Source organism: Polypterus senegalus, chromosome 12 (genome assembly GCF_016835505.1).
Source record: "Polypterus senegalus isolate Bchr_013 chromosome 12, ASM1683550v1, whole genome shotgun sequence".
In the NCBI taxonomy this organism is placed as follows: domain Eukaryota; kingdom Metazoa; phylum Chordata; class Cladistia; order Polypteriformes; family Polypteridae; genus Polypterus; species Polypterus senegalus.
This window is the reverse complement of record NC_053165.1, coordinates 77,001,410-77,123,305: the sequence shown is the minus strand read 5'-3', so window position 1 is coordinate 77,123,305 and position 121,896 is coordinate 77,001,410. Positions and strand designations below refer to the sequence as shown.

Sequence of the window (121,896 nt, the reverse complement as noted above, 5' to 3'; positions counted from 1 at the left end):
TACAGAAACAAACATTAGCAGCACTGAAAGGCACTATATAAAAGGCAGGCTGAGCCTCCGGGCACCTCTTAAAGGGCACAGTTTGACCAGCCTCTGCCATCTGTCTGCTGCACACACTCCCTGCCTGCTCCCCCTGGTGGTCTTTTTGTGTAGTGGCACTCCCTGGCTGGGAGGCTGGACAGGACCCCTATGGAGCCGGGCACTGGTGCCCCTCGACGTCTGTCTTCTTAAGTTTCTGTTTTTCTTCAGGCACAGGCTTCACCATAAGGAGAAGCTGGCAGACGGGTCTCGTGTGTGTGTGTGAGAGAGTATATAGCGCCTTACACTATTCTGCTGCCCACTTTTCTTTTTTTTTTTTTTTTTTTTTTAATTACATATTTGTCCAGGATGGCGTCCAGGCTTCACCTGCCCATTGGATGCCAAAATTTCTCATTTCCAGAGTGTCTCTGCTGCCTCTTTGCCCGGATGCCCACTATTAATAAGAAGCAGCTGGGAATTTCACGCCAAGCCTGCCTGCTCCACGTGTCCTGAAAGCTTCCCAGCAGGCGATTGAGCCAACAGCGGCCATCTGGACGGTCCTGCTCAACAATGGCCCTCTTGTCCTGCGAAGGAAAATTCCATGTCGTCTCCGCTTCAGACTGCTGGAATGCTGGGTTGGAAACCACTAATGAATCAATTGTAGGGAAGCCATGGGAATGCGGCCTGGAACGGGCCGATCCTCCCCGGCGGCTGCATTCCCTGCCTCCGTGTGCGACGGGGCGAATCGGCCCGCAGGTTACCAGCCAGACGCTGGGCACACTGCACAAAACTCCGGCATCGGTGCCCCCATCTTCACAGGCCCCTCCCTCAGGGTAAGTCCACGTTGTCAGCATGCTCGGATTGGTCAAGGGGAGCTTCACTCATCCCATTGGCTGGAGGTTTGGCCTTACCCACCCAAGTCCGTGTGCTCCAGACTGGATGCACCGGGTTATTAATGGGCACCGCCAGCAGGCTGCCCGCCAGCTGCCCTACTTTCACAATGTGTTGCCATTTTGAGATTTGTGTGACCTGCCACTCATCACTGTGGGCTCATGCTGTAGTAGGGCACCCCCCCATTGGTGGGGTGATTTCATATTAGCCGAATCTAACAGTGGTGCCCACGTCTGCATGACTCCATCTTCAGAGTTCTAAACCAGTCACTCTTGCGCCCCCCCCCCTACCCCCATTGAGATGAACCAATTAAAGGTGGGCACTAAGGTGGTCAGAGAATGCAAGGCCAAAGGGGCACAGGGCAAGGCCAAAAAGAGCAATCCTAAGGCAGGGTGAGAGGGCAAAAGAGGCACTCTTACTTATGGCACCTTATGTCCCATGCCCTTAATGCCAGCACCTTTGATGCCCCTCAGCTGGCCACGCTCTCTGCAAATGACACAAGCCATCGTCCAGTTCACGTTTAGTTTATTAAGAAAATGTCCTCTTTTTACAAATAATAAAAATGGTCCACCACTGAAGAGTCCTGCCCCTCTAGGGGGCGCTCACAGCATACAAAACTTACACAAAGTAGACTTTGCCCTCCGGCGCCTCCTGCTGGCCACGGCGCAGCTGTAGTCCGGACAGCATCTGCTCCACCGTGCGCACCTCACCCAAGTCTCGCCGCCCGCCGTTGCTCCGAACGTGGGTGACGCTACCCGTGTCCAGTGGGCCATTGCTGTTGTTATTCGATTCATTGCCCTCTTTCTGGCTGGGGGGCTCGCCATCCTCCACCCGCCCCGTGGCTGTGGCATTTGGCCCGCTGCAGGAGTCCGTGTGTCCCGTCGCCTTGGAGATGAGTCGCGCCGTCTCCTGCGTCATCTCGAAGCGCTGCCGCTGACGGTTGTAGGTGCCACCCGAGCGACGCAGGGTGCCCGGCTCTGGAGAGGAGCTCCGGCTGCTGTCCCCACTGCCCGTCCTCGGTCGGACTTCGGGCTCATCGCTGCACATTTCAGAGGAGACGATGCGAGGCAGGGAGGCCACCTTCAGGATGACCGGTTTGCTCTTGAGGACCGGCTGCTTCTGCGGCTTGATGGGCTGTCGGCTGAAGTGGGCGCGGCTCTGAGAGCCCCCCAACGAGTCCGGCTCATCCGTGTCCCCGCATCCCGAGCCGCGACTCACAAGTGTGTGGACAGCTACAGGGAATGACAGAGAGAGAGAGGGCACGAGTGAGCACGGGTTCAAGGGCACCGGTCAGTACACCGACAGCTCGGACGTGGCACCGACCCCGGTGGGAATTCGCAGCCAATGGATCAGAAACAGCGGAGCGAAGCAAAGAAGGAAATGAATCAGGAGGAGTGTCGAGAGCGCCCGCTACCCACATGGCCCCCCGTACCTGCGCCATGGCCACCGCCGTCCACACTGAGCTCATCCACCGCCTCGTTGGAAGACGACTTGTCAGACAGGTAGCCCTCACTCGAGTCTCGCTTCAACGTCAGGCTCTGAAACCAAGAGACACACGGCGGTCAGCGAGGGCCACTCTGCCAGCTGGCACTGTGCAATGAATGAATTGGGAACGAGCACCGCAAGGGGGCGCAGGAGAAGTGAGCAGATGCCAGACAAGCAAGCCAAACCAGCGCAGGGTCACACACAAAGGGAATGGCAAGGCATGGCATGGCATGGGTTGTGAACTGGAATGACTCAATGCCCACTTTTATACCCATCCACATTAAAGCAGACCTTCGGTGCCAGCTTTGATGAGCCAACACCTGCTTCACACTGCCCCCGAGATGCCCAGCTCAGCCCCCTGAGCCATCTAAGCATGTCACTCTCAAGCATGCAAAGCTGTGGGTGACCCAAGTTCCAGCATGTGGTGAACACTGCCGGCGTGTGCCAGTCTGAGTGACACTTTGGCACAACAGAGCACCATGTGTAATGCCACCACTGGCTCATGCCATGCCATCTCCACATCCAACTCTCTGTGTGCTGACCTGTGCCACCAGAAGAATTTTTCATTGCGTTTGCCAACTGGATGCCATGATCCACACCCTCATCAAACAGCCCAGCGTGGCACTCTACCTCTGTGGATGCCAGCCTCTCAGCAGACTCCTCCAGCAGCGTTCCCCTGTCTTTCTTGGCGTCACCCACTTCCTCCACTCCAAAGATGTCCCGACAATGTAGGATGAAGAACTCAACCAGCAGGGCCTGGTAGCTGGTGTCCAGCAGCGCCATCATGGAGATGTCACCCTCCACCAATGGTCGCATCAGTGTCGGCCCAAAGATGATGCCAAGATTTCCAGGAGACATTTTGTTCTCCTCGTACTGCTCCGCCACTCTGCAGGGACAGAGACAGGTTGAGGGCTGACTGGCACCAGCAGGCACGTCGCCTGTGGCTACACTTGGGACGCCCACGTTACCTGTGAAGGTGGATGACCAGGTGCCGCAGCGTGTAGTAGTTGGCCACAGGTAGCCGGCTCAGCAGCGCCTGGGCAGTTTGCACAAGTGACTCCACACTCAGATTCGTCCCCTGCTCCTTGTCCACCACCCTCTGGACATCCCTGCCTAGAGCCATGAAGTTGTTGTAGAGCCGGAAGACCACAATTGGTTCGGGCAGCTGCGGGGAACCATAAACATGGCAGGAGTGAGATGGGCATCACCTGGCTGTGCCCGCATGGACAGTGGTCCCTCACCTCTTTCAAGAAGTACTTGATCACATTGGTGATGTCGTGTGGCGAATGCTCCGACAGGTCCACGTCTTCCAGCTGGCTGTCAAAGGCCTGGCACAGTTTCTGTACCCGCTGCTTGGAACCACTAATTCGGTACACACCCTGAAAATAGAAGGTAGACTGTTAGCAGGTTGTCCAGTAAACCCCACTACCCTGTTGTTGCCCATTTAATGCCAGCACTCACCTGCACCTCCAATGCCCGCTGCTCAATTTCTCGTGTGCACTGCTGGATTACGAAGGGCACTTCCTCTGGGTGCTCCCTGGGCACCTGGGCAAAGTCTACCCCAAAGACAGTGCCCAGCTTTGGTTGCTCACACTCATGCTGGCAGAACTCCAAACACTTGCGATGGAAGGCACCGTTGCACTGTGGGTCAATGACAGAAGGGGGCGCTATGAAATGAGAGTGGGCACTTCACACCTAAACAGATGGCGACTTACAGGTGACATTTCATCACATCGCTGTCCACACAATGTCACACCCATTCACAATTCGCAATACCACCTGTGCCTCCCAATGCTCCACCCTCTGGCACTGGCCCATTCTTCTCAGGGCTGCTTTGCCTTTTCATGCTCTACACCTGGAATGCCCCAGTGCCAACTGGCACCACATCAACTCCTCACACCTGCCATACTCCCACTTCATGCCCCTGGAATGCCACACTCATTTTAATGATACTGCCTCACACCTCTGCAGAACTCTACCAACCCCTGGCACTGAGATGCCCATGCCAGTGCAGTCTCACCTCTTCACACTCGATGCCATTCACCAGGATGTAGTTGTCACACTGCCGGCATCGTCCAACCTTGCCCTTCATCTTCCTCAGCCGGTGGGTCTGTGCCGCCCGGGACACCACGATGTTTTTCAGCTTATTGTCACCGGTCATGTCACTGGGGTCTGGGAAGATTAAAGAATAAATTACTGGGCTCACCCACTGAGGGCAGCAGCTGCCCTCACCTGCCTGCCAGCTCACCTGCTTCACTGGGCACTCCCAGCTCCTTGTCATCCAAGTCCTCCGATGACATGGTGCCAGTAGAGGGCGCCTTCTCCAGTTTGCGGACCTGATGAGCTGTGATGAGGAAGGGTGGACGATTAGGCAGATAAGTGACTGTGACCCCTCCAGGACGTCATTCATGGGCTGACCCTACACTCTCTCGTGTGCCACCGTTTCCCACCGGAGTCTGCATTTGTCTTGATAATATTGTGGGGGTGCCTCATCAGACTCACCTGGACTGGACACAGGTGAATCAGAGCTGCCCCCAACACTGTCACGGTCACCAAAGCCAGCTCAGTAGCCTGTGCTGCCACTTCTACCACCTACAAATTAGAGAGGGTAGGGCCGATAGTGGGCACAGAGGGCCACCTACACATCTAGCTCTCATTATTTTATGGACATCGCAACCATCGCCACATAGGATGCTCAAGGTGAGCTGCTCATAAATGAGACAGTGTGGGACACGACAGCACAACTGCGGGGTCACAAATCTCCCAGAGAGCCCCCGTCCCCAAATCTGGGCACACACAAGAAGCCAAGGCCAGAGGGAGCAAGAGACCACCTAAACGTCAGGGACGACGTGCACTCGACGAGCTCGCCAGGCAGGCAGGTGGCACCACTCAGGCCGAGAACTCGCGATTGGATGTTCTCAGCTCCTCCTCATCCTCCCAAACCCCATCAGCTCCACGGGCCGATGCTGCAGACTCTGCCAGGACCCCAGATGAGACCCCAACAAGCAGGAGGACTTACCAATCTCATTGCCACTGGATGACTGCTTTTCTAGCTGCTCATCGGGCAGTGGGTACATGTCCATGATGGCACTGGCAGAATTCTGGTTGCTGTCCTTTCGGTGGCCAGTGGCAGGTGACCTGCAGACACACGAGAGGCAAGTGAAGTGACAACTAAGGCACCTGATGTGACCTCAACATGTGTGTGTTGGGCCAGCTGGGCAACTGTGCAGGCAGTCTGTCCATCCAGTTGTCACCTGCTCATCTGATGCTTGTGTCTCAGATGGGGACAGTGACAGTCTGTATGGCTCCTTTCACAGGTGAGACACTGCTGGGCATTTGCTGTAAACTGCTCACCTCATATAGCGCCTTTCACAGAGAGGGCCACGTCTCCCATGAAACACCATTGATGAGCACTTGATGAACAGATGCTGCTGCTCTAGCCCAGACTGGCAGCCAGTGCCCACTGCCAGGATGGTCACACATCAGCACTGCAGTCTGGCACTCACCTCTTGCCGTGTGGCACAAACTCCCGGAAGCTGAAGGCAGTGGGCCGAGTCTGCCGGCGCCGCTTGTGCTCGATGAAGCGCAGGTAGTGCTCCCCGGACTCGTAGGGCCGGCAGGTGACCCCCAGGTTCTGGAAGCCCACCGGCACGGGCTCCGTCTGCTGCCGCTGATAGTGGAAGAGGTTCACCGAGACCTGCAGAGAAGACAAGGCACAGCGGGCACGGGAGCCCCTCAAGCGGTGTGCACAGACAACCCGAGGGTGCCCAGCTGTCTGCCATCCAGAGCCCTCCACAGTGACTGTGCATGGACTGCCACTGGCACACGTGTGACACCCACCTCCTTGAGAACGGTGTCCCCTTGGAAGATGAGCTTGCGCAGGTGGACGACGATCTTCTCCTTCACCTTCTCGAGGTCCTGCTGGCGGCTGTTGGCCTCGCTGACACATGCCCGGTAGTTGGCTTCGGCCTCCTGCGCCTGGGGGGGTCAGACACATGTGCTCATTGAACCCAAATGGGTACCAGTGACAAAGCAGCTCCCCTGCCCAACAGGCAGCTGGCATCACTGTTCTGCTGAATTATAAACGGAGGTGACTGGCGCTCCAATTGGTCACCTCATTGATTGGTGGGCACAATTTGGGAATCAATTTCATACGATGGTCAGTCACACCAGCTCTCTCAAATGACACCCCCCCCCCTTTCATCTGACCTTTGAACCCAGTGCTAGGTGTTCTTAGTACATTAATGACCACCAACTGGCTCACCAACCTGGGGGGACCACCAACCCCTCTAGGAAGAAGGATCTCCCCACTCCCGAAACCCCACTTAGCGCCAATAGACCTCCCTGGAGTGCAGCTGGTTCTCCTTGTCCTGTTCTGCCCATTTAAGGTGGCACTTCAAGCCAGCAGAGGAGTTCACCCTGCCACTTGTCACGTAGACAAGCCAGACAATGTGCCACACTGGCGAGTGGTGGCACATGTTTAGTCACAGCCACCTTACAGCTGTCATGTGCTGTATATAGCGCCTTTCCTGGCACACATTACCACAGCCTGATAACTTGTCAGACCCACCCTCGGTGCCCATGCCCTCAAACTCAGACCTGCTCATTTTGTTTTAGGAGAACTGCCTCCTGGTGGCATCACTTCCTTGGGCATCAAGTGTCAAATTGCCTCCCTCCCCCACTCGAGTGGTGCATGGGTATAGCCCTGGCATAGCATGGTGCTATTTGACCAGCTGACCTTGGTCTGGGCCTCATCCCGAGACCGCCGTCTCTTCTCCAGGGTTTTGGTGGCGCTGCCACTGGACATGCCCCCTGGCCCACTGGACAGCTCCTCCTCTGCCCGCGTGCTGAGGGCACGTGCCTTCTCCAGGTCTTCGCAGCGTTGGATGTAGTGATGCTGGGCTTTCTTCAAGGAAGAGATGGCATCACTCTGAGGAGGGGGAGAAAAACCAAGAGACGTAAGGGCAGCAGGGGTCATTGACAGGTGCCAGGCAATCTCCCAACTGCAGCTGTTGTGGGCCAGTCTATGCCAGCCTCAGCAGTGCCCTCTAGGTCTCACCATTTTCTTCTGCTCACGGCTCCACTGCTCCTTGAACTCGCGCCTCCACTTGTCAATCTCATTCTTCTTGGCAGAAAGAGCCTGAGAGGGCAGAAGAGAATGCCAGTCAGCACAGTCACATGGGGTCCTTCAACGTGCACCTTTCACAGCGAACAGCTGTCATCAAGTGCCCAGTGGTGCCCTCTGGTGCCTCACTTTGAATGAAGCTGCCCACTACTGTCCTCCGATGTCATTGGACAAGAGAAGTGCAGAGTGGACAGTTCATGTAGATGGCTGGCAGGGTATAATTTGCCAGTTCCACTTTGCCCATCATTTAGATGCCCTGCAGACACATGAACTTCATATGTCTGACGGAGGGCAAGCAGGTGGGCATCAGACAACCATGGGTGCAGCTCATCAGTGTCCTTTGGTGTCAGGAGAGTGCAGGGATGGATGGTGACCACCAGGGGATGACAAAGCCACACTGTGTAGACCACAAGGCACACCAGGAGGGGGAGGAGGAGGAGATGGGCACTCACCTGGATGCAGCGCTGCTGGATAATCTCACCCGTGTCACGCACTGTGGTGCCACACTTCACATCGTGGTCCAGTGCCAGGGTGTAGATGAACTGGAGGGGCATAAAATCCTGGAGGGACAAACAGAGAGGACATGTGAATCAGATGGCCAGGCCAGCAGGAGATGGCGTCACAGCATCTGCATGCCATCAGGGTGGTCACTGGCAGAGGCTGTGTGTGTGTCACACACTCACTCACGCACACCCACTCATCGAGTCACGTGTCTCCAGTGGCCGTCCAGCGGTGGGTGGGCCTCGCTGTGTCCCTCACTGTCCCGGAGGTCACCCACATAAATGACCCAAGGGCCACACAAGGAGCAGAGCGGCTGAGGTGACAAGAAAGGGTGAGGCAGGTGGTCTCGGGTTCAAATCCAAGGCTTCACCCTGCACAGCGGACTTTAGTCCTCTTAAGGTTGAGAGCAGCACGTGCCCCCCGTCCCCCCCATCCATTTTTTAAAAGGCCCCCTGCCCTACAGAAAGGCGCTATAAGTCCTCAGCTAACTCTGCTTTGTTTTTACCCACTGCTGACCTTGCCAACCTGTACCCATTTCTAAGAATCAAGGTGCCCCACTGACCTGCTGGGTGACCGCTGACCTCGCCGACTCGGCCGTCTTCACGATGTTCTTAGCAAACTCCATCTCTGCATTTAAACAAGAGAAGACACCATGACACAGGCTGGCAGATGGGCACAGCGGGTATACTCGCCAAAACCTCTCCAAAAGATCCCGAACCCATGCCACCTTCAGTTTCATAAACCGAGCCTCAATGAGCTCCAGCTGTGCTTGCCCACCTCAGCACCCTCTCGTGGGCACTCACCGAGAGTGAGCCTCTTCTCCATCCAGGTCAGCAGCTCCTTGGCATACTTGCACCACATCTTGGAGTACTGGAGGGCCAGCTCTACGCCACCATCGCTCCGCAGTAGGCTGGCATCGGCTTCCTGCACTGAAAGACCAGACACATGGGTGACGGGAGAGCATGGCACCTGTTGAATCGTGTAGACCTTCATGACCGGCACATTCTGCGTGTTGAGTCCTACAGAAAGCGTGAATAACTCAATGCCAGCGTCCCTGTTATCAGAGGTGGGAGGTCCTCATTGGTGGCACCAGGCTGACAGGTGTAGCCCAGTTGGACCCGAGTCTTGCGCCATGAATTGCCTGCCACTTTCCTGCTCCGCTGTTCGTTGCCCGACTTTCCTGCTGATCCCCTGCCACCCGCCTTCAGGCTTTGACGTGGTGAGCTGGATTAGCCTCGCTGAACTCGCTGCGACAGCGGGCATTAGAGGTCAGAGGAGGAAGAAGAAGAAGAAGAAGAAGGGATGAACAATGAAAGTCTGAGCAGGCGACCCCGCTGAGGCCAGGCACTGGAGGAGCTCAGGTGCCAACTGCCTGCCTGCCCACCCGTCTGCCATGCCATCAACATGTGCTCCCCCAACTGTGGCCTCTCTCATCTTACTCAGACATTGAAGGGGCTTGGGTGGGCACAACCTCAGTCCAGCTACTGTGCCACAGAGTCACCAATGCAGACAGTCATTTCACACGCCAGCTAAAAGTTACTCATCTCATCCCACCAATAGTGAGTGCCCACTCATCATCCACTGGCACTGAAGCCCCTTTAAAACTATGAAAGTCACACAGTAAAGACTGGCATTTTACCCGCACTTCACATCAGATAGTGATGGCTGCTGCTAACACGGAGTCATCGCCCACTATTAGGAATTTAAGGTTGTTGATAACTCGACGGTGGGCACTCACTGACCATGCCCACTCACCACTTACCTGTCATGACGCTCGGCTCTTCCAAGTCCGGCCGCTCCTCCGTGAGGAAACCATCCTCTGCCTGTAGGGGGCACAAAAGAGCCAGTGACACTGAGAGGGCACAGTCTCTGAATAAGACACACAGCACAGTGGCACAGTCCTGGCACCCTTACCGTCAACTCGTCCACTTCAGTTGTGTCCTCAGAGACCGTCGTGCAGATGGAGTGTGTGTCGGGGTCACCGAGGAGGGTCTCCACCGTACTTCAGGAGACAAAAGGGCACAGAGCAAGTGATGCCAACCAAGTAGCACATAAAACAGATGCAGAGTGATGACAGAGTAAGGGGTTGGTGGGGCTTGAGTCTGGCAGTGCCAGTGAAGGAGACCCCATGGTGAGCCCCCACACACACACACACTCTCGCTGCACCAGCTGTTTTTACATTCCTTTCATTAACAACCCCAACCCCCCGCCCCTGCCTGGAGAGCAGGCATGACCCGCAGGGGGCACTGTGGCGGCTCGGGGTACTCACGTGTTGGCGATGGAGATCTCGAAGGCGTCAAACTCCCGCAGGATTTCGCTGTAGCGCTTGTTCTCCTTCCTGACGTCTTCACAGTTCATTTCTACAAGCGACACAAGGAGAGGCACTCAGCCCGGCTGGCACACACTGGTATGCACTGGCACACAGAAAGTGTTGGCAGGTGGCACGTCGGTGTTTGACACACACACACACTCACGTGTGTTTGTCACGGTGACACTCCGCTTCCCCAACACCACCCCCACCCAGTCCCCTGGTCAGCAGACGCCTCTTGAGCGGAGGGAAGTTGGCGCGGGCGCATCACCACCGAGCACATCCGGTGCAGAAGGGGAAACTTCTGTGGACTTCTGCATTTGAGTCGATGACGGGGACAGCAGCTGACGTGGCAGTGGCCCTTAGGGTGGGTAAGTGAGGGGGCCCTGAGCTGGGGTGGCATTGACCTCCCGTGACCCTAAAGAATGAGTGGGCAGGGAGGGTCATATAGTGCCTTTCACCACAGTGACTAGAAAGGACGACCTGGAGGGCATGGATACCCGCCACCTATCCTCCTCTGTGATGTTGATTAATACAGCAGCCACTGTCATTCTGCCCCTTGCCACCACCTCTATGCCACATACTCACATGGGCACCATGGGCCCAAGTTACAAATAAAAGAAGTGACTTTAACTCAACAGCCAGATCTGGATGTGCCCGTGTAGAGTACCCTGATCACAGGGACAGAGAGAACTGCAAGATGAAGCAGGTGGCATCCTGACAACAGGTAGGATGCATGACTCTGGCATGATGCCCAACACACTCCAGCCACCCATGTAGCCATTTCATTACAGCCGATTCCCACACTGGGAGAATGCCATCACTGTCAGAAAGGAGACTCGGACCCTGTGCCCACACACACCGTCATCCTGGCATGGCCTCTTTCTTCACCAGTGCTTCAGCCCAGACAGCTGCCATCCTAAGAATGTGTGGACTAGTGACACCTCCTGGTCACTTCCATGGCCCCAAAGGTGGCAGTGGGATACACTGATGAGCAGGTCATCTATATGGCACATTTAAGGCAGACTGGCACTGCACTGGGCACTAGTCCTACCCAACTTACTGGCCTCACCCTTAGTGTCCAGGGCAGTGTGGGGGGGATCAGTGGGCAGCAAAGACAGAGACAGGCAGCCAATAGGCAGCCTTCCTGCACCGGACAAGGCGAGTGGCACAGGAGGTGGCCATTGCCAGCCTGACTGTGTTTTTTTTCACTGACTGGCCGCCCACCCGCTCTTCTCCCTGCCGTTGCTGCTTTCGCTCTTTTTTTCATTTCTCAACGTGCTGTCACCTTAATTTAGGTCGACCACATCCTGCTTCCCGTGACGTCACATGCAGTGCTGAAAAGATGACGACCAACTGCTACCCCCATCTTCATGAGGACACCTGTGGGCACCCAAGGCTACAGGGCGTTGGGATGGCACTGGAGAGGCGAGGGACCGGGGAAGGGGCGGTGAACGTCTACCTTGAACCCGGGTTCGTTCTTCATTTTCAAGTGCTGCCAGCTCACGAGTCACATGAGGCCACTGAACCGGTGTGATGACCGCTGAAGTGCCGTCTGCCCATCAAACACCACCTGGGCAGGGGCCCTTCAAATAGACTGAACGTGGCACTCCCATGCCTGCCGACTCCCTGCCATCTGTGGAATGCCCCCCAGAGCCACCTGGTTTTAGTCCAAATGAAGTACCCAAGCCCAGGCCTCTCTGCATGGCAACCCAAGTCACTTGAGCCATTCCTCACAGCTAAGGGGATGCTGCCACACAGGTTGGGTGGGGGGGGGCACATTGGTATTGGGTGCCCCACACTGTGACCAACATGTCAGAGGCTCTCCACATGGTGGCATGTTTGGAGTAACTCCGCCTCCATACTCAGAATCTCAGATCCTGCCAACTACGCCATGCCGCTCTGTCTCCTCACCCGAGTGCCCGCTTGTACCCGACGCCTCACTTCCACTTTTTGTGGTGACGCCGCTGGGAGACCTCCAACCCCCACTCCCCCACCCAAGCCCCTCAGAGTGGCCCTGCCTCCTCCGTCCCGAAGCTGTTGCAGCAGTTGTGCCCGGCCGGGGTGGTGCCCACATATGGGGTGTTGTGCCAGCCAGGCCACGCGTGAGCTTTGACTGTGAAAGGCGCTATATGCGGCTCCCCCCGACTGAGGATGGGCGCCGCGTCTCGTCGTTTTTGTTCTCATTTCCTTGTTGCTTCAAAAGCCCACAGAAAGAACATAAAATAAAAAAAGACGAGCGAGAAGCCGACGGCGGGCACGGGCCTCCATCTTGACGTGTGACTCACCTGTGCTCCTCGAGTCCCCCATGTCTGGGCCCCAGTGTGTCACCTCACTGCAGGTCCCCACCGGCCACCCCGACTACCTGCTCCCTGGCGCGCTCATCGATTTGCCCGCGTGACGACGGCTCCTCCGCTCTGCCGAGAGCACAAGCAGGTTGGAAGTTGCGAGCCGACAGCCAAACCGCTTCTTCCTGTTGCTTGAGGTCTGAAGGAAGGGGCGGCACCCCCCGCACGGCGCCTGCCACGGCACAAGATGGCGTCGGCAGCGGCAGCACCTCTGGGGCCCCCACTGCTGTCTCCTGGCCCACCGTGGCGTCTCGAGCCACCCGGTGCACAGGGTCACTCGGACCGCCAACAGAGCAGAGCCCCTGGGATGGCGCAGCACAGCCACCAGGGGGAGCCACAACTGCAACAGACAAGCAAAACAAAGGGGAGGGAGGGACCCTGGAGGGACCCTAACCCTCGGGCATCTACGGGAGCCCCAAGTGGCCAGCAGACTTCACCTACTGCCCAGTGAGGGAGCTGGACGGCGTGGTGACCAAAAGGGCAATCGGGAAGACCACCGAGTCCCTAACTGAGCAGTGACCAAGTGGACAGCTGGACCACAAAGACAAAATGGGCCAAGCAGCGTCCACAAGAACGATGCCCAAGAGGCACACATGCCAGTCTGTGATGTTTAGACACACAAACCCTCCTGAGCAGCGGACTGGGCAAACCTACGAATCGTGCTCAGGATGAGCCCAGCGCTAGGACCAAATGGACACGGTGAGCACGGTGACCTGACCGAGTGGGCCTCGCTGGACAAGACCTGTGCAGCCTCAGTCCCACCATTGGCACCAGTGGACACTCTGCTCCAGGTCACTTCCAGGGTCTGCTCTCTGGTCAATTTGATCCCTCAGACTTTGGTTAATGGCCACGTGGTTTCAGCCTGGAGTGACCATTGTGGTCCAAGACCACCATACATTGGAGCCCACCATTGACGGATGAAGGAGTGGGACCGGGGCTCTGCCATGCTCTTGTTTTGTCTCACGGGCCACTCTGAAAGGCTCCTAAACTCACTGAAGCCCACCGCCTACGAGACCCTCAAATGGACTTTTGCTGGACAATATCAAACGTGTCAAGATGCAGGACAACAACCAGAAGGCCGAGGGATGGTGTCACCTTGAAGAGCCTCAGGACTGAACTAGGAGGACAAGCACGCCCTACGCCACCCAAGTGATTCAAAGCATGCCAACTGTGAGACGTCGTCTCCCAAAACTGGAGTCAAGGCGCTATATAGTCCAAATAAAAAAGGTCACACTTACCATTAATGGAGTTGCACAGATCCACCAGGGCCTGGCGCACAGCTGCCGACTTCAGAGCCGGGTATCGCTGCAGGAGGGGGTGAAGGGCGCCAATCATCTCCTGCAAGCGGAGCTTCAGCTGGACTGCTGGCAGGCTGTGATCCCCTGAAACAGGAGGGTCACAAGTTCACATTGTATAGCGCCTTTCACGTTGATCTATCTAGCATACCAATTAGGTGGGCAGTGTGGCGCCTCAGGTTCAAGTCCTCACATTGTGTGACCCTGATCGAGTCACTTCGCCTGCTTGTCACCCACAGTGATGCCGTGTCCCGGGTTCAAAACCCATGTGGGGTCTGCATGTTCTCCCTGTGTCGATTTAGGGATATCCCTGATGGACCCCCAGAGATGGGAGGGGCTCTAAATGAGCCTTATGGGCATGTGACCAAGGAGGTTGGCACCTAATCTAGGGTTGTGCCCCCACCAGCCGGACTTGAATTAGGTGGGCTTGAGACTTTTAATGTTACATCATAAAACAGTGGACATTTAATGAGGAGTCAGCCAATCGGGGCTAAGTGCCATGTGTATGAGGGGGCATACTGATAACTAGGAGTTGTTGGCACAGGGTGACAAAGAAAGATGCCTCACGTTGCTGCCTGTTTAGTTTCTTCATCGATTTTGAGTGGAGGGCACCTTTACATTTTTCCTAAACTCTGCTTTGGCATCAAACGCCACAAGCTGTGGCAGACAAGGAATTAAAAAAAAAGCAACACTCCATGATGCCAGTTGGGTCGGGAATCATCAGAAGTAATAGTGCCAAGCACTGTATCTGTATAGGAACCTGGAAGTGTATGGGCACCAGTCAGCTGGCATCACTTTTTAATCATGGTGATCACTCCCAGCACGTTTTTTTATCCACAGGGCTGCCAACGACTGCGTTGCAGGTGGCACAAAAATGTAGCAAGCCCCAGGTCTGGCACTCGACGGGTGACAGGGCCGCTTTCAGTTGGCACTCCTCTCTGAGCCCTCCTCCACTCACCCGTGCCACCTGCCACCGGTCCATGCACCCCCCAGTAAACGCCTCATATAGCGCCTTTCTAACAGAGCACGGCGAGACCCTCCTTACCTTCATCGGACGAGAAGAGCTGCCTGCAGCCGTCCATGGCCTTCTGGACCTCCCTCAGCTGCCCGGAGATCCACAGGAGGTCCCGAGACAGGAGAACGGGGGCGGCCGGCGCCAAGGAGGCCCCCCAAAACCATTCGTTATCCGAGAGGGGCTCGGCGAAGGGGGCAGACGTACGAAAGCCGTCCGAGGAAGAAGACGAGGACAGGAGCGACCCTCCGAAACTCGACATCGCGGCGACACACGGAGGGCCGGCCGGCCGGCCAACTGGCCGCCTGCCCGCCCGTCAGACTGTCGCTCCTTAAAAAGTCAAGCAATGCGACTGGAGAGCCCGGCGACTTCACGGAGACACGCCGGGGACGAGAGTGGCGGAGAGGCTCGCGGCTACAGAGCTCGAGGGCCACGCGCGTGCCCGGCAGGCTTGTGAATCACGGCCCTTGTGTGCGTGCGCCACTCCCGACTCAGGTGAGTGTGTCTGTGTGTGCGCGAGACCGACAGGGGCCTCTGACCAGGGTCAGGTGTGCAGAGGTATGTGCGTGTGCGTGTGCGCGAGCCCGGCGCAGGTATGCAGAAGAACCACATTCCTGCGCCGCATTCCTCGCGTGCTCTCGTGGGACACTCAGACGCCACTGGGAGGTGAGGCGACATGCAGGTGCGGGCCACCCTCACTCGTGAAACGGACCCGCCCGCGTGACGCACACACACAAACACGCACGGATCGTCCTCTTCGAGGGGTTTCAACATCACACTTCCTCGACTGCTCGGTCACGCGTGGGACTACAGATCGCCATGTTAAAATCGGGCAGCGCCGCCTTGTGGCCGTCTGAAGGAAGAGCAGCGAAAGGCTCCCAGACAGGATTCGTTCGGGTGGCGCCCTTGGATGGCAGAAGAGGAATTTCTGTGGGACATCTGGTGACCACAGCTACGTGTCACAGTGGGCTTCAGGTCGTGATGACGGGTGCATGGCACTGGTGGTCTCTAGTGAGGCGGGGTGAGCCCAAACGGCCAGCCCAGGTAAGGTCTGTGGATGCCAGCGCGTGGGTGTCCAGCCTCAGCCAGGCATTTGATTAAGTGACATGGCGACACTTTAAGAGTGGCCACCTCTGATGACCCTCCTTCCCACTCCTTTGAGTTCACGCGGATTTTCAGACGCCTTTGATGTTTTCATACCCAGAAAGCGAAGCGTTGAAACCCAACCGGGTTGCCGCCTCGACCACCAGAAAGCCAATTAGCGCAGCCCCGGTTGTGGTCGTTAATATCTCGTGTTATTAAAGGAGCTCGGCGACCGATTGTCCAGCTCGGGGTCGGCGCTGCGACGGGCGACCACGTGACAGTCCCAGCTTGTCGCCCTCCTGGCGAACTCTTAAGCAGTGCACGGGTGTCTGTCTCCCTCTGCTGGTCACTCTGTGTATTACGGCGCGGCTTCTCTTCGACAGCGGGGAGCTGAAGGTGCCGTTTTGTGTGTTTTTTTGGACCCCATTTTGTGACACCCATTGCACGCCCAACCTACCTGGAAAGGGGTCTCTCTCTGAATTGCCTTTCCCAAGATTTTTTATATTTTTAATGGGGGGAGGGGTGTGTGTCTTTTTAGGGAGTCAATGCTTCGGTGGGGGGGGCGCCTGTCTGAAAACAGGGCATGGAAAAGCCAATTGAGGCATTCCTTGTGTGATTTTGGGCTACACGACTAATCAATTGTTGTTGTTGCTCTTGATCGATGATGGTCATCGCGGTCACTCAGCTGTTCTGGAGAAAAAGCAGACGAGCGCTTGACTACTGTGGGCTTGGCATAAGGTGAGCAGACTATCATTGACCCAAACCGGGACACATCTTATTAATCAAGCGGACACGCGGCGACCCCTTTGGAATTTTATGGGTGAAGGCAGAGCTCGGCGGAGCTGATGGCGACACGACAGATATGAACTGAAAGGTCAGCCTGTAAAAAACGACACATTCTGGGAGCTTTAAATTGTGAAGCGGGACTCAATGCCCAAAAACTGAACTGAAACAAAAACAAAACTTCAGCGCTGTACGCGACTCGACTCCAGCAGCTCGGCCCTAATCTTAGCTCTCGTGAAGGAGGGGCTACGAGATGGGATGGGGCGGGGCGCGAAAGGAAATTGGACACACCCCTATAACCGTGATTATCACGCCCATATTCAAATGAGATTCAACTCTTCACCGGGATGGCGAGTAAAGAGAACGGTCACGTGGTGTCCTCCGTTTCAAACATCCAATCACCTGAGGGCCCAGCCCCCTCTTCTGCAGCCCTGTAATCTCCATAATGGCATTAATGACAGGAGCCCAGGTGGCCTTGACAGGACAGCTAGAGCTCAGGGCTGCCAACGAGTGTGTGGACTTGTGACTGGCAGGCGTGGGCAACACTGCCACCGGGAGGGCACACAATGACTGGCTTCTCTGCCAAGTACTAGGTCAAGTGTGGCATTGGGGCTCAGCGGGTAACATGAAGATTAAGGAGCCAGCAGAATAATGCAGAGTGCCTTTCTTATCGATCGGTGTCTTTATAATCTATCGACCTAGCGAGTTGGTTCCTTACTGTGTGTTGCCTTTCTCTATCAATCTCTCTTTCTAGCTTTTATATGGTGCCTTATATATACTGTATAGGTTTACCCTTTGCCCTCATCTATCTATTATATAGCGCCTTTCATATCTATCTATCTAGCTATCTATTATATAGCGCCTTTCACTCTATCTATCTATCTATCTATCTATCTATCTATCTATCTATCTATTATATAGCGCCTTTCATATCTATTCTATCTATCTATCTATTATATAGTGCCTTTCATACCTATATATCTATCTATTCTATAGCGCCTTTCATATCTATCTATCTATTTATTATATAACGCCTTTCACTCTATCTATCTATCTATCTATCTATCTATCTATCTATTATATAGCGCCTTTCACTCTATCTATCTATCTATCTATCTATTATATAGTGCCTTTCATATCTATCTATCTATTATATAGCGCCTTTCTTATCTATCTATCTATCTATCAATTATATAGCGCCTTTCACTCTATGTATCAATTATATAGCGCCTTTCACTCTATCTATCTATTGGGTGGGCAGTGTGGCGCCTCAGGTTCAAGTCCTCACTCCTCACACTATGTGACCCTGATCGAGTCATTTCACCTACTTGTCACCCACCCTGTCCCTCATGTGGCATGTCATAGGGGTGCGATGTTTTACAAACAAAAACAAAAGACCACCGAGGGGATTGCGTGAATTTTTTTTTTTTATCTGATATTTCTGTGTCTAACAGAGTCTCGGAGTCTCTCGCCCTCCCGGTTGCTCTCTAGCCCCACACATCGCCATCTTCTTCCTCGTCTTCTTCTTCTTCCTCCACCCTGTTCATCTTCTTCTTCTTGTCCACCTTGTACCTGAGCCGGCGGAGGGGCTCGGTGGCGCTGCGCATGGGCAGCTCGTCGAAGTCCTCTGCCAACATGAAGCTGCGGTCAATCAGGTCGGCCGCCTCCTGCCAGTTCTTGAAGCAGGCGACGCCGAGGTCGCAGATCTCATCCACTGCATTCGGGGAGATGACTGAGCCATCGGGCCTCAGGACCACCACCGTCGGAGTCACGGTGACCTTGAACATGTCTTCCAGGTCTCTGTGGTCAAAGAAGACAAGCCGGCTGTCACCTCGGCAGCAATGAGCAGCGGCGCCATCCCCACACAGCCGCTCAGCGCCCCCTCTGATGCCCAGTGCCCACCCAGCCCCGACGCTTCCATCGTATAGGGAGGGCATAAAGCCCAGTCTTAGGGGACTGTTTAGGGACAAGTGGACGGCACTGCGATGGAGGGACGCCCACCTGCCCAGAGTTGATTCCTGCCTTGCGCTGTAAGCTCGCCCATCCCCCCCATGCACCCACCTCTTGAAGTGGTCCTCAAAGGGCAGCGCCAGCCAGCGCTTCGGCATGTCCCTCAGGAACTTGTCCTGCTTGTCCTCCGTCTGGTCCCGCGACACGTAAACGAGCACGAGCTGCGACGCGCGCTCCACGTAGAACTCGTCCGTCAGGTGCACGAAGAAGTCCTTGAGCTTGGGGGCGAATGCCTGGCACTGGGGGCAGTCGGCGGCCCCGAAGAACAGCAGCAGCACCTTGTTCTGCAGCTGCAGGCTCAGCTCGCGCTCCGTGTCCACCTCGTCGCGGTCCTTGTTGTTGCGGATCAGCACCTTGCCGTGGAAGAGCTCCACCATGGCGGCCCGGTGGGCTAGGCTACCTGAGGCTGGCCAGCCACCGTTGGGCTGGGGGGGAACCCCGACTCCGGAGACCGTGACAGGCCTAGGGCTGTTGGTGGTGGGTGGGGTGGGGACACCGCTGCGACACGGCTGTCCTCTGTAACGATGGAGGCCGCTGACGCAACGCAGCAAATCTGCTCATCTCAGAGGATCGCAGAGGATTTGCGGGCAAGCCGCGCTTATCCGCTGAGCGGCCACGCGCACGCATATAGCGCCTTGTACCCACGTGCTGGCACTCGGCCTGAAGGAGCGGCGTCCAGGCCCAGAAGGGAGGTGGTCGGTTAAACGAGGGTCTCCAGTGCTCGGGTGTTTGGGAAACTTGAAGGCAAAAGAGGCCCCGCCCCCTTGTAATGGACTGTCATGCCATGTAGTGCCTTCCCGAGACAAAGGAAATTTGAGAGCGGCAGTCCTAGGCCACGCCTCCTGCCGACCACGTCCCCAGGCCAGGGTTTACCTGCGGTTGCTAAGCTACGCAGCGCCACACCACAGAGCGCCATGGCCGCCGCTGTGAGTCTCCTCGTCCGGCTTTACTTCTTTATGGACAGTTGGTGGTTTAGGGAGCCAGTGATGGGGTGACACTGGGTGTCACGATGAAGGGACGGGGACCTGGGGAGGGGGCTCTGCATTGGCCTGCGGGACACCTCTGCTCGTCTCCAGTGACTTTCTTTCCTTCTTCTCATCCCTCAGGTGTTCCTCAGCTGGCATGTGCCTCCCAGATACTTGAAGCTTCCTGAAGTTGGCTCAGGTATGCCCTTTGTGTTTCATTGGCATGGCGGGTAAGGTGCCCGAGCGGTGGGAAGGGGAGTTTGACATCGGTCCTGACTTACTGCCCATCTGTCCAGTGCCAGCAGGTGCCAATTGGGGCCCGAGGACGGCTGTTACGGAGAAGTCACCTGAGCGGCCGGGCACACAGCTCGAGCACAGCTGGAGTCGACAGGTAACTGCTGCCCCCTGGTGGTCTTTCTCTGAGCTCACTGCGCAGAAGCTCCTCATCTAACACTTTGTGTCTGTCACTTGTCACCAAACATGGGACACATTCACTACACCAGTTCCTGCCGCCTGTTGTGCCACCTTCTGCCTTCATGTGCCACAGACCTTCACCCACCATCTGTGATCAGAGGGTCACTTGGGCCACCTCTAACCTCAGCAAAGAGTTAGCCGGAGCTGGAGAGGAGTGGCAGAAGACAAGACCCGCTGGGCACGAGGAGCGCCATGCCAAGGAAAGTACAGGTTTGTGTGCGTTGGTATGAGACACGGGTGCAAATGGAAAAGGTGGGCAGATGCTGGGCTGAAAATAAGCCGATGGACCAGACGTGTAGAACACGTGGTGACTGGCAGGAGTGAGCTGAACGAGGGGTCTGCACCGATGACAAAGGCGGGTGGGTGTGTGCAGACCACCGTGGCGTGACGCAGGGCCTGGGCACGTACAGTTGGCACATAAATGAGGCAGCTGCACAGGCCAGTCAAACGAGGTGCCTGTGGGGGACACATTGGCAGAGAGTCACCTCAAGGAGACACTGAGCAGCAAGTCAGGGCTCCACACTGCTGGGCAGGGTAGGTGGTCACCTAAATGATGTGCCCACTAAAGGAGGCATCTAAATATGCAGTGAGTCACTTAAACATGGCATCTGTGCAAGTAGCCATCTAAAGGTGACATGTGCCCACTGCTCCTGTCAGTCAGTTCAAAGGAGGGCATGGACAACTACAGCTGGCAAAGACTTCTCGGGCTGAGGGGTCACTTTACCAAGGGGCATCAGCACAAGGCGTACAACCCACTGCTTCTGCTGGGCACACAGCCTGGCACTGCCATTCTCGTCCACGGCCTTCCATATTTACTCACACCATCTCTCCAAATTGCCATGACAGGACTGACCATGCGGACTCGCTGGAGCTCGGACCCTAAGAGATGGCAGCAGCAGACAGATGGATGTCGAGAGGCGCCGACCTCACGGTGAGAAGGTGTGGGGGGCAATGGCTTGGATTTGATGTCCAGTCTAATGGGTACCTTGGTCTGGTGACAGGGGACACACGCCATCTCAAGTCTCGTCTCTGTCCGTCCCCAGGGCCCAAGGAGAGCTGACTCGGCCGCCCCCCGATCACGTGAGGACTACTCGGCTGTGTCTGTTGACTCCCAGCACCCGCAGGCAGCGCCACCATTACCAGACATGGCACGGCCTGCCCGAACGGAACTATGGCAACACCGCCTGCATCAACTCGATGTTCTCGACTCTTCATCAGCGCCCGCTGGTCACCTACGTCATCCACCCCGAATGGGTCTAGAGGAGATCCCCCCCCACCCTTCATTGGCCCTGTCAGGACTGGCACAGCTCGAGGATGCCAAGCTTCAGGGAGTGCAGCATCAAACCAGTAGGGGGCACTGCTGCCCCCCCTTTAAATTATCTTAGCAGGTTCATTGACAGAATCTGTGCCAGCATGAAAGGGGCATCAGGGACACCATGAAAAGCAGGCCAATCAGCCAGCGAAGAAACAAAATTTGTAAAAAAATAGACGAGCGCGGTGCCCATGCCGAGCCCTGCAGGGTGGGCTTCAAGTGAAAGGCGCTATAAACAAAGTGAAGCCACCTTCGTATCTGCTGCCGTGCGACCCCCGCCAAGTGGTGAATATTGAGCCTGCCCACCGAGGGGTCCCACAAGTCCCCTTAAATGTCCAAGCTGGCCACATCGATGGACGTCACCGATCAGCACTCAACGCCCCCGCCCCGTGCCATCAATAAATGACATCACGACTGTCCCTCGTGTACCTTTTTAATTTTCATTTAAACCTCAGGATGTGAAATTAAAGACCTGCGAGTCCAAACGGCCCTCCTGCCACACACACAAGATGGCACTGCAGGGCATTGGTTGGAGGCATCAGCAAAGTCTGTCCATGGGGCACTTTGGTTTCAAGGTAACCGGCGCGATGAGCAGGGGACGCCATCATGACCAGCTCGTGTGGAGGGCAGCACTTCACGGAGGAAGGGGGCAAACATATGCCAAGGCCTTTTCAGAAGTGCACTGCCTCTGAGATTCCCTCAAACTGTGAGGATGCCACCCTACTGTAAGGACACTTCGTGGTAAGGGGACGTGCCAGTGTGGCACCCGTCAAACAGCACACGTGAGCAGGGGGGCCTCGTGAAGAGCTCATCTTCTAGATTGTTCTAAGCAACGGCGTGAGGGTTTAGAGGTGGACCCCGGCGCAAAGCCCCCAAATATAAAAACCAAACAAATATTTACAAAAAAAAATGCCCATTATGTACAAGAAAACGGGAACCCGTAAGCTGGAGGTCGCAGGAGCACCGCGGCGGCCCACCACAGTCGCTCCCCCGCATCTCAGAGCCCCGAAGACCAAATGCTGGGGGCGGACGAGGCGGCTGCTTCTCCCATGAGCCTCCACGATGGTGCCACAGGTGGGCCTGCTTTTCAATCACGGGAAAGCCGAAAGCCGAGCGGCAGCGGGTGTCCACGTGCCGTCCAGCCCACCCCGGGTCACAACTCGTCACGCGCCGTGCTGTCCAGTGGCGACTGCAGGACGTCCGAATTCTGCGCCTCGCTGCTCAGCTCCGCCTGCTCCTGAGTCTTGCGCGACTTGGTGCGGTCCCAGTCCGTCTTCAGCCCCTCGTTGTCCCAGACGGTGGAGGTCTCCGTGTCGCTGATGTAGCCGCTGTCGCCCGTGTAGTGCGTCGGGTAGACCAGGAGGGGCTCGGCCGAAAACGCCAGCAGGTCCCGCGTCTCAAAGTGCTCCATGTAGTCGGACCTGCGGAACAGAGGGGCTCAGGTGAATGCCAACCCCCTTTGGCACACCTTGTGCCACATTAGTGCCGATGCCCCCCACTTACACCGGGTGCTTGTTGTACATCACTGGCAGGAACTCATCAACGGGCAGGATTTTACCAAGAGGCTCCGCCTTCAGCAGCTTCTGTGCCCCCTGCAAGGAGATGGCATATGCCAAGGTCCAGTACGAGTAGTCAGCCTCCACCAGGTTATGGACGTTGGGCACCGCCTTCTCTGGGTGGTCCACTTGCATCCTCTTGCGGCCGATGTATCTGCAGGGACAACACGGGGAGAGTTCTGGTCAGGCGGCCCTTCCGACACCCACACCCAGCATGGGCAGTGCCACGGGAGGAGGACTCACATGAGGTCCCAGTCGAGCCCCTCGGTCTGCACCTCGTACATGAGGTTCTGCAGGCGCCTCTTGAAGAAGACCTCAAAGCGCAGGTCGTCCTCGAACACCAAGGACGTCTCCAGGCCCCTGTCCACAACCTGCACAGGAGACGACGTGGGTTACTATGACAACAGCTCAGAGGGCGGCGCCCGCCAAACCCTCGCCCCGCCCCTCCGCACCGCACCCCACCTCCTTCCAGATGTTGTAGTGGGACAGGAAGCAGCCCAGCTCTCCCCTGGTCAGTGGGCGCCCGTGGTAGGGGTCCTGGTAGCCGGGCAGCATGTGAATACCCATGGCGTCAATCTGACTGACATTCAGAGCCCTGCAACGGTGAAGCACATCAGCCAAACGGGAGACGCGGTCCATGGCCGCCAGCGGACCTAAGCCAAACCCACCCCCACGACGACCACCACACTCACCTCCCGTCCACGGCGTCCACAACTTTGCAAGCGATCTCCTGTTCGTAGAGCGTGCGTAGCATTCGCTCCCGGCGGTCCGTGCGCCGCTTCAGGTTAATCATGAACACCTGAGGACAGGTAGAGCTGAATACACCAGGAGACGCGTTGGCACCAAGAGTGGCACATAAGGGACGGACCTACCTCATCGAAGGCCATCTTATCGGGATGCTTCTGGGCAACCGAGAGAAAGCTGGAGGGCTCCGCAGGCGGCTGATTCACTGGAGAATGAGACGGTAAAACACGGGTTAAGTGGCAGGGTGGCACCAGCTGACCTGGCAACGACCCGTCCAAGCAGCCCACAATGACTCTAGCACAAGGCTAGCCACCCGTGTCTTTCCTGCCAGGATGCCCTCTAACTGCAGGGCCACGGACGGCACATTCCTGGCACACGAGCGGCACAGTCACGCCGTGATTACCCACTAGGCGTCGCTGTCTGCACTTCACACACCTTCAATACGTCACGCGCCTCAGGAACTGCAGGACGGCCATCGGCCTGCCCTGTCGCGACAAAGGCCTCCAACAAATGGAAACATTGCTGCGGGACACCGCGGGGCCCAATTAAAAGCCCCCACTAACAGGCAAAGCGCCAATGAGACACTTGAGGCCCAGAAAGACCCTCCAAGAGAGCCAAAGAGGGAGGTGTGCGTGTTTGTTTGTGTGTGCGCGCGCGCGAGCACCGAACCTGCACTACCAGCAGCCCCCTGCAGAGGGCACCAGAGACGCTCGAAGGGCGTTCAGCCTTACAAACGAGTAACAGCGGCACACGTGAACACGTCACTGGCATGTCTGCCACACGAGTCAAACGCCTCCGAGCACAAAGGCACGTCCAGGCCCCCACGTCACCGAAGCCCCCCTGATTCCCCAAGACTGAATTTGCCAAGGCCTGCTCTGCGGGGGCCATCAGGCGGTGGTCCCGGTTTGCTTACCCATGACCTCGAGCACCGTGTGCAGGAAGCTTTCGGTCTCGTCCAGCAGACTGCTGTGAGCGCGCAAGGGCACCGGGAAGAAGCCGTAGGTCTCCTTGTTACACAGGAACATCTGCACATCTGCAAGTCAAGGGCAGACAGACACGTGGTACATGAGCCCAAAGGTGGCACTCAGCAGCGGGCAAACACAACATCGCCACACCTGGGGAACAGCGCACGAGAAGGGACGAGAGTAGCTCGGCCTCATGGTGCCCGCATCTTACCAGCCATGCGGGCAGAGAAGGCGAAGACGATGATGTCATCAAAGGACCAGGTGTAGTCTGGGTGAGGCGGGTAGAAGGCGAGATCCTGGGACGCCTCCTTTCTCAGGTCGATCAGGAAGGTGGAGTGCACCATGGGAACTGCAAAGCAACCCTGCCGTTCGTGCTTTCTCATTGGCATGTAGGCTGGCGTTCGTTTGTAATAACCCTGAACAACAACAAAATCATGAGACCAAGCAGGAGGGAGCTGGCAGCGCCATGCGCTACTGGACTGTGGCTCAAAACAGATTTGAGGGAACTTGAGACAGTAGGAGCCCCCCCTTAATTAGAGCAGCACAAGGTGCCCACGCCAGGCTCACCTCTTTCACCACATACCTGAGCGGTCATGCCACACCAAAAATTGGAATAGGCAGCTCGAGACTCCAGCATGGGGGCCACGATGGTCTTGTCCTCGGCCATGAGCTTCCACAGGACCTCGGGGTCCGTCAGCAGGTTGTCACAGTCCATGTACTAAGAACCAACAAACAGGGTGCCAATTAGCTGCTGGGGTGCGACTCCATGCCACCGATGAGCCGCTGTGCCAGGTCCTCCCACCCCTTGGGCTTTACTTGTGCCACGTCACCCGATTATTCATGTATTCTGCGGGGGTCCCTTGGGTCAGTTCTGAGTGCGCTGGTGGTCTGCCTCTTGCTTATTTCTAAATTTGCAGGGGCTCCAACAGGTCAGGTGGGCTTTTTTGCCCTGGCACTGAGAAATCAGGTTTGTGTTGGGGGCATTTAGTAGGGGGCTATGCCAGCCGACCCAGACAGCATTTCTGTCCTGTGGCCAGCAGAGGTCCCAAGGACGTACTTGGCATGTCACAGGGCACAATTCAAGGCTGTGTAACTGGCACCTATGCCCGATCACCCTGCCCTGCTCGTGTGTGCCAAGAGCTAGATGGGCTAACATAACCAACGCCTTCCCAATCCCAAGCAGATCCCCCAACTTACCAGAATGTAGTCTGCCCACATCTCCCTGGCAGCAGTCAAGGCGGCCTGGCGCAGCTTCATCACATGCTCATAGCGCTCGGCGGTCCAGTGCTTGGGGCCCACCTCATCATCGAATCCTCTGGAGCAGAAGAGAGGCAACGGTCAGTCAGGAAAATACGAAGAGCAGGTGGCAGAGGGGGGCACAGTGAACTGGCGAGTCCATGACGGCGTCTGGATTGGTTAGTAAGCCACCCGCTCGCACACCATTGGCAATCGCAAAGATACGACTGGACAAAACAACAACTGGGCACTGTGCTTTAAATGAGTTGGACTGGCACAGAGGGCATCGAGCGAAATGAAGGAGGAGCAGATGGGAAAACAAAGCAACCAAAAGGAGGCTGCACCTTTGACCAGGAGTCATCCCGAGGGCGCGTGTAACAGCGGTGGTGGCGGCGGACCCTCACCTCGGCTCCTCCTGAGGCCTCCACTCCACGTAATGGTAGAACTTCTGCACGTTGATGAGCCACTCGCGCAGCACGGCGGTGGTGTTGTCCACATTGTGGTCGGTGGCCACCCTGCAGGGACAGAGAGACACAGAGAGGTGACCACCGGCGGTTTGCAAGGTCAGGCAGATGTGACGACTGACTGCCCTCTGCCCCCGCTCTTGGGGGGCTCACTTGACTCGGGCAGACAGAGAATCCTGTAAAATTGGAATTCCCCCTTGGGGGTCAAATAAAGAAGCCCCAAAAAATAACATGAATATGAAAAAAGAAAAACCCTTTTGTCTTGGATAACAAAGAGCAGCTGCCAGGCTGCCAGTCAATCCAGCTTGTAGGTGGCAGCAGGGTGAAGTCCGACCTGCCCGGACTGTGCCACAGGTTTGCATTTGGACAGGCCTAATGTCCCCAGTAATGTCACCTACAGTCACCAGCACGACGAGAACAGCCGGTGGCGTCAGCAGGACATCTCCCAGCCAGGGAAGGCATGATGGGTAACCAACTAGCTTAACACAGCGAGCGGACGCCACGGGGGTCCCACTTGGCACAAATGACCTTGGACCCTGCAACATGACCACAACGGCACGAGGGACGCCTGCTGCTCGACATCTGATGCGGCCCAGGCCTGCCTTACTGCGCCCACACCCACGTGCCAAGGCTTTGCACCCTGCTGCGGAATGTGAAGGCTGCTTGTGAGACTCGCCTGGCGCTCGACTGCAATAAAAAAAAAAAAAAAGGCACAGCAGGCACGTGGGCAGAACAGGAGACGTCACCGGTACTCAGGACACTCAAAGGTGGGCACTGGCAGCCTCCTTCAGAATAAAGGCTGACGTCTACCAACATACCAACCGTCTCTGGCCGTGTGTGTCACAAAGCTGGCACCGGCGTGCCACTCGGCCAAAGCAAACCCAGTTAGTGCCACTGGGGTCCGTGACTCTGCCGTCTGCTCGCTGACATTTCGTCCCACCAACCGTCTGCAGAAGACGTCCACTTGGTGACACCTGGCTTTTCTAGAGGGGTCGTCACTTACATCGGAGTGAAAACAGAAAGAGTGACACGACATCGGGGACGAGAAAAACACGACAAGTCAGCCGATGTTCTGAAATGGCAACAAACTACAAAAGGGGTCTTGAATGAAGGAGGGCTGAGTTCCTGTCTTCACCTCCGAGCCCCCCAGCCACTTGACCAGGGAGCCTGGGGTGACGCGCCTCCCCCATCCTAACCCTAAGCTGCCCAAGCACACCTGCATATGGCGTCGCCCCCCCGCCCAGGTTAATGAATGGCTCGCTTTGCTTCAGTTCACCCAAAAACACCCGACGATGATGATGAGGACGATGAAGCCACGCTGACCCCCAAGTAATGGAACCACCTCTGACCTCACAGACGGCACACTCCCGAGTTGTACAAAAGTGTCCCACCACCAGGGGGCACTGGACTGTTCAAGAGGGCAGCATGGCAGAAGCTTGGCCACTAGGGGGCACAAAGAGAGCACAGCTCAGTTCCACACCAACATCTGCCAGCCCCCGGTCGCTTGTGGGCACCGAATAGCTGTCACCCTAACCAAAGGAGCCCAAAGACAGGTGAATTAAAGGGGGGACCACCTTTAGTCCTTCATCTGGAGTAACAGACAGGACGGGACAGACACACGCAGAAGGCACTGCCAGGGCACGCCAATCGAGACAAACCCAGAAACCAACACTGCGATGCAGGCCATTCCTGGGTACTTGAGAGACCAGCTGCGGCCTTCACCCGCCTCCAGCTCCTTGTGATGAACGTGTGAAGGCATGCGGCACAAACAGGAGCCATGGCAGCACATCAGCCTGTGGAGCCATAAAATCAACATCTGTGGGCGCCACCCACTCTGTGCCAGGCCTGGAGTGAAACACACCAATGAAAACAAGGGGCAAAAGGCCTCATTTTATTGGGGGTTTCTCTTAATAAGCATAATGGGATGCCCTTCTGCGTGCCAACCTGACCCAAAAGAATCTCTTTATGAACAATAAAAATACACCAGGGACGAATAAAGAAGGGAGAACACAAAGTGACCCACGGGGGTGGCACCACCATGCACCCACCATCTGAATGCACCCGCAGCATATTTGCCAGTCACCCTCTTTCTTCCACATCACAGCCACACTGCCAGTCGAGCCTTTGGTGCAGATGGCAAACGGGTGAAAGGACATAAAGATGGCGAGACTTGGAAGTGGCATCAAGTGAAAGGGCAGGAAACTAAGAGGTTGATGGAGTAAAACGGCACATTAGGGACATGAATGGTGCCCATGCCCCACTCCGCTAGCCAGTGGCAGACCCTCGCACTCCAAATGGCCTTGCTAAATGGACGCTCTTCGCAGCCCCCGATGCCCGTTTTTCCACATGCAGGTTAAGTGAATTCCTCAGGGTGCCACAATTCTTAATTATGTACCCGACACCCTTAATTGAGATACAACTGGTGACGTTTCAGGGTCACATGGACTCGAACCTGCAACCACAGGGCTTGAGGTCCAAAGGTTTAACTGCTAGGGCACGCTGCCAGCTCTTTACCCATGATGCTCCGGTTGGCGTCACCTGGCATGGCCCAATGTATCTCAGTGCAGCCCAGCAGCAGAACCAGGTCTCCTTCATATTAAGACAGAAAGAGTCTGACATCTGGCACCAATGCCCTTTCTGTAGTGCCAGTCACAGCAAGCACCAGCACACTGGCAATGGCCCACCCCAAAGGGCAGGCAGCGTGCCACCATAAACAGGGGCACCGTGGCAAAGACTCGCATCACAACATAATGGCAGCCGTCAGCTGTGAAACCAAAAGCCACTCAAATAACCTCAGAACGACGCCATGTGGTGCAGCGGCACACGGCAGGCCGGGCACAGCAGCTGGGTCCACCCCCCCTTCCTCCAGGTGGTCCACATGTGTCAATGATCGGAATGCAGTGGGCTTGGAATTCCACCCCCAAAAAAACAGACGAGCACAGAAGACGACCTGCTGCCCCCGTGGCCTGGGCGAGGGTCCCTCGGCTCCACTTGAGCTTCCCACGCGGCTCCCGTCACCGCCGCCCATTTAAACTGCGCCAATGCCGATCGTCTCCTTGGATTCTCACGCCCTCGAGCAACACGGGCAGCCCTGACGGCGTGCTTCGGTGGAAACGCTGAAAAGAACAAAAGGGCGGCTGCGGGCACCGCCCCTCCTGCTGCCAATTACAGAGCAGCCAGAGTCAAAATAGAAAACACACGGTGGGCAACGGGTGCCCACAGGCTTCTGACAAACGTAAGGACAGGCCTTAAATTCAGAAGGGACTGACAGCAGCGTCACACAGGCGGGGGAGGCCATCGCCCGGGTGACACAGGGGCTGCACACAGGACGGCCAGGCAGATGCCATCGGGTTCCGACAGTCAGACATGCACTTCCAAGTGGTAAGGGAGCCCCCCCGAGCGTTATGATCGTCAAGTGACGGGCCGCACATTTCAAGGGCCCACTCAGTGACATCCACCAGCCTGGCATGCTTTACTGGAAAGGGCTGGCATCGCGGAGCAGAGCCCACCATGATGGGGGGAATTCATCTCGGGGCAAAATGTGGCAGCATTCCTGCTGGGGCACCCGCAAACAGTACAGTGTCAAGAGGGAGTCGCGGGGGGTCATTCAGGGCCACGGGAGGGTCCTACTGGGTGAGGACGCCACCTGACCTGGACATACCACCGGCGCAGCTGGAGTCGAGGAAGAGGAGCACAGCTTTCTCCTACACCGTGGACCGCGGCAGTGCGTCATGCCACCCAACACTCAAGCCGCGGGCACACACAACGGGGGGTCTCAGCGTACCCTTGTAATAAATCACAGCACCCCACAATTCCCTGCTATAACACTGCAGCCCCCCCCTCACCCCCCCAGTAAGACAGGCCACCCTAAACGTCACAGAGACTTTTCTGACAGCTCCACAGAGGTGGACGGACCACCGAACCCGCAAGACAAATGCCTGGGCGGCCCCCTCCTTTTCTCTCGGTCACATAGGGGGTGGCGGCACTAGACGTGCGGTGACACCAGGGACATCTGTGGGCCACATCAGGATGGCGTCGTTCGGCCAACTGGCTCGTGTCTGCCAGCGCTCACTGTGGATTACGGCGCCAGGCTGCCAGGTGGACTACGTGACAATCTGCGTACATGGCAGGCCTGCAGGTAAGAGACTCTGAGGGGGCCGCACAGCACAACGTCAGCCCACCAACACGAGGATAGGCTCAAGTGACCCAATGACGTGACCACCAGACGGCGGCCATTAACAACACGACGAGCGCACGCCTGGGCCGACCCACGAGGCCATCACGCACATCTGGCAGGGGCCTTCCAAACCCACCGCGGCCCCCCTTCCTTCTTTCTGCTCAAATGGCTTGAAAAAAAGCAGGAAATGGAGAAGTCGTCGGTAACTCGAGTTTAGGGGCCGCGAAGACAAACCCGAGGAGACCACGAGATCCGTCAGCGGGCCCACCTGGGCACCATCACCCTCTGTGCTCCCAGCCCTCCCTTCAGTGAGGTCAGCCCCCCGAGCCCACCACGGTCCTCTTGGTCATTCTGGCAAGTGCCAGTGTGCTGCTGACCGACAGGACCACCTGAGAGCAGAGCGAGGACGGCCCTCCACCAGGACAGGGGGTCCCGTGACGGTGAGGCCCGCTCCTGGACGTCTGTACGGATCTTCGAGTTTGACCCATTAACGTCCATTTGGGTGGGCCGCTTTAACAACTTCACTCTGGACATCTCGGAATTTGGACCAAAGAAGCTGGTGGTCTCCTGCCACAGCCTTAACACTCTGCTGACATCAACATCCACGGGTGGGCTGCTCGCCGGGGTCATCGGACACGGACCTCAGGACCCCACAAGGAAAAAACGTGTCTCTCCTGTGCCATCCTGGTTGTGCGGGGGTCGTGGTCGGGGAGCCAATCCCAGTAGCCTGCTGGACAGCATGGGCACAGCACAAGGGCCAGGTGACAAAGCAAGCTGCCAGTGTGTGCCATCGTGACACAGCAGTGCGACTGAACCTGGCAGCCCTGCTCTTTATAGTGCAGACGGGTCCTGTGCCCTCCTCTTGAATTCAGGTTTTTAAAATGCCAATGCCGACACCTGACAAGTCCAATGCCACGAGTTCTCCAACATCCGGAACATTCTCAATAGCGCCATTGTAACAGCGAGCCCAGCGAGGAAACTCCCCCAGAAAGGTGAGACACTCGGCCCATTCAGAGAGAAGCCGAAAGTCGGCCACTAGCCACACCCGAGGGTCTCCATGCCAGCCTCCGATTCCGCGTGGGGGGGGGCGTTAAAACAAACAGGATCCCAAAGGGACAGAACACGCTGCAATGCCCGCTTTCAAAAACCTGGCATCTTAAGAAACTGACTGAGTGCCAACTCCACAAACAGAAATCAAGATTTAATAATAAAACAAAGAGTCGGCCCCCTAAATCCTTACAAAAAAAAAGGTTATTTCTGCGAATCGGTGGTCTCGGCTCCCGCAGGCCTCGCTCAGGTGACCAACATGAAAAACACCCAAAGAGGGTCCCACGAGTGTGGCACGGACAAGATCAGCAGCAGTCGCCCACGTCGAGGGTACACAACATGAAATCGTCGGCTCGGGTGTCAGAGCTCAATCCTGCTTCTCAGCCACGACGGGACGGGACGGTCCAGGAAATGCCCCCATGAACCAGTGGGGCTTTGTAAAGACCCCCAAATGGCTCAACAGCCCACTCGGGTTATTGACTGGCATTCAGATTCACACCTCACTCTTCTCAGGTCCAATCGCTTGTGTGCTTCTCCTTGAACGACTGGCGTAGTTCTGGAATATTCTTCAGATTGTCCTCTTAAGGCGCGCTGGCACGTTTCTGGGCCCGACTGGCCCTTAGGACGAGATGATTGTTGACATCTCTGGCCCCCAATTCCCATAAGGCTGATGTTTTCCTTGTCAGTCATTAACTGGGCACACCAGCTTGTGTTTTCAGGGCTACTGGTGCCAACAGCTGGCAGAATCAACCACCTACTTGAGCAGCTGCCTAATATCAACTGGCACAGACTAAGGAAAGAAAGACGGCATGAGAGGGCACAGCTCCACAAGTAGTCTGACTCAACTGCCCACCTAAATGCCGGGTGAGGTGGTGCCACCTCAGACAAGGCTACCAAAATGGCTGTGACCCGAGAAAGTGCCAGGCGAGAACTAAGACAGCTGCCATCGACGAGGCTGTACAACACTGAAGCACTTCACAATGCCAATGGGCACCAGAGACCGCAAAAGGGAACGCATTTGGACAAAGGAGTGCAGAATGAAAAGAAGAAAGAAAGAAAGAAAGATACGCAGGAGGTTAAAAACGGGGAAAGCGGACCCTAAAATGTCACCCGAGCTCTCAAAGGCCACAACCGTCACAAAAAGTAAGGAGGGACCCTACATAATGGGCAAAGGGGCGCCATATATAGTGCCTTTCACACGACACTGAAGGGACCTACCCACCTTAACACCGGGGACACGAGGCCTGTGCCACACAAACCCACTTAGCAAGGGCAGGGGCACCACAGGGCAAACAGGGACAGCCGCACACCAGGGGACAGTTTAGCAACCCCTAACCTGGAAGTCTTTAGACCGTGGGGGCACCCGGAGGAAACCTACATGACACGGGAAGCCCCTGGGACTCATGCCCGTTAAATTGAATTCAGGCGGCCCACCTGGACTTTACATTGTGAGCGGTCTTCACCTGCCAAAGCGCGACCTACCACGGCGGTCTCAATACGCCTAAAGCAAATCCTGACACGCCAGGCCAAGTGGGCATCATCGGTTCACCGGGCATGCCAAGCCTTTAGAGATTCATGGAGACAAAGGGAGAACACGTAGACTCCACAGAAAGACCCCAAGTGGCGAGTCCTGCGTGTGTGGATGGCAGCTGCACGTTGCCCTCCTGGGACGGGGACTCCATATTATGGGACGCTCTTACCCACCAGCCGTTGTGGAGAGGAGAACTACTGTACACTGGCGCAACGTTAAGTCTGCATGCTGAAAAACGACGTGCAGACGCCATTTAAGATTTGGCATCACAGGGCCCACCAAAACACATCGTGTGCAACTGGGCAAAAAGCAAAAATTCAAAGCTGGCATCATCGGCACAAGCCACACGAAGGTCTCTGAAGTCGTCCCTGACAGAAAGTGAGTGCCTGCTGTCCTCGACTGGCACACGCCCAGGAGCTTCAGGGGCTTTAATGCCAGTGCCAGCCTGCCGAGAATGACCCACCAGTTCACCGTGGCCTGCTGAAGAAGGTGAGGGCAGACTCAGAGGTCATTCTAGGCAATGCACGACCACCCCGAGGCATCATCAAGGGGCTGCTGCCAGGACCCTAAAGCCATCAGAATGCCACACGCTCACTGGCACTCGGGCGATGTTTCAATCCAAAGCCCTGCACTTTCATTTCCCGTTTCACAAGAAGGTAGCAAGTGTGGCAAACGGGAGGTCACCGCCGCGCCCACCAGGCTCCCGCTGTCCCCAAAATGTCACCCTCCGACTTTTTCAAGGGTTCAGCGAGTGATTTCGCCCTCAGGCACTCATGGCGTGTTTGCGTACGCCCCCCGCCCGCTCGCTTTCACCGTTGGCTTCTCATTCTTTGGCGTTTAACTTGCTAAACACATCGACGGAGTGCAACTTCGACACGTTAGAGGCCATCAGAAAGGCGCTATATGCGCCTAAACCAACCCCACACCGACGGCCGCGCAGGAGGCGTACACGTGGAACGCGAGCCCCCCAGAGTCCGTCCTCAACCCGGCTGACCCCTCTGGGGGCGTCTTTCTCGTAGTTTCTGCCGTTCAACCGCCGGATGAGCTCGGAGTCCCGGGCGCGGGACGAAGCGCCACGACACGACGAAGAACCCCCAAACCCGCCCTTCCGCTACACGCACGTCTGCGACCCCCGGCGAGTTTACTTACCACAGGGCGGTGCGCTCCTTGGGGTAGTCGAGCCGGTCGAGGGCGCCCAGGACGTGGGGCAGCGAGTGAGCCGAGTTGCGGCAGATGAGGGCGAGGACGACCCGCGGAGCGAGCAGAGGCGACTCGGGGCTCCAGCGCTCTTCTGGGAAGTAGCAGCGGGATGGCGGGGCGTAGAGAACAAGCAGAAGCAGCGGCGAAAGTACGAGAACGAGCCGCTCGAGGGGCGCCATGGAGAAGCAGGGGAGGGATCGCTTGTCCAAGTCCTAACGACAGCCGCCGTCCTCTGGCGGAAACGCCGACTGGCTGCGAGCTGCCCAGTGCACTCTGGCGCGCGCGCGCGCGAGCGAGCCTGCGTGCGTGCGTGCGTGCACACGCATTCCTGCGCGCCTCCGGGAGAAAGGGGGTGGGGTTTGGAAGGGAACGGACCCGCCGACAACAATCCGAGGTGGCGTTAAAGGGGAAGGCTGCTCGGAGCGGCACAGTGGGGTCTTCAGCCGCAGCGTCACCTGTCTGCTTTTTCAAGGGGTGTCTGTGGATGGGGTGCCAGATAAGCCAAATGGCCTTAAGACTCTGGGAGGTTCCAGAAGCAAACCCTTGTTTGACGACGCTTCGTGTTGCTGCGCCACGTGGTGGCAGAGCAGGCCAGCTGCTGTCTCGAAGCGAAGATTCCTCGGGGGTCTTTGGTTATTATTACTGCCATTCATTACACGATCAACCCACGAGCGCCCCCTTTTCCGTTCATTCACTAGTAGAATTCCGCGCCTTTAAGGCACTAGGCACGTGCCTCTCTTCCGTCCAATCGGAACGGGCCAGAACGTACAAAGAGGCGTGGCACGGCCGGAGAAGGCGGGGCTGTGCACGCGGAACTGTTGAATCTCCGTGTCGTCTTGCCTGCCATCCTTTGCTGTGACCTTTGTGCCGTTCGGTCCCATTGGAGATGTGCACTCAGGGTGGCCCAGCCATTGGAGAGTCGAAACTGCTCCTCAGAGGGTATGCATGATGGGCAGGTGCCCTGTCCAAGGCTGCCGTGGGTTTATATTTAATGCCCATTTAACTGAGATGCTGTCTTGAGCTTAATATTGCAAGTCCCTATGTGTGTCTTTGACGATGGCACGCAGCTACACTGGCCTGTGGGCGCCCAGGCATCCCAGTCGTTGTAAGTTCAGTGGGGACCCCCACCCCTGATATTTGACTGCTTGGCACTGAATTGAGTCGCTCTGATCACCATGGTGGACCTTTTACTCAATTGTCTCCAGACCCCCGACTCCACATTTCAGTTTCTGGCTTTGCTGCTACCTCTACAACGATTTTAGTGTGATTCGTTATTAGAGACCCCCACCAGACACACACATACCCCTCAGGCTTCTGAAGTTGGGGGCCTAGGAGCCCACCTTAGCAGGACCCCCACCTCTTCCACTGGTTACACACTTTCTGTTCAGCCCACTCCAGCAGCTTCTTCAGAATCAGAACGAATGAAAACAAAGCAAAAGAAGTCACAACGCCTGAGGGAGTTTGTGTGTCCTAGTGGGTCAAGCGGTGGGCTGACCACCCGAGAGGCACAGCTCACCACAGGACCCCCCCCATCTATGGAGTCATGAAGAAGCTTCAGAGCTAAACATTCCCAGCCAGCCTTCAGGGTGGATGTCCATCTTGGGGGGCTGCCCTTGGCCACCGCTGTGGTCTCTATTAGGTGACACTGAAGGAAGGACGTGACCTGTATGCGTAGCACCTTGAATGCTGGACACTGTCCTCACAGGTTTTGTGTCCTACGGTGACCTCATGGTGACGAGCCATTTCACATTTCAGCGTCTCCCTCTTTTGCTTCCTTTCCATTTTAACGCCATTGGCCACATGTGCTTACTTACAGAGCCACCAGGCTGCTTTGTCCTCTCTCTCCCTACGCCGGATTAGCACGCACACACACACTAAAGGCGCTATATACATTACTACACCAAGAAGTTAGAAATGCATTTTAATTCAATAAACACACAAGAACACTGCAGGTGGGAGTTGTGTTTGCCCACCTCAGTTAGCCATTAGTGAGCACGCAGGAGGAGGAGGAGGAGGAGGCAGAAGAAGAAGAAGATGCCACCATCTGCAGAAGAGGGGAGGAGGAGGAGGACATCACTCTGCTGGACAAGCAGAAACAACTTGAGGGTGGGCACCAGACGTGTCTCTCTGGCGCCCCCCGCTTTTATATTGCTGACAGATCAGTGGCAACCTGAGGGGCCGACCATGTGGCAGGTCATTAGGTTGGGCCCTGCTCTAGCAGGGGGCTGGGGTGACCTCATAAATCAGGTCACACGTCGATGACATTTCAGAAGACAAACCCAAAATAAAATCAAGTAACCAACACCATGACAGTCCACAGCGAGAAATGTCCAGTGGAGACCCCCGCTGTCTGCCATTTGTTTGTTGTCCAAAGGTCAGCCCCCTCCCATCAGTCCCAGCTGCTAATTTGGTATCACAGAGTGTGGGGCCTCCTGGTGGCATCAAGGAGAAGTGCGGCTGCCCCCAGCCCGAGAGCCTCATGGAATTGAGCGTCCATTCAGCAGACGTCCCAGGGGTCCACTGGGCATGTCCCCCCTTAGCCGACACTAAGCGCTCACTCCTCAGGTTCAAAGCGGACAGAAGCACCAAGAGGGAGGTGGGACCCTCAGCTTAGATGAAGTCACAGTGGTCCATCGTAATAAAGGGGACAGATGGCTTTTAAAACCTGAGGGTGACGCTGCCAAGCAGGGAGAGAGAGAGAGAGAGAGCCAAAGTGGAACAAGCAGTGACAGACGATGCCATGGCCGACTGTGACATTTGCACTAATTGCACCTGGCTGTGACACGTCGCTTCTTAGGTCTTCTGCCCTTGTCATTTTGCCCACCTGACCTGCTTCTGGTGGTGCCAGCTGTATAACAATTTGCCAGCTCAGCAGGGTCCTCTGGCACAGCCCCATCTCCGTGGTCTTTCTTCTGCCCCCCGATGTCCAGCTCAGGCATCGGACTCCCTCATCATGGCCCACTGGTGCATGTTGTGACCTGGCTGGTGGGAGCGGCGGGTGAGGTCATCTGAGCCAGCTGGCATGGCGGCGATGTTGACGTATTCACTCTCCTCCTCCTCATCATCATCATCATCATGCCCTTCATCCTGCTTACTCTCAGCTGCCACTTCTACGGTGAACGGCACATTTTCATAGGAGCCACTGCTGGGGGTCTGCTGTCCAGTCAGGCGGTCCGCTCCCAGGCTGTTCAGGATGCACATCAGGCTGGAGCAGTGCAGGCTGAGCTGGTATTGGCTGGGTGCGTCCCTCAGAACTGCCAATCACAAAGAGGGGTGGGGGGGATGAGAAGCTGTGTTGGGTCTGCTCTTGGGCCACTAGAGGGCAGCACATCCATTCCAGTGGCCGAGATGGCACTTAACTTCTCACTGTGCCCTCTACTTGCCAACCAAAGCAAAAGCAACAGGCGTCTTTTAATACAAGACTGCTGGGCCTTAAATTAAGGTGGCAAGGGCAATTGTGAGCGTGAGGGGAGGTGGGCAGGTGACAAGGGGGCAGGAGGGGCCCAAACATCTCACCTTCACAACTTATGGAGCACGGTGGTCAACTACGGTCGTTGGACAACGACATCTGAAAAATACAGGCGAGGCAGAGCACTTGGGGACACAAGTGGCCCTGACCAGGAGTGACAAACTACATATCCATCTAAGAATGGCCAACAGAGTGTGAAAGGCGCTATATGAAGCGGTCTCTTTACGACAGGTCATTGTGGCAGAAGTTCAAATGTCATTCGGCCCTCCTCCTCCTCACTCTGTCACGCCGTCCCTGAACTGCAGATCACGGGTGGCAGTGGATTTCTTTGAAGTGGCAAATGTCCTGAAATCACTCAGCAGAGCGTCGAGTAATTAAATAAAAATCTAAGGAGACTCCTAAGTGCATGAAGACTCAGAAATGACAGCAAACACCCAAAGCCAATCGGCCTGCAGACGGCGGAAAGATCTGGAAACGTGAAGAACACCACAGATCACCTGACCGAACCCACGGTGTCGTGTGGGCGTGGCTAAAGGGAACCCTCTGAGAGACCCCCGCCTATCGTCAGTGAGAAATCTGCCATTTTAACGTGCCAGTCAACACTCAGTAACCCACCAGGCCAAAGTGACACGTTTGTAAAGCGGTGTGACGATTTCTTACAAATCGACACGTCACATTCCCCCCTTCTGAGCTCTCCAGACTGTGCCCCCGTATCCAGAACTTGACGGGGGTCCACCGGTGGCACACGCAGACCCGTGTCGGGACACAAACCCAGCCAGGAAGTCCTTTGCAGGCCTCCAAGATTAAATGGCGGTGAAGCGCAGACCACGGTGAGGAGATGAAGCCATTTCTGACGTGACGCTTCGAGTGTTTGCAGGGGCACAGTGGCCTCAGAAACTGTGAAAATGGAGCAAGTGCGGACCACCAGGACTCGTGTCAAGCAGGCGTTTCTGGCCGAGTGGGCAGACAGAAGACCCTCCTGAGTAACCGAGAGACAACAACTGAGCTCTCTGGTCACAACTCCAGGCACTTGACCAGGCGCTGCCACTCGGTGGAGCTTGACAGTGCCAGCATGACACTATGGAGACAGGGAGACTGATCCGAATCGATGAAAGGATGAATGGACCTCAGACCGGGCTGACGAAGCCAATGGCCAAGAGTGTCCTTGAGGTGCCCCTCCAAAGCCCAGGCCTAAATCCCCCCAGAGCTTGCGTGGAGAGTCCAGAAGATGGCAGTGCAGACGCCAGACCATCCAGTCTGACGAAGTTGGAGAGGATCAGCCAGGAGGAATGGGGCATGCTGCCCAAATCCAGGGGTGCAAAGCTTATGGAGACGTCCCTGAGGGGGCTGCCAAAGTCCCGAATGAAGGGTCTGAATACATCCATGAATGAACGTTTTCAGTTTTTGATGCAAAATAAATCTGCAGGCCCTTCTGGTCACATGCTGTCACTTTGTCATTAAGGGTTACCAAGTGTTCCACGTCACCCAATGAAATGCACAGAGAGGGAAGGGGTCTTTTGGAATATACTGTAAGGATGGAAGGATGGGAGGGCACTGCCTCCCCCAGAACACTAGATGGCAGCTCCCCTGGTTTACAGCCAGGGCACCTTGGCACTTGGAGTTCGATATCTCAGCCCTGCTGGGTACCATGGGTGCCACCAGGGGGTGCTGTGGGGGAGACAAATGGCATGATGTTTTTCGTCTGACCCGGAAGTGTTTGCAGACCACTTGGGGCCGACGTCACAGAAATGAGCCACACACAGTCGGGTGGTAGGTGGGCAAAGCTTGCTGGGGGGAGCGGAGGTGCGAGAGGCAGCAGAAGAAGAACGGGGTGTTTGTGCCAAGTATTTACTTGTGGCTGTGGTGGGGGAAACGACTGTGAAGACCATCTCTTAATAACAAGACCACCTTTGTGCTTTTACCTTGAGGCGTAACAGTGCCCTCTAGTGTCCACAGCATACATGCACACATACAGACACATGAAGCTCATCTCCCCACCCTAAAGCTAAAGACCCCCAGGGCAGGCCTCACCTGAGTTGATGTCCTTCAGCAGGCTCTCCAGGACCACCTCCTCGTAGATGTTCTCAATGTGGATTACGGCGCTGTGCTCAGCAAACACCATCTCCTCGTACTGAGGGAGTTCCTGGACAAGTGAGAGCCAAGGGATGAGCACAGGGAAAGGAGGCGCCAAGGGCTGCTGCCATCGCCCACCTCGTCCCGTCCAGCCAGTGACGCCCTCAGTGCCCGCTGCTCCAATGACACTGAGAGATTTATAGCACTAACACGTTTTTATTTTTTTCTCGGACCCCCACAATTTAGATTTTCAGGCTTTAAAGGAGCTTCGGGCTGTTAAGTAGGGAAACCCAGAGACCCCTGGACCAATTTATTTGTGTATAGCGCCCTTCACGTGGTACGGGCTCAGAGCGCTATAGTGGGATTACAGGTGGAGTACCAATGCTGTAGTAGGGGTAACCACTAGGAGGCGCTAATTGGAGCCGAGACCCTCCTTCATCTTCTTAGCTGGGAGTCCGGGGCCTGTAAATGGGCAGCGTGGCCCCCCCAGTGACTTAAAGCACCCGTCGCCAGTTCAGTCATAGCCAGCACCCACCGTGTGACCCTCAGGGTGTCAATTCACCCGTCTACTCAAATATCAATGAAGGTATAAACAGTAAGAAAACAGGGGGCGCTGGCACTCTCTTGGCTAACTGTAAAACACAAGGGTGCCACTCGAATGCCCACCACATGTCACAAGCCAGAGGCCCCAGCTGGAGAGACCCTGAAACAGCAGCACAGTACAATATGGCGACAAGCTGGGCAGCACTATGGCACTGTGCCCCTTCACACAGCCCCTCACAGCTGCACTAATGTCACATACCACGAAGTGGCAGCTGTCAGTCCCATGGGGTCCCTGGCAGACTCAATGTGCCCCCCAACCCCCCATACTTCAGGCTGTTGCATTAACTCCTTGCTGCCCATCCAGGCCACAGTGGGCTAATCAGACAGAGGTGGGCGACTCACCAGTTTGCAGGTGGGCTCCAGTTCCCTGAGCAGCCAGGGCAGCGTGATCTCCACCAGGGCCTCTCGGAGCAGGTCAGTCTGCACAAGGACGCTGTCATGGTCCAGCTTCTGAGGGGACAGACACAGAGTCACAGCTCTGTTCTACAGGGGGCAGCGGGTGGCAGCGGGGTCCAGCCTTACCTTTAGGACACGGCCATAGACCCGGCGCAGGGTCAGACTGATCTGAGTGGACTTCATCGAGTGCCGCAGCTGCTGGGACAGAAGACACTCAAAGGTGTAGACGGCGTCCTCCAGGAACTGAGGTGACAAGCGAACAGGAGGCGTGAGGACAACCAGAGCGAGAGAAAAGCAAGCAAGTGCCCAGGTGTGCCAAACCTACCTGCTCCAGAGCATTCTGGGCCCGAAGAACAATCCCCTTGGCACCCTGAAAGCCGAATCGATCCTGGAGGCCGGCCAGCCTGTCGGGGATGAGCTCCAGCTGGCGGTAGCAGTGGCCCGAGGGTGGCGAGTCATGGGGCAGGCCTGCCAGGGGTTCCGTCAGCTGGTGGGGTTTAAAAGCACAGACAGGGGTCAGGTTGGTACACACCAGGGGGGGACGTCCGAGTGACCTGCCGCGGCTCAAACTGACCTCCTGCACGGAGCGGCCGCAGCACCTCGTGCTCATGATGGCGTCGCAGGCGTCCGTGAACACCTCTCGGGCGGCAGAGAAAGCCGAATGCAATGCCCCTGCCAGCTCCTGACAGATGGACCCCAGGGAAGGGAGGATCAAGCGAGCCACGCACATGGTAATCACTGATGCCATCTGACCTGGAAGAAGAGCACACAGTGGGCAGGTTGAGAAGCCGCTGCAGCGAGTACCCACCCCATAGCACCCAGGGCGGTGGGACGGGTGTGCTGCCAAAAAGGCTCGGCCATTTAGGGTAACTGACCTTGAAGCCAAAGCCACATCAGTGAGAAGGCGACCCACCCAGTGTGCCAATGTGGTGCCTAGGTGCCAGCTCAGCTGTCAGGGGGCGCTCGCTTCACCGTGCCCAGGTCCGCAGTGCCACCTTACCTCTCATCTTGCGAGTGATGTGCTCCTGCACAGTGAGGATCTGGTCCAGGTTAAGACGGACCTGCTTGTCCAGCAGGGGGTGCCCTTGAGCTTCGTGCTCCTTCAGGGTGTGCAGCTCCTGTGAGACTTCGCCACAAACCAGCGAGAACACTTCAGTCAGGAGCTGCGGGCACAGACACGGGTGGGCGTTACTCTCACGGGCTGGCCAAACTCTAACCCACAATACAACCATCCAGGCCCTCACCAGTCCCCATACTGCCCCCCTCCTGTTCCGTGCCACACGCAGTCGAGGAAACACTTGTGAGCGGAGCCCGGGGAGCACGTCCTCCATGACCACCATGGAGAGGACCTGTGGAGACAACAACAGTTTGTCTGTGAGGACCCAAAGGGGCATCTGCACATGGCAGAGATGTCTCTTCGTCCGAGCCCCTCTTGTGACACTCACGTCCTCTTCAGAGCCGAGCATCAGGACCCCCGAGTCGTATCTGCCCTTCTCTTGCCTGTAATGGCGGACGGCTTCTAGGAAGGCCCTGCCCTGGAAGGAGTTTTGTCTCAGGATCACTGCAATGGAATTCAGAAACAGACTGGCAGTGACAGACAGCATCTACCCAGGACAGCCAATGCCAGCCTAGTGCCAGTCAGCAGAAAAAAATACCAGTGCTGTGGTGCCGTATGGCATTCCTCAAAACGCTCAGCCAGGCCAGCTGCTCGTCTTCAGAGTGGGCACAGATACAAATGACGGGCCGGTATGGATGATGGATGAAGACGGGGTAGTCAAAGGGCCCGGGTGAGTTGGGCATCTCGAAGTCTGCGGTGCCTGCCAAGCAAAATCGGGCACTGTTTGTAGGTGTACCACGTTCAACCTGCTGGCACTGAACAGACAAACAGTCATCTGGGGACGTCGCCCGGAGGACTTGAGCTCCTTACCTGGCATCTCCTGTATGGCCCTGTCCCACAGCAGGCGGTATTCTTGAGTGGAAGTGCAAATGTCACAGCCGGACAGCAGCAGGCGGGTTTTGTTCTTCTGCACATTTGGGGGGTCCTGTGGCGAAAAGCACAAGCGCCTCGAGCAGGTTAGGCAGTCGAGCGGACAGCAAAGGGAGAGGCTGCTGGGGGCGAGCAGAGACCGGGGCTGAAGGCGGGTCTTGGGTGGGTGTGGTCACAAATGGTGCGGGTGGGGCTTAGGCTGGAGACTGGAGCGGTCGGTGGGTGTGTTCACAGTTGAGGTGAATGGACCCTTCGCAGGAGGCGGAGACTGGAGTTGTGGGCGTGGTTACGCCAGGAGGCAGAGGTTGTGTAAGGCAGGAAGTGGTGGTGGGCTGGATCTGGAGTTGTGGGCGTGGTCACAGCTGATTCAACGGTGGGACTTGCGTCAGGCAGGAAGAACTGGTGGGATTTGGGTGAGTGGACTGGTGGGCAGGACAGCCGGGTCATGTAGGGGCTTCGTCAAGCATGAGCCAAGAGGAAGAGGAGGGGCCTATGCAGGGTTCCGTGAAGGGGCTAGCGGTGGGCTAACTGAGATTATAAACAAGGACTGGCAGGGAGTTAGCAGAGGCCTGCCGACCGTACATGGACTCGGGGGGTCTGTGGGAGTGACGCACCTCCTTGATGTCACTGCTCTCCACCAGGAAGTCTCCGGTCACCAGGAGGCGTCTCTCGCTCCACCTCTGATCTTGAAATTGCAGCAGCGTCCCCTCCAGCAGCTTCTCCCCCCGGAGCAGATCTACCTGAGACCCAGAAGAGAAAGCCCTGGCATGAAAATATGAAGAGTAAGGCCCGTTACGCACACGTCTGAGCCCGCGGGCGTGACAAAGGCCTGGGTCACCTGTCGGGGCGCCAGAGGTGTGGCACGTCTCCTGGAGATTAAATTGCTGCCAGTACCGGTCTGCGCTGCAGCTGGGTGACGGCGCCCTCTCTCTGCTCGAGCTCAGTGACGATGTGCTTGACGTAGGCAGTGGCATACTGCCTTCGGTAGTGAGGTGCGAAGTTCTTCACCACTGCCCTGCTGCGCCCTACGGAGAAGCACACGTTTAGATGATGGACCGACGGGCACCCTGCAGCCTTCATCATCATCATAACCTTCCTCACAAGGCAGACTGCGGTGCTGTGACTGGCGCTCCTCCTCTGGAGACGCCCAGGGTCACTGCTGCCATTATCACCCTGCAGCTTGCTGTTCAAGGGGAGGGACACAAAGGGTTAATAAGCCACCAAGGTGCCCACTGGCGCTGTGCCCTGCCAGCTAGCACTGCCATCGTGGGTTGAAGAATACTACAGACTAAAGCCACAGGGTCACCTTGTCATTGTTTCCTTATTCCTCCAATTGGGGGGCTGCCCGGGAGTTTGACGAGGTGTCAATGCTGGGGACCTAAACTGAAAAAAAAAAAACCCCACAAACCATGGATTGGGGGGGGTCCAAGTGCAAGAACAACAGCGGGATTCAGACAAGTGAGACTGCAGGCTGGCATAGATGTGGCATGCCCTGCTTGACCCCCTGGCACAGAAGTGCCCTCCATCCAGACATGGGCACTGCAAAGGTGTCCTTGAGTTCAAGTCCAGGGAGCCCGCTGGTTGCCTGATGCATCTCATTTGTCACAAGCAGAAGGCACAAGACGGCAGACAGCCGTCACAAGCGGAATAAACCGTCAAAGGCCAAAAGAGATTCTAGAACAGAGGAAATGGGCAGAAAAGCGCCAGCTAGGGGCAAGGCCCAGAACACAAAGGCCCCTCAGAGAGAGGCGCCCGCCAGCCATGAAAGAGCTCCTGTGTGGCGGCCCGCGTGGGACTGAGCGGCCCGCGTCTCTGCTCGTGTGGCGCACATTCTTTCCATTGCAGGGCGTGAAAGTCTGTCGAGCTACTGTGCGCCAGTGGGGCAGGATGGCGCAGGATGGCGCTAGCGGTGACCTGCAGCATCGGAGCCCCATGCAGGACCACCTGTCTCTCTGGCTTTCAGGCAGACGAGACCTGCACATCTGTGCTGCAGGAGGTCCTGTTGACTGGCACTCTCGGTGGGGCACCAAAGGCCCTATATAAGAGCACAGCCCCCACCCCCCCGATTGTCCCATGGCCCCTTTTAAAGCACAGAAACCTCATTTCTGAGCACGGGCCACCGTCAGAGATGGCACATCTAGTGAGTGGCCAGCCAGTGAGCCCACGCCAAGAAGCAGAGTAAGTGGTCGGCCCCCTCAGCACCCCCACCCCCACCCCCACAGTCTTACCCGCCAGATTCTTGCGCTGCTTTGAGTCCAAGAGCCTCGACTGCTGCCCCCCCATGGCAGCTGGACGTTGTCAAGGAGAGGGCTCCGGTGCCATGCCGCCTCAATCAGAAGTATTGGCGACTCGCTGCACTGGTGCCCTCACGCCTCTCGGCTGGCCCCGCCCTGCCACCCCCCCCATCTGTCAGTAGGCAGTGCCATGTGACGGCCCCACATGAATATTTATGAGCTCTGCTCTCTGCACCCGGCTTCTCAAATCAATGCCTGCACTTGACCCGTCGTGCCATGAGCACTCGGGATGGGCACTCTCACCCTCTGACCCTGGCACTTAGTCTGCCAGCTGTGTTCACATAGAGCCCTGAGCAGATGCGCTGACACTGCCCAAGTAAACTTTAAAAGTTGGCATCAATGTGCACACTGGGACCTCGTCAACTGGTCTTTGTTTTGTATAGCGCCTTTCAGAGGGGGACACAGCGGGCGAGGTGTGCCAGGCTAACCGTGATGTCCAGAGTTTCTCCTTCATCCTGTGCGCTGGCAAGAAAGCAAATTTCAGTTTTTCTCGAGGCGTGGAAAATAGAACCAGAAACGGAAAGAGACTTCTGTCGAAGGTACAAAGCGTGACAAGAGAGCAACTGTCATCGAAAAAAAGGAGTGGCGGCACGTTCCACCTGACAGGAGCCCACACAAAGACGCCCACCACATGCCAACGAAGACCCGAGGCACCTGCGCTCTCCCCAGACTCCGATGACGCCCGCCCTCCAATACTGTGAAAGGCGCTATAGTGACGGCTGATGCTGACAGTCACCAAGGTGCCACACTGCCTCAGAGGGTGACAACTGCCAGCTTTCTCTCATTTCTCTGTATTGTGCTCCATTGTGCTTTGGGTCAAACCTGAATGCCCAGTGAGCCCCCGTCAAGGGCAGCTTGTCGACCGCGGCCAGCACGTCCTCGAGTTTCTACGTTTGCCCCTCCTGTTTCCATCACAGCGGGCCGCTCACCTGTGTTTAGTGACACCAAGGTGCTTTACTGTAAACACGGCCACTCACCTCCACGAGGCAGGCCACCGGGCACGTGGCTGCCAACAGGTGGCAGATGGCGCATCACTAATTGATGAGCTAAAAGTGCCCGCCTGTCACATTGTGTGTGCTGAAGACCCCCCGGCCACGGGTGTGAGAAACATGGGGGGGGTGCCAGTCACAGAGACAAAAATCAGCCAAACTGTCACAATTAAAACACCCAGGAACAAAAGGGACGTCTTCACGAGGACATCCGGAGGCAGGCAGGCACGCCCGCCCTTGGGGAAGGTGACAAGTTCTAACAAGATGGGGGGAGGCGTGACGGCAACTGTGATGAGTCAGGAGGGGAGCGGAGTGGAGGGCATCTGGAAAGGACGTTCAAAGGTGGCACGGAGGTCACAAAACCTAAACCTCTCATTGGGCAGGGGAGGAAATGCATGTGTGGGGTACCAGCCCACCCCGGCACACACTGGGCCATCTGAGAACCTCCAGTTAAGGAGGAAGACCAGCGTGTGGTGACAGCGGGCTCAGGACACGGGAACACTGCTAAGATGGCACCGCACCTCAGCAGATGCCTGGGCAACGGAGAGATGTGTAGATGCGACTACACTTTAGATGAGGGTCCAGACTGGGGGTCTTCCTGGGAACACAACACTCCCTATTGAGACTGGATCTGTTGTTACTGGCGCAATGGATGGACTGGCATCCCGACTGGCATGGAGGCCATCATGGACTTGCATTGCCTTACCCAGCTTGGAGGGAAATCTAACAGGATGTTGCCAGCGCAGTGACTGGCAGAGCTCCCCTGGCATGGCTCTGCTTTGCCCACAGACAGGTCTGCATAGGATCCCAGTTGGGTCCTGCAGGTGCCACCAGGGGGATTTTCTTGTTTCCAGGCAGCTCAGTCCGACGCTCTGGCAGTGGGGGTACTTCTGGGTCTCCCCTCTGCCTTACTCAGGCACAGCATAAGGGGGCACCCACCTTGAGTGGAGGCAGGGAGCTCAGTTAGTGTGGATGTGCCTGCAAGTTGGCATTCGGGTTGAAAAAAATGTTTATTTGAACCTGGCACTTTTGTGGCGACACCCCCTACAGAGCCCACCATAGAGAATTTAGCTGGATTACCTTCTCACCTGGCAATAAAACACAACTTCAGGATGAACATCGGGTTCAAACAGAGACCCCCTACACAAAACAAAAAGGTGACATGTCACACTGCCACCGAGGCCCCTAGTGTTTGTGCCAGCTAGTGGGTTTGCCATCAGACACAATCGGTGCCCACAAGCAGAGACGAGTTAACTTGTGAAATGTCACACTGGGATGGCTCTGTGCCCCACAATGAGGATCACCCACCCCAGTGGGCCTGTTCAAGGACCCCCTGACTACGGGGACCCTCCGAAGTTGGCATGTGATTTCAGACAAGTAGTCGAGTGTGTGTGTCCTCTAATCTCGATCAGCCCGGGCAAGACGTGGGCAGTGGCGCTGTTGTGTCAAGCTGGGCTTCTCCAGGGCACAGGTAGGCAGGATGTACCCGCTAGTGCCAGGCTGCGCTCCTCGTGTGTTCATCTCAGTTACTGAAGCTCTCACTTAGCACTAACACACTGGACCTTAGTGACTGATGAAGTACTCTTTGGTGGTCTCCTACCATTCACCGCGTTAACGCCACCCCTGAAGTCAAACAAGAACACCCATCATCATCATCATCATCATCAGAGTAAGGCGCAGGGAACACGACATCCTCCTCTAATAACCAAGCAGGCCATCAATGTGGAGAAACAGACACAAAATGGCCGCCCATTGTTTCTAAGAGGCAGCCAATGAAATGAAGGGCAGACGCTTTCAAAGACGACAACACGAGTGGGGTGACATAATGAAGAGAAGACCACCCAGTGGCACTGTCACCCGGTCACTCAGACGTCACGTGGACAGCCAGAGGCCATTCAGCAGCTGTTTGTGATGTCATTCATCTAGAACATCTGTCACCAATTCTTAAAGGCAGACGACTAAATAAATGGGTTTAAATGTAACCCCCCCACACTGCCTTAGATTGTACACGGTGGGCTTCTTCTTTCTCAATAACGCGCACTAAACAGAACAATGGCGTATAAACGGCAGTGACGATGGCCTGTGCCAAGGTCGGGAGTTTGGGCGTCTCCACCTCCTCGAGCACCGCGGCGCAGCCTGGCAGACCACCTGACGACTCAGAGAAGGTCCAGAGAGGGGCTCAAGCCAGCAGGACATTTTTACCTTGCCACCCTCATCTGAGTTTAGTGATCAATCGCACGTTCGAGGGCTCGGCCATTCTTATCACTCGCTTGTTAATCGTCGTCGTGTGTGTGTGTGTGTGTGTGTGTGCGTGCGTTTGACTTGTTGGTATTTCGTTTCGTATTTGTCATCTTTAACTTCTCGTTCAGCACGTTGACCCACTCATCGTGAATGAAGGTGTGTGATGGGCACACACGTTACCAGCACATATGCCCAGCTGAAGGCGTCACGTCACCCCCAGGCCACTTGGCGACTGCAAAGCCCCTGTGCCGTTCCAGCTTGTGTGGCTGGCTGATGGCAGACCACGGGTTTAACTTGGAGTCCCCCCAAACATATGGACCCCCATTTGCTGTTCCTTCCCTTCTCTTTCTTCACGTTTCTCTCCACAACCAACTGCAATACAGAAAGCAAAGTGAAGCTGCCTGCACCCATTGGCACGATTCTTCAAAAGTTTAAAGAGCTTAATAAATATTAGCAATTGATAAACGTGTAATTATGAACAACACAAATATGGACATCAACTTAAAAAGGAATATACGACAATAAAAATACAATGTTCTAAAAACTGCAGAATATAACTCGAGAACGTTCTGCCCATACTGTAGGGGGCACCAGTGAGACCACAGCAGCAGCTGGAGCCGTGCAGAGAGGAGCAGCCTGGTGCATCATGGGACTCGGAGACTTGCACCGGGGCATCATGGGACACAGGAGACTTGCACCGGGGCATCATGGGACTCAGGAGACTTGCACCGGGGCATCATGGGACACAGGAGACTTGCATGGGGTATCATTGGCCTCGGGAGACTTGCACCAGTGCATCATGGGACTCGGAGACTTGCACCGGTGCATCATGGGACTCGGAGACTTGCACCAGGGCATCATGGGACCTGGAAACTTGCACTGGGGCATCATGGGACTCAGGAGACTTGCACCGGGGCATCATGGGACTCGGAGACTTGCACCGGTGCATCATGGGACTCAGAGGCTTACTTGGGGTATCAATGGCCTCGGAGACTTGCACCAGTTCCGTCAGAGCAGAGCAGGCCGCAGGGTGACGTCGCCCAGGTCTCCGAGATTCGTATTGGCATCTGTAAGAGAGATCTGGCAGAAAACATTCAACTAAAGAGCTAATCACACCTCGGGGACGCCAGCAGAAAAGGAGGGGAAGTGCATTTAGGGAGCGAAGCCAGGAAACACAACGGGAATCCAAAACAAACTGCAGAGTCACGGAGGGGGAGACAAACGAGTGACACCAGGACTGCATGGCCTCCTCGTGTTTGTCACATCTGTGATATCACACGAGGACACAAACGTATTCCACCATGAAAACGATCAAGTCTCTGCATTCTAAACCTTCACAAAACTGCCAGGGGCTCTGCCCATCGGTGCGGCGGGTCAGGGGGTGCGTACCATCGAGTTACTTTACGTACACATGAAGAGTCAACGCCAAGATGGCGTTTTCAGCGGGCTCAAGGTGGTCGAGTCCTGCCCTAACAGAAGAGCAGCCATGCAGAGTGTACACCACAGAGGAGGCAGGCTTGGCGCACAGCACAGGTCAGGCTTTATTTGACAGAGTGCCAACCTTACACGACACACAAACACCCGCACATCGTCATCAGAACGTTACGCTGAGTCAGAAGATTAACAACAGAAGCCGAAGGCCCCATTACTCGCTGAGGGTCTCAACCACTGAGGGGGCTTTACCAGTTCATTACATGCCACATTAACCCACCTGAGCTCATCGACCTTGAACCACAGAATTAAATTTTGGAAGATGACAGTACAGAGTCACACAAAGGGCAGCCCACCACTTGGCATGTCGTGCCAGCCTGTGCCCAAACGCAGACGATGGCAGCGCTGAACTACTCAGGCCAGTGCTGCCAACACGCTTCTTCTCAGTGAGACTTGGAGACAAAAGATTGCTTTATGGAGCCGAGAGGACATCTCGCCACTGGGTGGAGTCGCCCATATGACCTTTAAACTGCCCGTCTATGCCACCTAAGAACTGCGGTTACTGAGCAGCCCAATAGACATCACAAAGTGAAGAGCAGGCCTGCCACCTCAAATGCCCCAAGTGACTCGGGGCTCTTCTTGGTTCTGTAAGTGGCTCACCTTCAGCTTGACCTTTCAATAGTGTGGCTACAGGGCTGCCAGGGCTATGGACGGGCATCAAAGATGGGCACTAAGCTGCTGTGCACGGACATTTTGAAGGACGCGAGTTTAGTGTTTTGCACGGAAACCCTCGAGAAGAGGCTCAACTTCTATGGCTAATCCAGACTTGTAATTGTCCACACATGTCACCGAGATGAGCCCTTGTGGTGGCAGCGTCCCCTTACAGCGCCGCGCCCCTGGATGGCTTCTCCAAAGGGAGGCTTAGACTCTGGGCAGCAGACTCATCCAGGAACCAGAGTAGCTCTCCGTTGGCAGGATTCACCCTGGCGGCCGGGAGGGCAGGTTCTTCATTTCCTTCCAGGACTTTCTAGAGGAAATAAAATTGACAAGACGCCATCAGCGGGGCACAGTCAGCATGGCAGAATCTAACACTCAAACGGGGCACATCAAAAACAGGAAGAAGTACCAACAGCCTGTCAGGGGAAAAGGAAAGAGAAGTGGAGACCACAAACACCTGCAGCAAGCCCACCCAGTCCTCTCACTTCCCTTTCAGGGGCACAGACAGCCTACCGAGGAATACTGGGCATCTAAGGCACGAGATGAGAATTCCAGCACGTTCTCCATGACGTCCAGGCCTCAAACGTGTGGTCACTCCGCTCAGCTGTCTAGTGGAGCTCCGATGTGCGAGATGGGCAGGGAAGGGCGCCAGGGGCCCGACACAACCACCAGTGCTACGCTTACCTGCTTGACTTGGGCACGCATGTGACCATGACAGTGTGCCACCTCAGCCATCAGTGTGAAAACAACCTCTGCCACCCGATCACTCTGGCGATTCTTACCTTGAGCACGGCGGCTTTGCTCTCTCCGGTGGACACAAAGACCACACACCTGGCCGCATTAACAACAGGTAGGGTGAGAGTGATGCGCTGCGGGGGGGGCTTTGGCGAGTCACTGATGGGGGCCACAGTTCTCTTCTCTTCCTGTGAAAATAGTCAAAGAGTCAGACGACGTGCCAGCCATCTTCTCCAAATAACTGCCCTTCACATCTGAGCAATGAGGACGGCGAGGCGCCCAAGGACAGCGACTCACCACTTACGAGTCCTCGCCCGTTTACGGCCCCCCGATCGAGCAGGTCAGAACTAACCGACTGGCTAAGCAGAGCCACGCCTGGTAAAGGAGGCTGCCGATGCCCGTTAGAATAACAGATGGGCAGTGGAGGGCTGCTTGTCACAGCAACATGTCGTCACGCCTGCCCGCCCCAGTGTGCTGGGTGCCAGTATGCGAGTTGTAGTCGTCGTCAACAGAGGGCACTCTTGAAGATACGGCTCTCCTGACGCCATCCATCTGAACCAAAAGTGCTTCTGGGAAGGACCCCCAGGCCCAGCCTCTCCTCCTATGCCAGGTGAGCTTGTAGTCGAGAGAGGTGGCGGGGCTACGGGGGGCAGAGGGGGCAGTAAAGGTGGCCTTTCTGTAGATGAACCGATAAGCTCAGGCTTGTGTCGGAGGTCAGAAGCTCCTGCACCATCACAGCCACAGTGAGACCTGTGTTATAAATGTGCTGCCCCCATCCCATCGTTTGAAGCCCGACATGCCAGCGATGTGCGGAGTCTCCTCACCTGCAGAAGGGGATGCCCTGGGAAGAGAGAGCAGGTGTGTCCATCCGGGCCCATTCCTAACAGCAGCAAGTCGAAGACTGGCATGTGCTCGCCAGGGAATGTCTGCAAAAAACAAAGGGGAGATCTTCAGGAGAGAAAGACAGGGTGGACCCCCAAGTGCGCGGGTCTCATCCTGTGCACTTCATCGCACAAAACTTGCAGGATGTCCCGGATGGCGTCCAGCGACGTCTCGGACAGAAAGGATGCTGAAGAACGATCTGAGGAGTGGAAGGCAAAGCTGGAGCGCGTGGCATCGTGAGGTCAAATGGTTGGCTACTCCAGCAATTCTAGTGTTCACACAGGGCACGTGTGGCTGGCGCTGCCTGGCATGGCGGGCTAATGCTAGGAATCCAATCAGCTGAAACCCCATGGGGAGCACGGTGGCGCAGTGGGTAGCGCTGCTGCCTCGCAGTTAGGAGACCCGGGCTCGCTTGCCAGGTCCTCCCACAGTCCAAAGACATGCAGGTCAGGTGCACTGGCGAGTCTAAATTGTGTGTGTGTGCCCTGCAGTGGGTTGGCACCCTGCCCGGGGTTTGTTTCCTGCCTTGCGCCCTGTGTTGGGTGCGATTGGCTCCAGCAGACCCGCTAGTTAGGAGGTAGCGGGTTGGATAATGGATGGATGAAACCCCATGTCCTCCATGGACGGGTCCTCCTTCAGGCTTTCTCAACTTGAAATTCACCCTGTGGAGGGAAGAGGAGAAACTCACTTGTTGAAGCTTTTGTGCATAGTCCTCAGCCGCGTCCTCTACACTTAGGGAAGGGTCGATGGCCAGGATCTGACTGTCCGCAACACACAAGGCTGGCATTAAGTGGCTCTGCAATGAAAAGAGCAACAGCAGACGATTAGGCACAAAGACAGGCAGGCGGAGGACGGAAAATCGCTCATCAGGGCTACAGAAGCTGTGCTCCTCAATTAAAACCACATGCCATTGTGACATTAATCCCAAGAAAAACAAAAAAACTAATCGGGGAGTCAGATGAGGAAGCCACCAACTAGTGTGAAGAGCGCCGACTGGTGGTGGCCGAGGAAACTGCACAGCAACCACCGAGGGAATGAAGAGGAAGGCAGAGCGAGCTGCTGTCACACACATACAGAAGGTGGCCGTCTACGAGCCTACAGTGCCAGAACTGTGACCTGCAGGGGGTGTAGCAGCCCCTCAGACACAATTACAAAGACAAGCCCCCCAAACCGTTCAAAGAGATATTTTAAAGAAATTCCTTCACCTTCAAACAATTCAACTCTTTGTCCCATTTTTTATTATTTTGAGTCCAACTCACCTGGGTGAAGCAGAGCGTTTCCTGTTACGCCAGACCCGGGAGTGTCTCTGGTGCCACAACGGTGTGCCCACGAGGCTCTTCCTGGTCAGGTGGAACCTCTTTACACGAGGAACGCGTCTTCCTCTGGGGGCTACCAAGAAACCCAGCAGGGCCGCCCATGGGGACACACAGCAGGTGTGCTCACAGGAAATCCACCAGAAGGGAGCCAACATCTCACACACTGGGAAACACGCGGCTCTGGGAGGCTGCTCCCCTCTACCCTCCACTATAAAGGTTACCCTGCCAGGCTGACTGGTCTCTTACTCAGCTGGGGTGCCAGCCAATCTGACATACAGAGAGAGAAGGACTATAGGCTTGTCAGTCTGTGCCACTGGGCCTCCCTCTGAACAACAAAGACCATTTGACCCCCCGAGGTCCCTGGGACAATAATGGGGCAATGGTGGCAGCAGCAACGCATTTAAAAACCTGTCAGGCCTGCTGCCAAGGCCAAAGTGACTTTAACTCAAAGTCCCAGCGGCGTATTAAAGGTCCTTCGGTTTAATGAAGGCCGCAATGAGCTCTTAAATTTCTACCAATCCTGAACGTGGTCACCGGGGCCACCAACGTTACCTGCTGCCACTCTACATATCAATCAGCAGTTGAAGTCACCAGGCACTTGACTCTTCGCTCTTGGCTTGCCGTGGCGTCTCCGAAGTGATGCCGAGTGTAAGCATGTCCTGTGTGTCACTTAGTAAGTCACTTGGGGTGACCTTTCCACAGGTGACATCCAGCACTGAATCAGCGCCGTTTGTGGACGCCATGAAGCAACAGAAAGTGAGGGGGAGGACTGAAGTCAGCCGGACTGCCGAGTGTGTCCCGGGGAGGCTGGCACACCTCAAGTGGGTACTTCTCAGGGAGTCTGGAGGATAAAGGATGGCATAAGTAACCAAGTGCCCCCCCTCATCATCCACGCCACCCCACTGGTTTCTGTGTTCAGATACAACAGGGATGGCTGCACTCAAAGCCACCGTTTTGCGTTTCTCTTCTTTTCCATCACAAGCTCACAAATTCTGCAAATGGCACATGAAGCGGCCATCTTGCTCTTGGAGTCCGTCTACGAGGTGGCATCTGTCGGACGCATGTGTTTTTATGAATTTTGCACATGGGGGGCACATTCACCATAGATTTCTCTACACCGTCGTACTGAATGTGAACGAGGCCTTAAAAGAATAAACTGGCGCACTGCAAATGTCGCAGTCATCGCCAGGATGTCTGAAGAGTTCACCCCTTCCCATTAAGTGCTCTAATTCACCAGGGGCTCTCTGGAGGTGACGTGTGGCGCGGCTTCTTCCATTTAATGTTGGCTTTCTCACAATTCACAGTTTGCCCGGACATTACTGACATGTTGTGAGTCAACGGCCCACTCGACGGCCAGCAACGTCAGCTTCTCTCAGTGCTGCGGACGGGACGGCGAGTTGTGCTGCATTCAGAAATGGAGGCGGAGCTTCGCCTCTGAAGACTTTCTAGTGCAGGAAGGGAGCCGAGTTCACCGCGTAACATGTGAGAGAAAAGCCATCAGAGAGAGTGAGAGAGAAAGAAAGAACGAGAGAGAGAGAGAGAAAAAGAGACAGAGACAGAGAGAGAGAGAAAGAGACGGAGAGACGGAGAGAGAGAAAGAAAGAAAGAAAGAGAGAGAAAGAAAAAGAGAGAGAGAGAGAAAGAGAAGGAAAGAGAAAGAAAGAAAGAGAGAGAGAGAAAGAGAGAGAGACGGAGAGAGAGAAAGAAAGAAAGAAAGAGAGAGAAAGAGAAGGAAAGAGAGAGAGAGAAAGAGAGAGAGAAAGAGAGAAAAAGAGAAAGAGACGGAGAGAGAGAAAGAAAGAGAGAAAGTCACGGCGCCCTCTTCGGACGCCGCTAATCAACTACACCTCGCTGACACTGGCAGCCGGGTACTGGCCTACAGGTGTAATGCTGGGGTGACGTTCATGACGCCCCCAATGTGCAGCCCAGGTGTGACTCTTCTCACGGCTCACGTACCTTATAGAGGCCACAGGTGCTCTCGGGGTCCTGAAAGGAGACCAGCCTCTCATCACAAAAGCCAAACAGCCATTTCCTGCAGTCTAGGCCAGGCTGGGCAGGGAGGTGCTGGGTGAGCAGCGATACAAGGCTGCCCCCCGACAGGCCCACCGTGAAGCGTCCTCGCTCCGAGCTGCAGCTGGCATTGGCCCTGGCCACTATGAAGCCGGCTAGAGCAGATCCCAGCTCCTCAGATGACTTGAAGACCAGCACGCGTCGTGACCCTGGGGACATCTCAACCACCGGGTGAGCTTCAGAAACTGGAGAGAGAAAAGAAAGAAAAGCAACTGCTGCCAGTTCGAGACCACCGAGGCAACATTACAAGCAAAGCAGGAAACAGCAATGGGCTGGGCACCCGTCCAATGCAGGGCACAACTATACTCAGACACTCACTCTGTCTGTCTGTCTGTCTGTCTGCTGTCATAATGGCAACCTTCTGGGCTCCTCCAGGCTGGCCATTTGCCCTTCTCAAAGAAAGTACAGGAGCAGACAGTCAGATGCGCTTCCTGCAGCCACCCTCCTTTAGTCATATGACACCCAGGGGGGACGATGACCTTATTGTAGCCTCAGGTCCCATGGGAAAAGGCTCCCACCCAGTCCTGCAAACTGGGAGAATGTGGCCAATCCACACAGGCCAAGAGCAGACCAAGATTCAGGGTCAGAGACCTGGAGTTGTGGGGCACTGCGCCAACACGATGCCCACCATTATATCACTTTGCAAATTCCTTGACATTACACCATCTTCCTCCCACCCATTTTCCCTAATCTGAGTATCCAGGGCAGGGTCATGGGGCAGCTGGAGCCTAACCCAGAAATCACCAGGCGCAAGGCAGGAAGGAGACACACAAGGGCCAGTCTGGCAATGCCAGTTCACCTGACCTGCATGTCTTTGGACTACAGCAGGAAAGACACGAGGAGAACATGCAGACTTAGCACAAGGAGCACCGCAGAGACGCAATCCAGTCTCCTTACTGGGAGGCCAGCACTGCCCCGCCGTGCCACCAACATATTTACTGCCAGTCAAAGTGGCACAAGAGTGTGATTTCCTAACCACATTCATTGTTTATGAAGTTACTCAAACTGTTTTATACTTTAATCCACTAATGTGACAAACTGCTCGATAAAGCAGAAAGGGGAAATAAAAGTCTGTAGAGAATGGAGAAGCTCCACTGAGTGGCACACACAGGGTAACGTCCCATTTCACATTAGCTGAACCTTGGTGTGCGTGTGCCCTGCAGTGGGCTGGCACCCTGCCCGGGATTTGTTCCTGCCTTGTGCCCTGAGTTGGCTAGGATTTGCTCCAGCAGACCCCCGTGACTCTGTGATTAGGATATAGCGGGCTGGATAATGATGGACTGACTGATCACACTTCATCAAATAAATGACCATAGAAACCAATAAAGGTGGTCTTCATTTAACATGCAAATGCGTTATTTACACCACTCTATAGCCCAAAATCCATCCATCCCGTACAGAAACCAACCCTGGGTGAAGTGCCAATACTGCTGAGGGCACACTCTGGCACCCTGCCACGCTCACTCACATGTGGGTGTTGTTGAGAGGCAGAAATAAAATCAAAATATCTGGAGAAAAACTCAGGCATTCAGACCCAAACTCCAGGAGGTGGCAGCACTAACCACTGTGTCACCCTTGATCCAAAGTAACCTACAAATCAAACACCTGGCTAAATGTACTGTACAAGTGCTGGTCGGGGGTACACAATGTGACCCCCACATCGACCAAGCTCCAGCCATGCGGCATAATGTCATTTTGATTCGAGGGCCAATGCCTAAAACAAACTGGGCACTGGAATCAGTTGGCACAGGAAAAGCAAACTCAATGCCGCTGCAAGCACAGGATTACATGCCAGGGGTTTCTTTCACGCCAGCACTGCAATGACCGAGTCAGGCTAATCGAAGGCCGGCGTTTCCACCCTGCCAGGCTCAAGAGTCTTTCGTAGCGTGTCTTCGCGTGGCTCGTCTAACAGTTCCACATTAACTACTTTTATAGCGCGTTTATTAACAAAGTTATTCATTTGTTCTGTGGATTCAACAAGAACGTAAAACTCCACGCGTCCCGTAAAACAAACAATCCAACGTCCTCGATATCTTATGAACCTGGATAGCTTACACTGAAGGGTGCTGCCATTTATTATCTTTACAAAAAGTAAAATAAGTAACGAGCGCCCTGCGAACTCCTCCGCTTACTCACTTGATGGAAAACAACCGCCGCCTCACTTCGACAGGAAGACACTTCCTCCACACGCCCCGCCCACTTGCACTCGGCGTAGCATCGCGCCCGCCACTATCACCCAATAGGCAAGCGCTCATACCAAGAGCATGCGCTACTCTTGCCAAGCGCTTTATGGGACATGTAGTCTTTATGGACAGGATGGCCTATTTAAGGACTTTGTGTCTTCTTTAAAATAAAGCGGAACAGAACGCGCTGCGAGTTTATTCCGAAACTAACTTCATAAATACTTTACTAAATGCACGATGTTAACAGTTTCACTAAAGGAACGGTCTTAAAATGTGTTTTCCTCGGGTTCTAAAGGGCATTACAGACTTCTTTTGAGATTATGAAAAAAATTCAGTGAATTCTTAATTGCTAGATTTGATTTTATATGACCTTAATTCATTTTGTAACACAATGTGAATCATTAACTAGGTAAAAAAACATATACTTTTATTGAATTATTTATTGACAAGGCAAGTGATGAGTAGTGGAGCGATGTAGTGGCTGCTGCCACACATCTTCAAATCCCAACTTGTGGCACATACCCACACTCTCCTTATGCCACGGTGGCTTTTCTCGGGCTCTGTTCGTTTCTTCTACATCCCACATGAGCTCCGTTGGCGTGCATGTGTCTCATTGAGAGGTTCTGGGCCCTTCGTGATCCTGGACTGCAATAAGTAGGTCCCCAAAAAGAACAAAGCCCCTTATTCTGTTTTGTACTTACTATGGGATTTGGGGTGGCATGATGGCTAGTGCTGCTGCAGTGCCAACTACCCAGACTGGGTATATGGAATGCCTATTTACGAGTTGCTTACTTACAGATCTACATATTGATGATGCCCAGCAGTACCATCATTTGATGGGGCCCAGTGTAACGCCCTGATGTTCATCTGCTTACATTCTCCTTTACGAATGGTGGGTGTTCTTCCCAGTGACTGAGCCTCCTAGGACGTGTGGAGCTCGATGATCCCAATATTACGCAGACTACCTTTAAGGGTTTGTTTTCTGAAATGTCCTGCTTCGCCTGGCAGGTTTTGTCCTTTCAATGATTGCTGGCTACTTACACGTTTTGCTTTGTCAAGTACTGAAGATGTCAGTCAAGCACACCTTCATCTTACCAAAGGCAACACAAGACGCCTTTCCATTGTTTGTGCTGCTCTCTCAAATTCAGCTACAGCCAGGCTTCGGTGGAGGAGAGTGAAGCTTTTGTCAAGTGGACCCTCAACAAGATACAAACAAGTATGGTGCTGACCTTAATGGCAGCAGAGGAGTCGCCTTATAAACTGTAACTTCTTTATTAAAGTAACTGCTGCACCTTTCCCACCTTGGGTTGCTATTAATGTGTCGGGCACTGAGCCATTTTAAAAGGAAGAAACCAACAAACAATTGAAAATATAGTTCATATGAATAAAAAACCAGTTTTAATTTATTAAAATATATCTTACAAAGTAACCCACACCATTTACATACTCTTCAATGCTGTGTCTATCCTATATGGTTCAAAACTGTGGTACCCTGATCACTGAAACTCAGTATAAAACTAAAGGATTCCTAAAATTAGAAGTAGTACTTAAAGAAATACATAAAAATCCTCCCCTTCTTTAGGTTTAGTACTCTCGATGGGATGGGGTTAACACAAATGAATGCACTGGCTAACACCCCGCTCAGTTCTTACTGCGAGAGTCAAAAGCAACCCAGGAACCAAAAGAAATCTCGGATCCTAAGATGTCCGTTTGACGATGCGGCCGGATTTCCGTGTTTAAACTGGTCATTTCACGCTGTGCCCAATGAAGAACTTGAGTGGCATTTCTGAAGTTTTTACTGTAATGTACCAGAGAGACATTTGAAAAAACTGTAAAAGGGGCAAGAGCAGTGTGGAGGCTGCCCGGTTGTTCTTGGTAGTTAGAAGGCAAATCAAATCATTAAAACAAGTTCAGTTTCAAGATCTCCTGCTAGAAAGCTTTGCTCCAAAGTGGCTTAGTGGATATCTGGCAGTTACTTCGTCCCTTTGTGCTACTGAGAAGAGATACAAAATGTTGATCTAAAATTGGCTCCTTTCCTTTGTTGTCCATAAACGTGCCTCTTACTTTAGAGGGGTACACTTCCATTCCTGATGGCGTTGTACAAATCCTCATTGAGGACCTTGTACCGTCCAGCCCGAGCATCCAGGAAGTAGAGCTTGTCATTCGAGTGGCGAGGGTCAAACTCCTCTCTCTGCAGTCTCGTCTTCTGGATCTTGAATGTTCCTGCAACACAGAGCAGGACAGGAGGTGCAGGTTTTCATGGTCAGAACTACGTTAAGTCATTCACTAAACTTTTTCACTGAAGTTTTTGTTGTGCTTGATCTAACGAAATCACTACTTTTAAAAAGAGTGCCCCATTCATTCTCCCCACTTTCACATACTGACTTCTCAGATCCCCCAAAACAGCAGGAGTGTAAATCTGAGCTAGCCTGGCATGACGCAATGGACTGGCGCTTTGTCCAGGGCTGGCTCTCACCTTGCACCGAAGGCAGCTGGGACGGCGTTAGAAATATTTTATCACAACCCATCATGGATTTATACAGACTCCAGGCAGGGGACATCTGAGATTACGATCTTACGGAGAGACAGCAGAGCTTCCTCAACGCCATAGTGCCAAGTTTAATTATTAACAGTATACATTACTTACATAAAGTTCATTAATCTGTCAAATGTAATATACATACTTTAATGCAATTCATCATAGAAATGATAAGTCCTAGTACTGTAACAGCTCACAGCTCTTGGAAATCTAAATCGACTAAGAAGTCATTGTCGTCATCATGGGACAATAAATCGGTATGATGTCTCAATACACGCTCCCTTCTAATTCTTCCATTTGCATGTCTTTTAACACTAAAGCAGTCGTGGCACGTGTAGTAATTTGGCCATTCAGATCACCATTACATTATTATGACAGAATGATTACAATTAAGTCAATTCAATTTGTAAATGATATGCAATTCATTTTGGTGTATTTGATAAAGCCCACGTCATGGATGGCACTGCTCTGACGCCGAGTGCCGCCCGTTTAACAAAACATACGCATGGTCTGGGCCGCTGGACAAATGTGTGTGGCTTTACAGCAACTTTACTTTTTATACTGTACATCTCCAAGTGAGCATGTATACTGGCAAACACTTTTGTGCGCACACACAGTTTAAACATGAGGCCCGGACATATTTTTTTTGTTGAAGTATAATGCATGAAAAAGTTAAGAACTCTTTTGAAAGCCACTTTTGAATTTTACCGCACATTAAAAGCCTCAAAGTGCTGCTTTCTCAGTCCATTTTCTAACAGACCGATTGTAGGGCAGCACAGTCTAACAGAGCGGCATTAGGGGCACAAGCCACGGACGAGACCCCAGTCACTAACAGGGCATGGACTCGTGGACTTACAAATGTTTACTTATAGTGAGCCAATGTAGAGTTTACGATTAAACAAAGAAAACCTACATGGACAGGAGAAGTGGTAGACCACACAAAGGCCTGGGATTAAACAGAGACGTCATAACAATAAAGTAGTGAATACAAATAAATCAATAAGATAAAAGGTGGAAAAATGTGAAAAGCAGTGCAATGGATCACTGTTGATCCGTGATCCAAACCGATTCCTGTCCACGGTTCGGTACGCACGTGATCCGAAGATCCGAGGAATAAAAAGTTCCACTGTATTGTGTGCGTGTCTCTTGCACACTCTCTCACGCATTTTCACTCGACTTCTGTCCGGTTTGCCGCTTCATACGTGTGGCCATGGCCAGCGGTAGCAGTTTAAGCAGAGGAGCGGAGGAGCTCGACAAACCTCCAGCATCATTTAAAAAAAAATTGTAATCAATAATGTAACTTTCCCTGCAGCGTCAATAGGAGCAGACACATCTCCTCCTCAATAGAAGTCGGCAATGGCGGAGCTTTTTGGTGAGACCTTTGCACAGAAGGGCATGGTCAGCAAGGCTTTTGGTGACACCATCACAGAGGAGGTGGTATCCCATGAGGCAGCAAGTGGCATTCCAGTCAATGGTGATCCACTGACTTGGTGGAAAAGCAACAAATGTAAATACCCTCACCTTGCCACAATGGCAAGACACCATCTTGCTGTGCCTGGCACTTCAGTGCCTAGCGAGAGGGTGGTCTCAACAGCAGGGGACATAGTTACAACAAAGAGATCTACACTTCCCACTAAATGTAGACATCCTCACGTTTCTGAAAAAAACAATTGAAATTATAAGCTCAGGTCTTCTTCTTTTTTGACGATGTGGACATAAGCTAGTTTTTATTTCTCTCTCCATGTTCAAAGTAAGAAGCAATGATGCCTAAAATTGCATTTAATGTTGTTTTTTATTGTGTGCACATTAAAGGAAATAGTTACCATGCCCTATATTGCACCTTAATGTGTATTTATATAGTTGAGTGGAATGAGTCTTGAGTTAAATGTTTTTTTAATGGGCAAAAAATACTTAACTAAATAAATGGAGAGTTAAATTTGTCTTGTCTTTTTTTTTTTTTTAAACCGTGATCCGAACCGCAAGTTTTTTGATCCGTTGCACCACTAGTGAAAACTACGGTCATTCTGATATGAATAGATTGAGCAATGGAAGATTTTGAACAATAAATCTGCCTCTGCTAGGAAAACAGTCAGTGTCCGCTTTAACATCAGTCTATACACAGTAAAGAATTTTAATGAGCAGCTCTCTACCAGAAAGAGTTCAGGCCTTGTGAGCAGATAATCCAAGAAAAGCCATACCTGTTTTGTCAACCTCAGGAGAGATCCGTAGAAACATTGGCCTGGCATAAGGGGGCAAAAGTTTCTGCACAGCAGCAAAGAAATGAACAGGATCAAAACTGTCACTTTTATCAGCAATTGCTGCCATGCCTGCTTTACCTTCTACCCCTAAAAAGAAAGAAAACAGATGGAAAAGTCATTCAATTAACATGACTTCGGCCAAACGGCTTCAAATGAAGGATGTGCCCTACAGTATGTGGAACCACACTTAGCACAGAGGTAACCATAAATATTTAACGGCAGATCTGTAGAAGTCACCAAGGAGGCAAATCTGTTTTGACAAATCTCGAATAGGTAAATGTTAGAAGAGAGTTTGCCGAGCTTGGGGTCTGCAAATATCACAAACAAATTACAGGGTCTTCAAAATAGCCTCAACATACGTGGAAGCAGAATCTGAAAAAAAGATCTGTGTAGGTGCAGAGGTCTAAGAAGTCTCCATTATCGAGAGAACGGGGTGGGACCATGAAGAACTGTTACTGAAGAGCCAGCCTTGCACTATCCTGCTCTCTAAACACTGAGAGAACTGTGGAGAGTCTTAGCTTTGACAAATTCCAAGCACTGAATGGGTGTTTCACCTCCCCAAGTTCCGCTGTGTCTTTGTAAGTCGAATAAAAGGCATCTCAGGCTACATCACACCCCCAAGCTGCACAAAAAGGGGTCTTGTCTTGTGGTGCAGATTTATTCAGCTGGGCAAAGCGCCCTCATTAGGGCAGGCTGGCATAATTCCAGCTTGTGTGCATAAAAGGCAGAAGGGGTGATGGGTACACATAAAGCAAAGGCATAATCTACAGTCTGCGGAAACTGCGCAATAAGAAGAGACATTCACAGTGGAATGATACAATACAAAGAATTAAATCTGAAAAACTACCAATATCATGCTAAATGAAGCAGGTGTCAGCTGATGATTTTGACTGTGATAAGCGAGGCCATGTCGCAAACTGCTCCTTACACATCAAGGCTGATTGAGATCAAATAACAATGCTTGCCATTCTATTGTTTTGGCCAAGTCTTGCACCTTAATTCTTGAACTGGCATCCAAACTCAAAACAACATTTTTGCTTACCTGGCACAGATACACCATATACTGCCACGTCAGTTTGATTGAGGATGGTACTCAGGATGCCCTCAACTTCTGTTGTTGAGACATTCTCTCCACGCCACCGAAATGTGTCTCCACTGCGGTCTTTAAAGTACATGTAGCCCAGCTCGTCCATGACCAGCACATCCCCTGTGACGTGAAACATGTAGGAGAATGGAGTACAGCTGGTAGGCTTACGGCGCTTACGCCTGGCAGACACAAACAAGCCCACAGACAGCTGTGGAAGGAGAAGCATGCAACAAGGTCAAAAGTGTACCAGATAGATAGGCTGCATCTCCCTTTTTGAAGACATCATAAGCAATCTTTTTCTTGGTTGCAGCCTCGCTGGCATAACCATCGAATCTGCGCAGAGGATCTTGTTGGTTTATGCTGCCCACCAAAAGACCAGCCTCACCTAAGACACAATAAATGGCTCCAAATCAGAGACTTCTTGGATTTAAAAAATGAAGCTGCAGAAAGCACACACACAGGTCAGGCAGGAGAAGTGCTGCTCACCCGGTTTGCAGGATATGCACAGGCCGTTGCGACCTCTGATCAGCTCCATGGTCTCTTCATTTACTTTCACCAGCCGGATTGGGTAGACATTGGGTAAAATCAGGCTGTTAAACCCACAAGCCCCCACCTGAAAATACAAATGTAAAACACTAAAAATGTACCCTGTATAAAAGTCACATAAATAAAAAAATAATAAAAATGACAAAGCACTACCCGAAACACAATTTACTGCTCCATTCAGAAACAAGGACGGCTTTTCAAATCAGTAGTCTCTTTGGGATTCATATTAGGCACAATGCAGCAAGCACAACATTCATCTCTACAGCACACTTTCACACAAGGCACAAAGTGCTTTACAAGAAATTCAAGAAACGAAAAAGGAATTCTAAGTATATACATTTATAAATGGGACACCAAAAACAGTAAATAACAATAAATCAATGCACACTTAAGTAATACATGAAGTAGAGTCCATAACTAAGGATTCCTTTGTAAGTCTCTCATGGTTATAAAAAGTCAGATGCTATTGTCACCATAAAACAGGGGGTTCAAGGCCAGAAGACCCCCCCCCCAGCCCAGCCCATTCTACCCAAGTGGTTTTTAAGCTTCGCCCTGGACGAACTGACACAGTGGGTCTCATTGACAGTTGGGGTGTCCTCATTCATTCCATCATCACTTTAATTAGATGGTTTGAGCATAAAACACACAAGAAATGCTCCATAAACCACACACAACTTTAAATGGAAGGGTTTCCCCAACGTATCCTGCCAAAAAGATCAGGAGGTCCATTTAGAAACTTGTAGTGGGGGGAGAGAGTCATCTTTTTAAGCAGATAGCAACAGGAAAAACATGGGTGCTTTTGTCAAATATTTAACAGCTTCAGGGACAAAAGAACAGTTTTAACTTCCTACAGCTGTTTGTGTTGTATTGGACACTTAGGAGACATTTACAAACAAACTAAGGATGGCATTTGACTGAACTTGGTAGAAGTCCAGATGTTCGGACTGCCTGATTCTAGCAGCCATTATGATGAATTATTGTGAACTTTGAAACTCTGAGAGCACCTACAGCGCAGTATGTCTAGAACAGGCAGAGCAATGGCTACCAAAGTGAAAGGCTAACTCATGAACTCTCAAATTATACACACATACACATGTATTCTCGGACATTCAACCCAAAGTCTCAGGGGACCTGAACTTGCAATGACTGGACAAGACACCAGCTCATTACTCACCACTCACATAAACACAGTCACTCACACTGGGCCAGTCCATCACCCTACAAACACACACACCAGTACATCACACACTCACGAGGGCCAGGTTAACATCGCCGATTCACTTTGATGGTAGGAGGAAAGCCACGCAGATACTGGGAGGACATGCAAACTCCATGCAAGATGGACCTGAGACGCAAACCCCAGCCTCCATACTGCGACGCAGCAGCCCAACACGGCACCACTGTACAGCTCTTAATGTTACTAAAGCAGCATAAAGTAAAATTTTGAGCAAAATTCAAAACACCCAGGCAACGTCAGCGGACAACTAGTAAATAAAACTGATGGTCTGAAATAATAAACGGATCAGTTCTGAAAGAACAGCCTCACCTTGCCGTCCATGTTGGCTACACTGCAGTTGCACTCTGTTGCCCCATAGAACTCGCCAATCTGTTTGATGTTGAACCTCTGGGTGAATGCCTCCCATACACTAGGCCGAAGCCCATTTCCAACAGCCAACCGAACCTTGTGCTGGGTCTCGGCTTCCCTCGCTGGCTGATTTAGAAGGTACCTGCAGATCTCGCCAATATACTGCACTACCTGTATGACAGGAAAACATGACAGTGTTTCAAAATCTTGCTCAGCTTCAGAGTTTCTAGCAAAGGAAAAAAAAGACGCAATTAATATGGGCAGAATCAAAACTCTGAACCGAGAGGTTTGGTGGAGGAACATTTCATTACAAGAGAGCTTAGGCTCACTGCACACTTTAAAGTACAATTTTCATTTGTCAGTACCAAATATTATTAATATTAAAAAAAGGCCAAAAGCACAGACAAATTAAACTGTTAGGCCTGTCACAAGCGTGCCTTAAAAAGCACACTGCAGAAGGGACAGAAGATGGGGGTGTGGTGGTCTTCAACACAAGGATGCATTTATACTTACAGTGCAATTATATTTGACACAGTCCTCCCAGAATCGGCTGGCAGAGAACTTCTTTTTGATGACCACTGTGAGACCATTGACCAAACACTGCCCCACACCCATGATATTTCCTACGACACAAGAGAAAGGCTGACATGTTTGTTACAAGTACGGCATTATAAATTAAAAGACGATAGATACTTGGTTCAGTGCTGGACAGATAGGAGAATACCTGCAGAGTGGTAGAGAGGAAGGCAATCGTAGATCACATCATTAGGACGCATTCGGAAGGCATGGTAGCCAATGGCAGCAATACGGTAATACCTACAAATAGGGAGACGCAGCATTACATTTATTAAAACGCTGACAATTCTGACTAATCTAGACTGGCCAAAACTCACTCAGGAATGCCTTTAAAAAAATAATGAAAACGCAGACAAATCACAAATAACAGACAAGCAAACATTTAGTGTCAATTTTCTTTATTTAAACGGAGTATTTAACGACTGCAGGCACTGTAGCTTTTTGAGTACCAGTATATGTACTTCAGTCGCCGCACTATTTAACAACACACAGATCTGATGGACAAAGAGAGAATAAAATCTATAAACTGTATATTCTGGAGTTTGAGTTTAGTTAGATTATTTATTTATAAAAGCACATTTAAAACAACAGAGGTTGTGCCAAAGTGCTGTACAAAGAAGCAATAAAATAAACACAACGCAAACAATCAAACAGAAGCAGATTAATAAAACAACCAACTATTATATCCCACAATCCTATTACACAGAGTGCAAGGTGGAAGAAAACAAGCAGGTCGACTTTTAAAAATCTCGAGAGAGGATGAAGACCTGATGTGGAAAGGCAGGCCATTCCTAAGCTGTGGAGCAACAACTGACAAAGCTCTGTGCCCCCGACTTCAGCCGACATCTTGGAACTACAAGAAGTCGACGTCTACATGACCTCAATGCTCTCATGGGGTGAAGGAGGTCACAGGTGTATTTTGGAGCGACACCATGCGAGGCTTTAAAAACAAACAAGATTTTAAAGTCATTGCGACGCCTCACTGGAGAGAGAGACACGATTCTTTTTTCTCAACCCAATTAAGAATCTCGCTGCAGCATTTTGAACCCACTGAAGTCGTGACAGAGCAGACCGAGGCAGTCTGACATAAGGAGTTACAATAATCTAGCCGAGACGTAATAAAGGCATGAATGACCGCTTCCAAGTCCTTCACTGAAAGAAAGGATTTTAGTTTAGAAATTTGCCTCAGTGGATAAAATCTGGACTTCACTACGGTGGAGATTTGTTTTTCAAAACTGAGTGACGACTTGAAGATGACATCTCAGTTCCTGACACCATTATGAGTCATTGCTGCCAAGGAGCCTAACTGAGTGCCAAATTCATCTGCAGATGTGGTGGGAACCAAAAATAATGACCTCTGTTTTACTTTTGTGCCATCCAATATTTTATATCCTCAAAGCATTTCAACAGCTTTTTGCCGAAGAAGCGATGTCAGGACTAACTTTGAGGTATAGCTGCGTATCGTCAGCATAACAACGATACATGGCATCATGTTTTTGAAAGATAAAAGGGAAAATCGAAGAGGAGCCAAACTAGAACCTTGTGGCATGTGAGAGAAGAGCTGGGGCTGGCTGCGAGAGGTTTCCATCTCCGTTAACAGACACAGATCCACTTTTAAGGTAGGACTCAAACCAATGCAATGCACAGCCTTGAATGCCCACTTCATCCTCAAGCCGTCTGAACAGAACCCCATGGCCCAGGGTGTCAAATGGCGTACATAGAGGAGCCCAAAGTTAATGGAATCTCATTTGTCACCTTCAGCAAAGCCGATTCATTACTATGAAGTGTTTTAAAACCTGCTTGAAACACATCACATAAATTGTTATCCTCCAGATATGAAAGTAACTGCAAAGATACCACTTTCTCCATCATTTTGGACAGAAATGGGAGCTTAGAAATAGGCCTATAATTTGAAAGCGCTGTAGAGTAAAGAGTTCAGCAGAGGCTGAGCAACTGCATGTTCAAAGTTGTCTGGCGTTACAGCAGATTTTAGACAGTTGTTAATAATAGCCAAAATAATTGGACTAATAGTGTCGTTAAATTGGCGTGAGGGTAAGGTATCTAGCGGATAATTGGAAGGTTTCATATGCAGGATTATATCAGCTAACTGAGAAAGAGCCAATAGGTTGAAAGGAAGTAAAATGGCTGTGCACTGGCCGGAGAGGGGCAGGTGTTGTCCCACAATGATCAAAACCTGGAGGAGTAATGCTGGAACAAATGGCTTGGATTTTATTTACAAAGCTCACAGGTCTCAGGTGTACTCTCAGGGGTTTAAGAGAGGGTTTATGGTGCGAAATGGCACCCAGGGTCTCGAGGCAGCATCAGCAATGAGACAAGAAAAAAAAGTGATGATTTTACTGCTAGTTACTTCATTGCTGAACAATGGGGTTCTTTCTTAACATTTGCCTTTATTAGGACATAGAGAATCCACATATAAATCTAGACATGATGTGTATTTGGTGTTTTGTGCAAAATATAAAAAAAAATGTAAAATCATGTTATCATCTCTGGGGGGTATTTTTCATACGTGGATTACTCGTTTAACCGGATGTAATTGTTGACGATTTGGCCTGATCCTGGATCTATCGGTTTTTCAAAACTCTTGCTGGATGTGTTGTCAGAGCAGCACATCCAAATCCTTAAACCTGCTCAGAGCAGGTCTGTTCTACGTAAACAAGGATTAGCTCACATACTTAATCAGTTTCCGTGCACAGAATTCATTCGGTCATGGCTTCGCCGTTCATGAATGAGCTACTAATTGATATCGGTGTGCAAATTATAAGAAGAGAATTTCATATAGAGAGGGTTTTGCCCAGTCTGCAAGATCCTTTATTGCTCCTGGAGGAAATTCTTTTTGAAAGATACCGCTTTAGCCGAGTGGGAAAATTGTACCTCAAAGATTTATTAGAACCTTATATTCGAAGTCAAACTTGGCGAAGTCAGGCTCTCACAAACACACAGACAGTATGCATTGCTTTGAGTTTTTTTGCAAGCGGCACTTTTTATATACTGTAGGCGATGCCGAAAATCCATCTAAAAGTGCAGTTTGCCAGGCAATTCGTAAAGTCTGTTTGGCTCTGAAATATTTCCTTCGGGGTTTCATAGCGTTTCCTGGACACCTGCGTGTGCAGACAATAAAAGAAGCGTTTCATGCCATTGCAGGTACTCAGGCAAAAACACCCACAGCTCCATAAAGAATCTCACAATCAGCCTAACATCCTCATTACCCAGGATTTCCAACAGTGATTGGGGCACATGGGACTGATCAGAGTGGAGTTTGATCAAACATTATTTGGAAAATGTACCTCTCCTCCTGATAAATAATCAGACATGGTGTCTTCATCAAATATTTGACCTTCGTCAATATCTTGTTGGTCAGTCACAAGTTGTAGGGATATGACATTCTCTGCAACTGACCAAACAAAAAAAAAAAATGCCCTCAGGAACAGGGCGATGGGCATTTTGCTGGAGAGCCAACTCTTCTGCAGGGTTAGGTCTGGACAGCGTGGACCTCCACCTGTTTTTTGCTTGTCTGCCTTCTTATTAGCTTTAAAATTAATGTTTCTTATATTATATAAGATTCTTTATGTCAACAATTTTTTAAATAGTTATATACCAATATTTGCCAGTTTGAAGTATATTCTTGTACTTCACTTTAACCTGTTCCCATGTTCTCCTTGTGCTCACGTTTGATCTGAAATTATGACATATTAAATAATAATTAATCTGACACATAGGAAATGAAACGCTGCATTCAGTAAGTACAATGCACACTACTTAGCATTTAATTTGTTGGCCACTTTTTGCCAGCCGTCTTTTCTGGTTTGGGCTGCATTTGCAGTGTTACCCCTTGTGCATATTAAATCTTGAAATTCTTCATATCCTTTGAATAAAAGGTCCTGCTCCGCTTGTGTTAAAAAAACAAAAAAAAAAAGAAGCACCCGTTCTTTCGTCATTTTGTTGCAGCCTATCAAAGACTCAATATATGTGGGCTTTTCAATCAGCGCGGGCGCGCACATTCATCTCGGATGATTACATCCAGCTAAACTAATCTACTACACGGCTGCATTTGAAAAACCGACTTATCCCGGATGAGCTTCACCGGCATTAACTCATCCAAGATGAAGCATCTGATCTTGGATGATTAAAGTGACGTACGGAAAATATTCCCCTGGTCTGTTAGCAAAACAGCATGTAGTTAGAAACTACAGCTTACCAATATGCCTCTAATTCAGCATCTCTTATAACCAACTCTATTAAGAGAGTGTGAATTGAACACAAATGAGCCAAAGTTACACATGTCTGTTGCTTGAGGGAGCCTGACTCTATGTTAGGAGTGTATAGTCTCGCACCCTTGAAGCGAGTTACTCACCTGCTGTGCACGACTATCGCAGCTTTGGGAAGTCCAGTAGTCCCAGATGTATAGATGTAGAAAAGACGATCTGAGAAGGTACAAAAAAAGATAAGAGATTTATGTTGGCAACATGACGGGGGCACAAAGTCTTCACAGTTGAAGTGAGCCAGACTCAGACGAGCCCAAACAAAATAACAGCAAAGAAAGATTTCAGTGAAGAAACAAGAGATGAAAGCGAGCAGTCTGACGTCAGCACACAGTACGTTAGTGAACAGCACTGCTGAATGTGCAGCACGATTTAAACTATGCAAAAAACCAAGTCAAAGGTCTCAGAGTTTACTTAGCTGTGAAGCCCCTTGATCCTGCTGCTGGCCCAAAGAACACACTTTCCCATAAGCACCCGAGAAGAGGTTTTTCCTGTTGTGTCTGTCAGGCATGTGGCTCATTAGTATAAAGGAGAGGATGACTTCAGACCACGTGATTTTCTACAGGAGAGCGGAGTGTGTCATAACTGGGTAATAGTTCAGCCACTGTTACTGAAGCTGTAGAAGTCAATACCATAAAAAAAGGCGCAATCAACAAAATCTTGGGAATGCAGAAAATGTAAACAAAATGCCTTCTCTGTATTCAAAATATGAATGAGTGAAAACTAAAAATGTTAAAAAAAAACAAAAAAAACCTGTCAATCCACAAAAAGCTCTGGGCCAATTTGAACAAACTCTATAATGCACACCAGAAAGCTCAAGATCCTCAGTCCTCTGTGGAATCCTTCTCATAAATACACCATTTTGCTGTACATTTACCACAAACAGGATCCTTACGTCTTTAAGACAGGAGCCACGGGGCTTCTCTGAGGTTTCCTTTCATACTCTGTGTTGGTCAGACTGCTGTCTTTTAGATTCAGGCATGCATTACTCTGAATGTGCTCCCTCCACTGGTACCCAGTATCATATAACAAGTCCCCCAGTTGACAGTTTTTAAACGAGATGTCATAATCATGTAAGAACTTCAGATCTAGTTAAAGGCAGGCCTGAGCAAAGGCCCAGGACACTACAGTATGAACTACAAGCAAAGGATAGGAACTGACAACAAACACACAAGTCATAATAATTACTTTGCATCTTTCTGAAGTTCGGTTTCCTCTCCATTTCAATTAAATCCAGAATGAGTGAAGCAACAGTATATAAGGCAAAGGTCACATTCCAGACACGGCAGTCAGGAAGTGGCTCTCTGAATGTGTAAATCACCAACTACAACAGCATAGGCGGTGCTGCCAAACAAGTCCGAGTGTCCTCTGAACATCACTCCCCTTAGAAAGACTCCCTACGAAGAGCACAGTCACAAGTCATACTCAGGTGACAGAGATACACGAGCGAGGACATCGAGTCAAGTGCACATTTATTTAATCAGGTAAACTGATGACTGAATGTCAATATGGGAAAGCTGCTAGTAAATAAATAAAATGTATTATTATTAACAAAGCTTGGGACCATTCACGAGGGCTAACCTAAAATTTTAGACACGCACAGTAACTTCTAGACTGGTGAATGAGGTTATTATTGTAACACGCATGGAGTACAGCGAGATTCTCACTTGTATGTGCTGAGCTGGCTTTTTGAAATCAGAAGAAGTTACACACAAAACAAAAAAACACTTTTACTTGAAAATGGTCTCTGTCTTCAACTAAAGCAGCAATTTGGAGCTCGTAGAGAGAAACCTCATTCCACTAATTCTACTCAAACTGAGAAATGAAGACCTTCTATCCTGAAACATATGGCAGAGGTGGTGCAATGAGGTAAAAGGTTAAGAACCACCGCCCTGTAGCACTTTGTGGGACACTGCTCATGTAGGAGGAGGATGACGACGACTCCAAAAAATGTGATTACTTACTCCGTGTTCAAAACTCAGCTGTAACATAGAAATAACAGCTCTAAACAGATACTTGTAAATAAAATCATTTTTATTAAACTACACTTTGTGGTCTCCCTCACGTGATCGACTTTGTTATTAAAATTATATTCATGGGGAACCGCTGCATTTCCAGGACTTCATTCTAGTTTAACACCTGCATATCAGAATTGTTATGCTAAACAGCTGGATTACAACAGGCAGGAAACTTAACTTAATATCACTTATATAACTTAGTAACTCTTAAGAAAGCTCAAACAACAAAGTTGTACAATTGCAGCCAAGGCACACGTGCATCATCCGTTATGAAACAATCCAGGGTGTAGCTGGCAGCGCTGTGCAAAAGGAAGGGAATGGCTTTGGGGGCACACTTGGGCACCATTGCCTCTTAAAACCCCCACACACAGGGCCAGGTTAGAGTCACCAGTCAAGCCACAACTACAAGTCTTTGGATGGCAGGAAGTAAGATTAAACTATCAGGACAAACCCCCAAACAGACATGGGGAGACCTTGGAAACTCCAGGAGGTGCTGTTTGGGTGGGTAGAGCTAAACAGCAAGTCACCATGCTCTCGTCATGTGGCTAAAAGAAACAGAGCCAATCCTTACGTGGAGTCAAAAGAGATAATGAACCTTTACTTGCTGTATAAGCCCGAGTAAATCCCTTAACCAGTTTGCACCATAAAACAGTAAATACAAACAACTGCACTGAATTCCGATCTTGTCTCCATCCAAGTCTTGATTGAACGCTACTTCTAGAATTTGAATATTTTTGAAAATGGTACAAGATCGTAAGGAGTGACACCAATAAGCCCCAGTCTGCTGAATAAAATGCCCCTTTTATGTGAGCCATTCTGTGCCTACTTGTAACCAGTGCTTCAAGGGATAAGGCTGGCACCAGCTGTGGATGGGGAGCACTCACTACCTTAGTCACATACTCACATCAAGAGTCACAATAAGGAGGGCATTTGAATGGAAGCAGGCAGCTCCACTCAGGGAGCGTCTTGACATGAAGCCAAACCCAGGAGTCTCAAGCTGTCACTGCGTCATCACTGCGATTTGCTCGATCATCACTCCTGTTTCTTTGAGTGTCATTTTAAACACACCAGACACCTGCCTCAAAAACACAGGCTGGAATGATGCCAGCTTGTAAAAACTTAGCTATTTAAAAGGCCGAGTTTAGTTTTGCTTTATTCGTACTGACACACAAAAACTAAAACCACAGGTGGGAAGCCCACCACACCAGAGACTATGACGCTCTTGTCCTTATATCTATTCACATTGTTTAAGCAGACCTGGGCATGTAAAAACAGGAGAAAACGTAAAGCATGTGTGGTCTTCACAAGCAACTCCCCAACACTGCAAGAGGCAGACATGGGGGAATTTGTTTTTTTTGCAGAGATAATAGGTGGTGCACTGTAATACCCTCACAAAAGCACTCTGAAGAATACACGGAGAGGAAATTGGGGGCATGTGGGCTTTAGTCTGCTGGAGATTGCATCTTTAACACCCACTGGTAGAGGTGGTACAATCCTGTGACTCAAAGTTAGGGACCCCTGCACCCTCATATCTTCTATATAATGAAGGAACGTCACCCCTAGCAGTACAAGTAACTACATAAAAACAAAATGAAGTATTATAAACGACCCACACCTACAATAAAAACAGCAGGCAAGAAAACAGATAACATTATGTACATACTGCCCATGATAGAATAGCCGTATACAGGAGGAGATGTTAATGTGCCAGTTTACAGACGACAGGAGAAATCGCTGGTGGATTAGTCCTGAACCACCAAAGACACCACCATAGGTAAATCTCTCGTGTCAGGCTTACCATAAAGCCATTAGCATTCATTCAAGACACACGTAGGATTTTTATAAAAATTTCACTGACTAACTTGAAGTGCAGGTGCTCTGAGCACAAGACCTTCTCAAAGCAGCATTGCTAGCTGCAGCATGAGGGAGGAATTTTAAAAGACCATTTAGAAGCCATGACTACTCAGGACAAAGAACAGGGGAGAAGAGGCCTGCCAAACCGGACAACAAAGACGTGATCTGGTTAGTCTTCTCTTAGGAAGAATTAAAATAAAACAGGGCAGGAAAAAAGACAACATAAAAGCTACACGCTCACCATTGAAAACCTTCCGGTGTGTGCGTGGAGGGGGCAGGCGTGAGGAGGAGGTGAGCAGAGGGTCTAAAGCTTCGGCACCTAATTCTGTTAGATGTTGAGGGTTTAAGTCTCCTGTGCAGAAGAGGCGAATATCCTTGCCAAGAGAGCTCCTCACTTCCCATACCGCTGAAAAGGAAAAAGGAGATGGATACGGTCAGAACACAGGGCAAGAAGACATGCAGAATCAGTTAATCACTCTCTGGTCAGTATTGCTTAGGACTCACAAAAGCTGGGCATCTTTGGAATGGCATTTAGGAAACAAAAGCAAGTTTTTAAAAAATGTGCACACCTTCTAAGAGACGTGCATCAAAATATTCAATGAAGACACTTCTGCTCATTCTGAGTTGGCCAAATGTTGTCAAAAGTCATTCTGAGTTGAAAAGATGATCATGACAGCATTGTGCTTATGGGGGGGTAAAAGAACTAGTGCTCTGTAAGCCGTTTACAGTCACATAAGACCAAAGCAACAGTTCTACAGATCTGCAAAGGAGCTACTCTTGTTCTTTTGGCAAAAGTGTTACAGTCAATGAAGGGGGTTTACATTTAACTGGATTGATGAGATTTACGGTTTTTATTCCCAGGCAATACAACTTACTCAAGTGGACAGCTGGCCACTGAGGACTGGACACAGTTGTTAGCAGCTACTGACAAATTTTGTGGCAGACCGAAGGGTTGAAATGGCATAAACTGAACCAGAACAAGGAGTTTGACACCTCAGTTGGCACTGATAAAGAGCTGTAACCCATTGCTGGGATAAGCGCTCTTCACCGAGGTGGAATCAAAATACTGAGGCGACAGTGAAAGGCTGCCATCTCACATACCTGACTTGACACGGACTGCCAGTGAAGCAGTTTCTTGTGCACTGTGTTGTACTGCCTGCGGTGTATGCTGTACACTGTATATATTACACACATGTTCAAAAGCATCTTTTTCTTGTCTTACAAAAGTATACACAAATGATGATAATAATTGTGTTCATTATTAAACCAGCATTATTAACACCGCCATTTTACAGAGCAGCTACAAGTCACAAGTCGTTCAAAACAATCCTATTGCAGGAAGCAGGTATAAATGGCAAAACTGAGGAATAATTTACTGTTACTTAAAACCAGGCCTTTGGAAATGCAAGGGCAGCAGCACTAACCAGTGGGACACCATGTTGCCCTACAGCCGTATACATCCTCCACAATATCCTTAATATTAAGAAACAACACATTCTGGCTTACAATTTGTTTTATTTTTTTTTTTTTTTTTTTTAAAAAGGGACGCATTTCAAAAAATGAGTTCCTGACCTTCAGCCAGCTCTGCTCCAAAGATGATTGCTCTGGCCCCAGACACACTTATACAGTGCATAAGTGAATCTCGCCGAAGGTTGAAATTAATGAGGGCAGCTTCAATGCCAACTTTGGCCATGCCCAGCCAGATCGCCACAAATATTGGACGACTCTCCATGTACACAGCAATCACATCTCCTGGAACAAAGCCCAAGGAGAGAACAAACTGGGCCACAGCATTAGATAACTGGTCCAGAGTGGTGAAGCTCCACACCTCTCCTGTTGCTTCATAGATGAGAGCTGGCTTGTCAGGGTGAGCTTGGACAGTCTCATAGAAGATGGAAGGTATAGTGCTGCCACAGCGCAAATGTCTCCGAATGGCTAGCTTTACACGTAGAAGCACACAGAGACCACTGCAAACAAAAGAGAAGCAAACACTCATAAGAAAGATCATCAGTTCATGACTCTGTTTATGTGACTTTTTAAAGAAACACCAAGTCAAGAAGGAAACATTCTGCTCCAGACTTTACACAATATCACTAGAATTTGGGTCCCACTTACAATCTCATTGCTTTGGCTGCCTAAATCCACCTTTAGATTAGTTCGGGATTTAGCCTTCCAGCTTTTGTTTGGAGCTCCAGACACCTCCCCAAAACACTTTGGCATTACATCTAATATTTTTCTTTAAGGTAAGTAAATATAAAGTCTTACACTTATAACACGTCTTATTTACAGCGTATGAAACCTCCTTTTTCACCAATCTAAACCTGCTTTGTCTGACGTTAAGGTGCAAGTTAATCCACCTAATTATATCCATCCATTATCCCACCTTCTATATCCTAACACAGGGTCACGGGGATCTGCTGGAGCCAATCCCAGCCAACACAGGGCGCAAGGCAGGAAACAAACCCGGGGCAGGGTGCCAGCCCACCGCAGGGCAGACACACACACACACACACACACCAGGGACAATTTAGGATCGCCAATGAACCTAACCTGCGTGTCTTTGGACTGTGGGAGGAAACTGGAGTACCCGGAGAAATCCCACGCAGACACGGGGAGAACATGCAAACTCCACACAGGGTGGACCCGGGAAGTGAACCCGGGTATCTTAACTGCGAGGCAGCAGCGCTATCCACTGCGCCACCATGCCGCCCACCTAATTACATGTCATCTGTAATTTAACTCATTTGTCACTTGCTTTTTATCTAAACCATTTACATTACTGGTTAAAAAAAGGTACCCTGCCACTGACCACTATAGCTTATTCTAAAAATACTGCCAAGTACAATAATTCACTTTTTTCTTTGCACACTGCTTCCTTAATTCCTGCCTTTGGGATTTATTGACGAGTCCTTCATAAAGGCCTACATTGACAACATGGGACTTTTGGTAGAAGCTCCTTTGTGTATACAGTAATGCTTTTCTAGAAATAAGCTTGTTACTGCATATTTATGCTCTGAAAGTTGGTAAAACAATCGGAGAGCTCTTTGAAATGTTGTATATATTTTACAAGTGAACATCTTCTCCTTGATAATGGATTCTCCACATTTCTAGGGCGTGTATGTGTGTGGCACTGGTGTCTAACGCTAGGGCAGTAAAAGCACTGTCACATGTACAGGTCACAACACAGGGCTGTAACTAGCACAAACACACCGAGTTATGACGCTGGACTTCTAGTGCCATTTAGAAATGAACCTAAGACATGTTGCAGAATATTGGACAACAGTGCCATTTGCAGACAGGAATACCTGAAAGAATTTTGCAATTTCATACTTACAAGAGATCCCTCCTTGCAGTCAAAACAACTATACGAAGGAATCGCCACCCACCAGTGCCTAGATAGATACCCAAACTGGCAGAAAGACTCCAGCACCAAGGGACCTCAAAAAGCCGCAGAAGCCCCAAACAGCCAAAAGACAATGAGGCACGGGCCAAGCCATGCATCCTGGAGAAAATAAATAAGAAAAACAAGAATTAAAATCTTGCAAGACATGATATAGAACAAGTTGTAAATGGGACTGAGTTTGCTTTTAAAAGAAAAATGATTCTAAAAGACAAACTCAGAAATGATTGAAAATAGTTGTTGAGTGTGAACACCTTTAAACAGACAGAAAGAGACACTTATAAAAACAGACAACTTGTTTCAGGAGAAAACATTTTGGAATTGTCTACTATGTATACTTGGTGAATCTTCCCAACCCACGGCACAAAACATTCTGTAGGATGTAGGGATGAACAAAAAAAAAAAAAAAAAAGACAAAGAAACCAAATCAAACAACAAACTCCTCACTACCGATAAATTCATCTTTCTGTTATATAGTACTTTTCACAGGACACAATTTCAAGGTGCTTTACAAACTACACAAGGTTATAGCTCAAAAAGTACAACAGTGCAAAGTACAGAATAGGATCACTGAAAACATGCTAGGTCATGTGTGAACAAATCTCGTCAATCTTAGCTGGGAGAGCTCAGTATCACAGCATGAGACCACCTGAGTTATGTCTATGGGCACTAATATTGTAATCCTTAAAGGAAGAAGACGGACACAGGTTCAAAGTAGTAACTAACCAGTCCTTTACTAAGATCGTTCCCAGAGTACACGATACACAACTTTGTTATTAGTCTCTACTTCCTAATAACTCTCTAATACCTATAATCCCTTATTACTACGGAATCCCCAAAAGTCCAGACTTACAATATACTACAACCTGAGTCACAGAACAGGGCCAGGATAGAATCTTAAAATGTATTGTTAAAACATGAACAAAGAAAAATCATTTGTTCATCCAATGTACAGTATACCCTGCTCATCATTACTAGGGTGCTGATATTTATTACTGGAACAGTGGGTACAAGGTAGGAACCGACTCTGTACATGACACCGCGCACACTCGCGCACGCGCACACACACAGGGATAATGCAAACTTGCCAAATAACCAATCATGCAGGTCTTTGTGATGTTAGAATCAAGTCAGTGCAAACTCCACTCTGGCAGTGCCAGGCCAGCAGCTGAACCTCCGACTCGGACTTCAACAGAAAGCTCTAACTCACCACATGTTAACGTTAGTGAAAAAGTAAATTGTCATCCTCAGTAGTGGGCTCTACCACAGTTTGTTTTCAGACACTCACTTTGGTAACAAGCCCTACAATTCAGAATGGAAGCTCTTCCAGGAGGCAGCCACAGAATCCCCGTTTGGGGCATTTTTTTATGTGAACTGTGGCAGAGTGCGGGCATACAGAAAATGACATGCTAGAACAGCCTGTAGCATCAGTTTTTGGCGATGGACTGGAATGACGCCATAACCTTTGTAGTAGCCTTTTTTAGGCTGTGGTGAGATTCTGTTCCTTAAATATTATACACAATGCTGAAATTGCAGGGCTATACATGTCACACAGCAAAAACAATTCCTAGCGCTGGCTGCCAATTCTGCAGGACCAGTAACGAGCAGATCCCACAGTTAACACTTATACTCTCAAGCTCCTTACAAAGAGCCAAGCCGTCCACTCACACTTTTCCTAATTAGAAACTAAACACAGTAAACAATCAAGTGAAGTCATAAATTCCACCCAACAGCTTTTTGTGAATAAAGAGACTCCTGGTTATAAAAGAAGTTATTTTACAGGGTGAAGTAAACTTCAAATACAGACAGCTGACAGTCCAAGAGCATCAGAGGTGGCCTTTGTAAGTGACACACACACACCACAATGGAGGTTATTCTGTGACATCACCTGTCACACAAAGCCACCAGACACATTCAACCTCCGTATCTGTGTCACTGTGGCGATTGTAAGCAGTATGTGTTTTAAGAGGGGTTTACAATCACCACTCGTGATTTCACGTGTATGCGTGGCGGGGGTTATAGGAGTGGGGAAAAAAATACACACACTTAAGGTTAAACCTGCAAGTGCTGCATTTGAAAAATGTTCACTTACAAAAAGGCACTTCCATTAACACACCAATCGTACCACTTAAAGGAAAATCGAGAAAATAAAGTTGCACTTGCCGACAACTTGGGCGTGACTGTTTTTAGGGGTGAGCAGTTTAATGTTACACAAGTACTTCAAGAAGGCAGGTGGCAGCATGTGGCAGTGCCTAGAATAACTTGAGGCACCAGATACAAGCTTGGCGGACAGGTGATCAGGACAGGCGGGGGTGACGATCTGCGTCCTCCGCTTGCCTGTCACTGTTGCCTCACAGGGCGCTCAGTCGGTTCCGATCTAGCACCTTTGGGCATGAAGCAGTTAGTACGTCATGACGCACTTTGGCTGATTATAAAAATAGAGCTTCTGTCAGCTGCAGCAGTGCACCCGATTGATTAAACGCGGTGGCTGAACCAGAAGAACGAGCAGACGCCGCGGCTACACGAGTTTTGTAAGAGCCATGCGGCCGTCATCGACCCGTCCTTGGGCGCTATCGGTATTTAGCGTCCTTCTCGGGGACCCAACAACACGGTTTCGTTCGACAACATTATCGGCGACACAGGAGTCGTAAGGCTTTTCACCGACAAGACGGAGCAGAATCTGCGAACATGCAGACAAGTGAAAGACCCCAGGGACACTCGAGCTCAAGGTGGTTTTTTGAGCGACAGCGACCCTTCGGACTTTGGGTGTGCACTCGCTCCTTAGGCGCTCCACTTACCTTACACGCCTCGCTCGTCCGTACTGACAAGAGGGGAGGCCACTTTGCGGCCTGCGAGTCGCCCAAACCTTTCTGCTCACAGTAACAAATTCGCGACTGTTGCCTCCCTTCCCACAGCCCTCTGTCTTCCCCCGCTCTCAGCCGGACTCCAAATGCTCCTCATTCCCAAAAGTCTTTTCTCCCGGTTCCTATTTTTTCTTCACACCTCGTCACTGGTGATTGGTAGAGTCAGACTCTTGAGTCCACCCAAACCCGCCCTCTGCTCGTTTAACCGACCGCCACTCTTGGCGCCACTGGCGTGTAACTGGGGTCGAACGCGCCCTTTTTGGGGTTAGACCTTCGCGGGGCATTATGGGAGTTGTAGTCTGTAGCATGAAAAACCACTGTGTTGGCGGGCGATCGAAGGCGCCAGCTGTTTGTGCACCCGGGTGCTGCCACGTCGAGGGAGGTCAGAGGGAGAGGGCAGTGGGGTGAGTCTCAGGGAGATAATAAAGAATGGCGCAGGTTGTATTTGGAGCGTGGAATTAGAACGAAGAGGGCGGATTCAACTTTAAATAAACCGCGCCTATAATCATCCTTGAAAAATACGCCCCATTAGACAGCAAATAAGGGAACGTGGTGACACATCCTTTGAGGGGGTGCAGGGGTGAAGCTGACGACGAGACTGGCGACATTCCGAGAATTCTGCAAAGCGGACTCTTGAGCCCAGAAACGGCTATAAACGCCCGAGCAGGAATGCAGTCTTTCAAAACTAAAGGAGCTTCATAAAGTAAGTCGGGGGTCATCACTGTCGCATTGTCGCCGGGCTCTGTGGCGGCGGAGGGTGGGCGGAATTTAGAGTTCATTCTGAGAGTGACAGCAGTCCTGCTAGTGTGCATTCCTTCTTCTGTACTTATATAGCATCTCAAGTTTATAAGTTCACTGCAGAGCCCATTTAGAACCGGTGGAGTTGACGTCCGAAGACCCAAAGGACACGCAGAGCGGCTTTTGAACTATAAACCACTGCAGTCAGGAATCAGTCCAGCGGAGTGAGCCTGCGGCTGTAAAATGAGGTCCAGTTGGACACTTGCTCATTTCACACAAACACCCACAAGGTTGTCAAGGCACAGAGAACCACAGACACATGGAACACGTGACCCGCTGGTGTGGTGGACAGGAGGACCTTAGGGACTATCTTAGGTGGACAGGACTGGCGAGCTTTGGTGGGCTGAATGGCCTGCTCTCATCCAGATTGTTCTGCAGTTGTCGAAAAGAGATTCGAAACACACGTGCAATAAAAATACACGCATGCAGGAATCCACCAGTCATACTACATACATGTCCTGCAGAAATGCACTTCTTACATGCCATGAACCGTACGATTAGAAAATGCATTTTGAATCCTTTGAAGTTTAATTGCCCAACACAAGTTTATATTCTTTTATCCAAATCAGATGAATTGATTCTCAATGCGTTTGTTTTATCGTATGGTTGAACTCTTTACTCTGAACGTCACAGACTTGCACCTTTCCAATGTCAGCTTTGTAGTCTGCCAAGAAATTAAAAGTCTGACAGGCGGGAGGAGAGCAGAGAGTCCAGCTAATGGCTAAGAGGAGGTGGGGAGGCGGCGCTGATACCGCGTTGCCACGCCCAGCGCACGATGAACCACCTGGATTGGGACCCGAGTGCAGCGGGTGACACCTCTGCCTCAAAGTCACATCCCAATAATTCTTGAAGGTTGTCCAGGTTTCTGCTTCAACTCCACGTCTCGGACGTCACTTGACGTCCTTCCTGGCTTCACTCCTCCATTTCCACCGGTGTCCTTGGGCCTGCGAGTCACCGTTAAGGTGACGGAATTCTGCTGGATCTCCCTTATCGATGCCTTTGAAGTTTGGATGTTTTCATTCAGGTACGGCACACTTCGTTCTCCAGTCAAGTTACAACTTCAGGCCAAACGTTTAAGAGCTTGCTAGCAAATGCAGTTTCATTTCCTCACATCGACTGGCGGGAGCTGGAGGCTGCCGTTATGATCGGTAATTGTCATCGTTTTGTTTGTTTTAATGTTTTATCCTGAATGACTTCTGGCTAATCATGTGAGTCCTCTGGGAGTTCCTAAACTCGGATTTTCTGATTCTACACTCAGGTTTAATGCACCCCTGTTTTCACGTGGCACCATCACGATGCGGATCCTGGTTGCGAGGGGGCTTGCCTTCTAAGGTCACAACTTTGAGGGTTCAGTTGGCGAGAGGTTAAAAGGTCATCATAGTGGCCATTTTGTTCAGGTGACATTCAGGGGCTTCATTTTGATTTTGCCAGTTCTCTACTCTTTAGCTCTTGTCCCTGTCCTTTGATTTACGTTCTCATTTTGGATTAGTTGGTAGATCTGGTGACTCTCGGGTTTGACCTCGGCTAGTTTTTTTGACTTTGCGCATCTCCTGGTCTTTCTCACAATATAACAGAGGGTCTCCAGCTGAGAGATGAGACGCGAGTGTCTGAGTGACGCGCGTAGATTAATCGGTTCGGCGCTGCTGTAAACGTTCTGTTTGCTTGGAGGAATGCGTCCCGTTTCTGAAGTGTGTTTCATTGAAAGAACACTAAGCTGTGCAATTATCTAGTTGAAAAAAAAGGAATTTAAATACGTCATCTTTCACATGAGCCATGATGCATGCCCATCGTCCTCTTAGTGGCGGCGGCAGCTGTGTGTCATTCAGTGAGCACGCAGGAAGTGATGTCACCGGTCACAGCGTCGGTGGTGGATGTTTGGCCATACCTGAACTCTGTAGCCATCCTTGGGCGCAGTGGTGTTATTTATTTATTTACTAGGGGGCTTCGCTCTCCCACCCCCGTGTTTGCTTTACCGGATATACAATTGAAAGAGATTGTTATTTTCATGGGAGTTGTTACATTTGCATTATTTTCACTTTCACTTTTACGTGGTTCAATCTCTTTCTCGCAGGACGTGTAACGCTGCTCGTGTTGTGAAGGGGCCTGCCCGTCGATCATTTTAAAGCCTGTCCAGCCGCTGTCCTTCTTGTCACTTCGTGTCTCTGCTGCTCGCGTTGTGAAGAGGGGGGGGTCAGGGTGGCCGAACGCACCCAAACAGAAGTGGTCGGGTCATCTGCTGCCAGCTGCGTGTTTTACTTGTCGCTTGGCGTTGTTTTAAAAGCTGGGAGCAACTTCAAGTGTCTCTCGCGGGACTTCGAGTTGTCTTCTGAGAAGATCACGTCTCGCCTCCCTAGTCTGCCTCCCCAAGATTTTTTTTTTTTTATAATAGAGAGATTTATTTATTTATTTATTCAATTTTTTTAAGTAGATCTAAATCTGGGTCAGCATCACATTGGCCAGCGCTATCTGCTGTCATTTTGCTCGGGCACATGCCAGGCCTCGCACACACTCGCTCATTTCTTGCTGTTTAGAGTTGCCTGTTAACTGAACAGACGCATCATTGCGACATGAGGACAAAGCCCTCACAGACACGGGGGGCATGTAAACGTGTCGTACACCGGGACCCCACAGCCAGGGGGTCCGTCTCCTTGTATTTGTGAGCTGCGATCTTCTATCACGTCAAGACTGCGGTGCCGCTGCTCTCTCTCTGCCAACACCAGTTAACTCTGCTATCTTTCGGTTGAACTTGGGTCCCCTCTGGCGTTTGGATATCATGGAGGTGACTAGAAAGACTAATTGTGAGACTAATAACATCCGGACGTTCTGAGGCCTCCTTTACGTTTATGAGGCCTGTAAGAAGATTTCCAGATCTGCTTCCTGAATGAGCGTCACACGCACTGCTGATTCTCCACATTAAATTCTGTTAAATGCTGTTAATGAATACGCAGAGGACTGGTGGGTGAGAACTCGGTGGCACCAAGCAGAGGTCTGATCACACCAGTTAGCGGGTGAGCGTTTAGTGTCCCCTGCCTCTGCTCCTGCTTTAATTCACTCTGCGTATGTGCCAAACAAGACGCGTTACCTTCGGTGTGCGCTACAGACACAATTCTCTGTGCCGGCCATGAAAGAACAAAGCAAGAGGTTCGTGTCTGCACGCCGTCTGCCGCAATTCTAATGAACGCACACACAAGTCTGCGAAACCAGTTCATGGAATGTAGGATGGAATCAAGGGTGGAGCGAAACGGTGGACCGTCTAACACGCACTGCACTCGGGAGTCGCCGCTAATGTCTGCTGGATATACGGGGCGTGTTCTCGGCGGTCCTTCTATTGTCATCTCCCAGCTTCAACACACTCTTCTGTCTGCTGATGGCGGGAGATTCACGATACGTCAGGAAGTGGAGGCAGACGGGCACCATCCACTTACACCACAGACATCTCCTAAATAGCAAGTCCTTGTGTTTATTGAATTTGACATGAAGTTTACTGAATTGACACCAAGAACCAAGAGGGGCTTGTGGGCCGGGACATGTTCATAAAAAGGCAGGGTGAAAGTCATTACATTTACACAAACGTGAGTCGACATGGGGGGACATAAACATCTTTCACTAATGTCTGTGTTCAATTCAATAAATGTACTCCTAGTCCGTGTCGTTGGCGTGTTTTTGAACGTCCAAATCCAGTCACCATCATCGAGGCCTGCCATTGCATTGCCCAGTAAGCTGCCTCCTCACGAGCTCACATGGTCTTCTTCAGGGTTTCCTCCCTTACTCTGAAATGGCCAATAAACTCTGAAGAGAATTTGTCCCTTGGATAGATTAACTTGTACAGCCACGCTGGGAATGGGACACCTGTGCTGACAGCTGCTTATTACAGTGGCTGCTTATTACACTTGCTTATTACAGCTGCTCATTACAGTTGTTTATTACAGCTGCTCAATACAGCTGCTTATTAGACTTGCTTTTTATGCTTGCTTATTACAGCTGCTTATGACAGCTGATTTCACAGTTAGAGGCGGGGCTTCCTCCTGCAGTTTCAGGTGATTGGCTGACTCTGCTGTGGGTTTCTGTAGGATTCAGTTTGGAGTAAATCCTTTTTCAAGGGGGGGATACATGGCCAGGAACGCTGAAGTGATGGGCCCACCACCACAAGTGCTGGGCACTGAGTGAGGCAGGATGGCAGGCTGATGATGGAGTCACAGGTATGAAGAGTAAAGGTGTCACTTTGTTTAAGGGTTGTCCTTCCTGTTGAATCCCCATATAAATGACACATTACTCAAAGTGGGCCGTTTGATTAACCCTTTCAAGCTAAAGGAGTGAATCAGAAGATCCACGTATTTGCTTAGCCAACTGGAGGCTCATTGAATGGGACGACTGGCCCTTTATGTATTTACAAGAAATTAGTGCTGGAGGAAGAGTGAGGAGTTGGAGCGAGAAAGGACATCTTTGTTCTGCTCTTCCACACGGAGTTTGACGGCACCTTGCACTGCATGTCTCTGTAAATCACATCCGCATTGTGAATGAAAACTCTTTCTTCCTGGCAATTAGCTTGAAAATCTTCGACAAAAAAAAAAAAGGCATACATTCCCTGAGGTGTAATGGCACCCCACTCCGAAAGCAACATTGGCCCCTAAGAGACAGAGAGCCACGTGCCCACGCAAATGGACGTTTTATTGATTGCAAGGATCAACTGCAGTGTTACAGCACACACTGAGGATGGCAGCGTCAAATAAAGAAACGGCTCAGTAGATCCCAGGTACAGTGGGCCTTGTGCCAAAGCCATGCCGCTGGTTCGCAGTCTCCTTCTGCCCGCTGTACTCACTGTGTGGCCCATTGATGCCAGGCTGAGGGCTGCGAGTTTATCTATTTTATTTTTTAAGTGACGCTCTTCCCGTTCCTCTGAGGTGCTCCATTCCTCCTTTTCTTCCTTTTGTGCCCCTGGTGCCCTTGGTGCCTACTGTTCTGTGGAGTTTCTTTCATCTGCTTCATGACATTCACTCCTTTTTATGTTTCCTTACATTAATTTCATTCTGTGATTTGTTTTTTTTTTGTGTAGGGTTGGCGTCAGGTGCGATTTCAAAGGAGAACGGACAAGTGGCTGGCCCGAGAGCTCACATCCACCACACTGCTGGTGGTCAGTGTCTATGAAGGCAGACGTCTGTGTTTAATGGAAAGACTCGGAGGGAGACCTTCCTGCTTCAAGTAGGTCCATTTCATGTTTTTTATATCTTTGGATGCTTTTAGCAGATTGGCATACATTTGCCTTTTCTATTTATGCCACCTTACGACAGTGAAGATTAAAAGAAGAAGAAGGCCGATGCCAGTAAAGCAGCCCTCTGTTTCCCGGTGTGTGGCCGACGTGTTGTGCTGCCTGAGCCTGGTGTGCCTAATCAGAACGCGACATCTCCACCTAGACGTGTGTCAGAGGAGTGAAAGGTGAATTCGTGCCAGTTAACCAGGCAGGTGGGCACGCATTGCAGCTCGAGGCCAAGCCCTTCTAGAACATTCAGGAGCTCCCGTGAACTGCTGTAAAAGCTGAATTCCTGCAGAGATAAATCAGGATGGCACCGGAGATGATGAGACTCATGCGTTAAATCTGAAGCTCAAATGAGATCCCAACAGGAGGCAACTTTAACGTGTTTGCTGTCAGGCGTTCATTCAAGAAAATGCACACTTATGGTGAGTGAGGTGAGCGGATACTGACGGCCCCCAAAAGGTAAATGGCGTAATGGAGGGGTGGCATTCTCTCTTGACGATGTCTGGCTGCCTCACTCCTCCTTTCTGGAAGTGTCTCCATTTCTTCTCACTCGCCTGCCCGCCTGCCCACCTTACCTTTGCTGAAGGCCTCATTTGGCACAGAAGGGCAGTTCTTGTGAAATCTGTGATGGCAGCTTAAGATGGCGTGAGTCCCGGCCTGCTGTGTCTGAATTGCACCACACACTTCGCTTACTGCCTTTGGAAGTACATCGGGACAATTGTGCTTTATAAAACTGTTGGTGCTGATAAGCAAGGGGTAAGAGGTGTAGCACCAGGTCCGCTGTGCTCGCTGCTGCCACAGATCACTTCACCAGTTCAAGAGGTGACATGTCTCACCTTATGACAGCCATCTGTTAAACCACACAAATGTTTAAATGAATGTCTGCTAGAAGTAAATCCCTTTGTCAGAAGGAAAAACTGGGCATACTGGTCAGAGAGATGGCTATCCATCCATCCGCCCATGACCTCAACCAGCTTATCCAGGGTGGCATCAAGGGTCAGCGGCAGTCTGTACCCCCTAATCATCAGACACAGGCAGGAACAATATCTCCACAAGGTGCCAGTCCACCATAGGATAAACACACACACACGAGGCAATTTACCAACACCAATCCATCAAACCAGACTGTGGGGCAAACACACACCGATATGGAGGACACGTGCAAACTCCATACATGGACCACCTGGAAATCAAATCCTGGTGTCTTTATGGAGGGGCAGCAGGCTTAGCACTGTGCCACCGCTCAGGTAGTGATTGAAAATTGATATTGTATTTAAGTTTCGAGGAAATGAATGCCATAACGAGTGACGACATGTGACACCGGGCGTGTCTGAGATAGCTCCAGGCTCACAGATGGCACAAAGCACAGCTCAACCAGGCAAACTGAAACACTTCCAGTGCTAAACTGGCACCGGCGCAGCACTTGTTTAAACAGCTCATCTCAGGCCAGAACTGCAAGCAGATGTTAAAAACAAAATGAAAGAAGACATATTTAATAAGAAAATGACCAACCAAACCAAACCAAGACAAGCAGAAGTCATTCCGTGTGTTTCTGTGATCCTCCCTCTTTGAAGTCCAGTTTGATTCCTGTGTGCCAAGTCTCCGTCTTCTTCATGCCAGGCCCCATTCTCTCTCTGCCTGCAGTGCATTGTGGGCCCCTCTCTCAGTATGGCTCGTTCCTTGAATGTGCCCTCAGTCAGACCCTGTCACTTGGACTTTGTTTTAGGTAACAAACACATTTAATGAATAAAAACTGACGTGTGAAATAATTAAAAGGAGTGACTTGTAGGATCTGTACAGCTGATGTGTTGATGCAAAGATGATGTGTTTAATCTGAAAATTCATACAAAAGAAGTTATAAATGGCGTAGCCCCCCCATCAGACTCCTAGAGTAAGTCCAGCTTGTGTGGGAAAACATTTCAAGGGAAGACCAGCTAAGGGTTTGGGAGTGACACGGTGACTGTTTGCGCTCAACCCAGTAGAAGAACAACAGCGACCTTCCTCCATCTCCTCAGCATGAAACCCCAGAGAGACGGGAGATGGCGGTCATTTACTGGAGCATCGGCAGTGGAGAAGGATCCCCGTGTTTTAATTCTTGACCTGGGCTCAGAGTTATGAAACAAGAGGCCTGAAATGTGGGTAGTCGCTGGATGGGTGAACGTGCGTTTATTTACAGCCCCTCTGACTCCTGACCACGCAACACTTTGGAGAAAGTGGGAACAGCGACGCCCTTCCACAGGAGCCTTTCTTGTTTTTCGTCGGGGGCTCAAGGAGTTCACAAGGTGATTGTAATTCCTAAAGGTAAGTGCGACACGTGCAGCACGGTGGCACAGTGGGTAGCGCTGCTGCCTCACAGTTAGGAGACCCGTCTTGGTTCACTTCCCGGGTCCTCCCTGCGTGGAGTCTGCATGTTCTCCCCGTGTCTGCGTGGGTTTCCTCCCACCATCCAAAGACATGCAGGTGAGGTGGATTGGCGATCTTAAATTGTCTCGTGTGTGCTTGGCATGTGTGTGTGCCCTGCGGTGGGCTGGCACCCCGCCGGGGGTTTGTTTCCTGCCTTGCGCCCTGTGTTGGCTGGGATTGGCTCCAGCAGACCCCCGTGACCCTGTAGTTGGGATATAGTTGGTTGGATGATGGGTGGATGGATGGATGGATGGAAGTGTGACACGCAGTGCATATGCCAGGTTTATAAGTCAGACTCGTCTGCTAAACCAGGTAGCTCAAAGGAATGCCTTCTAAGTTCTTCCAGTAAAACCTGTGAGGCTGTCGCTGTATTCTTCAATCAAACAGTGAATGATATTAGAAATAACTTAATACATCTTACAACACTAAGGATCCTCCTAAACCCCAGCATTCCGTTATAAACAAATTCAACTCTTTCACTAGGATAGATTTACCTGATTTAAAGAAAATAATCTCTCAATTAAAATCCTCCACCTGCGTCCTTGACCCAATACCAACAAATTATTTCAAGGAAGTATCAGGCGTGCTAATTGATAATGTTCTTGACATAGTAAATTCGTCATTAGATACGGGGGTCTTCCCAGACTGTCTTAAGACTGCTGTAGTTAAACCCCTTCTTAAGAAACATAATCTCGACCTCTCGGCTCTTGAAAATTTTAGACCCATCTCTAACCTGCCTTTCTTAAGTAAAGTTCTAGAGAAGGCAGTCATTATGCAGTTAAATGACCACCTCAATAAACCTGCTATTCTTGATAAATTTCAGTCAGGTTTTAGAACAAATCACAGCACAGAAACTGCACTCGTTAAAGTAGTAAATGACTTGTGGGAAATGCAGACAGAGGCCATTTATCTGTTCTCATCCTCTTAGATCTGAGTGCTGCATTTGACACCATTGATCACAACATTCTTAGAAATCGCCTTAGTCAATGGGTGGGCCTCTCTGGCAGGGTCTTAAATTGGTTTGAATCCTACCTGGCAGGGAGAAAATATTTTGTGAGTTGTGGTAATCACATCTCAAAGACATGATATCCAATATGGTGTTCCACAAGGCTCTATTCTGGTCCGCTGCTCTTCTCAATCTACATGCCTCTGTTAGGTCAGATTATCTCAGGGCACAACGTGAGCTACCACAGCTATGCTGATGACACACAGCTGTACTTATCAATAGCACCTGATGACCCTGATTCTATTGATTCACTAACAGAATGTCTGACTTGTATCTCAGAATGGATGAATAGTAACTTTCTCAAGTTAAATAAAGAGAAAACTGAAATCTTAGTGATCAGCAATAATGGATACAATGAGGCTATTAGAAATAAACTGGATACATTAGGATTAAAAGTCAAGACGGAGGTAAACAGCTTAGGGGTGATTGTTGACTGTAATCTGAATTTTAAATCGCATATTAATCAGATCACTTTATCACTTAAGAAATATAGCAAAAGTTAGACCTCTGATATCATTGCAAGATGCTGAGAAATGAGTTCACGCGTTTGTTTTCAGTCGACTAGATTACTGTAACGCACTCCTCTCAGGACCACCCAAAAAAGACATAAATCGTTTGCAACGAGAGCAGAATGGAGCTGCTAGAATCTCTAACTAGGAAAAGAAAATCTGAGCACATCACACCAGTTTGATGTCACTACACTGGTTACCTGTGTCATTCAGGATTGACTTTAAAATTCTGCTTATGGTTTATAAAGCCTTAAATAATCTGCTCCATCTTATATATCGGAGTGTCTGACACCTTATATTCCAAATCGTAACCTCAGATCCTCAAATGAGTGTCTCCTTAGAATTCCAAAAGCTAAACCTAAAAGAAGTGGTAAGGCGGGCAGGCGGCCTTCTGCTGCTATGAACCCCCAATAGGAATTCACCAGGCTGATACGGTGGAGCTCACGGCTGAGAACACATTAGTGTAACATGGCCTTCTCGTAACTTCACTTTAACTCAATCCTGATACTCTGTATGTTCAGTTCATCATAATAACTACTCATGGTGGCTCTAAAATCCGTTCTGACCTCAACTCTCTCTTCTGTTTCTTTTTCCTGCGCCACCTCCACCAACTCAAAGCATCCTGATACTCCAACATTGATGGACTAAAAGCCAGAAGTCTACGTGACCCTCATCATCATCAAGTCATTCCGTGAGAACCCTAAATCCAAAGAGGACTGTTTCATTGATGTGAGGTAGGATGTCCAGAGGGGACTGGGGGTCTCATGGTCTGGAATCCCTACAGATTTTGTTTTTTTCTCCAGCCATCTGGAGTTTTTTGTTTTTTCTGTCCCCCCTGGCCATTGGACCACCTTACTCTTATTCGATGTTAATTAATGTATTTTCTTACTGTGTCTTTTATTTTTCTATTCTTCATTATGTAAAGCACGTTGAGCTACTGTGTGTATGAAAATGTGCTACAGAAATGCATGTTGTTGTTGTTGTTGTTGTTGACTCCTTTTTGGTGTACGCAGTTTCCTGTCTTTTGGTGTTTTCACACCTTCATGCTTGAATCCATGCAAACGTTTTAGAAATGAGACCCCTGGCCTCTGTCCGCTGTCCGCGTGCAGACTTCATCCCAGAGATTGGACTTGATGTCCTCCTGCCTCGTGCCCCGCGTTCCAGCAGCACGTCACCCTGGTGAGTTTCAACAGTCGGTGTGCCGTACGCGTGAAGTGTTTTTGTGCAGTTGCCCCCTCGACTCAAGCGTTAACTTTCAGTTTTTTGATAATCGTAGGACAGGCCTGCAAGGTGACCTTCTGTAGAGCGAGAAGTGAGAGATTCCCCTGCAGGCCACAATGTCTCCCTAAAATACACAAGATAATCTGGGGGCTGCTTGAGAGACTCGTGTTTGGTCCCCTAGCCCTCCGCCTCGCGTTTAGTGGACGCCCCCGATCCCCCTGGGCTCAGTCCGACCGCACATGAGCCCATTGATTAACCTCGAGACATTCACGGACATCTTCTAAGTCTTCAGAGGAAGGCAGAGCTTTACGTTGACGATTCCCCCCGCCATTCGGCCAGCATCAAGGCTCTTGGGGTCTTTAAGGACAACTGTGTGCCATCTTCCCAGGGTGCTCTGTAACCTCCTAATGGCTGGCCTGCCCGCAGTCTGACAGCCACAATGGGGGTGCAGCAGCCTGACGTTTGAGCTTTACAAAGCATCTCTGACTACGGAGCACGTGCTTTGTAAATGGGGGTACAGACCGCGGGTGGTGCATTCTGGGTGCCTTAGCGTTCATGCAGTAAGCACGGGGCACATTCTTAATTCACAAAAGCACACAAAGACCTGACTTGCTTCTGGACCTTTATTTGTAAGCATCATGTCTGCATTGTTCATGGTTGCCCTTGCCATGTGGGACCCCCAGGCCCAAATGCCATTTTTACTCTGCAGGGCAGCGTTGTCACAAAGTCAAGAAAGGCCGCCTGTCCTGGCACAGGGTGTCTGTCCAGACCTGATTTTATTATGCAGCAGACGGCCTAGAAGGACCAAGGGAGACGTCTGCAAAGTGGCAGAGACGTGCAGGCCAAGTGGAGGCGCAGGTCATGAATTGTGAAGTGGCTGGCTGTTAGCGGTCTTTCCGGTGTGCTCTTCTGTTTAAGAATGGCAGCGGGTCCCAGTGTGGGCAGAGCAGGAGCAGTTAGGTAATTTAATTGTTTTGTTTGTTTCGTGTTGCCACCCAGTGGGGCTGAAGAGACATGAGCCTGGGGTCTTCATATTCTTGAATCCTGACTACAGTGCCTACACGGTCGTGTTTCACAGCTGAGCAGTCGGAGCCTCCTACAGGTGGGCAAGGCGGCATCACTTTCTGTGGCTGCACTGCAAAGAGTGGCCTGGTTGACTCGGGTCTGTAGGCGGCTCCCTTGGCTCCTCTTGACCCATCGCTGTCTGTCTCTGAAGTCCACGTGTCTGCCATGCTGCCTTGTCTAGTCCCCCTTGAGCCTCTCAGTGGGTGCTGCTTTAACATGGAAGGTGACGGTGGGCTCCGTCCGTTCAGTTGCTCAGCTGCCAGGGTCCTTGCACATGCAGTCAGGGTGCTGCTAGGACTTGTCGTTGGTGACTCTGCTCAAAACTTGAGAGGATGTTAGTCTGAAAGCACGCTGGGGTTGGCAGGGTCGGCAGAGCCTCCTGAGGACGGCGCGGCGTAGGAGTATGTAGACCCACGGGTCCAGGATTTGATTCCACGAGGCCAAACGCACCCCCAAGAATAGCAGGTATTGGTAGTGCTGCACGTCGTGTTCTGAGCCGTGGAAGGACCGGCTGACAGACAGGACAATGAAGACCTGAGGGAGAAGAGCAAAGAGAAGTGAGAAAGCTGATGGGGTACCTGACAGAAGGGGCCTTACTGTCCACTGCAGTCTCATTTCTGGACACACGGCAGTGTCTGTGGCAGCAGGGGGTTCATGAAAATCTCCTTAAATGTGCTGAGAGCTCCTGCCTGGGGTTTACAAGGTGCCTTTCACAGCCAGCACTTTGCCATTGCCTGCGATTTTGAGGTTGCTGCTCACAAATATGATCGTATTTTTGATGTTTGAATCTTTACTGGTGGTCCTAGACCTCTACGAGCCACTCCCAGAAGATTTAAAATGACACATTTAAAACATAAGCTTGTTGTTATGAACTTGAGAGCTCGTAAACGTGTGTAAGTCCCAAAAAGAGGGGGAATTACTGTCAAACCCCAGCTGGAAACACAATGCGCAGCAAGTGACTTTATAAATAAAAGGATCGTTTTAATCAGAAGAATGAAAATAAGCTCCAAGAAGCACAGACGGCAAAGCCTTCAAAAGTCGAAAAAGGTCCGAAATCCAAGAGTCAACATCAAAAAGTGAGTACAGGTTCAAAAAAATCAAACCCCAAAAAACGCAGTAACAATAATCACACAAGAAACTCGCCATGACCAGTGCCTTGAGAATGAACCGCATGGGACTGTGGCTTGTCTGCTGCCCTTGTAATGCTGTGGGCAGGCAGTCCCTGGGCGGTGATGAACCACCTATGAAACTCGAGGAGAACACAAAGAAACGAAACAATCGACACAATTAACAGAGAATGGGAACCACAGAAACATGAGAGCAGCATTGGAGCCCTGACTGAGACGTGGCACATGTTTGTGGACCTCAGCCAGAGGGTGACAAATGACACATTTCTGTCATAGTCGAGAATATTTAGACATTTAAACCCAAGCACTCATTTTAATACTTCAGATGTCTGGCACAGCTGTCCTTATTTATCACATTTCTTATGAGTACCCCAGATTAGGGGGGCTTACGCTAATTCAAACTGTTGTAGTGCCCACCGGACATGGGGGTGACTTTGCTGTTCACGATCCCATCTAGCCTGGCGCACTGAACGACTCCCCTCATTTCCAATGCTGTTGATGTTCAGATGGCGTCAGGACTTCAGCAGATCCATCCGTCTCGAGGTGGAGATGTGCCCACTGTCACGGGCCTTAGGGGGTCTGTAGGAAAGTGCCGCCATTGATTTATGGCTCTCGGTGTCACTGTCCCTTTACCTAGCTGGTTATGTTTTTGTTTCCTCACAGGGTGACATGGCACTACAAAATGTCAACAGTGGAACGCGGTGACCTCCGCGCTGACTCTCTTTCTGGGATGACGCCTGGCAGCTCTCTGCCCCTGTGCCCTCTGGTGCAGGCAAACCAACAAGCCTCAATAAATCTTCAATGTGAAATGTGATGGGGGCATCACACTTCCACTTCATAGTCCTTATTGTCCTGGGTCATATCACGCGGTCCTGGTCCTGGGGTCTTAGAGGAGCCTCTCTAGGCCTGTGGCACCACAGTTGGCATCGCTGGCTCGTAGGACCTCCGTGCTCCTGCACCCCTCGCTGTTCTGCCTGCGCAGTCCCGGCCAGCTTCTCATATTCTGCACGTCCACTACTGGCGCCTAACAGCTCAACTACTGCTGAAGAATACTTGACATTATGAGTTCTGAGGAAGACCACCTAGTGCAGGACCTGGGCTCGTCTTGAGCTGCTGTGATGTCCTCACAGTCCCAAAAAAGACAGTAGTGGCTTTTGGTTGCCATGGCACCTGCAGCCATAAAGCATGTTGTTCCAAATCTGTCACAGTAAAGTGGAAAGGGGCAGAATATCAATGGTCCCATGTGAAGCCTTCTGTCACCGCGGTCCAGATGGGGACATTAACGCACGCAGCTGCCTCTCTTAAATGGCCGGGTGTGGCACTGAAAGGACAGGAACTCTGGCACCGCTGGAGGAGGACCAGTCTGTGTCCCTCAGCGCATCCTGCAAGTCACAAATCGCTTTTGCTGTTGCGGTCACCAAGACGGGCAGCAGAGCCAAGATGAGCGTGCGATGCGTTCACAAGTGCCAAGTGCAGCGAGGGCTCATCTGGAAGAACGAAGTGGATGGACTGGCGGGCTGTGCTGGACTGAGTGGCCCGTCCTCGTCTACGCTATTCTGATGTTGTAGTAAATGTGAAAATGGCAGATGGAGGGTTGGGCACTGCTGCTGGCACATGCCCATAGGCTGTACGCTCGTCACGAAGTGGCAGATCTTTGCAGAGTCCAGCTGTCACTGTCTTGGCACAAATGGCTGATGTGGTGGTCACCAAGCCGGGCTCAATGAAAGAAGTTATCTCAGTGGTCAGAATGCCACTGCTGGGCCGTTAGTTAATCCCAACGTCCCCCCCAGGACTATGTGATTCTGCATACACTCACTGCCCAGTGCCAGGACCCCCTAAGAGACACGGCTGTAAAGGTCTTACCAGAAAGGGGCTCCAGCAGACGCAGGACACCAGCATGATTCCCAGCAGCTGCGCTATCATCTCGATGTCGTGGGAATGCAGGTTATGTTGGCAGGAGTTGCCGGGCCGGTGCCTACTTAGCCTGGCCTTCAGCAGCGCCAAGCCGCTGAGGCAGTTGCAGAGGAGCGACAAGGCCAGCGAGACTAAGCCCAGCATGGAGAAAGAGACTGAGAGGCCGAATTCCACCGCTGACAGCTGCCCGTGGATCTTCACGAAGCACCAGGTGTCTGGGAACTGCCTGGTGTACCTGCCCACCTTCAGCAGTGGCAAAATGGCAATCAGGAAGGCCATGCAGCACATCAGGGCCACGGCGAGCTTGGCGCGGCTGGAGGTGACTTCTCTGGAGTGCAGCAGGGGCCTGGTGACTCCAATGCAACGCTCCAGGGCCATGGCACCACTGAGGAACAGCGGGCAGAGTCCAAAAAACACCATGCAGGCACCAAAGAGTTGGCACAAGGTGCCTGAACGATCAATGTCATCCCATCGCATGTTGGCAGCATAGAGACGAAGAGCAAAAGCCCCCGGAATGACATGGCCGGCAAAGTCTATGAAGAGCAGGCTGCTGGCCAGCAGGAGAAAGGCCGCCTTTGAGCGCTGCCGGAATCGAGTGTGCGACTTGACCAGGATGCCCAGGCCAATGATGTTGGATAAGGCGCCCAGTGTCATAGTGAAGATTGGCATGGCAATAGAAAGAGGCAGAGCACTAAGGACCACGGGCACTGAACTGAGTGAGGTACTGTTGGGGCCATCACAGTGGGCCGAGGGGCTTGTTGACTCCACGTTGGGGTAAGACATGGTCCAGTGCCAGCTAGTCCTCGCCAGTCATGACGGGTAGGAATCTGGAAAGAAAAAGAACAATTCAGGCGACTTCAACCCAAGTAGCTGCTCAGTCTGTAAATGAGCACAGAATCATCCGGGGGTCACAGCGGGCAGGACTGGCAGGAGCAGAACTGCCCTAGAGAGTTTGGTGAAAAACCAGAAAGAGGGAGGAACTCAGGGAAAGCAATAGGAGGAATTACATTTATTAACAGTATGGGTCTCCGGGAGGAGCTCAGGGGTACCAGCTAGACCCCCGAAGGAGTGTTTGGTACTGAAGGAGAGCCTGGCAGGACCTGAGGGTTATTTACAGGGTAAGCAGAGCGGAGTAGGGCAGGGAGGAGCTCAGGGGGATCTTCACAGCAGCAATGCAGTACCAGTCCTGACATCAATCTGAGACCAAAACGGTTTAATCCGGCTTAACGTGGGGAAGTTTGCCAGTCCTGAATGGGGCATCGGTCATTTCACACACACAAGCAGACTGGCAACCACGTGCCAGTTTACTGTCACCATTGAAACTGCTGCATATGTTACAAATGTGGGAAGGTAAACTGGAATAACTGGAGGCAAACTCCTGTAGACGTGGCTGGGGTGCGCAAAGCTCCTCCTGAGGCCGAGGGGTCTGGGAATCTCCTAAATAGCAGTGCTAGCCGCTGCGCCATCGAGCCGACCTTTTTTAAAAGGGGATTGGCGCCAAAGGAAGCCACGAGCGTTTACAGGGAAATGGCAGGCTTGGGTGATGTTATACTGCCATCTGGTGGTACTGGAGTGCTAATTCGTATACCTCATGATGCGTGTATGTATGTGTCCAATACGGGATCACCGAGACCAGTGGTACATACTGTATTATATTATATAGCGCCTTTCATACTCACCTCTTTATATGAATCATTCACCTGTCACGAAACGCTAACGGGGGCTCCTTTACGCCGACTTCAATGTGCCGTTATAGCGCCTTTCTGTTTTTCTTTTGTTTTAGTAATTCTTGTTTGCACTCGTTTGTCAGAATATTTATGTATAGATTTATATATGAGCTTCTGTAAAAAGGAGTCAATCAAAGGTCTATCTGTCTGTAGCGCCATCTCATGGCTGACCTGATTGTGATTTCAACAGGAATAGTTGACCGCTATGATTATGGGACTCTGGACGCAGCGACACTGCCAGGACCCTCGGACTTACCTGACAAATCTGAGAATCTAAAGGCGCTATGCAGATCCGCAATGGCTGAGGTCTAAAATGGCACAAATGAGGAATTGTCAGCCACCGCGATGAGCCCAAGATGGTGCAGAGGCACAAGCGGGCAGTCAGCGGATAACAGCAGCCACTGCTGCATTCTGGGGACACCATTACCGCCATACTGAGCGAATAAAGAAAACCATCCTCAGCAAAATGAATAAATAAATACTGTACCCATCTAATGGCGCACCTTCCTTATATGGAATTACTCAGGCATGCCAACCAGCCCGCCCACCTCTGACTCCGCCCACACATGCCCCGCCCCATGCCGAGGTACGCTTGTTTCGCTGTTCTGCCATCAGACCAGCAAGTTGACTAAACACACGCGGTGAAGTGACGGCTGCCAGGGTAGAACTGAACCCCTAAATGAATCTGCAGTCACGGAGGTGGCACAGATCGTCCCTCTCGAGGTGTCAGAGTCGCCAGCACTTGTCAGTGGACAATGTCGTCATTTCAGAAATGTGCGCGGCATTCCAGCTCTGTCACTGCACACTGGCCCGTCCTGATGGCACATTTCTTTTACCAGTACGTGTGCCAAGTTTCAACGGCACTGCTTCACTGGAAGGCGAGCTGTTTCAGAGAGACAGACAGACAGACAGACGCGGTTAGGACGTTAGCCTGTCTCAGAGTTTGCACAGACTGGCGTGGTCTTGTCCCCTTGGTGTTAATCTGTGCTGTTTCAGACCCTTTACCAGCCCCTAATCGTGTGACACCTGCCTAGTCCGGTTCAAGTCTTGGGGGTGTGGAGCCTGTCCAGGGCACACAGGGCTCACTTAACCCGACTGACATACGGGCAGAAGGCACCGACTTAGCATAGAGCATCTTGGGACTCAAACCCAGGAGATGAGGCAGTGGACCACTCAAGACCCTCATTAATGAAGTGACAAGAAGGCCGATGAATTCATTTAGTAAAGAGGAAGGCGCCCGCATGCTTTGCTTCAGACTCGTCTCTGACCTCCATTTCCTGCTGTTAATTTAATTTTATACCCGCTGACAGCGGCAGCTTTATCGTCCGTGTCAAATAAAGAAGGTTATGAGCCGCCGAGTCATACAACTTAATTACGGTGCCAATCCTGAATTTACACTGCGTAGCCACCTTTTGACACCTTGGAAATGCCCACCTGGCATGACAAAGTGTGATTAACTGCAAACACGCTCTGGCACAGTGAAGGAGTCCGACGATTTACCCAGGTGGCTCTCGCGCTGGCCCGCCGCTTGTCATCATCAGCCGTCTTCACGTCATGTAGCGCCTTTGATTTTAGGGGCTTGTCGTATTCGCTCCTGCCTGTGTGAGCCGTCGTGACGGACCAGACGCCAGTGGCACGTCTACTCCCAGGATGCTGTGCTTTCCTAACGCAGGGAGGACGGGATCCGAAATTCGAGCAGGTGTCACCAACGGTGAGGAGGCCGAAAACTAAAAGGAAGAAACCCAAAAGAACGAGGAGCCCAAGTCGTCGTCCCAGTAAATGGTGCGGAGGTGGTGAGCCAAACCTGCAATTTCAGCTCATCAGCACGTCCGTCACACCAAAAAATGACGAGAATAGCAGCAAAGTCCCCTGGCAGCGCGGAGGATGAATAATCAGAGGGCCTGGCACAAGCCGCAGGCCTCATTTACATGTGCTGGGTTGGCTCATCAATCTCAGGCGTCCTCCTTTAATCACGAATCTTCAGAAATTCACGTTAATGAAATGAAAATGACATGCAGGGCAGGCGGCGAGAGGGACGCGTGGGCCCCGCATGACAGCACAGGACGGCCTGTCGGGGACGAGGGGCTGTGCTCCTCCAGGTATGACGCCCAGGGAGGCACTGACACGAGGAGCCCCCTGAGACAGCTCTGCCCACCTCCAGTGCTTCCCTGACCTTCATCTCCCCGCTTTATGTCACCGAGAGCCTTTGATAGCATGGCGGTGCTGTCACACTGGTGACACAGCTCATGGCACAGCTCATGACACGGCTGACAATCGATACCTGTGGCTCAGGCGTGTCCCTCACAGTCCCAACTCATTATTTGGTGACACCCCAGGCTGCTCCTGTCCTGTCACCTCTCTGTGTTCCTCCTGGGGCACCTTGTGTGTGGAGACAAGGACAATGACTTGGAGACCAGGGCATGTGACTGGTGTGTAGTGTGGCTCTGGGGGTCCCATGAGGGGCAGACAACCTCGTCAGACCTGGAGATCAAAGAGCCGTGGGAACTGGGGCACTTACTGATGTCTGGTGACAGTAACGGACTTGAAGGCAAGTGGCATGTGCCCTCCTGCTTGGGCAGCAAAGACTTTTGTTTGTTTTGTTCCTTCTGGTCCTCCGTCACACATACGATGTGACATTTTTATAGTGCCTTTCCTCCCATCAAGTAATCAGTCACAGGACACAACAGAGGAGTTCAGTTTGATCGACTCGGGCACCACTGGAGACACTTTGGGGTCCCCACATCCCTTAAATGGATCTAGTGGTTGGAACATGGATGGGCTGGCAGAGGGATTGGCACTGCCAGTGTGAGTGCCCAGAGATTAAACTGACTCTGAAGAATTCACAGAACAGCCAGCCGTGTTTCAAAGTGTGAAGACCACAGACAAGTGAACACTCGACCAGAAACCCACCCACCTCACGGGTCCTCCTGGACTCCTCATCCTTTGGGGACAGTAAACTGAGCCCCAACACAAAGTCACATAAGGAAGTGGTGACACACATTGGTGGAGGAGCCTGAATTACCGATGAATCGGTCAGTGGGGTCTGATTGATGTTCTTAACGCACCGCTGACAGCCCCCCTGGTGGCCAGTGCCGTTTTAAAGGTGACAATGCCAGTCTCGTCCCCGATGGACAAAGCCAGGAGCGTCCAGTCGTGACACCGGTCCTCATGCAAAGAACGTGAGCCAGGTGACCACCTGGACATTCCTGAAAGTGGCCATCTTAGACTAGTAAGGGCACAACAATGCCACCACTGCTCTTCCCAAGAAGGGGGCCTTACGGTGGCACCATTTTTAAGGGTCAGCTGGGGTCTGCGCACAACGGAGTGTCCACACAGGTCCACACAGACCTGCGTTTGCCAGTCTAATGGGCACACTACATTTGAGAGTGTCCAGCCTCCCATGAGGACCACCCTCGTCTGGACTGAAGATTGTAAAGCGAGCCGTTAATTGTGACCTCCCCTTTGTGTTACTGGACTTCTGCAGCGGGGGCTTCAGTCCTGAACCCAAAGCGTCTGCATTAGGACAGCAGTGCCAGCCCAACCCTGCCTGTTAGGCTACATTACTTGTGCCACTCCATGCCACGCTTCAGACATCAGGAGATGACACTTGTTTACGAGATGAGCAGAGGAGGAGCTGCCGTGTCATCGTCACATGGAAACATTGGACATGTCTGAAGGACTCGTCCAGCCCTAATGGACTGTGACGGGCACCTGGCTGGCAGCCGCATAGGGACGAGACGCGGGTGCAAATCCACAGAGGAGCTCCTGCACACCCCACAGCCCATAAAATTGTGCTGCCGTCATTCATGCCAGATAGCGCATTAACGGTCCGGATGGTCACCATGTGCCAGGTCATTCGTCAGCGCGTTGAAAGCCCCCAAAGAGGAGCTTAATGGTCGACATAACACTTTAATGGACGCGGATCCATCTGATTGATCTCCATTGTTCTCTAAGCCTCATATTATTTTATGTGCCCATTTATCGTGTGGTGGGTGCCAAGCAGTGTGGGGCAGCACAGAGTGCAGATGGTGACAATGCTGATAAACACTGGCATTGTGTGTGTGTGTATGTGATGAGAAGATGACATGTCAGGTGATGCACTTTGATTTCATATAGCGCCTTGATGTGAGGTCATTGAGCAGTGCCAGTGAAAGGCACAGGGCTAACTGGCTTAAGGCGAATCTCCACGGCTCAGTGCCATCGGGCACATCACAGGTGTCAATGGCATGTGTGAAGGATCGAGGGGCACTGGACGCGCCTGCAGGGAGGTTAACGCTCTTGAGCTGCCCGTTACAGGGGGTCTGTACTCTTAAAGGTGTCTTCATATGTCACTTCGTCACACTTCTGGCCACCTTAGGGTGCACCTTGTGTGTCTACTTTTGGGTTTTCTTCCACAATTCTGCTGTGGTGGGCTCAAGTTTTGAATGAGGGGGCATAGTTTGGTGCTCAATCTGCCAAATGTACATAGAGAGAGAGAGAGAGAGAGAGAGATAACTGCCATCAACCCACTCAGCTACAAGCCACCCTCAGTGCCTAACAGGTGGGTGACAACCCTGTGGGCCATCAGAGGCAGTGCCATGAAGATGAGCCCCCATGTGACTCCACGGTGCCATCTCCACCTGCACTCTCTACACGTGCATACACACATTAGGGGGTCAGCAGCAGGATTTGGGGTTCACACCAGCATAGGAAGCAGAGTACTGGATGGTGACTGCGAGGGTCTTGGGGCTCCCCTTGTGAACTCACTGCCAGATACCAGACACCGGGCACAGAGTTTATTGGATTATTTCAGTGTGACATTTATGATGTCAATGTTAATAAAAGCCAACGTCACAGATAAGGCGCCCCCCTCAACTGCTTCCCTCTTAAAAATGCGATTACCATTGATTGGTGGGGATGCCAACAAGCAAGCTGGAGACTGGCACTGAATCAGGGGACTCAGTGTGTGGGAGGGGGACGGTGAGTCCATGGACCAGATGAGGTGGGACAAGGAGGAATAAAGGCATCGTCAACCGAAGGGGGCGCTACAGCAGTCATCCGTAGTCACGAAGCTGGGTGCCGGGTACACTGGGCAGCGCCACACACTTAATGTAACAAACAGCTGGGCCTAACTGCTAATTATATAGTGCCTTTCACATCATCTGTCTCTCATATAGTGCCTTACCTACCTGTCTGTCTGTCTGTCTGTCTGTAAGTAGAGCGTATGTGAAGAGGCAAAGTCCAAAGTCAGGTGTTTAGAATATGACCTCAGTACAGTTCAGTATACAGGATACACTGCAGAATCATATAGCGCCTTTCACTTATCTATCTATCTGTTATATAGCGCCTTTCACTCTATCTATCTATCTATCTATCTATCTATCTATCTATCTATCTATCTGTTATATAGCGCCTTTCACTCTTATCTATCTATCTATCTATCTATCTATCTATCTATCTATCATATAGTGCCTTTCACTCTTATCTATCTATCTATTTATTTGTCTCTTATATAGCGCCTTTCACATCTTTTAACGGTTTGCCCATCGGTTCAAGTGTACTTTAATATCGGTGTTTCCTCTTCAGCACCTTTCCTGCCTGTCCCAGCTGTATATAGCGCCTTTCCATTTACTTTCCCGCTGTATTCCTCTTTCATATTCCATTCAGTAAATGACAAACTTAATACCGTGCCAAAAGCTGAAATGATCACAGACTTCACGTCATCTTCTGTTCCTGATTGTCACTGAGCACAGCTGGCGGGCACCAAGGTGAAGCTTGCAGAGGGCATTTGAAGCACTGGAGCATGCAGATGCGCTCACGCAGACTGGCACGAGAGTGGCAGAGCGTTCACATCGTGCAGTAACGCTGCCATTCTTGCATTTGTCACTGGCAGATCCATGCAGGTGACTCCCTAGAGGTCCACGCGAGTGACAGAGAAAGCCCGGGCGCTAGTGAGCCGCCCTCCAGCTCCAGCTCCTGCCCTCAATTAAGTATAATGAAGTTTCCTGCTTAAAGTCTTATTGGGGGTCCGACTCCACACCGCCCTGCTGTCTGCTTGCCTGCCTGCTTTTGTTTAACGTTCTGATTAAAGCGGCGAGTGAATGTGAAGGAGAAAGACGTTACTTACCAGACAACTGCTAGAGGCGGGCACGGCTGGCGGCAGGAACGAGTCCAGCTGCGGAGTTGATGAAGCTCGCTTGTCCTGGAGCTGGCATCTCTGTGCTCCTGCTCCTCGACTCCTCCTCTGCTCCCACAGACCCCACCCTTTTTCTTGCTCCTCCTTTAACCCCGCCCCTCCTCCCTCCCCAGTTCTCTTCCTCCTGCCCCCAGCACTTTACTCCCCCTTTTTTATTCCCCCACCCCTTAACCCCTTCCCCTTAGCCCCTCCTCATCCTCTTAACCTATTTCTCAATCTCGTCACTAAGCCCCTCCCCTTCACAGCCGAGGTTTCTTTTCTTCTTCTTCCCGCCCCCTAACTCCTCCCCCTCCTGTCTCCTATTACTCCTCATACCCCCCCCAATGCTCTAGCCCACATCCCTTTACTCCTCCCTCCCTGTACATATGAAGAGGTGAGGGTGGCCCGGAGGTGCGGTGATAGCACTGCTGCCTGACAGTGAGGAAGATGAGGGTCCACGTCCCGAGTGCCCACATCCTGAGTGGCCCCAGCGAGGACTTTGCATGTTGTCCCCATGTCTGTGCAGGTTTCCTCTCCCAATCCAAAGATGTTCAGATTGGGGGGACTGGCATTGCTGAGTTGTGTGTTTGTGTGTGTTCTCCCGGTGATGGGCTGCTGTTCCTGCCTGGCACCCGATGCATGCTGGGACTGGCCTCCAGCTACCTGGCAACTTGCTTTGTAGAGGGGTGAATGGATGGATAAAGAAGAAGCAAACTGCGGCCATCTGGCAGCTGAGGCCCCCCAAGTGGGCAGCCCCTTCCTGCACTCACTCCAGTGTGTTAAATGCAAGTCTGCTGAAGTGATGCCCCAGTGCTGCCCCTCAGACTGTGTGCCAGCCTGCTGGAGTCGGACATCTTGGGCACTTGCCGCTGCTGTCGGTCACTTCAACAAAAAGGCATCAAGGGAATCATGAAGAAGGCACCCACCTCAATGGGACCCCTGCCCTCTCTGTTGGAGGCCCAGCTGGCACTTGTGATGGGCACATGCCAGGTATGGCACAGTCCACTGGTGACCCCGAACAGGACCTGCTCTTCTCCACTGGCACATGACTTTACGTGCACATTGCCTTCACCTTGATGTCATATAGCGCCTTTCCCAGCAGGCACAAGGCACCTCACATCATAGCATTTACTGGAGAAGGAGAACAAGCGACGCTGGGTATGATGCCAGAGAGCAAGCTTCGGGTTGGCTGTCATTCACGTGACGTCTCCTCTTTCAGGTCCATTCTGTTGAGTTTGTGGTTTATAGCGCCTTGTGCTCTGATGGTGGTCTTGAATTGAACCTTCATCTCCTGCAGGTGTCTCCTGCCTGCTGCTTTCCTGCCCGTCCTTCTCCTTTTCTCTGCTTTCACTTTCATCTCGCCCGACTGGTGGAGGTCACCGTACGTGTCACTTGCTGTGCCATGTTTGTCACAAGAGGACTCTGCTTTAGACTCTTGTGGAGTGCTGGGTTTTGACCGGTGGTCTTTATCAATGTCCCTTGAGGAGGCTGTAAGAAGGATGGATGTGCAGATGGCACAGCTCGCTTTCTGTTAAAGGCGCTATATAATAATAAGAGATCAGGACACACAAGCCCAGCTGTCCCAACAGGCGCAGATTAAGTGGTGGCAGTGGCACATGTGAGCTGAGGTGTCCCAACTTGTCACCTCAGGGTGAGATTCCAGCGGTGGCTGCTCTGGGCTGTCACTTTGGTCACACGCCTGCTCAGTCCATCCTGTTCCTTCTCTGCTCTCCCGGTGCCAGCGTGGCTGCTCTGGTGGACGTCGTCCCTTCTGCTCGGACCCCCACTTGTTCTGCTCTGTAACCATACAGACAATCTGCTTGGTGGTCGGCTCAGCAGTGCCGGTTGATTTATTTTGGCGCTTGTCTGCCATTCATCTATCAAATGTGACCAATAAATGAGACTGGCAGCAGGCAGAGTGACCTTGATGGGGACACTGCAGCCATTGCTTAAGTGGGTGACATTAAAACCTCAAGCGTTTGTGTGTCTCCGTGTCATTTGCTTTTTATTTCACTTTAATCTTTCAGATTTCAGACTTTCTGACTTCTCTGAGGGGGGCGCTGGAGAAGACGGACAGACGGACCACAACTGTGCGAGGTCTGCAGGGTCCCCCAGGTCCTCGTGCAGATTAAGAGCAGCCACTGGGGGCTGCCTGAATGGAATGCCAGCCCACCACAGGACCCACTCACTCCCATGCCCACATTCATGTCTGGGCATTTTGGACGGGTCGGGTAGAACATGCAGACTGCACACAAACAACATCTGGGCACAGGGTTGGTGCAGCTTGCATGTCACACACACTCAGTTCCAGGATGGCACACCTGGCAGTAGGGACTTACTGGCATAAAAATAAGATTGTTGGTATGGGTGGGCAAAGTGCCAACTGGGATGTGCGCATCCTCCCCATGTGTCCGCTTCTCTCCCATGGGCTTCACTTTGACTTCATACACTCTTTATTTGAGACCACCCAACAGGACTTCACACCGCAAGGGTGTGGTGGTCTGGGTGATCAGCCCACTGAGAGCTGAAGTGTCACTGATCACTGAGTGGCGTCCCATCCAGGGATGATCCTGCCCACCGGCCTCAAGTATACCAGAAATCGGTAAGGTGGCCTCACTAGACGGACATGCCCGTTGAATGTTCGTACCCGCCATGCTGGGCACCACGAAGTTCGAATGACCACTTGGTCCTTGAAGATGGACGTGGATTTCATTATTCTTAAATAAGAGTCGTCGGGACCCCATAAACGTCCAGCAGTCCCTTTGGATTGTCCTGCCCCGACCTCCGACATTCATTCCTTCATTCATCCACCTTCTCTGCAGGTCCTCCTCCTTTTTTTCCCGAATCCCACGATTGGTGAATTATATATAAAAAAAGAAGACACCCCCTCAAATTCCAAATTCGGGTACAATCATTTGTCCGCCGTGTGACGGCAGCAGCGACATCCCAGAAAGCGCACATTTCATCCCGTCAGATGATCCGCCACCTCTTGTGTCACCGTCTGGTGTCGGTTTGTCCCTGGCGTGTCCCTCAACTTTGAAGTGCGTGTTCGCCACCTCGTCACTGTTCTCTCATTTTAACGCATCCATCTGGAGATGCCAGTTTTTATTTTAGGTGCCCACAGCTCGTTGACATGCCACTTGCTCACACACGATGAGGACGCTTTCCTAACAGTGTGGATTATTCCAGAACAGAGTCTGCTGTAGAACTGAAGTCGCGTGCCAAAGCGAAGAAGACATCGGAGCAGCCGAGCGTGGACGTGAGCCCCGGAGTGGCCGGGGGGCGTCACGCGTGTGGTGCCGAGCACTAAACTAAACGAGCAGAGTGAAGACGGCGGAGTGGCTTGTCGTGTGCGCGCAGCGCCGGGCACGCGCCGCGCCTAGTCTCCGGGAATGCGCGTGCGCCACCAACACTTCAAGCCGGCGGACTTTTTTTTCAGCGCTACCTTAGTGTGGTGGTACTTGTGACAAACAAGCCGTTATGCTGCAACAGTCTTCATCATCATCGTCATCGTCATCGCAGTAGTGATTGTTAATAATTGATATTATTTGGAGGAGCTAAAGGAGGACTTCGCTTAAAACAGTGTGGTCAGCCATATCGTTTATTATAAGAAGGAGAAACAACATCGGAGCTGACAGAGAACTCGTGCGTTGAACCGGGGGTCGCGATGCCCGTCGCTCTTAATCTGTGACACTTTTCTAATTTTCAAGTAACCAGCAGAGGGCGCTGACGTTCATTGAAGTGTAAATGAGGACACCTTTGCGCCGTAGCGGTTAAGGCTTTGGACCTCAAATCCTGATGCTGTGGGTTCAAATCTGACATCGTGTGATCCTGAGCGGCCTGCATGTGCTCGGCTTGGAAACACACAAGGAATTTAAAGCAATTGTGTCTCAGACGTTGTAAGTTACCTTGGATAGAATCGATAAGGGGTGTTAGCGGAGACCACTCTAAAGAAATAAGGTCACTGCTAGGGTCCCGTTGAGTTGAGGGCCATATAATGAGGGTGACATACAGCACTTTAGATGAACATCGCCTTTGAGAACGTGAATCACACGCTCAGTCCTTCTGGTGTGGCTTTTGTGCCCATTGACTTGAACCCTGAGCCGGTGGACACGTGTGCACGTCTTCTGAAGACAGGACTGAAATGCCACCGGTGTGCGAATGTCAGAATGTCAGGCCAGGCTGGCCCTTGAGATGCTCAGTTTGGAATGTCCTCTGCAGCCTTCATACTGACGAACGTTTGTTTTCATTTCAGGTCCTGTGGGCTCAGTGCTGACCACCCAGTGTCTGCACATCGTCGCTGGCACTCAGGCAGATGCCCATGGAAGTGATAAGAGTTCAGGTCATTCAAAGTGGTGGAGCCCAAGGTGAGCTGGCGTTCGTCCCTCCTGGCCTGCATGTCACCATCGACGCTTGTCTGCCATTCATCTATCAAATGTGACCAATAAATGAGACTGGCAGCAGGCAGAGTGACCTTGATGGGGACACTGCAGCCATTGCTTAAGTGGGTGACATTAAAACCTCAAGCGTTTGTGTGTCTCCGTGTCATTTGCTTTTTATTTCACTTTAAATCTTTCAGATTTCAGACTTTCTGACTCCTCTGAAGGGGGCGCTGGAGAAGACGGACAGACGGACCACAACTGTGCGAGGTCTGCAGGGTCCCCCAGGTCCTCGTGCAGATTAAGAGCAGCCACCTTCATCCAGTTCAGGGCTGGGGGGCTGCCTGAATGGAATGCCAGCCCACCACAGGACCCACTCACTCCCATGCCCACATTCATGTCTGGGCATTTTGGACGGGTCGGGTAGAACATGCAGACTGCACACAAACAACATCCGGGCACATCTGAACTGGGCTGGGCGTCGTGGGGTGTACTGGATTACTAAACTCAGCTCGTCACAGTCCAGGGGTCCTCGCGGCACTCCTCCATCCTCCCCTCCCCCCACAGGAAGGTCACCCTGTGCCAAACAGCAGAAGCGCCAGCCCAGTCAGCAGGTCCCCTCAGCACACTCCCTGAGTTCCTCTTCTCTGCGGTCTGAGCCGTGTGAACGCTGCTTCATTGTGCACCACCGGGGTCCTCAGACAACAGACCACCACAAGAGGCCGAGAACGCCAGCGTCGGGGTCTCCTTGTGAGTTCCTGTCAGAGAGGTAAAGGCTGGTCACCTGAGCAGGTTAGCCACACCCCCACTCCCCCCCCCCCCACACCAGAGGGCTCCGGACTCAGAAAGGTCAAAGGTCATGCCACATTCACAGGCCTCTTCATTGATGGCCTTCACTCACCATCATCCTCATGCCAGTGGCTGGAGCACAGAGATATTGACACGAGTGAACTGAGAAGTCGGGCAGGTGACAACTGGTGTCACCAAAGTGACCAAAACTGAAGGGACGAGCAGCACTGAAAGCAAATGAAAGGACACAAACGACGCAAGACACGAGGCGTCATCTTTGGGAGAACAAAATGGAGACGCGACGTGATGTGCCTCTCGGGCATTGAAAGGTGGCATCACGTGACACGCGCCAGTCCACAGTGTCAGCAGAAAGACCACAAACAGGGAAAATGAAAGAAGAAAACCCAAGAGCAGGAGTGGAGACCCCCGGAGTGGAAATTCATTTGGAGGGACCCAGCGAGATTCAGGGTCAGCCTCCCGGACAGGGGGTCTCCTCTCAGCTGTCAGCCTCGTCGTGTTCGGATGTTAATTAGGCAGTCACGATGCAGGGGTCCCGAACTGTGGCGTGACATGTTAAGGCCAAGGAGGTCACCATCTGTGAGGGGCGCATCACGTCACTCAGTACCCTTAATAACGGGATGAGGTTATTCAGAGGCTCGTTCAGAATTTAGGGACCCCTTCTGGCTTCAGATGGCTGCAGACCTGAAATGTAAAGCTGCTTCTGGACGATCACGTATGGTGGTCTCTGTGTATGGTGGTCTCTATGATGTCCCTCGGCCCACTACACCAATGCACTGCCATCCTCACAGTTTCCTTTGATTTAGGTCCATGGAGGTGACCGAGGCCTGGCCTGTCCCCATACTGGTTGTGACTTCCTTTGCTGTCCCCCATAAAACAAGTGCCTGGAGGGTAACTACTGCCCCCCCAACCCCCCTTAATAAGTGCTCAGTATCTAGAGAGTGACCAGGGCACTTGATGGGCCAGCACTGAAAAGGACATGCCGCCTCTGCCCAGGATGTCTACAGCCTGTGAAGCACATGAGACAGATGGCAGTGGCTGCCAGTCATGTGCCACTTTGTGGGCATAGCAAGAGCTCTCTATGTTAGTGCCAGCACCCCTGAGCTGCTCCGCTTTCTGTCACTCACCCGTTCACACCCCCGTGGCAGCGATGGCACTAACTGGTCAAGCTGAAGACACTAACCCAGTGTGCCACGGCCGAGCCACTGTCCTCCAGAAGCCCCTCACAGAGGTCAGCGGCCTGCTGACACAAGTCATCTCATCGGCGGCTCCAGCGAGCGGCCGGAACTCAGCTGCTGCTTTCACTTCCCCAAGAAGATGAATTAAAAACACCGACGGCTGCCGGTGGTCTTCAGAGGTGACCACACAGCTGCGATGGAGTCGGCAGGTGAGGAAGAAGAGAGCGAACTTCATTTAAAGAATTGTAGCTCAGGTGCAGGAGACGCGTCTCATAGGCTTCTGTCAGAAGGAGACGAAAACTCATAAAAGACTTCGTGACAGGGCCGTCCTGAACTTCAGCTACACGAAGGGTCAGGTGGTCACCAGTAGCAACATGCACAAGGGTCCGCACAACTGGGGGTCTCACCGGCTTTCTCTGATGTTCTCTCGTCCGCAGATGGCACATTCTACACTGAGATGGACACGGACGCGCTCGAATCCAAAGGGCCGCCATCATGGAGGACGACAGGTAAAGGGGCGGGGCCAGTCCAGGAGCGGAGCGCGCAGGCGCGGAGTCCCGCGGGCTTCTCGAGCTTTGGTCTGCGCGGCGGTTTGTAGGACGAGGCAGCCCGTTTATTTATTGCGATGTCTCCGCGGTTTTCCTTCTTTTTAAAATTTACTTTCGTTAAACGGACTTCTGTTTGCTCTTCCAGGTGCGCCGCTCAAACTGCGCTGCCCAGTGCGGCCACTTTACATCGTTGGGGGCGGCAGTGCCCTTCTGTGGATTGTCCTTTTGTGTCTTCACGTCACCAAATGTAAGTAACGGTCAGGAGCGCAGGCGCAAGGCGCTATACACAGCCGGTTCAGTCTTAGCAGTGAACAACGACGGCGACCTTTATTTCTGCAGCACACCTTCATACAAAGCGTGAAATGCGAAGTGCTTTACAGGACAGGAAAAACAGCAAATGAGACATAAATTAGAATATGAAAGAATCAATGAAATACCAAAACGTCTCAAGCAGCCTAAGAAATGTAAAGATTTCTGGTCGAAGTGCGTCACAAACGTGCAGGAGGAGTCGCGTCAGATGTTCGAAATCTTCAAACGCAACGCTTCAATAATCTCGATTGTAACGGGAATATCTGTCACTTGTCACCCTCTACTGGGGGCCAGCAAAGGATCAAAAAATCACCTCCGATTGGTATTCACGGACACTGAAATCGTCTATAACGGTTTGAGATTTGTAATCTTAGAGGGGCTGCGACCACCGGTAAAGAAACAAAAATCAAACAGAGGATCAAAGTGATGATCAGTAACCTGGAAATAGTAGAAGACGGACAGGAAGAGGAGTAGCTTTGACCCTTCGTGTCCCATTTAGGGGTGAACTCCTGGGGTCGGCTGATGCGCAACTTGAGTCTTTCTGATCCTTTTTGGTGAAGACCCCTGCTGGTTTTATCACGAAGCTGTCAGTTCCAGCACAAAACCGAGTTCAAAGATGGCCCAAATATTAGAGGCTTCCGGGTCAGAAGGGCGAATAGTTGACGGGAACCCCAAAAAGCTCGACGTTCATAAATACGAGTCGGGCGGGGATATCAAATGACGTGTGTGTGTGTGTGTGTGTGTGTATGGGGGGTCACATCGCGTTCCGGTGAGTCAGGAGGCGCCAAACTAACACTAAAGAACTGAATTGATTTCAAAGCGTTCAGAAGGAATCCGAATAAATAAATTAATGAATACGGCAACACAAGTCACGCCTCAGCTACTGAGCATGCGCACTGCCGGCACTGGCCTGATTGACGTTTATGTCCCCAGCGCGTCTTCTAACGGCTCGTTTAACTGAACACGCGTGTGTATCTGACAGACCCCTCACATCATATCGACATCTTGTGCAATTAAATCTTTATTATGAAAATCAGTCGGACTTTGAATGGCAGAAGTACCAGCGCTAGCACTGCGCCACCATGCTGTGGCCATAAAAAAATGAACAAAAAAAAATTCGTTTTTATCTGACTGACACTTCGTAACACAGCACATCTGTTAGTGGGGGTGTGTGGTTGGGACGGGGTTAGGCTTAGGGTACCAGGGCCGAGTCGCTCCGCAGTATAGCGCCTTGACCCTGCCTCTTTGACTTGTGCTCTGTGCTTCAGTTCCCTCTTCCCTTTAAATGGACGTCAATCCATTATTACAAAGCCAAGTCCTGGTGGTCTCTTGGGCAGAAGACTGCTGGAAATGTCACAAGGATGACTGATCCAATTTCTGTCACTTTCCTAAAGGCAGACCTGCTGTGTTGTCACACATGGTGCTCCTGTCTGTCCTGTCAGGTTTCCTCTAATTGAAGCTGTGGACCTTTGGTGTCCGGCAGGGGGCTGGTGGTCCCCCCAGGTTTGGTCCTGGCCTGATTGTCCCATTGTGAACTTCAGCTTTTCACAAAACTTCAAGAAATGAATGGATGTAAAAACCAGGTGGCAGGGAAAAGTGACAACAAGTGACAGAGCAGGTGACACATTTGAAATGTAATGTCAGGTGACTGAACTAACTGTTTGTGTTTCAGCTTCAGAAATGTCGGCAAAATTTGAGCTTCTGAGAGCAGAAGAGGCGAAGATCAGAGGTCAGTATGGAGGTCCTGCGGCTGAGGGTTTGACCGAATCTCCTTTGTCTGAGTTGCCCCCCGTCTTGCCACCCTGTTACCCTGAATGTGGTTGACAGCTGGCTTGCTTTTTCAGTCAATGCTCTTAAATCATTGAGAATGTGCTGAGGGCTGAGGTGCACCATCTGGAGACCACCTTGTGACTTTGGTCTCCTCACAATGACATGTCGATTGTTTTTCAGAGAACTTCAGCCACTTTGATGTTGGATCCATGAAAGCAACAATTCAAGAACTCCAAGCAAAAGGTGAGCGACGTGACAAGAACATTAGACCAAAAAAAAGAGCAGCCATAGAGCTCTGGTGACAGGCTGCCTCGGGAAGAAGGAACGTGGAGGAGAATCACCAACAGGCCACTAGGGGGCAGCAACCGTTAGCAATGTGGTGCTGACTGCAGGAGTGGCCAACGCTGGCAGCAGAGGTGGCATCATGTGACTTCAGTCAGACTGGTGCCTTTAGACAGGAGGTGGGGGCACAGGATGCGGTGCTTAGAAAGGTGGGCAGGGGGCACTGCAGCTCCAGGCGGTCTAGGGGGTGAGCTGGTAGGTGATCTTTGGACAGGGTGGCAGATGGACGAAAGGAGATTTGAATTAGAATGTAAAGTCTGGGGGTGCCAGGTAGGGGCTTGCTGTGTAGCCAGGGGTGTGTGGTCTGGGCATGAAGACCTTCCTTCTGTGTGAAGACATGTGACTGACTTCATACACCCTGTGTTGGGTACAAATCAACCACTCCCTGGTGGTCTGAGAGTCCATGGGCAGGGGACTCACCTGTTGAGTTGGTAGCAGGTGGGACTGGCTGAGGGACCAGAGGTGACATCCAATGAGCTCAGAGTTAACTCCTTGACTTCATGGTCTGACCAAGCGGGTAGACGCCCATCCCCAGGTGTGCAGGGATGGCTTTGATGGCAGATGCTCAGCAGGGGGTGGCGGAGAAGGGGGTCCCTGTCAGCCGCTCCCCTCACGTCTGGCTCTCTTCTCTTTCAGTCTCTGAAGTTTCGTCGCAGATGAAGAACTGGCAGAGTTCAGGTGAGATGAAGGCATCCATTAGCAGCTCAGCTGCTCTTCTTCACTGTAGTCAGGGGTCCAGGAGGAGAGAGAGGCCCAGTACCTGTGTCATGGTGGGCTTAGTGGGAGTTGGCTATGGACCCCACAATGAGTGTCTCACCTCCTGACTCTCTTGTCCTCTTTTGTAGACCATGAAGTGTCAGCCAAGTTCAGAAAGCTGGAATCGGGCCTGAAGGAGCAGCGTGAGTCACTGAGCCGCCATGCTCTCTCGTCTTACGTCTCCGCCGCATTTCTTTGTTGTTTCCATTTTGGTTCTGAGGTTTTGTTAGTTGCTGAATTTTTGTGTTTTGATTTCCTTTGCTGCTGCCATCGAGGTGACATCTGCTGTTAGTCACAAGCTACATCTTTAGAGGTGACAGAAGGTGACGTGAGATATAACAGCCAGTGGCACACCCCTGCTGTGGCCCACGTTTCCCTCACCATCTTAAGCTCGAGATTTTTTAAGGCTTTTGATGCCCCAATTAGTGGTCGGCCAGTTGTTGACCCCTTCATGTCCTCTTGTCATTTGTGCTCGGCCTCTGTGGCCCACCATTGGCATGGCACTGTCCTCCAAATCACAATAATTGTGGCCACAGTGTGCTCAGTGGTCTTGTTTTTGTTGGTAGAATGTGAGGACCCCCAATAAGAGACTTTCACTTCATAGCCATCTATGTGGACGCCGGTCCTCGCGTGCAGGACGACACAGAAGTGGACGGGGTCCGTGACGCTGAGGAAGGCCAAGTGAAGAGTCCGACCAGACCCACCGATGTTCTCACGTAGCACGTCCTGCCCTGACCACTGCTGACCACAAATTGTCCTTCACGAGTGACGAGTCCCTTAGAGCGAGACGCCTGATTTTCAGCTTTGCTCAGTCTTGATGCCCTTCTTGTGCCCTCCAAGCCTTTGGGCATTTCTCCCGGTTATCTCTATTGTCAGGACGGTCCTGGTGGTCTTTCTGATGAAGTCTCACCCTTCTGTCCTTCTCTTCTGATGGCTGCTTTAGACAGAGCGTCACATCTAGAGGTGGTCATCGGTTTCCTGGTCGCCAAGCTCGTTGGCACTGCCCTGGCGTGACTTTTTATTCCGTTTTACGTTTTCAGATTCCACGAGGTTTCCTGTCAGGCCCGTTTCTGCCCCCCACTTCCAGGCTGCCCCTCGTTTTTGTCTCAGACTCGTGCGACTACTCTGACCAACACCTGGATATTCCAGATGGCAGACATTCTTTAGGACGAGACGGGGGCACAAGACGTCATGTATGGGCTGGGGGTCTCTCGCCGTCTCGCCTCTCCTCACGCCCTTCTGTTTTCTCTTTCAGTCTCCAACATGTCATCTCAGCTGGATAATCTGCGGCGGGCAGGTGAGACACGAGAGATGAAGGAGGCCAAGGAGCAGGGTGACCGTTAGGGGACGTGAGGATGGGGGGCCAACAAGGGACAGGCGCCCAGTGAGTGCGACGATTTGGGGTCCGCACCCCTCGGCCTCACACTCTTGTGTTCTTTTGTAGCCACGGACATGTCCTCGAAGATCAGGAAGGTGGAGTCGGACCTGAAGGACGTGGGTGAGTGTTTGGCGTCTGCTGAGACTTTCTGAGGCTCCTCGTATTTGGGCGAGTCACACTTAGGGACTACGTCACCTTGAGGGTCCCCGATGACCCTGTGACAATTCCAAATCTCTCTGTGTTCCCGTCGTATCTTTTTGATGTAAACTTTTCTTATATCATCTGTTGTCGTGACTTCTACTTTCTCGCGTTGCCATTTTGTTTCTGTAGCACCGGTTGCTGTGAGGCCAGTGCTGGTTGCTAGGGGGCGTGTCCTGGGCGTTGCCTTGCGTGATGTCATCGGTGTGATGCTCCTTAGGCCTCTCTTTCTGCCAGTCTTGGTGTCGCCTTGTGGCAAACGCAGCAGAGCTCCGCCTTATCGGACCCTCGTCTTTAATTGACGCTCCGTCTTCAGATCTGTCGTTCCCTGTCCTTATGCCTGTGATTTTTAATTTCTTGGCAGAGCGGTTTGTTTGTCTGACGCATCCTTTCAGATGCAATTGGCAGGTTGGCAAAGTGGGCATCGCCCTACCAGAACACACGTTTGCTTTTTTAAATTTGTGAAGTCTCGCTGGCTCACCTCGGCTCACGACTTTCTGGCACAAATTTCGAAGGCATCGTGAAGTTGCTGATTTCGACCGCGTGCCCTGATGGCGTTGGAGTGTCACAAATGTCTACCGCCGTCTCGGCCTTCCTTTGTCTTCGGGCGGGTGGTCCTCTCCTGTTTTACTGTCTGCATTGAACTTCTGGCTGACCACCCCATGGTTGGTCTTGTGCTTCACACTCTCAGGGGCTTCTGCCAGGACTCTGAAAGCCTTGGCATGGCTTGTCGTCATGGAGGTCCTGGGAATGTCAGACTACACGAGTGACAGTCACCAGCGGGCGCCACAAGTGGCTAAGGGCATGTAAGTGAAATTGCTGGAGAAGTCGTGTAGCGTGATGGAGAGGCACTCAAGCCCACCGACTCAAACATATGTGGAGATCAGCACTGCAGCAGACCACCACAGAGGTACGAGCAGCGTCACTGAAGGGTCACCACGTCACTGAAGAGTCACCGAAGGGTCACCTGTAATGTCAGAGCTCAAACAGCAAACATCAGGAATTCATCTGTTCTCGACCGCCATTCATGAGCTCCATGGTGGACAGCAGACTGAACCCCTCACGGTGGTCCGTTGTGTCACGCTGAGCGGTGGCAGCTTCCCCTGCACGTCCATCAGAAGGCTCTCCTGGCACAGCTGACTTTGACTGGTTTGCATTCTTTACCGTTGCCATCTTTCTGGTCTTCTTCTCTTTTTCACGAATCTCTGATGTGTTTCAGTCTCACGTGAGGGTTGGGTGGTCCCATGTCAGTGGACTTTAGGAAGAGACATTGGGGATGATTTGTCTTCTGACTTTGTGTCATTTTTGTCACAGCGGCCAGTAACCACTGGAGGGACTTTGATGGGCACAAGTACTACTTCTCGACCAAGATGAACAGCTGGGAGTTTGCACGCAACGCCTGTGCCAACGTGTCCTCCTACCTGGTGGTGATCACCTCTGATCTGGAGAAGGTACGGCGCACCTCTGTGGCCCTGCATGTCGCGGCCTCCTTTTCTGTTTTCCTTTCTTCATCCTTGTCCACAGGTTTCCATGTCCCTCGTCATCTCCTTGTGTCACCAGCCGTACAGTAGGTCACCGAGGGGTTCTCGTCCTAAGGGGCATGACAGGACATCCTGGTGTGTGCAGAAGAACGAGGACCACTAACAGAACAAGGGCGCCTGAAGGGGAGTGGGCGGGTGGCCATCTCTGCTCTTGGTGGTCCTCACACGCTTGTCTCTCTTTGCAGGCCTTCATCAGCAGTCACATTCTAGACAAGTCCTGGGTTGGACTGAATGATCTGGACAAAGAGTCCGTCTGGAAGTGGATAACCGGACAGCCTATGGACAAGAGGTAGGAGGAGGTCCCCCTCACGTCCCCCTCAGGCTCCTCGGTGTCATCAGATGAACACCAAAGAAGCAAAGCGCTGTCCCCAGGGTCTCACAATGACCCAAGTGCTGCCAACGCATTTTTTTTGCCCACTTGTCGTATGTTCTGCCCACTTTGTTCAGTGGGCTCCAATCACAATTCACAGCCCTGAGCTTTGTATTCACTGAGAAACAGTGGGGTGACAACACGTGCCCAGAGCGCCACCCAGGGGCCACGTCTGGAATGGCTCTGCTGATTGTAATCGGCCTCAGGGCCTCCTTACGTGATCTTGGTGGTGCAGTGGTGGCTCTGAGGCTGGGGATCTGCACTGGCAATCGGAAGGTTGCCCGTTCGAATCCCATAAATGCCAATAGGGACGCTGCTCAGTTGGGCCCTGCACTTCCTGAGCGCTTTGAGTTGTGAGAAGAGCGTTATAGAGATGCAAAGAACAGCCCGGACCCTCCACCCTGGAGCTCCAAGCACCTGGAGACCACCTGATGGAGTTAGATAAGCCCTCCTCATAGCCACAGTGGAGGTCCGCAGACTGGGGTGGTGGGTCACTTCTCCTTCACGTCATTCTGTTTTGAAATCCCCTGTCACATTTCTGTGGCCTGCTGGAGGACCCTGAAGTCACCACACAGGCCTTGCAAGCGCCTGACGTCCTCGTCATTCCCACGTCATCTTGACGTTTCTGTCAGTTCTTCAGCTTCACGCTCTTAAATTGAAGACCACAGATGAGCTCAGCAGCGCCCCCTCTAGTCAGACACGTCTCCTGGTCATTTTACACGATGCCCCCCCTGAAGGTTCTCCCTGTTTCTCTTGCTTCTTCTGCTCCCACTTCACCCCACAGGCCTCCTCTCGGTGGTCTCACTTTGCTGGTTCTGCTGCGGTTTGCTCTTAAAGCCCACAGACCTGAGCTCCCATGTCACTGCCAGGGTCCTGCCATGGGCGTGGTCTCGGCTCTCTAGTGCCCCCTTCTGCTGTTCCACGGTCAGTGTCTGCTCAAGTCATGATGTTGTGTGGTGGTCTCCTTCCTCTTCTTATTATTCAGGTTTTGGGAACCCGGTGAGCCGAATAACGCGGGCAACGAAGATTGTGGGGAGCTGATGAAAAACGGAAGGATCAACGACATTCCGTGTGCGGAGCAGAGGCTGTGGGTCTGCGAGAAAGAGGGGGCTGCAGAGCAAGGCAAGGGTCTCAATGGAGATTTGGGAATAAATAAGTAAATAAATAAACAAATAAAGAAACAATCAAACAATGTGTCACTGAGTCTCTAACGGCTCCAATTTAACAGACGCCATGTGAATGCCATTAAGGACGGTGACAAATGGCTGACAGTAGGACACGACACACCACCACCTTTCTGCACTGACAGTCACAGACCCCCAGAGTGAGTTGACTGACACAATCGGTGTCACACGTGGAGTCTGAGGTGACTCAGCTGATGACATTATATAGTGCCCCCTAAACATTGCAGCACCTGGCATGACTCTCAGGTTCCTCATATGACACCGCAACACGATGACTGGCAGTGGCACAAATGCTGGGAAATGTGCCGTGTAAAGGACATTGTGCTTATGGTGCCACCTCAAAGCCACAATGGTGACCAGCGGTCATTTCATATGTTGCAGTCCACGTCAGGCTCTGCAGGTAAGCCCACCTGACTCCGGACAGCGATGCCCGCTGAGCTGCTCATCCTGTTGCCTTCTCCTGGAGCCTTCGTGAACTTTGGAGGACAGACGGCCGTGAGGAGCAAAAACTCAGAAGTTCCAGGACGGAGTAGTTTGGTGGCCCTTGGGGCTCTCTGTGCCCGGGTCTGGTGGCACCCTTTATAATTTTATGATAATATGAAACACCCAACGACTTCTACATCAGCACTAACATGAGTATGCCATGCTGATGTGAGGGGTCTTCATTTTAATGCCAGTGCCAAGGGGGCTTCTTTAAGTTCAGTCAGCAGATGGTTGGTGAGTTTGTGAGCCTCATGTTAAACGCACCAATTGGGCGCAGGTCACACTGGGCAGGGAGTGCCACCTTGACAATCCAACCAGTCAGCTCTCAACTAAGAAGGCAGATGGCATGACAGATGGGAGACCTCTAGATTGGGGGGCTCCCAGCAGGTCACTGGATGAGCCACACAGCCTGCTGGGAGAGTCGGGGGCTTCGTTGTGTTGGGCAGACATATTTGTAGCGTAAGCAGCGCCACCCTCTAGTGGTGAAGGCTGACCGCCCACTCCCTTTGTGACACTGAGTGGGTCACTTTGGTCACTTGATCTGCCAATAAGTGGCATACAAAAGGCCTTTTAGTAGGAGATGGCGAGGCTGGCGTGAGGCGAGGGCTCCGTGCCACTCATTTCTTGTTTTCTTCTTCTCGTTGTTTCTCATGATGTCACTGAATGTCGTTGTTTAAACTTTTATTTATCAGTTTTATGATTTTGAAGCTACGGAGACGCCGCAGGCAGGCACTGCCATCTGGTGGTGTCATCGCTGTGCTACTGTGACTGATGACCCCAGAGGTGGTGGCCTCTGATGTCACCTGCAGGACGCTATAAAGGCTGCTGTTGCAGGACCTCTCATTGTCCACAAATGATCTGGGGGGCAGCGTGGAAAGTGAAATTCAGAGATTAGCGTTGAGATTTGGGGTCACAACGGGCTGACGTCCATCTCCTGGCCCTTTCCTGTGTGACACCGAGGTCCTTAATTAATGTTGGCGTCATTTGCCCAACATTTGCCTTTGTGGGTTTGTGACGTGCCCTGCAGTGCTTTGGCTCACTGTGGCTCTGCAGCTTGCCACACAAGTGCCACACAAGTGCCACACAAGTCACGTGGTGTCTCCCAATGACAATAATCCCCACTGATTACATTCCTATAGCGTGTCTCTCACTACTCGAATCGCAAGCCCCCCACCTGCAGCTCCACGAGTCCCAGCTTGAATGATGGCGGCTCCTGCAGAGGGTCTGGACATTGGCTCTGGACTTCGATCTCCTCGCTGCGGCTCCTTTTGCCCCCTCTAATGCCCTGCCCTCAGTCCATTCAAAGCCTACACTTTCTGCCCACCTTTCTCTCGTCTGTTTTGTTCCCTCCATTATGCCTCCTGTGGTGATCAGGAAAGCCCACCATCCTTGAGTTGTCAGACACTTTGGGGCACCCTTGGCATCTGCTGGGCAGCTCTAGTTTGGGAATGCAGCTGCTTACTGTCAGGGGACACAAGAGGGTGAATGCAATTCACTCCAGTTTATTTTTAAAATTTCATTTTCACACCAAAAAGAAGAAGCGGAGTGCCAGTCCGCTCGTCTTGTGAGAGCTCACTGTGGCCTTTGTGCAGACCCCCGGTGTCGTCATCATCTTCTGCTTTTTTATTTAACAGTTTCCTGGGTAAGAAGAAAAAAGAGAAGCAAATTAGAAAACACTGCGGTGGGTTGGCGCCCTGCCCAGCGCCCTGTGTTGGCTGGGATTGGCTCCAGCAGACCCCCGTGACCCCGTGTTAGGATATAGAGGGTTAGATAATGGATGGATGGAAATTACAAAACAACACGCTGGGCAGACCTGAGCAGAGGAAAAGCAGAAGGGGGCGCTGGAGAGGCGAAGACAGGCAGGGTGGGAAGCGGGCACTGCAAACCAAGAGAATGTGGCACATTGAAGTGGGGCTCCACCATGGCTGGGTGGGGTGGCACTGAGAAGACTGAGAACCTCCACCGATGGCCCTGTGAGCTGCACTATTTTGGAATTTCTTAATAAACGTGCCACCCTGACGAGTGGTCGCTTCTGCCTTGTGCCCAATGCCCGCTCCGACAGGCCCATCAGGATGAAGATCTGTGTACTTTGTGACTGTACGCCGAACCTGGGAGGGGGCTTGAGCCCCCCGCTAAAGGACCCAGTTTGAGGACCCTTGCTGCTCTCGCTCAGCTCTTTGTCACTTTGGGTTTCATTCACGCGTGTGACGCTCCTTAGAATGTTCTGTAACTGTCAGAGGTGACCTGAGTGTCCCCTTAGCGTCCGTCGGCTCAGACGCTTTGACGTCTGTTGTTCTTGCTCGGCCTTTTCCTTTTTAAACCTGACCGTTGTTTCATTGTTGTTGTAACGGCCGCGCCTGCCTTTGCTGTGAGGACTTCCTTTGGGCCTTTGCAGGCTGTGAGGCCTGCTGCTTGAGTTTGGGACCAGCCGGGCCGATGCCCTTTCTTGGTCTCAGAGGAGCTGTGAGCGCCTGGCAAGTCACAAATCCAGAGCCAAAAGTGACAGGCGCCTCAGTTCAGGTGACATCAGCACCGGGACGAGGGCTCAGTGC

At 51.7% G+C, this 121,896-nt stretch overlaps 8 protein-coding genes and 1 long non-coding RNA gene across 18 annotated transcripts; 2 read left to right on the top strand and 7 right to left on the bottom strand.

Moving 5' to 3' along the window:
* Positions 1-1,417: 1,417 nt before the first annotated feature.
* Positions 1,418-15,363, bottom strand: LOC120541095 (GEM interacting protein). 2 transcript variants are annotated; one of them, XM_039772397.1, is made up of 21 exons: positions 15,017-15,363; positions 13,915-14,058; positions 10,290-10,380; positions 9,935-10,022; positions 9,783-9,843; positions 8,824-8,949; positions 8,583-8,647; positions 7,972-8,079; positions 7,454-7,534; positions 7,133-7,324; positions 6,235-6,372; positions 5,901-6,091; positions 5,414-5,532; positions 4,643-4,738; positions 4,415-4,566; positions 3,856-4,035; positions 3,636-3,773; positions 3,363-3,559; positions 3,025-3,280; positions 2,342-2,447; positions 1,418-2,141 (listed from the first exon to the last, which is right to left on the bottom strand). In XM_039772397.1, the coding sequence occupies exons 1-21, from the start codon at positions 15,243-15,245 to the stop codon at positions 1,528-1,530; spliced, it is 3,372 nt and encodes a 1,123-aa protein (XP_039628331.1). In that variant the 5' UTR covers positions 15,246-15,363; the 3' UTR covers positions 1,418-1,527. The 2 variants fall into 2 exon arrangements, with proteins under 2 accessions (XP_039628331.1, XP_039628332.1); XM_039772398.1 differs by lacking the exons at positions 13,915-14,058; positions 15,017-15,363 and adding an exon at positions 12,617-12,804.
* A 2,904-nt stretch (positions 15,364-18,267) lies between these two features.
* Positions 18,268-19,984, bottom strand: nxnl1 (nucleoredoxin like 1). Its single transcript, XM_039772453.1, has 2 exons — positions 18,911-19,984; positions 18,268-18,649 (listed from the first exon to the last, which is right to left on the bottom strand). Exons 1-2 carry the CDS (start codon positions 19,234-19,236, stop codon positions 18,337-18,339), a joined length of 639 nt encoding a protein of 212 aa, XP_039628387.1. The 5' UTR covers positions 19,237-19,984; the 3' UTR covers positions 18,268-18,336.
* Positions 19,985-22,720: 2,736 nt separating this feature from the next.
* colgalt1a (collagen beta(1-O)galactosyltransferase 1a) lies at positions 22,721-34,846 on the bottom strand. Its single transcript, XM_039772419.1, has 12 exons — positions 34,480-34,846; positions 26,516-26,626; positions 26,073-26,190; positions 25,459-25,593; positions 25,087-25,291; positions 24,824-24,943; positions 24,039-24,115; positions 23,859-23,965; positions 23,629-23,761; positions 23,410-23,537; positions 23,114-23,320; positions 22,721-23,031 (listed from the first exon to the last, which is right to left on the bottom strand). The coding sequence occupies exons 1-12, from the start codon at positions 34,707-34,709 to the stop codon at positions 22,764-22,766; spliced, it is 1,839 nt and encodes a 612-aa protein (XP_039628353.1). The 5' UTR covers positions 34,710-34,846; the 3' UTR covers positions 22,721-22,763.
* Positions 34,847-36,434: 1,588 nt separating this feature from the next.
* On the bottom strand, positions 36,435-45,423 carry LOC120541101 (protein Niban 1-like). Of its 5 annotated transcripts, XM_039772414.1 has the most exons (14): positions 45,287-45,422; positions 43,953-44,083; positions 43,673-43,798; positions 42,999-43,113; positions 42,727-42,888; positions 42,517-42,632; positions 42,316-42,420; positions 42,072-42,234; positions 41,646-41,824; positions 41,397-41,558; positions 41,198-41,314; positions 41,018-41,125; positions 40,031-40,142; positions 36,435-37,784 (listed from the first exon to the last, which is right to left on the bottom strand). In XM_039772414.1, the coding sequence occupies exons 1-14, from the start codon at positions 45,339-45,341 to the stop codon at positions 37,462-37,464; spliced, it is 1,974 nt and encodes a 657-aa protein (XP_039628348.1). In that variant the 5' UTR covers positions 45,342-45,422; the 3' UTR covers positions 36,435-37,461. The 5 variants fall into 5 exon arrangements, with proteins under 5 accessions (XP_039628348.1, XP_039628345.1, XP_039628346.1 ...); XM_039772411.1 differs by having other exon boundaries at positions 41,018-41,122; positions 42,072-42,420; positions 45,287-45,423; XM_039772412.1 differs by having other exon boundaries at positions 41,198-41,266; positions 42,072-42,420; positions 45,287-45,423.
* A 4,676-nt stretch (positions 45,424-50,099) lies between these two features.
* On the bottom strand, positions 50,100-57,939 carry pgls (6-phosphogluconolactonase). Of its 2 annotated transcripts, none has more exons than XM_039772451.1 (6): positions 57,870-57,939; positions 55,620-55,918; positions 53,036-53,143; positions 52,290-52,391; positions 51,513-51,653; positions 50,100-51,040 (listed from the first exon to the last, which is right to left on the bottom strand). In XM_039772451.1, exons 2-6 carry the CDS (start codon positions 55,890-55,892, stop codon positions 50,894-50,896), a joined length of 771 nt encoding a protein of 256 aa, XP_039628385.1. In that variant the 5' UTR covers positions 55,893-55,918; positions 57,870-57,939; the 3' UTR covers positions 50,100-50,893. The 2 variants fall into 2 exon arrangements, with proteins under 2 accessions (XP_039628385.1, XP_039628386.1); XM_039772452.1 differs by lacking the exon at positions 57,870-57,939 and adding an exon at positions 57,789-57,854.
* A 1,347-nt stretch (positions 57,940-59,286) lies between these two features.
* Positions 59,287-81,122, bottom strand: slc27a1a (solute carrier family 27 member 1a). The gene is made up of 13 exons (XM_039772417.1): positions 80,858-81,122; positions 77,994-78,161; positions 76,232-76,626; positions 74,901-75,065; positions 70,880-70,949; positions 66,656-66,747; positions 66,445-66,554; positions 65,893-66,102; positions 64,287-64,413; positions 64,048-64,185; positions 63,756-63,920; positions 62,654-62,800; positions 59,287-60,139 (listed from the first exon to the last, which is right to left on the bottom strand). Exons 2-13 carry the CDS (start codon positions 78,158-78,160, stop codon positions 59,982-59,984), a joined length of 1,944 nt encoding a protein of 647 aa, XP_039628351.1. The 5' UTR covers position 78,161; positions 80,858-81,122; the 3' UTR covers positions 59,287-59,981.
* A 124-nt stretch (positions 81,123-81,246) lies between these two features.
* LOC120541126 lies at positions 81,247-91,551 on the top strand. 3 transcript variants are annotated; one of them, XR_005635947.1, is made up of 4 exons: positions 81,247-81,626; positions 86,775-86,920; positions 87,010-89,276; positions 91,512-91,551. It is a non-coding gene; the product is annotated as an uncharacterized LOC120541126 (long non-coding RNA). The 3 variants fall into 3 exon arrangements; XR_005635946.1 differs by lacking the exon at positions 87,010-89,276; XR_005635945.1 differs by having other exon boundaries at positions 86,775-89,276.
* Positions 91,552-91,589: 38 nt separating this feature from the next.
* Positions 91,590-118,909, top strand: LOC120541114 (C-type lectin domain family 17, member A-like). Of its 2 annotated transcripts, XM_039772447.1 has the most exons (14): positions 91,590-91,627; positions 108,357-108,468; positions 108,681-110,674; positions 110,903-110,974; positions 111,159-111,260; positions 112,995-113,051; positions 113,273-113,335; positions 114,071-114,112; positions 114,280-114,333; positions 115,446-115,487; positions 115,635-115,688; positions 117,081-117,217; positions 117,493-117,596; positions 118,663-118,909. In XM_039772447.1, the coding sequence occupies exons 3-14, from the start codon at positions 110,662-110,664 to the stop codon at positions 118,835-118,837; spliced, it is 915 nt and encodes a 304-aa protein (XP_039628381.1). In that variant the 5' UTR covers positions 91,590-91,627; positions 108,357-108,468; positions 108,681-110,661; the 3' UTR covers positions 118,838-118,909. The 2 variants fall into 2 exon arrangements, with proteins under 2 accessions (XP_039628381.1, XP_039628379.1); XM_039772445.1 differs by lacking the exon at positions 91,590-91,627 and having other exon boundaries at positions 107,903-108,468.
* Positions 92,742-96,889, bottom strand: LOC120541125 (prostaglandin E2 receptor EP1 subtype-like). Its single transcript, XM_039772460.1, has 2 exons — positions 96,170-96,889; positions 92,742-93,713 (listed from the first exon to the last, which is right to left on the bottom strand). Exons 1-2 carry the CDS (start codon positions 96,887-96,889, stop codon positions 93,471-93,473), a joined length of 963 nt encoding a protein of 320 aa, XP_039628394.1. The 3' UTR covers positions 92,742-93,470.
* Positions 118,910-121,896: the final 2,987 nt, after the last annotated feature.

Bases quoted from the DNA above. Each gene is read 5' to 3' on its own strand.
- LOC120541095 (XM_039772397.1), bottom strand. From the start codon at position 15,245: ATGTCGAGTTTCGGAGGGTCGCTCCTGTCCTCGTCTTCTTCCTCGGAC. The intron at 6,373-7,132 runs GTCAGCTGGTCA...TGACCCCCCCAG, and splicing joins GGGATGAGGCCCAGACCAAG to GCGCAGGAGGCCGAAGCCAA. The intron at 3,774-3,855 runs GTGAGTGCTGGC...TTCTATTTTCAG, and splicing joins AGCGGGCATTGGAGGTGCAG to GGTGTGTACCGAATTAGTGG.
- nxnl1 (XM_039772453.1), bottom strand. From the start codon at position 19,236: ATGGTGGAGCTCTTCCACGGCAAGGTGCTGATCCGCAACAACAAGGAC. The intron at 18,650-18,910 runs GTGGGTGCATGG...CTTTGACCACAG, and splicing joins TTTGAGGACCACTTCAAGAG to AGACCTGGAAGACATGTTCA.
- colgalt1a (XM_039772419.1), bottom strand. From the start codon at position 34,709: ATGGCGCCCCTCGAGCGGCTCGTTCTCGTACTTTCGCCGCTGCTTCTG. The intron at 25,292-25,458 runs GTATGTGGTGAA...GTTGTTGTTCAG, and splicing joins GGTGTGGCATGACCGCTCAG to GGTTATTACAAACGAACGCC. The intron at 23,762-23,858 runs GTGAGTGTGGTG...TCACCGTTGCAG, and splicing joins GTGGACGCCGTGGACGGGAG to GGCTCTGAATGTCAGTCAGA.
- LOC120541101 (XM_039772410.1), bottom strand. From the start codon at position 45,341: ATGGGGGGGCAGCAGTCGAGGCTCTTGGACTCAAAGCAGCGCAAGAAT. The intron at 41,559-41,645 runs GTCAGTTTGAGC...AAACCCCACCAG, and splicing joins GCGGCCGCTCCGTGCAGGAG to CTGACGGAACCCCTGGCAGG. The intron at 41,126-41,197 runs GTAAGGCTGGAC...CTGTCCCCTCAG, and splicing joins TCTATGGCCGTGTCCTAAAG to AAGCTGGACCATGACAGCGT.
- pgls (XM_039772451.1), bottom strand. From the start codon at position 55,892: ATGTCCCCAGGGTCACGACGCGTGCTGGTCTTCAAGTCATCTGAGGAG. The intron at 51,654-52,289 runs GTGAGGAGACTC...CTATTTTCACAG, and splicing joins CAGGGCATCCCCTTCTGCAG to GAAGAGAAGAGAACTGTGGC. The intron at 51,041-51,512 runs GTAAGAATCGCC...TATTTCCTCTAG, and splicing joins GCAAAGCCGCCGTGCTCAAG to AAAGTCCTGGAAGGAAATGA.
- slc27a1a (XM_039772417.1), bottom strand. From the start codon at position 78,160: ATGCATGGCTTGGCCCGTGCCTCATTGTCTTTTGGCTGTTTGGGGCTT. The intron at 75,066-76,231 runs GTCAGGAACTCA...TTTCCTTTTCAG, and splicing joins TGGAGCAGAGCTGGCTGAAG to CGGTATGGGAAGTGAGGAGC. The intron at 60,140-62,653 runs GTATGGCTTTTC...TCTGTGTTGCAG, and splicing joins TCCTGAGGTTGACAAAACAG to GAACATTCAAGATCCAGAAG.
- LOC120541125 (XM_039772460.1), bottom strand. From the start codon at position 96,889: ATGCCAATCTTCACTATGACACTGGGCGCCTTATCCAACATCATTGGC. The intron at 93,714-96,169 runs GTAAGACCTTTA...CTTCTCCCTCAG, and splicing joins TCTGCTGGAGCCCCTTTCTG to GTCTTCATTGTCCTGTCTGT.
- LOC120541114 (XM_039772447.1), top strand. The intron at 113,336-114,070 runs GTGAGCGACGTG...CTTCTCTTTCAG, and splicing joins TCAAGAACTCCAAGCAAAAG to TCTCTGAAGTTTCGTCGCAG. The intron at 117,597-118,662 runs GTAGGAGGAGGT...CTTATTATTCAG, and splicing joins GGACAGCCTATGGACAAGAG to GTTTTGGGAACCCGGTGAGC.